This window comes from Enhydra lutris, unplaced genomic scaffold (assembly GCF_002288905.1).
Source record: "Enhydra lutris kenyoni isolate GAN:26980312 unplaced genomic scaffold, ASM228890v2 scaffoldscaffold84, whole genome shotgun sequence".
NCBI classification, from domain to species: Eukaryota; Metazoa; Chordata; class Mammalia; order Carnivora; family Mustelidae; genus Enhydra; species Enhydra lutris.
In genome coordinates this window covers 3,922,039-4,066,217 of record NW_019154168.1, presented here as the reverse complement: position 1 = coordinate 4,066,217, position 144,179 = coordinate 3,922,039, and the positions used below count along the sequence as shown (strand labels likewise).

General features: G+C 41.7%; 2 protein-coding genes and 1 pseudogene across 2 annotated transcripts; 1 reads left to right on the top strand and 2 right to left on the bottom strand.

The window, feature by feature from the left end:
- Positions 1-36,204: 36,204 nt before the first annotated feature.
- LOC111161336 lies at positions 36,205-46,607 on the bottom strand (annotated as a pseudogene).
- A 7,080-nt stretch (positions 46,608-53,687) lies between these two features.
- Positions 53,688-58,965, top strand: LOC111161346 (electron transfer flavoprotein beta subunit lysine methyltransferase). The gene is made up of 4 exons (XM_022524937.1): positions 53,688-53,741; positions 54,526-54,966; positions 56,915-57,045; positions 57,973-58,965. Exons 2-4 carry the CDS (start codon positions 54,641-54,643, stop codon positions 58,314-58,316), a joined length of 801 nt encoding a protein of 266 aa, XP_022380645.1. The 5' UTR covers positions 53,688-53,741; positions 54,526-54,640; the 3' UTR covers positions 58,317-58,965.
- Positions 58,966-62,753: 3,788 nt separating this feature from the next.
- On the bottom strand, positions 62,754-133,539 carry LOC111161359 (antagonist of mitotic exit network 1 homolog). Its single transcript, XM_022524961.1, has 7 exons — positions 133,360-133,539; positions 97,960-98,092; positions 94,249-94,393; positions 91,930-92,147; positions 84,866-84,922; positions 77,478-77,589; positions 62,754-62,962 (listed from the first exon to the last, which is right to left on the bottom strand). Exons 1-7 carry the CDS (start codon positions 133,395-133,397, stop codon positions 62,889-62,891), a joined length of 777 nt encoding a protein of 258 aa, XP_022380669.1. The 5' UTR covers positions 133,398-133,539; the 3' UTR covers positions 62,754-62,888.
- Positions 133,540-144,179: the final 10,640 nt, after the last annotated feature.

The following is a 144,179-nucleotide window of genomic DNA, read 5'->3' as shown; positions in this document are numbered from 1 at the left end:
ACTCTGCTACCAAAACAAGACAAGAAAGCTACAAGAAAAGGAAAGGCCAATATCCCTCATGAACAGAGATGCAAAAATCCTCAAAAAATTATCAGCAACATTAATTCAATAATACATCAGAAGAATCACACAACATGATCCAGTGGGATTTATTCCAGGGATGCAAGGATGATTCCACATCTGCATATCCACCAATACCATACACCACCTTAACAAAATAAAAGATAAAAATCCTAGGATTCTTTTTTTTTTTTTTAAATCCTAGGATTCTTACAATAGATGCAGAAAGAACACTTGACAAGATTCAATATGCATTTATGATAAAGACTCTAAACTATCTGAGTATGGAGGGAACATACCTCAACCAAACAAAGACCCTATATGAAAAGCCCACAGCTGACATTATACTCGAGAGTGAAATGCTGAAAACTTTTCCACTACCAGCAAGAACAAGATAAAAATGCCCACTCTTACCACTTTCATTCACCATTGTATTGAAAGCCCTAGTCAAACCATTTAGACAAAACAAAACAAAACAATATATGAAATCTAAATAGGAAAAGAAAATGGTCACTATTTGCAGATGACATGATACTATATGTAGAAATCCCTGAGGAGTACACAATAAATAAATAAATAAATAAAATTTTTATTGACAAGTAAACAAATCTGAATAAATTAGAATAAACAAATTCAGTAAAGCTGCAGGATACAAAGTCCATATACAGAGACATGTTGCATTTCTTTTTTTTTAAAGAATGTATTTATCTGACACACACACAGAGAGAGAGAGCATAAGCAGGGGGAGCAGCAGAGAGTCAGGGAAAACAGACTCCTGGCTGAGCAAGGAGCTCATTCCCAGAACCCCAAGATCATGACCTGATCTGAAGGCAGACACTTAACTGACTGAGCCACGCAAGTGTCCCAACTTGTATTTCTATATACTGATCACCAACTTTCACAAAGAGAAATTAAGAAAGCAATGCCATTGACAATTGCATCAAATAAATAAATAAATAAATAAATAAATAAATAAATAAATCTAGGAATAAAAGTAACCAAGAATGAGAAAGACCTTGTATACTGAACACATGGTAGAAAAGGAAAGAAAAATATGTGTGTGTTGGAGGGTGAATGTATGGGCCAAAGATTTGGAAGATAACACAAATAAATGGAAACATATATCATGCTCATTAACTGGAAGAGTTAATAATGTTAACATGTTCACCGTACCCAAAGCAATCTACAGATGGAATGAAATCCCTATCTGAATTCCAATGGCATTATTCCAAGAAATAAAAGTCCTAAAATTCGTATGGAATCACACAAGACCCCAAATACCCAAAGCAATCTGGAGAAAGAAGAAGAGAGAGAGTCCAAGATGGCGGAGGAATAGGAGACCTTCATTTCATCTACCATAAGGAATTTAGATAGCTATCAAATCATTCTGAACACCTGCAGATTCAAGAATCAGTCCAAGAAAAGAATAGCTGCAAATCTACAAACAGAGAAATGACCACGTTCCACAAGGTAAGAGGTATGGAAAAGTGAGTCTAAGCTGATAGGTGGGAAGATAAATCCTGTGGGGAAGGAGCCTCAGTCAGCTGGATACTGCCAAGTTTTAGGGGCAGCAAAGCACAAAATCGGAAATTTTGCAAGTCTGCTCTGATGAGGGATGTCACTCTGGCAGCTGGGCAGGGGTTGGATCCCTCGATGGGACAGTGTGGTCTCAGGATCCTCAGAGTCTCAGGAAGACTAGGGGCGCTTGAGGGCAGCAGAGCTCCCAGGTATCAGAGCTGGGAAGCCGGCTGCAAAGAGTGAAACCAGAAGTGGGCTCTAAAATGGAGGTTGCCATAAACTGTGATTCATGGCACAGTATGGCCACTGATCTTTGAGAAGGGGACCAAGAAGCAGCACAACTGAGGAGAGCTCCGTTCCTCCCCCAGGAGGAGTGGTGCCTGAGCATGCTGCAGGAGTCTGCTGGGTTTGAAGACTCCAAACAGAGTCATGTGCCAGAGACAGAAATGCTTATTCACAGGTCTGGTGAGCACAGAGTATGGATAAAGACCAGGGAAACATGAAGGATTGACTGTTCTATGATGGTGCACTAAAGAGTGGGGACCCACACTCTCATTTCTAGGGCTAGAGATAAGGAGGCCGCCATGTTCATTCTTTTCTCAAAAGAGTGGGATCATTCGGGACACTGGGTGGCTCAGTGGGTTAAAGCCTCTGCCTTCGGCTCAGGTCATGGTCTTGGGGTCCTGGGATTGAGCCCTGCATTGGGCTCTCTCTCTGCTCAGCAGGGAGCCTGATTCCTCCTCTCTCTCTCTGCCTGCCTCTCTGCCTACTTGTGATCTCTGTCTGTCAAATACGTGAATAAAATCTGTAAAAAAAAAATAAAGTACTTAAAAAAAAAAAAAAGATTGGGATCATTCCCTGCATATTTTCAGACCACAATGCTTTGAAAAATGAAACTCAGTCACAAGAGGAAAGGTGGAAAGAACTCAAATACATGGAGGCTAGAGAGCATCCTACTAAGGAATGAATGGGTCAACCAGTCAATTCAAGATGAATATTTAAAATTCATGGAAACACAAGAGAATGAAAACACAACTGTTCAATATCCTTGGGATGCAGCAAAGGCAATCCTAAGAGGGCAGAATATAGCAGTACAAGCCTCTCTCAAGAACTAAGAAAGGTCTCAAATATGCAACCTAACCCTACACCTAAAGGAGTTGGAGAAAGAGTAGCAGAGAAAGCCTAAACCCAAAAGGAGAGGAGAAATAAGAAAGATTAGAGCAAAAGTCAATGAAGTAGAAACCAAAAGAAGAGTAGAACAAATCAACAAATCTAGGAGCTGCTTCTTTGAAAGAATTAATAAGATTGATACATCCCTGACCAGACTTCTCAAAAAGGAAACAGAAAGGACCCAAATTAATAAAATCATGAATCAAGAAGGAGAGATCACACCCAACACCAAGGAAATATAAACAATTATAAGAACATAGGATGTCAACTTTGTGTCAACAAATCAGATAGTCTCAAAGAAATGGATGCATTCCCAGAAACATAAAAACAAACAAAACTGAACTGGGAAGAAAAAGAAACATGAAGAGACACATAATCAAAAAGGAAATTAAAGCAGTCATCAAAAATCCCCCAGGAAACAGGAGCCCAGCTCCAGATGGCTTCCCAGGGGAATTCTACCAAACATTTAAAGAAGATTTAATAACTTTTCTGAAACTTTTCAAAAAACTAGAACTGGAAGGAGAAATTCCAAACCCTTTTGATGAGACCAGCATTACCTTGATCCCAAAACCAGACAAAGACCCCACCCAAAAGGAAAATTACAGACCACTATCCCTGGTGAATATTGGTGCAAAAATTCTCACTAATATACTAGCCAATAGGATCCAGCAGCCCATTAAAATGATGATTCACCACGACCAAATCAAATTTATTCCTGGGTCCCAAGGGTGGTTCAACAACCACAAATCAATCAATGGAATCCACTACCTTAATAGAAGAAAGAATAAGAACCATTGGATCCTCTCAATAGATGTACAAAAAGCATTTGACAAATTAATGCACCCCTTCTTGATCAAAACTCTTCACCGTGGAGGGATAGAGGGTACATATCTCCACATCATAAAGGTCATCTATGGGAAACCCACAGAGAATATCATTCCCAATGGGGAAAAACTGAGAGCTTTTCTCCTAAGGTCAGGAACACTGTAGGGATGCCCATTCTCATCACTATTCAACATAGTACTAGAATTCCTAGTCTCAGCCATCAAACAACAAAAAGAAATAAAAGGCATCTGAATTGGCAAAGAAGAAGTCAAACTCTCACCCTTTGCAGACAATGGGATACTTTCTGTGGAAAACCCAAAAGACTTCACCCCTAAATTGCTGGAACTCATCCAGAAATTCTGTAAAGTAGTAGAGTATGAAATCAATAGACAGAAATCACTTGCATTTGTCTACAGCAACAATGCAACAGAAGAAAGAGAAATTAAGGAGTCCATCCCATGTATAATTGCACCAAAAAGCATAAGATACTTAGGAATCCATCTAACCAAAGAGGCAAAGGATCTGTACTCAGAAAACTATACCATAGTCATTAAAGAAATAGAGGAACACACAAAGAAATGGAAAAACATTCCATGCTCATGGGTTGGAAGAACAAATATTGTGAAAATGTCTATGCTACCCAGAACAATCCACAAATTCAATGAAATCTCTATCAAAATCCACACTTTTCACAGAACTGGAATAAATAATCCCCAAAATTTTGTGTGGAAGCAGATAAGACCCAAAATAGCCAAAGGGAAGTTGAAAAAGAAAACCAATGCTGATGGCAACAGAACTGCAGACTTCAAGCTCTATTACAAAGCTGTAATATCAAGACAGTATGGTCCTGGCACAAAAACAGACACACAGATCAATGGAACAGTATAGAAAAACCAGAAATGGACCCACAACTCTAGGGTCAACCAATCTTCCTCAAAGCAGGAAAGAATATCCAATGGGGGAAAAAATGTGTCTTCAATAAATGGTGCTGGGAACACGGGACAGCCATATGCAGAAGAATGAGACTGGACCATTTCCTTATACCATACACAAAAAATAGACTCCAAGTGGATGAAAGACCTCAATGTGAGACAAGAATTCATCCAAATCCTTGAATAGAACAGAGGCAGCAACCACTTTGACCTCAGTCAGAGCAAATTCTTGCTAGACACATCTCCAAAGGTGAGGGAAACAAAAGCAAAACGAACTGTTGGGATTTCATCAAGATAGCAAGCTTTTACACAGCAAAGGAAACAGTCAACAAAACCAAAAGGCAACAAACAGAACAAGAGAAGATATTTTCAAATGACATATCAGATAAAGGACTTGTATCCAAAATCAGAAAGAACTTACTAAACTCAACACCCACTGAACAAATAATCCAATCAAGAAATAGGCCAAAAACATGAACAGACATTTCTCTAAAGAAGACATCCAAATGGCCAATAGACACATTAAAAAGTGCTCAACATCAGGAAAATACAAATCAAATCCATAATGAGAAACCACCTTACACCAGTCAGAATGGCTAAAATGAACAAGTCAAGAAATGACAGGTGTTGACGAGGATGTGGAGAAAGGGGAACCCTCTTACACTGTTGGTAGGGATGCAAGCTGGTGAAGCCACCCTGGAAAGCAGTGTGGAGGTTCCTCAAGAAGTTGAAAACAGAGCTACCCTACAACCTTGCAACCGCACTACTGGTTATTTACCACAAAAATACAAATGTAGTGATCTGAAGGGGCACCTGCACCTCAATGTCTATAGCAGCAATGCCAAAAAGAGCTGAAGTATGCAAAGAGCTCCAACGTCCGTTGACAGATGAATGGAGATAGATATATATACATATATACAGATATAGATATATATAATTGATTATGCAGCCATCAAAAAATGAAATCTTGTCATTTGCAATGACATGGATGGAACTAGAGGGTATTATGCTAAGCGAAATAAGTCAATCAGAGAAGTACAATTATCATATGATCTCACTGATATGTGGAATTTAAGAAACAAGACAGAGGATCGAAGTGGAAGAGAGGAAAAAAGGAAGCAAGATGAAACCAGAGAGGGAGTCAAAGCAAAAGAGGCATTGAATCTCAGGAAACAAACTGAGGGTTTCTGAAGGGGAAGGGGTGGTGGAAATGGGGTGTCTGGGTGCTGGGCATGGGGAGGGTATGTGCTGTGGTGAGCACTGTGTGCTGTGTAAAATGGAAGGATCAAAAACCTGTACCCCTGAAACCAATAACACATTATACAATCATAATAAAAAAAGAAGTGAAAGAAAAACTTAGAATACTATTGTGAAGTAAAGAAAAATAAATTAAAAAATAATCTCCCTGATGAAAGAAAGCAGGCAAGCAAGCAAGTGACTAAGTGACCTGGAGTCACCACACTCCAATTTCAATTTAGATTACAAAGCTGTTGTCATCAAAATGGTATGGTATTGGGTGTAAAAACAAACACATAGGTCAGTGGAACACAACGGAAAACTCAGAAACTGATAATCATAGTACATTTGGCAAAGTTTATTCATTCGTATATTAAAGGTGTATTTAAACTTAGCTCTTATAGAATTATTAACTCTGAATGAGAATTAATAATATTTATGTCCTGTTCCAACAGTGTTTCCAATAAATGCATTTCTTTAAACATGCTGTTTTAGATAAATATATGGTATAAAATAAAGATGATTTAGAATCCACACTTTCAAGAAAAATTAAATCCACTTTAATAAATCTACCACAGAAAAGGAAATATAGATATCCATCACCACAACTGAGAACCTTACAAAAGAAGACAATCAGACACAATCTGGGATCTGATGGAAGAATAGAATACTACTTAAGTAGTTCTGCCCAAATGTCCAACCTGTTGAAAGCTATAGGTCCAGCTACTCATTTGCAAAAGCACAATTGTCAGAGAAAAGTCCTAACAAAGAGCATGAAGCCTTCACCAATGAGTCCACAATGCATATGTTATGACAGGAAAAATATTTTCCCAGCAAATAAACTATAAGACCTGAAGGAAGGAAGGTAGGAAGGAGAGAAAAAAGAGAAAGAAAGGAGAGAAAGAAAAAATGAAACAATGAAAGAAAGCAAGAAACCTCAGAAACTAACCCACACATATGTGGTCTTAACTTATGACACAATAGCAGAAAATATACAATGGGGAAAGGACTGTCTCTTCAGCGAATGGTACTGGGAAAACTGAACACTAAATACAGAAGAATGTGATGGATCACTTTCTTACACTGCATATACAAATCATGAATGGTTGAATGATTGAACACAAGAACTAAATCTATAAACCTCCAAGAAGAAAACACAGGTAGTAAGTTTCTTGGTACTGGTTTTAGTGAAGAGTCTCTTACATCAGACACCAAAAGCAAAGGCAACAAAAGCAATAATAAACAAGTGGAACGACATCAAACTGAAATTTCTGCACAGCAAAAGAAACCATCAAACCCTTAAAAGGCAACCTACCCAATGAGAAAAAATATCTGCACATCGTATGTGTGAGAAGAGGCTAATATCCAAAAAACACAAAATGCTCCTTCAAATCCAAACAAAAACTGAATAAAAACTGGGGAGAATATGTGAATAGATACTTTCCAAAGATGGCATACAAGTGACCAACAGACACAGAGAAAGTTGTTCAACATCACTAACTGTCATCAGGGAAACAGAAGTCAAAACCACCATCAGCTCTAACCTCACAACTGTGGGAATGGCAATTGTCAGACACCAGGTGTGGTCCAGGGTGTGTACACAAGGGGACCCTGTGCACTGTTGGTGGGAATGGAAATTGGTACAGCCACTGTGACAAATGCTATGGAGGTTCCAGAAAAAAATTAATACAACTATCACATGACCCGATAATTGCTCTAGTGAGTATTCCTTTGGAGAACACAAAACACTTCCTCCAAGAGATGCACTCCCATGTTCACAGCAGCATTATTCACAATAACCAGGCATGGAAACATTGACCTTGGGAGCCTTATGCTAACTAACTCAACACAGAAAGACAAACACCAGACGCTCTCATGGACATTCCACATGGGAAAAAAATTACTGAATGCACAGATATGAGAACAGATGGGTGGTTGCCAGATTTGGGGATGGTGGGGGGAAATGGGTAAAGGTAGTCAAAGGTGCCATGTTTGAGTGATAAAATCTGCAAGCCATGGAATGTTCTGTGCAGCATGCAGATGAAAGCTAGCCCTGCAGGATGAGGTAGAGGTTCCCCCACTACTTGAAAGTACTGTGTTCCTAGGAAATCTTTCACAGCAGAAGTGGTGTAAGGGGAAAAAGGAATTATCATTCATCTCTACAGAAAAATGAGTGAGCACGCTCAGACATGACATGTTCCTTCCCTTTAGCTCTTCTTAGGCCTCAGAACACAACATCCTAACAGATGCCCAACATAAATGGAGATAAAGCACAGCAGATGCTCACAGACACAATTCAAAGCACTGGTGGCTGGATGTGGAGAGCACTACCCAGGAAGGAGCTGGTTGGGGTACAAGCCACCTCTGAGGTAGTTCCCCACAAAACAGATGCTGAACATGATGCCCAGTTTTTTTACTTTTTTCATAAGAGAGAAATTCTCTTCAGGTTTCTTCCTGCTGCTGCAGCTGGGTAATAACATAGATCTTTCCAAAAAGCCAAGTGTCTTACCATGAACTTTGAGAAAAGTGGGGAAGACTTGTACTTGAAAGTTGCAGAGGGGGTGGAACTTCAGAGTTCTCCCGGACACAAACTTCAGCAGGTCCACTGTGAAAGGCACCTTCCTCAGCAGGTGGAACTCAGACTACCTCCTACCCCCAGAAACCTCCTCCTTTGCCTCACTCAGGACAATCCACAAGAGCTCAGAGTTACCTCAATTCCTCCTTTCCCCTATTACCAATATCGAACCCATAGGCAAATCCTGTGAGCTCCATCTTCAATAAGTACCCAGAATAGCACTAACCGCTCCTCCCTTCACCTGTCTGGTCCACACTGGAGCCCATCTATTGCCTGAGTTCCTGGAAAAGCTTCATCATTGACCTCACTTGCCTATCCTCAATGCTGTGTCATCTGTTCTCAATACTGTAGCCAGGATGGCTCAGTGAAACAGTGTCCCTTGGGAACACAGACCTGCAATGGCTTTCTGTCACCCTATTGTCAGCTCCCTGAGGTCATGTCCTAAGCTGTCTCCTGTGGCCACAGGGCCTGCTGTTCCTGGACATAGCTGGTATGCTCTTGCCCCAGGGCCTTTGCATATGCTTTCCCTTCCATTTATAAGGTTCTTGGTGTGATAACACTCACCTTCTTTAGAACTTGACTCAAGCATCACCTTCCTAATGAAGTCCCACCTGGCCCCTATGTGAATAGCAAGAACAACCGCCACCTCCCCTGCAGAAGCCTAGCCCTGTCTCCTGCTTTCTATTTCCAGAGTAGTTATCACAGTCACCAGGCCATCTCAGCAAGGGGGAAATGGAGCCCTACTCAGATGGTCTCACCACTGACTCCCTCCGATTTCCTAGTCCAGAGCCCTGGGGGAAAAGGTGGCTCAGAACTCTTGCACAGCCAGGATGCCCGGGACAATGGGCCCCCCTCTGGCACCCTGAAGATCACCAGGAAAATGAGCCATAAGAGGAATCCTCTCGTACATGAAAACTGAAACCAGACACCTTCCTCGATTCCAGGTGAGCACACACACGTCCTCCCCTTGCCTGATGTGCTCATCTGAGAAAGCTGAGCAGAGAAGCATCCCAGGGTCCAAATCTTCCTCTGGCTAAGGTCCTGGGAAACAGACATCTCTCCTCCCTGCACCAGCCACCTGTGACTGACACCCGGCATCCTCCTGTGCTGGGGCAGAATGTGGCACCTGTCCCTCTTTCCTGGGACGTCATCACAAACCAGGCTTTGCTGCACACTTTTCAGGAAAGAATCTGCAGCAGCAATAGCAGAAGACCACCCAGGATCGGTCTCAGTCTCGCACGTCAAACCCTATGTGGAGCTAGAGCTTCGAGGAGACTGGTGTGCTGTGTGGCCTTGTAACCTAATTACAGGAGCTGAGATTTCAGTTCCAAATGAAAACTGGCCTCTTCCACACAGCACAGGAGAGTGGAGGATTCTCAGGGGTGTGGCTCTGGAAGAAGTGCTTCTGCTGGCTATATTCACAGGCACCAGGCAGAGGACACCTGTGGTGCTTCATCCCAGGAAGCAAGGGGCACACTGGGCAAGAATCCATAATGCTCCCTGTGGACTGCTTCCCACCAAGCCCCCTGCTGAGATGAGGGCTGAAGAACCAAACAGGAAGCAAGTTCCCTATCACATCTGTGGCCGGAGGCTGGCCAGGGACCTGAGCCCTGTCCCTGGAGCAAGCTGGCCTGTGCATCAAGAACAAAGGCCTACCAATCCAGCCTCACCATGTCTCAGCTATCTGATCTGACTACCCTGACAGGCTCAGACCTACTCACACAGTGAGTCATAAGACCCAGAGACATCTTTCCTCCCCAGCTCAATGCTGCTCACAGAGAAGCCAACTCCAGGCTCAGAAATGTGTTCATTGTTAGCTTTGGAAGTCCCTGTGTTTTTCTTCACTGGCCCACTGAGATGTCCCTTCCAGATCATTCCTCCAGTGTCCTAGGGTTTCGAGCTACCTTCAAGCTTCCCTTCAAAAGGCAGGAATGGGTCCATTTAGGCAGACCAGCTGAGCAAATCTGTGGGGAACTCGGACCACATCCTCCCTGAATAGCAATGCTTCCAAGTCCAAGCTTAAAACCTCACTCACTGGGCACAGAGCACCACGTCAGCATGAACACTGCTCTTTCAAATCTCTTGTCTCCCATTCCTTCAAATCAGAAGCCAAGCTCCAGTCACCACTCTATTTTCCCTTCAGAGAAGTAAGGAAAAACATAGAATAAAACACTACGTGGGCACAGCACACTTCTATCCAAATAGAATTCCGTGTTCTTTCTAATACGGGCCACCCGGCATTGCCCATACTAATGAGAGGCACCACAAGTTCAGTCCTCATAGATACAGCTTACCTTGTGTTTTTCCTTTTGATATTTGGATCTCGAAGTCAATGTCTATATTGTTCTCTTAAAATAACAAGAATAAAAATGATGTGGTCACATAAAGGTCTGGGTCTCCATAACCAGACAACATGGCTCTGGTTCAGATAAGGATGAAGACACAACGTCTTCCCCAGAAACAAAGTCCACACTCTCAGGGATTCTGATGTGCCTCATGGGTGATGAGTTCCTTTGCTCTGTGGAGTTGTCTGAGTGCAGAGGACGCAGGCCCCCTCCAGGGCTCATTCTGTTTTCTTCATCAATTCCCCAGTTCAAGTCACAAGGGACTCACTGGGTCAGATTTCAGGACCCTGGATGGGCCACCAAGTAAGCAGCCACCACCCCACCCCACCCCCACCAGGGAAGGGTAGATGTTCTCTGGGAGCACAATGAGCCACTCCCTGAGCTACTCAACAACCTACACTCCTTCTCCATTTGTCCTCACAAAGGCCACTGTGCCCTGTTAGAGCCCCGCCCTGTGCTTTACTACAAAAAAATACTTTCTAATATTGGAATGTGGTTCATCGAAGAGAAAATCATCAACACCCACAAAGAATTGTTTTAATATTTCAGGAGATTTGTTTCCCATTGTTTAATTAAAACAGGAAATAAAAATGCACAAATAGCCCCTTCCACTAGCAGGTACAACTCACTAAGGTGACTTAGAGAAGAGCAGGAAATACAAGAGGAACAGATGTTCTGATGACCCATCATTTCCATCATCTAGGTTTGGAAACTCCACACACACTCAGAGAAACAAGTCCAAACCAACGTCTTGGCCTGGCAATGCAGAGAAGTCTGAACTGGAGGGACAGGGACAGACAAAGAGCTTATGTGTCTTGGTGAGGCCGGTGGCACAGAAGAAGGGGCTCTGCCAGCTCTCCACCCGGTCCTCACCTGTCCTCAGCCAGACCTGCTCACAGCCCTGACCTGTCACAACTGTCAAATGGGAGACACACAGCCACCCCTGGAGCCAGCCCTGCCCACACCCTCCTGCAGAATACACTCCGCTCTCCTCCAGGACCCCTGTCAGCTCTCCCCAGACCTGGAACTCCCCTGTCTGCTGCAAAGCTCCAGGATACCCCCCTCATGTCAAAATTACACTGGCCCAAGGCTTTCACAAGTGTGTTGTATTTCTCTCAACTCACCTTCCTACCTGGGCAAACTGTGAGTAATGTATCAAGGGAACATGAACATGCTCTGAGATCTGAGTCTTTCATTGTAGACTTCTGAGGACTCCTTGTGCAATAAAATACCATAGACTATGACAGCGGTTATAAAGCTATTATTTACAGAATAATACAGCCCAAATCACCTCATTGTTAGTTGCTCTTCACTAGCCCGAAAGTTTCTGTGTAAATATCTATGCCTTTCCATAGATATTACCTTCCAGCAATTTCATGAGGAGAAACAAACTGTGGGATAATCTGACTCACCCAGCATCAGGCAAGCAGTTCCAGAATTCACCCCAGGGCTCCTGAGGTTGTCAAGACCCTTGAGGCCACCAGATGATTCTTTCAGTCAAAGTAGAAAGTTAAGCTTTACTTTTAAATGGTAAAAGCCTACTTTGAATAATTTGGAACTTTCCCTCTACCTTAGTTGTAACTCTTTAGATGAAAACACTAATCAGTTATGAAACATCACCTTTGACAAATGACGAGGCATCATCCATGTCTCTACCTGGCTGCAAAAAGCCACCTAACTCTAGATGGTGGCCATTCAATCATACCCTAGGCCCAAGTGAATAAACGCTGTTACAGGAAGGATCAAATTATATGTTAAAACCACACAAAGAGTAAATCTCATCTTCCTTCTCTGATACAAGTGATTTCCTAGGAAACAGATGTTCATTACATTTTGTAAGCAATAAGTGAACAGAGAAAACGGTATGCCCTGCAATGTTCTACCTGCACGGACACTAAGTAACTCTTGCACCAAATCTAGATTGCTGACAGCTACTTCAGTTTTACTTCATGGCTTAACTAGAGCAAAGAGAAAAGCCCAGGAGGTTTTGGGTTAGAAAGGAGTCTTACCTCCAGTCCTGACACACAAATGACATTGCACCCAATGTACCTGCTGCTTTCTGGGAACACTGACATCCTGTGACAAGCTGCATGACTGACTCAGATACTGTTGTTCAAAATGTTGGGTCTCGTGGAGCCAGATCAGGGAAGTGTTGTCAGGTGGGGATAAGAAGGCACGTCTGACCTAAGGCCAGCACACCTGCTTCTGTTCCTGGGCGAAGAGAAAATAAATACTTGTTTTCTTTTTCTTCTTTCCTTCCTTTCTTTCTTTCTTTCTTCCTTCTTTTTTTTTTTTTTTTTGAAACACATACTTGTTTCTTAAGTATTAATTATCAACATCCTAAAGCAGACCAATGACTTTGTCTTCTTTGGAGAAGTGAAATTGTCCTTCCAAATGAACACCTCAAATCACCTGTTCCTCATGCCACTTGAGTGGGGTCTGGTTTCCACCAGCTTCCACATCCCCACCTGGAGGATGCTCCTGCAGGATCCTGACAGCCCATTACCACCATCCCCTGGGACACCAATGCTAAAATTGGGGGATGGCTCTGGGGCTGCTACCACCACACCTGTGCCTGGGGGGGGGGGCAGGAACCTGGAGGACCCTCCAGTGGAATCCTGACAGCCCATTACCACCATCCCTGGGGAACATGGGTGACAATGCTGAAGCTGGGGGATGGCTCTGGGATTTGTTAGCACCATACCTGTACCTGGGGGGTGGGGGCAGGAACCTGCAAGATCCTCGTGCACAACCCTGACAGCCCATTGCCACCGACCCTGTAGACAGGGTGCAAAATACTGAAGCTGGGAAACTGTTCCGGGGCTTGTATAGTGCCACAACTGTGGGGGCTGGGGAACAGGGAACACTCTGCTGAACTCAGGATGCTGCTCAAGGTCCATTACCTGCACTGTGCCAGGGGATGGGAGGCACCCCCACTGAAGTTGGGGAATGTGTGCTGTCTTTACATGCATTCTTCCTGGGGAAAGTGAGAAACCCTAAAATGTCTGCAACCCATCCCACAAAAGCTTGGGTGAGCGAGCACTCTGGAGTTCAGGGGTCTCGGGAAGAGGGCCAGTTGATGGACATCGAGCAGAAGAGACTTTCAAGGGAAAAGGAAAACCCATCTGAGTCCCCACAGTGAACTTGCTTCAAGTGACCTTCAAGGACCCTACCCCTGGGAACCCCACCCCAGCGCACAGCCTGCACTCACCCAAGCAGGACACTCCCCCAGGATTTCTTCCAGCTCCCCTGTGCCTACTCTGCCTCTGCATCCTAAGTAAGCTCTGGGTCCACCCACAGAAGACAGAGCTCCACCCCCACGTGCTGATCAGTCAGGGAGAGTGGTGCCCTGAGTCCATTGGATGCTGTGCCTGCCTGTACCGGGCTACAGGCACTTACACCTGCACCTCCCCACTTTTGCAGGTTCTGGGGAGGGGGGGACGGGGAGGACTCCTCGCTGGAACACATGGCTCTGTGGTGCAGCCTTGCGCAGCTCTTGGACTGGGCCCTTCCTCCCCCAGACCTCTGACCTCTTTTGGAGACACCTCTGGCTGCAGACCCTCAGAGTCCTGCCCATTCCCTTCCTGCGCCAGCCCTGCCTGCGGAGCTGTTCCTGGCTCCTGGCAAGGTCAGCTGCTCTCAGACCTTACCAGGCTTGGACTTTAGGAAATGCAATGGTTGGGTGCCTGGGTGGCTCAGTCTTTAAGCGTCTGCCTTCAGCTCAGGTCTTGATCCCAGGGTGGTTGGATCTAGCCCTGCATCCAGCTCCCAGTTCAGTGGGAAGCCTGCTTCTCCTCCTGCCTTTGCTCCCTCTCTCGCTGTGTCTCTCTCTCTCTGTCAAATAATAAAATCTTGGGGTGGGGGGGGGAGGAAATGAAATGGTTTCTCACATTTCCAAGGTAATTTTAAGACCCAAAAAGTAATGCTCTAAGTGGGAGGAGTTTCACCTTCTGGTCTCACCCATGGAGTGAATAGTGCTTCTCAGACCTTTGGAGCATCCTTCTAGGATGAGTCCATTTGTGCTGGAATATATATTCATATGCTTGGTTCTGCAGGGAAGCTCCAGGATGAACAAGAACAGCCGCCCTTCTGTGCTGTTGGAGTGTTGAACCAAGTACATTGATTTTTGACTTAAAAAGAAAACATACTGTTATGGTCAACACTAAAGGAACAAGCCCTTTGAAACATTTTTAGAGAGAAAAGAGAGTTTTATTCAAACCAAAGTTGAGACAGCTGCCTGGGAGACACAATCTTCACAAGGAAGGGAGTGCTCCAGGGGAGGAACATTTGTGACATGTTTCTATATTCATTCTGTTTTGTTTTCCATACAGAGTGACACATCATCATGACAAAGAACATTCCAGAAAGTTACAGACTTTTGTATGTTTTCAGTATGTACAAGTCTGTATGACTTTAATCTTGTGGGAGCAAGAGAGGTTCTTTTGTTTTTCTTATCTTTATGTTTGCAATGGCATTTTGGGGGTTCTCTTTTTCTTCTTGAAGATGTACAACATGTCCTTGGGGCAGAAATAGGGCCCATGCTCTGAGGTTTTGCCCAGTCATTTTGAGCTTGGTAAAATGTTAAAGGATAGCTTCCCTAGGAACCCAAGCTCCTATTTGGGCCCATGGGTGGTAAAAGACAAACATTTCCATTATCATTCTAATTACTACTAAAGGGAGGAACTTTAGACAAAAGCACCTTTAACAATCCTACTAAGAAATCAAAATGATGCCTACGGAAGGTTACCTGTTCCATGGTCAACATGGATAACAGGGGTTCATAGAAGCTGGGCTCCTCCCTTTCTTCTGCCCAAATCTCTGAAGCACACAGACAAAGTCAGAATTTTAAAACCTCCAGACTTAGAATTGTCTGGCACCATTCTCTTGGACTACAGAATAAAACAGAGTAGCTCATTGGCACAACACTAATTTAAACATGAAGTACCGCAACAGCTTGGATACACTGTCTTAGTTCTTTCCCTGAAGATTTTGACTAATGTAAGTCATGGTCATACCACATAAACACTAGGATGGTTGGGAAGTAAGTAATCATGGGTAAAGGAATAGCTTAGTAAAGTTTATAAGCATTGTCTCACTTTGTAGAAGAGGCTGAGCTGAGTGTTTTAAATACTATTTCAGGCCTCTCTTGCAGCACACTCTGAACATACCGGAGCCTGAATCAATTTTTAAAAGACAGTTCTTTCAGTAACTTTAATATCAGAAAAATATTATACTGTCTCTATTCCTAGGGATCTTTGCGTACCTTACTTGGAGGTCCTCCACACTTAATGATCACGATGGGCAGAGGTAAACAGGCCAGCTAAATTCATTCCAGTTGACCACACAACAAGAAAATCCTGAGACTTGAGATGTTTCCAGATCGAGAAGACCAGAGATAAGAGGAAAATAGTACCATGTATGGAAGGGATTTGGAGTCAGTTTGGGAATCCCACTTAGGTTTCTGGCACTCAAATCCTCTGTGACTTGAATCATCTCTGATCCCCTGTCTAACCATCTAGAAAATGTGACTAATAATATCTACATCATAGTCTGGAAGTTTAAGAGGGAGACTTCCACAGAGCCAGTGTGCTGCTTTCAAGAGCATGTGCTCAAGAAGCCATGATTACTATTGGGGTCTGCTTCTTTTCCAGAAGAAAGAACACATGTTGAATGCATGCTTTTAGGAGATGACTCACAAGATGATTTTCGAACCTTAAGGAAGGTCAAGAACCTGTTATTGTGTCATATTTCACTCAGAAAACATGCTGTTGGACTGGTGAGGAAAATACAATAGCATCGTCATCACTAGGGGTGTGGAGCTTCCCATTTCCATGCAGCCATGTTGTCCCCCTTAGCTCAGGGCCACCAGAAAGTGCAGCTTGGGCAGGGGGCACCATCATCACTAGGAGTGGGGAGCTTCCCATTTCCATATGGCCATGTTGTCCCTCTCAGCTCAGGGCTACCAAAAAGGGCAGCTGTGGGGGGACCACAGGCCAAGGTTGCCAGGTGTGGCTGGGGCAGGCAGAACTCTGACTTAAGGCTCAACTCTTGTCTAGTTAATTATACTGCTCTTCACAGATAGAGTGCCATTGTCTGCAAGATCTGATGTAGGAAAGGTGGAGAATTTCCCTTGTGATTCCCTCTCTGGCCCTTAGGATATGTAGCAAATTTACATTTAACTTTTAAACATTAAGGGACTTCCTGGTTTTCTTTTCATGATGACTATGGCTCAATTCCCCTGTGGCCTAAGAATGTAATCTAGTGAATTTCAGGCTTTAAAATGTGCAGATTTGCTTCATGACCCAACATTTCATCTACTTGAGTAAATATCCTAGGACCACTTGAAAATAATGTATTCTGTACTTAATGTGTAATGCTTCATATATGTCAATTAGGTCACATTTGTTACCAATATTTCATCTGCTTTTTCTATCAGATATTGAGAAAGGTCTATTAAAATCTTCAAACAATGCTACTCTAGTCAACATTGCATTGGAGAATCTATCAAGCGTTATAAGGCAAGAGAAATAAAAAGAATAAGAATTGAGGGGATAATTGTGACTATTCACAAATAATATGAGGGCATACATAGAAAATATAAAATAGTCTATAAATATACTATTAGAATTAAAAATGGGAAACTTGCAAATCTTAGAACCAAGAAAGCAATCCAGAAAGCAGCGCAGGGAAAAAGATTTCTTTCTTTCTTTCTTTTTTTTTTTTAAGATTTTATTTATCTATTTGACAGATAGAGATCACAAGTAGGCAGAGAGGCAGGCAGAGAGAGAGAGAGGAGGAAGCAGGCTCGCCGTCGAGCACAGAGCCCAACATGGAGCTCGATCCCAGGACCCTGGGATCAGGATCCGAGCCAAAGGCAGAGGCTTTAACCCACTGAGCCACCCAGGCACCCCGGGGAAGAGATTTCTTCTGGATTGAGAGAAGAACATCAGAATAATGTCAGACCTGTCCACAGAGACTGGGCAAGCCAGAAAGGGTTGGCAAGACATATTCAGGATACTAAATGAGAAGAGCATGCAGCCAAGGATACTTTATCCAGCAAGGCTGTCATTCAAAGAAGAAATAATACCTATTCTTCTGAAGCTGTTTCAAAAAATAGAAACAGAAGGAAAACTTCCAAACTTGTTCTATGAGGGCAGCATTACCTTGATCCCAGGCAAAGACCCCATCAAAAAAGAGAATTACAGAGCAACATCCCTGATGAACATGGATGCCAAAGTACTCAACAAGATCCTAGGTGATAGGATCCAACAGTACATTAAAAGGATTATCCATCACGACGAGCTGGAATTTATTCCTGAGATGCAAGTGTGTGGTTCAACATTCACAAATCAATCAACATGATAGTGAATGTTAATCAAAGAAAAGACAAGAACCATAGGATCCTCTCAATTAATGCAGAAAAAGCATTTGACAAAATACAGCACCCCTTCCTGATTAAAACTCTTCGGAGTGTAGGGATAGAGGGGACATTCCTCAGTTTCATAAAAACCATCTATGAAAAGCCCACAGCAAATACCATTCTCAATGGGGAAAAGCTGGGGGCCTTTTCCTTAAGATCAGGAACACAACAGGATGCCCACTCTCACCACTATTGTTCAACATAGTTCTAGAAGTCCTAGCCTCAGCAATCAGACTACAGAAAGAAATAAAAGGCATTCAAATTGGCAAAGAAGTCAAACTCTCTCTTCACAGATGACATGATGCTTTATGTGGAAAACCCAAAAGTCTCCACTCCCAAATTACTAGAACTCATACAGCAATTCAGTAATATGATGGGATACAAAGTCAATGCACAGAAATCTGTTGCTTTTCTATACAGTAACAATGTAACTGTAGAAAGAGAAATTAGGGAATTGATTCCATTTATAATAGCACCAAAAACTGTAAGATACCTTGGAATAAACCTAACCAAAGAGGCAAAGGATCTATACTCTAGAAACTATAGAACACTTATAAAAGAAATGGAGGAAGACACAAAAAGATGGAAAACTATTCCATGCTCATGGATCGGAAGAATAAACATGGCTAAAATGTCTATGCTGCACAGAGCAACTTACACTTTCAACACCACCCCTATTAAAATACCACTGGCATTTTTCATCAAGCTGGAACAAATAATCCTAAAGCTTGTATGGAACCAGAAAAGACTCCACACAGCCAGGGAAATGTTGAAAAAGAAAATCAAAGCTGGGGCATCACAATGCCTGACTTGAAGCTATATTCCAAAGCTGTGACAACATGGTATTCACACAAAAACAGACACATAGATCAATGGAACAGAATAGAGACCCCAGAAATGGACCCTCAACTCTATGGTCAACTCATCTTTGACAAAGCAGGAATGATTATCCAATGGAAAAAAGACAATCTCTCCAAAACTGGAAAATTTTATGGGAAAATTGGACAGCCATATGCAGAAGAATCAACCATTCTCTTACATCATACACAAAGATAAACTCAAAATGGATGGAAGACCTCAATGTGAGACAGGAATCTGTCAAAATCCTAGAGGAGAACATAGGCAGTTACCTCTTTGACATCAGCCACAGCAACTTCTTCCTAGACACATCACCAAAGGCCAGGGAAACAAAAGCAAAAATGAACTATTGGGACTTCATCAAGATAAAACGCTTCTGCACATCAAATGAAACAGTCAACAAAACTAAGAGGCAACCCATGGAATGGGAGATGTTTGGAAATGACATGTCATACAAAGAGTTGGTACCCAAGATCTTTAAAGAACTTCTCAAACTCAATACCCAGAAAAGAAATAACCCAATCAAGAAGTGGGCACAAAAAATGAACAGACATTTCTCCAAAGACATGCAAATGGCTAACAGACACATGGCAACATGTTCAACATCACTTGCCATCAGGGAAATACAAATCAAAACCACAATGAGATACCACCTGACACCAGTTAAAATGGCCAAAATTAACAAGTCAGGAAATGACAGATGTTGGCGAGGATATGGAGAAAGGGGAACACTCCTATACTATTGGTGGGAAAGCAAGCTTGTGCAGCCACTCTGGAAAACAGTATTGAGGTTCCTCAAGATGTTAGAAATAGAACTACCCTAACACCCAGCAATTTCACTACTGGGTATTTACCCCAAAGTTACAGACATAGTGAAAAGAAGGGGCACCTGCACCCCAATGTTCATAGCAGCAATGTCCACAATAGCCAAACTATAGAAGGAACCGAGATGACCTTCAACACATAAATGGATAAAGAAGATGTGGTTCATATATACAATGGAATATTCCTCAGCCATCAGAAAGGATGAATACCTACCATTTGCATCAACATGGATGGAACTGGAGGGGATTATGCTGAATGAAATAAGTCAGGCGGAGAAGGACAATTATCATATGGTTTTTCTCCTATGTGAAATGTAAGGAATAGTGTGGAAGACCATAGGGCAAGGGAGGAAAAAAATGAATGGGAAGAAATCAGAGAGGGAGATAAACCATGAGAGACTCTGGACCCTGGGAACCAAACTGAGGGTTACAGAGGGGAGGGAGAGGGGATAACAGGGTGATGGGTATTAAGGAGGGCACATGTTGTGATGAGCACTGGGTGTTACACGCAACAAATGAATCGTTGAACACTACATCAAAAACTAATGTTGTACTATATGTTGGCTAACTGAACATAAATAAATAAATATGCTTTCTACATGAAAAACATATAGTAATGGGAAGGGAATTTCAGATTTGCATGATGAAATATTCTCAAGATATACTTCACAGCAGTGTAAATATACTTAACACTACCGGACTTTATACTGAAAATGTTTAAAATGGCCAAATCTATGTTAGGATTTTTTTTTTTAATTTTATTTTTTATAAACATATATTTTTATCCCCAGGGGTACAGGTCTGTGAATCGCCAGGTTTACACACTTCACAGCACTCACCATAGCACATACCCTCCCCAGTGTCCATAATCCCACCCCCCCTCCCAACCCCCCTCCCCCCATCAACCCTCAGTTTGTTTTGTGAGATTAAGAGTCACTTATGGTTTGTCTCCCTCCCAATCCCATCTTGTTTCATTTACTCTTCTCCTACCCCCTTAACCCACCATGTTGCATCTCCTCTCCCTCATATCAGGGAGATCATATGATAGTTGTCTTTCTCCGATTGACTTATTTCGCTAAGCATGATACCTTCTAGTTCCATCCACGTCATCGCAAATGGCAAGATTTCATTTCTTTTGATGGCTGCATAGTATTCCATTGTGTATATATACCACATCTTCTTTATCCATTCGTCTGTTGATGGACATCTAGGTTCTTTCCATACTTTGGCTATTGTAGACATTGCTGCTATAAATATTCGGGTGCACGTGCCCCTTCGGATCACTACGTTTGTATCTTTAGGGTAAATACCCAGCAGTGCAATTGCTGGGTCATAGGGTAGTTCTATTTTCAACATTTTGAGGAACCTCCATGCTGTTTTCCAGAGTGGTTGCACCAGCTTGCATTCCCACCAACAGTGTAGGAGGGTTCCCCTTTCTCTGCATCCTCGCCAGCATCTGTCATTTCCTGACTTGTTAATTTTAGCCATTCTGACTGGTGTGAAATGATATCTCATTGTGGTTTTGATTTGTATTTCCCTGATGCCGAGTGATGCGGAGCACTTTTTCATGTGTCTGTTGGCCATCTGGATGTCTTCTTTACAGAAATGTCTGTTCATGTCCTCTGCCCATTTCTTGATTGGATTATTTGTTCTTTGGGTGTTGAGTTTGCTAAGGGCTAGTGTTAGGATTTTTTTTTTTACAATTTTTTAAAAGTACATTCTGTATAATTCAATAAAGACTTTATTAATTTATTTTATATATATATAGAGAGAGCGCACATGGCATGAGAGTTGTGGGAGAGGCAGGAGGTGGAAGAGAGAATCGTGAGCCCACACTGCACTGAACCCAGACCCTACATGGAGATCGATCCCACACCATGAGATCACATCCTGAGCCAAAATCAAGAGTCAGCAACTTAACCAACTGAGCCACCATCCATCTCTTTGGGCATTAGTATTGGTGCATTCCCTGCTCTCTCTACCACCACTGTTCTGAACACTCCTGAAAATACATCTATGAAAAATCATGCCAGAGTTTTCTGGGGTGAGTCTGAATACAAGCACTACTAAGTTATGGGTGCACCTGCAGCCTGGGATGGGTGCTACTCACTGTTTTCTCAGACAGGGGTGCCCATCACCCTTCTCTCCAGGGGACCCCATGCCCTCAGGCACCTGAGGGCCACCAGGCCCAGGAATTCACCTGCTCTAGCAGAGGACAGATGGGACTTCTTTCTCTGGTCAGGACTATGAAGGATGATCCCGGGAAAGGAGAGCTCTCCTGGACTCCTAGCCCAGCCAGGAAGCCTCAGCCACTGGGTACGTGACAGAGCTAGAGCAACTAGGCGTTAGAGGGAATGAGTGCCTTAAACCAGCCTTGCATGGGGCATGTGGGAGCAGCAGCCTCTGCTTCTTGGGGAGGAGTAATATGTGTAGAAGGAGGGAGGCTGGGGTAGAGCCTTCTAAGACACACCACAGGCTCTCCCTTGGTCCTGAAACCAGCAGGAAGGAAGCTCTGAGGACATAGACTCCAGGAGAATTCCCATCCAGGGAAAGAGGATCCTCTGGAGGGCACTGCAGCTGCCAGCCCGGCTGGCCACAGACCATTTGCACAGGATCACTTCCAGCGCTTCCATAGCACATTGTCTATGTTCATGTGTGGACAGTGATTGGCCCACTCAGTGCTGGTGCACTTCCAGAGGCAGACTAGAACGCTTCCAGGACCTGCTCGTGGATCAGAGGAACCCCACCCAGAGAAGCAGAGGATGTCCTTCTTTCTCCAGAGCTGGGGAAGGCAGCCACCATCCTGGGGCAGGACCTGGGCCAGGCATGTGTTCTTTCTGAAGTCCCCATATTCAGTGGGCATTGCTGTGCCTGAGAAAGGCACTCTCAACCCCAGGGTCAGGAGCCGTGAATGGCTGTCTCCCATCCTAGCCCAGGATCATGACCTGAAATGATCCTGTCTTTGGGAGGATGGGTCTCCTTCAGGAGCCAGGGAGCGGCAGGCCCTGCAAGAGCTCTTCATTCGAGGAGGAGTCATGGAGAGTGTGTGTGTCTCATCGGCCCAGCAAGTGAAAGAACCAAACCCCAACACTCAGGTTCTAACAGAAGCAGAATTTCAAAGTCTTATTTGGTGGCAGCCACCTCCCTTCTTACATGGCCTTGGGGGACCCCAGGGAAAGTCTTCCTTGTTTTTGTGCCCTCAGAGGTGAGGAGCTGGCCCCATACCCTGGGGTACCCACCCTTTCCGACTGCTGGGGAAGAGCCACACACAGGGACCTGGTATTAGGAGTGTGGTTTCCCAGGGGCCTGGCAACTGCATGGAAAGGATGGATTGCTTTTCAGGAATGGGGTGCACACTGGTGACACTGTTCACCATCCCCCACTGCACTCTGCAGTCCAGGCTCTGTGCTCAGCTTAGGTCAATTACCAGCACACCACATGCTCCTGCCATGGGGGCGATCATTCAGCATCACCACATTGCACAGAGGCAGAGAGTGAGGTCCAGAGAGGGGAGGCAAATGACTCCAGTCACAGGACTGGTCAGCAGAGAGGCTGGAAGGCCAGCCCTCCTGAGCCCCCGTTACCCAGCCAGAAATTCCCTGACCCCAGAGCAAGTCCTCCTCTGCCTACCCACCCACACACTGGCCCCTGAGCTGGATGATGGACTGTGCTTCTTGGCCCTGAGGGTGTTGCTGGCTGAATAGAAGGGGGAATGCAGCTGGTGGGACAGGCTGTAGCTATAGGACAGAGTGACACATCTAACATAGCAGAAGGCACACTCTGGTCTCCCTCCCCAAGCCTGCCTGGGAGCTGGAGTCTGGGTGCCCTAGGGGCCAGCACACAACAGGGTCTGTGCTGACCAGGGAGCCATGGCCTCCAGGGAGAGTCCACTCTGCCCTCTCCCAGCTCTGGTGCAGCATCACCTCTCCTTGCTGCGGCACTCCAGAGCCCAGAACCAGGCCCCATAGGGCTGCCTCAGCTCCAGCTTGTAATGAGTTTGCAGCCCCTGGAGCAGCTGGATTTCCTGGGACTGGAGGGAGGACTGGCTGCAGACAAGGACTGGGCTAGGGGAGACTCAGGGCCTTGTGGAGGGTGAAGGATGGGGCAGGGGCCGAGTCCTGGGGCCACTGCTCATGTCTAAAAAGGGCTGAAATCCCTGAATGCCCATGGGGTCCCTCATTACAATAACAACACCCTCATACTCGGGCATCCTGGTGGTGGGCCCCTCCTCCCCAGCCTCCTTCCCACAATCTGACTCTAGCCAAGGCTACAGCCAGGGACAGTCTGGACTTCTGTCCCAGGGTCCTACCAGGAAGACAAGGAAGAAGGAGGAGAGAAGGGGAATGGGGTGGACTGCTCTTTCCCCTGCCTTGAGTCAGCCTCCACTGCTGTCTCTAGGTCCTCTGGCCCAGCCCTGCACTTAGCTGGATCCTGGGAGGCAGTCTGCATTCCTGGCCAGCTGGGTGGGGGGTATTCAGTGACCTCTGTGTCCCCAGATGTCCCACCCACCTGGCCTTACACCCTGAGGCTTGCTTCCCAGGATTGTCATGGTTCCAGGGCTAAGAGGACTTTGGGGCCATAGAGCCCTTGGCAATGGTGAGGAAACACAAGGGACTGGTCAGGTGTGGAGCCGTGGGTCTGGTACACATCAGCCGTGGGACTGGGTCATGGTACAGGTGCTGTGTGCAGGTGCCCTGTACACACCTGGTCCTCACAGGAGGGAGGCCTGTGTGCCTAGTGTACCTGTCCTCCACGGAAATGCCAAGTTCAAGCACTTCCATGTCCAAACCTCAGAGACAGTTGGGAACCTGAGGTCAAGAGAAGCAGGGACTGGCCCAGGACAAATGAGGGGTACAAAGTCCAAGGAGCAGGGCTGTTCTCCAGTCCTAGCCCAGCCCCAACCCTCCCATGAGGTTCACTTTGGAGGTGAGAGCCCCTCAGGTCCTCAGGGATAGCTAACCACCCCATCCCATGTGGGGACATGACCTTGAGCATCCTGAGACAAGTAGAGGCATGTGCACCTGCACATGCACACACACACACACACACACACACACCACTCTGACTGCCCAGCTTGGGGTCAGAAGGGGCAGACACCCTGTGAGCGAGGTGGGTGACAAGGGGGAAAGAATAAAGGTCGGAGACAGCTGGGCCATGGGGCAGGGACATCAGGATCCTTGACAAGAACCCAGACCCAGAGCATGAGGTCAGGAGACAGGCCAGGCTGACGGCCAATGGTCCCCAAAGGGCCCAGGGGGGTTTCCAGAGCACTGGGAGAGGACAGGGTCTGGGGTCTGGTGTCCATCCTGGGCTACTGGAAGTATGAAGAGATAACCCCCCCCAAGTCCAGACGGAGTTACAGCACAAAATCCTCAGCTTACTATTCTGTCAATTGGGCTGTAGAGATGGGGTGTCCCTAGGGTCCCACAGGCTTGTAGAAAATTCTGTTGGCCTTGGATCTTCATCCCTGACCCACTGTGCTCCCAGTCCTGGGAAAATGCTTTGTACTCCCTTGAGGTCCTTTTGAGCAGAGGACAGCCTGTGGGTTTGGGGGCCTGATGACCTGGGTTTGCAGAATGTGGCAGAGCATTGGACCACTGGTCTAGGGAACAAGGTCAGCGTCCTCCAGTTGCAACCTCAAGGTCTCCATTTGGAAGAGGTTCCAGAGTCGGTGCTCTGGTCAGGGTGAGGAGGCCTTAGGAAGGAACCAAGCACCAGGACAGGAGAGGGAAATGGGGAGAAGGTAGGTTTCTGAGGTTTCTCACATTGCCCCCAGAGCCCCCAGGTCCTGCTCCTGGGGGACACACAGAGAAGACAGAGACAGAGAATGAATACAAGAGAGGAAACCAGGAGAAGCCACAGACTTTCTTCAATCGGGTTGGAAACAACATCCCATCATTTTGCTCCATTCTATTCCTTAGGGCACAATCACATAGGCCATCCACCCTTGAGGGGAAAGAATTCCACAGGGATGTGTGACCAGGATTCAGGAATGCCAGGAACCACTGTGGGGACTGCCCTGCACATGGGCACAAATGAGGCCCTGGGACCTGAGCCTAAACCTAATGGGAGCCCCTGGAAGTCTGTGTCACAATTGAACAAGGTCAGAATCAGTTCACTGCAACCTTCCCTCGGGGGCTGGGAGACAGGCAGGAGGAGGGTGGCTTTTCCTGAACCCCAGAGCAGACCCAGGCCCCTCTGAGCTGTGTTCTATGCTCCACCCAGCCCCAACTCATCCTTGCATTGCCACGTGCATGTCCCAGCCTCTTGTGATAGCAAGAACATATGTAGAGGTCCTACCCCTGATGGTGTCCCTAGAAGTAGGAGCTAGAAGACCCCACTGTGCATATGGGGATCATGGAGAGGCCCTGAGAGACACAGGGTCTGTCCAGGGTCACAGTCCTGGGCATGAGCAGGAACCTGGTCTGAACCCAGCTCTATGTTCTCACAGCAAGGACATCATCCACACCCACGCCTTGCGGGGACTGTAGGTAGGCTGTGTGGGTGTCACTGTACAGACAGAGCATGGGGTAGAGGGTGAGCATTGAGCAGCTGGGGGAGGGGACCCCTCAGGGGGCTCTGGTATGTGGAGGAATTCCAGTAAGGGGTCCTCAGGAAGTGGTGACCTTACTTCCCTGACAACAGAGCCTAACAGAATCCAGAACCCAGGTAACCAGGCACCCACATTCCAGAGACAGCCCCCTACTCAACTCATTTAGTTGGAGATCCTCAAAAGAAGAACATGTTTGAGTGTTGCGTCCCAAAGTCCAGAGGCTGCAGTCAGAAGAAACCACACCCTGCAAACACTTTCCCTTACTGGGGATCTCATATCAGGTCTCCCTCACATCTCTGGTCATTTGGCTGGAAGTACAGAAAGGTAACACCATGAGGCCCAGAGCCAGCCCCCAGGCCCGTATGCTCTGATCAGACCTGTGCAGCCCCACGTGTCCTCCCCATGTGTGCGCGTGTGTGTGTGTGTTCGTAAAGAAGGCTCATGTGGGGTGTGACCACCCCATTCAAGAGCAGGTTGACAAAGGGTCAGATGCCCAGTGGGCAAGTGATGTTCACACCCCAGGTCAAGGCTGGCTGAGTGGGACAGACTGTGGGAGACTGAGAGCTTCTCCCCAGGGTTTATCCTATGTCCTGCAGGTATGAGTCCCTGTCCCAGGCGTGGGGCTGTGCACGCACAGGTCTGTGTGTGATGGGAGCAGCAGGGGGACTGGGCAGTTGGACAGTGAGGATGGCCGGGTAGGGCTGTGATGCATCCAGGCCAGCTACTGGTCCCTGTCTTTGGAGAACACCAACGATGATGAAGCAGGCAGGAGGCTAGTGGACACCGGTTCCATCCCCCTGACACAGGGAGTGACCATAGGGGGCCCTCCAGGAGCAGGGTCTGGGGACTGCCTGGGAAGGCCTCTGACACTACCCAGACCACTGTCCCAGTGGTACCACACGAGACTGTGGTCCAGCACATGGAGGCTGAGCCCAAGCGTAAGAAGGCCAGGGCTGGGTGTATGTGGGTATCTGGGGATGGGACGGTGCTAGACCCCACAGGCAGGAGACCCCAGAGGCCGGTGTAGGGCCAGGAGCAAGGACTGGGCTCAGAGCACCCAGTGGGTGGACTTCAGTTGAAGAGATCCCGGTGAGGGCTCCTTGCTGGCTGTAGCTTCTTTGGGAGGCCCTGGGCTGAGCTCTATCTCTGCAAAGGCACACAATCATGTTCTTCATTCCAGGACCTCCAACCAAATGAGCTGGGCAGGAGGCTATCTCTGGAATGTGGGGGACTGGATACCTGGGTCTAGCTCTGAAGAGCCAGAGCTGGCCCCAACTTCATCCGCAGCTCGGGGGGTGGGGGCGGGGGTGTAGTGGTGCCTGGAGAGACTGCAGCAGATCAGGAGCCAGCAGGTGACCAGGCACCTGCCCACAGAGAGCCTGACGCTATCCCAGAAGAGCTGGCACCTGCCCCTGCCCCAGCCCCTGCTCCTGCTACAGTTCCTGCTCCTGTCCCTGACCCTTCCCCTGTTCCAGCCCCCGCTCCTACCCCTGCTCCTCTCCCTACCCCTGCCAGAGCCATTCCCCCTTCCCCTGCCCCAGTCTGTACTCCTGCTCTTGCATCTGTCCTGGCTCCTGTCCCTGTCCCTATCTCAACCCCTGCCCCTACTCCTGCTCCGGGGGGGCTCCCAGAGCCACATCCAGAGCCCACAGCCCTGCTCCTCATACAATTATCCCTTGTTCTAGTCCCCCGACCCTGACGGCCTGCAGGAATGCTTCATCCCCTACCTGTATATTCTTTCCTTCTGGTACATATTAAATTATTTTATCTGTCCATGGTCTGCATACTGTTTATCATCTGTTTTAAATAAAATTACTTGTTTTCACTTGAACACATCACAAGCATTAAGTACATTCCCAACGTTGTGCCACCACACCATAGAACATCACTGCAGAGTATCTCCTTACCCAAAGGAGACCCTGAACCCAAAGCTCTCCCTGCCCATTTCTCCATTTCTCTCTCTCTCACAACCCCTAAGCTGCTTTCTCTCTCTGTTCCTTTACCTGTTCTGGATGTTTCTGTATGTGGAATCACACAATATGTGCCTTTGTGTCTGTCCACCTATTTTCAAAGGGGACTCATTTTTTTTTTCTGTGACATAGAATTTTCCTTATTCGATATTGAAACCTCCAATGGATTGCAGATGAGATGTAATCATAGAGGCCCCTTTAGGAATTATAAACACAATCTCGGAGTCAAGAAGACCCCTGTTCCTGCTGGGACACCACAGCCTGACCCCAGACAGGACACGGCTGGTTCCTCCTGTGGCCCACACAGAAACCAGGGAAATGCAGAAAGCTGGAAGACACACCACAGAGGGCAAACACATCACTCACAACCCAAGGCCAGAGAAAAGTTCCACCTGACTCTGTTCCCAACCAGGCTCCAAGTAACGGGGTTCCACAGGGACAGAGACCAAATGCATGCAAGTCCAGAGGGGAGGATAGGCATGCAAGGAATATGTGTCAGAGATGCGGGAGCTCCCAGGGAAGGATTCTGGCAAAGGAAACCCTATGAAGGCAGTGCTGGTCACCCTCAGAGTGGCAGGTCCTGCAGACCTGTCAGGTCCACACCTGTCTGGTGTGGGGACCGGCAACCCTGGGGAGAATGTGAAGAACCAGAGGTCCAATACAGTTCCCCTGGAGAGAAGGGTGATGGGCACCCCTGTCTGGGAGAACAGTGAGCAGCACCCATCCCAGGTCACAGGTGCACCCATCACCTAGCAGTGCTCGACCTCAGACTCAGCCCCAGAAACTTTGGCACCATTTTTCACAGATGTATTGTCAGCAGTGTTCAGCACAGCGATGGTGGAGAGAGCAGGGAATGGAACAGTGCTAGTGCTTAAGGAGATGGATGGGATCCATGGTCCCAGTCCTCATGATAGAATGTCCTGTAGCTACTGTCCCAGGGTCGTCCAGGTACAGGATCCAGGAAGCCCCTCCTGAGACCCCTTTCCTGCCACCCTGCTCCTAGGAACATTCAGAATTGTTTGAGGAGGTGGAGAGGATCCAGGGTGACAGGAGGGCCAAGAAGAAGGAAGGTCAGCACTGGGAGTACAGATGGATGTACCCTGAGCTACCACCCAGGGTCCAGGCTGTGATGCCCTCAGATTTCACCCCAAATAATGGCTCCTGATGTATGAACCAGACTTCTGTTCTTTCACTCACTCCTTCCCTACCTCATTTATTCACCGTCTCATTCATTACCCCCTCTCTCCTTCACCTCCACCCTCCCTTCCCTCCCCCACTCCCTCACCCTCTCTGCCTCCCTCCCATCCCTCCTCCCTTCTTCCCCTCACTCCATCCCTCTCATCCTTCCTCCTTCCTTCTCCTCTCTCCCTCTTACTCTCCCTCCCACTCTCACTTCTCTCCCTCCCTCCCACCCTCCTGCCTTACCTCCCATCTCCCCTCCCTCACTCCTATCATCCCTCACTCCTACCCTGCCATCCTCCTTCTCTTTCTCCCTCAATCCCTCTCTGCCTCCCCCATGCTTCCCTCCTTCCTTCCCCTCCCTTCCTCCTTTCCTTCCTTCCCTCTTTCCCCTCCCTTCCTCCTTACCCTTCCTCCACTCCCTTCCTCCCTCATGCCCTCCTTCATTCAGCAGAAGATCTGGGGTCCCTGCTTTGTACTGAGCACTGGGGCTTCATCAGTGAGCACCCCCCCCCAACCCACATGGTCATGTCCACTGTGGGAGGTGACAGGGGGCAGTCCTCAGGGCTAGCAGTGGTGTTGAGCACCAGGAATCTACTCCTGAAAACAGAGGGTGGCTGCACAAAGAAAAGAATGGAGAGACCCATGCTTAGCACTTCCTCTAGAAAAATCTAGTCCTGAAAAGTGATGAAAAGTAAATATATCCTAGACTTCATGCAGTTTGAGTGCTAATGGCCCATAGGCCCTGATTCCTAGAAACAACAAAGAGTAAATCATCCAGTGTCAACTGGGGGTTTGTGACACAACTTTTCTGACCAAATGACAGTGTTTCAGCCACCATCTCCAGGGCCTCCGAGTTTTCCCAAGGGTCTCTGTGATCCTCTGACTCTTCCATCGACCTCCTTGGGAAGCTCTGTCCTGTCATCTTCCTTGTCTCCTGCCTTTTCTGTGGCCCTTCTGTGGTCTCCACTGCCCCCACTAGGGACACCCTCACCAGGATTCCCCATGCCCACACCCCACACCGGGCTCCATGAGCCCTAGGTTTTGTGTAAGACCTGTGCACTCCCTCTAGGTCACCTGGCATCTCCCTTGAAGTGGCCTGCATCTTCCTGCACTGGGTCTCCTCTGACGAGTCTGTGAATCCAGCCTCTGCCCATGTCATGGGCATGGAAGTGCAAGTCCAGAAGGTCCAGACGACCCACTCCCAGTCCCAGTGTGTGGAGCCTGGGCTGAGAGTGGTGCCTGAGCAGAGGAGGAGTAGGGCCCAGGGAGCCTGAGGGAAGACATGGCCGTGAGTACTCAGGAGGAGAGTGAGCACTGTGGGGGTCTGACACTCAGGCCTGCTGGGAGACCACGTCCCACCCGCACTGGATCTGTCCCCAGGACTGGAGGTGGTTGGGGTATCCACCCTCCCAGGCTGCAGGCTGGCAGTGACTGGCAGGGGAAGGGCATGGCTGGTGCAGGAGAGAGCCCTCGGGTAGAGAGGAAGGGGCAGGCACTCCCCCAGCAGCAGGTGCACTGGGACGGACTGAGGGGGCATCAGCAGATAGCAGTGTCTGCAGCTGAGGTCTCCACACAGGCCCCCTCCTGAGGCTCAGCACAAGCTTGTCTGGATGGCCTGTGTCCCCAAACACAAAGTATGGCCCAGGACCTCCCCTCAAGCTCCTAGTCCCAATCCTTTGTACTCAGCTCAAGTGCAAGAAATGGCCAATAGTTTAGGTGGTATTGGGCACACAGAGACGTGATTTTCTGGCCCACGCTGTAACATTGCTGACATTTTAAAGATCTCAGGGCTTTGATTCAAAATTGGTAGAATGCCAGGGACCCCAGACAGCTTTCTGGAAACCTGCCTCTGTGCCTTGCAGCCCTCCCATCCCACTAGCTCTGCTCAGAACCCCTCCAGACCACAGGCCCATGGTCTTGGGTCCTCAGATGGCCCAGACGATGTGCCTTCAAAAAGTGATCCAGGTGGGGCAGCAGGACACACTGCAGATTCCAGTAAAATCCCCCTCCCAGAAAGTGGGGGTACTGCTGGACAAGCTGTCCGAAAACAGCCAGGTCAGGGTTCCAGGAAGACACCAGAGGCACAGGAGTAACTGAGGAACATCTGAAGGTCAGGTAGGGACAGTGGGAATCTCAGATGGTTTTGCCTAGGGGCAGCTCCTGTCTGCCTAAACCCTCAGCATGATGGCTCCACTGGGGGATAGGGGAGGGACCATGCCTGGAGGACCTGTGTCTCCACTGTCAGAGGTTGCCAATTTGACCTGTGCACAGGTGGGGAAACCCAGCCATACCCCCAAAGAATTTCTGGAAACAGTAGCCATCTCAGTGACAGCCAACCTGGGAGGTCAACTTTCTAGCCGCCTAAGGTGGGATCAAGCCACAGACCAGCATGCTAGCCAGAAATGGAAGAAGGAGAACCAGTTCTTCATTTCAACAGTTTCTGAGTTACCGGTTTGTTCCTATGGTTTGCATACATTGCAAGGCCTTGAAAATGTTCTCAGCTGGAGAGGTTCTTGAGGTAAAATCATCCAAAATTGACCTTGGTTGGCACAGCCATGCTGGGAAAAGTATGGAGTTTCCCCCAAATATGAAAAATAGAACTCCTGTAGGATTCCACTACTGGGTAGACATTTGCAGGAAATGAAGTCAGTTTCTCGAAGTAAGATCTGCAATGTCTCACCCAATCTCCCTGAAGAGGGGCGGCCACCCTTAGCAACAGGGCACCCATGTGGGAAGTCCTAGGCAACCCTCCCCTGGAGGCAGGTACCTCCCTGGACAAGGGGCTGCCCCAGGGCTGGGAGGTCTCTAGGGCAGTGCATTCAAGTTCCTGGATACTAGGAGGAGATGGAGTATAGCTCCAGGCCAGTAAGGGTCAGGACACACTATTCCAAATATGGCACCTTGGCAAATTAAATATAGAAACTGAAAGAATTTTCCAAAGAGCAGAAGCAGGAAGTTCCCTCTGATCCCCAGCCATCAGCCCTTCTTCCCTGAAGCAGGTCAGAATATTCTAATGTGGCACTTTATTTCCCCAGACCACAGGGAGGACATGCTTATCACCAGAGTCACGTAATTTAGGGCCACAAAGGCTAGAGGAACAAAACTGGTTAAACTAACCTTTATCTTCCTAGTTACATTTTTACCGTTTACCAGCCCTAGCTCAAACCTCTGTATCTCTCAATTCTTCACACTTTTATTGCTTCTTTGCCTAAAACATAGAAGACCTGTCTGCTCCAATTGCCTCTGCTGGTCTCCACATTCTTGTGAGGCTCCCACCAAAAAAATCAATACACTTTACCAGCTTTTCTCCTGTTCATCTGTCTTTGTCAATTTCCAGACACAGCCAGGGACCTTAAGAGGAGTAGAAGAAAACTTTCCTCTCTTGCAGCCCTGGGCAGGGGAGGGGGCGGGGCAGGGCACAGGTGGAGTCAGGAAAAGCCATCCCTTCTTCTGACCTTGGTAAAAACTGCCCTCTGCTGGGAAGCAGCAAAGGGCTGTGCATGGCTGGGGGAGCCAGGGAGATTAGTGACTTTTCTGAACTAACTTTGACCAATATGTGTTCTTTGCTGTGAGCGGCCACTGACTCCCTGTGCTATTACCTTAGTGATCAGCCAGTGGCTGGGCAGGGAGGTCACCCATGTTTCTGAGCTATGGCTATAGATTGGAGGGCCCCAAAACTTCCTCCTCATGCTCGAATAGTCTGCTGGAGTGGTTCATGGAACTCAGAGAAACACGTTACTTACTAGATGACCAGTTCATTAAAAGGACAGAACTCAGGACCCGGCAGCTGGAAGAGATGAGCAGGGCAAGGTGTGTAGCAGAGGCTCAGAGCTCCTCTGCTCTTGGACTGAAAGAGGCCTTTACCCTCCTCCACTCTAACCTTCATCTGTACTTCCTAACTGATGACATCCCTCTTTCAGGCTCATCTGTTAAGTCAAAGCCCCGGCAGGCACCAAAATGACCCCTCAAGCACTAACCACTGCCTGACACCAGCAAGGTGCTGTGCATGATGGACCCCAAGACAATGATTGACCTGAAATTTACTGACCCCCTGAACCTGCCCATTGGCCTTCTTCCTAGATTTTCTGCATATAAAAGCCCAGGAGTGTTTTTAACACCTTGAGACCATGCCAGTCCTTTGCCTTCCAGTGTCAGCTGTACTGAAATACATTCCTTTCCTGTGTCACCACCACTCATCTCTCTGCCTTTGGATCTGGAACACTGCGAATAATGTAATGTAGCAAGTCAAATACCAGTTCTTTCCATCCCCAGGGTTCACTGGGCCGCTCTTCTCACTGCAGCTCTGCTGTTGGCTTAGTGACATTTCTGAACTGATTTTGTCAAATCTGTATCCCTTGTCGTGTGTGGCCACGAAAGTGTCTGGCCTGTGAATGTAGTGGTCAACTGTTGACTGGGTGAGTTTTCCTTAAACATCTGGAAACTGCGCTCTTTCTGAAACACACACACGCACACACACACACACACACACACACACACACACAACTTCCAGTCTTTACAGATGGGGAGGAGGCCTCTGGGTGTGTGAATGTCAGGATACACTTTCAGCACCAGCCAGGCCTCTTAGCACTCTGCCTTGGCTTTCACTTTCTACTTGCCAAGTCTGACAATCACCAAAGGGCAGAGCCTAGGGCCTTCTCAGGTCGGCCCTGAGCAGGCACCCAGCCCATGCATGCAGTGTCCCAGGGGCTTGGGAATAAGTCAGAGCTTCCAGGCCTTTCTTCCCTAAAGCTCATGATCACTCAGCCTTTCTTCCACTGATTCTGCTTGGTTTCTATTTGCACCAACTCTTATCCATTGCCCAGCAGCAGAGACTCACATACACCTTTAAATGCTTTGGACATCAAATGTCCTCCAGTAGCCACCTCACTACTGGAAGAGCTGTTGGAAAGCAACAAGTCACAGAGGAATCCAAGGGTCTGGACTTGGTGTCTCCCTCTCCTGAGATGGGGACATCTGTGAGAGGAGCAGGTGGCCAGCTGATGGGGGTCTGCAGGCACCTGACATGGACAGGACACATGGGGTAGGTGAGGCCGAGATCCCCAGGGTATATTCCTGGCATCAGGACTGAACTGGTCTTCAAAGCTGCAGATTGGTTGGGATCATCTTTAGGCTGAGGAGGAAAATGAGGGGAGTAGGGGAGACTGAGGAGGTTCATAAAAGACACATAAAAAATTGTTCAGCATCCCTCAACATGAGGGAAATACAAATCAAAACTATAATGAGATAACACCTTACACCAGTTAGAATGTCTAAAATTAACAAGACAGGAAACAAGTGTTGGCAAGGTTGTGAAGAAAAGGGAAACTTTTTATACCGTTGGTGGGAATGCAAGCTGGTGCAGTCACTCTGGAAAATAGTATGGAGTTTCCTCACGAAGTTGAAACTACAGCTACCCTACAAGTATTTACCCTGATGATAAAGATGTAGTGAAAAGAAGGGTCACCTGCACCCCAATATTCATAGCAGCAATGTCCACAAGAGCCAAATTGTGGAAAGAGCCCAGATGTCCTTCAACGGATGAATGGATAAAGAAGATGTGGTCCATATATACAAGGGAATATTCCTCAGCCATCAGAAAGGATGAATACCCACCATTTGCATCGACATCAATGGAACTGGAGGGGATTACGCTGAGTGAAATAAGTCAAGCAGAGAAAGGCAATAATCATATGGTTTCTCTCATACATGGAACATAAGGGATAGAGCGGAAGACCACAGGGGAAGGGAAGGAAAACTGAATGGGAAGAAATCAGAGAGGGAGACAAACCATGAGAGACTCTGGACTTGGGGAACATGAGGGTTACAGAAGGGAGGGGGATGGGGATATGGGGTATCTGGGTGACAGGTATTAAGGAGGGCATATGTTGTAATGAGCACTGGGTGTTACAGGCAACTAAGGAATCACTGAACACTACATTAAAATCTACTGATGTACTATATGTTGGTTAATGAATTTAAATTTTAAAAATTAAATTAAACTAAAAAATAAAAAATAAAACCAAGGCAGAAACCGCACATAACTCAGAGGGCTCCATGCTTCTGGAGGCTGAGTTAACAACCACAGCCAACACCTCTGGAAGTCAGAGGACTGAAGGTCTGAGAGGTGGCTCGGTGCACCCCTACCCCTGAAGCCCCATAGCCATAGCAAGGTGCAAGGACTGGGAGGGAAGATCTGACCAGAGGCAATCCTGGCTCCATGGCCACTGCAGGACCACTCCCAGCCCCACCAGGCGGTGTCGGTCTAGAACCAGGAAGAAAGTCTTTTCCCTTGATTGTTCTTTTTAAAGATGGTAGCTCAGCATTGACACAGAAATCATCCAACATAAAACTGGAGCCATTCACAGCTGCAAATGACCCAGAAGTTATCAAAATGTAGTGACCACAAAGAGAGGACCTTTTGTCCCCAGGCAGGCCTCCTGTGTGTGGGTGCAGCTGGGGGCCCTGGACATGCCCATGTGGGCAGGGCTGGGCTCCATGGTCTCTCTCGAAGGGACAGAAGTAGGAACCTGCCCTGACAGCTCTGCTCAGGACAGCACTCCCTGATGGAGATGGGCTCCTCATGAGTCCCAGATGTCCCAGTGATTCTTGGGCATGGCCTGAATCTCAGCTTCTTCATGAAGGTAGGGGAGGGCAGCCCAGTCACCATGGGTCCCACAGGTCCTCCTGGGACAACTCTTCATGAGTCCCAGATGTCCTGGTGATTCTTGGGCACAGCTCAAATCTCAGCTTCTACATGAAGGGTGGGAGGGCAGCCCAGCCACCACAGGTCCCACAGGTACTCCAGGGATAGCACCTTGGTGGGCTTGTGGTCCAGCAGGTACCTGTTCAAGTGGCTCTCGTCATGCCACACAACCTCGATCCCACTAGCCAGGTCAACCTCCATCATCTGGTGACAGGCCAAAGTCAGTCAGTGAACCTTTACCACCAATCCCCCAAAAAAGGCTCCCATGTAGTAAACGTCATCCTGGTCCCTGAGGATATGGGCTTGGGACTATGGCCAGCGCTGGTAGCTGAAGTCTTCATGAAACACCCAGTGGAAACTGCGGTGCAGGGTGCCAAAGAGGGGAGAAAGGATCTCCATGCCCACATGGTCACAAAACTTTATGTCCACATCCCCACACACCAGGTTATCCACCTCATGGAGGAAGTGCCACTCACAGAAGAGGCTGACCATGGCCATGCATTGCATGGACACATCTTGCCAGTGTGGGGCACCAGTGACCTTGAGGACCACCACCCTCCAGACCTCCTAGGGGGGCACATGGGCCAAGCAGCCCGCTGGTTGGTGATGATCTAGTAGGTGACCCTCTGTCCCACCATGATGGGCTTCTCTGCCCTCTGCAGGAACAGTTCCAGGAAGATCACCTGTCTACAGGGACAAGGGACAAGGTGGGAGGAGGGTCACTGTCAGAGGCTGGTGGCAGAACCCCAGAGCTGGGGGCCATGGAAGTGTGTACCTTCTTCAAGAGGGTAGGCACTGGGCTGCTTTAAGCTAGAGCCACTCTCTCAGCCTGTCCCAAGCAAGTTTCCTTGTGGGGCCTCCCTACCTTATGCTCTCAGAGATAGGGGCCATCAGCACCCCATTATACAAAGGGGAGCCTGAGGCTTCAGAAGGGGGAAACCAACCCCACAGTCAGCATGCTGGAGCCAGGAACACTCCCCCTATGCCGATCTCCCAGGCAAACCTGTCACTGGCCCCCACAGAGCTGTCTCTACCCCCACAAAGTCCTCCCTTGAAGGCTACTGGGCGTCTTGCTGACAAGGTCCATCAGTCAACCATTGCTATTCCTAGGAGCAGTCACGCTCAAACTCTCCCAGATCAGGAATCAGGTCCAGCCCATGGGCAGGGAAGGGAAAAGAGAACTGCTAGAAGAAGAAGGGGCTTGCTTAGGCCCCAGCCGAGAATCCAAGAGTGTAAGCTTCCAGGTCCAGGTCTACATCTCCCTGGCCCCAAGAAGTTGGAAGTCTTGTCTCTCTGAGGGGACTACCTGTGGGGACAGCAGCTTCCCCATTGTCAGCAAGGGTGGTGAGCCCCTCCAAAACTGATTTTTTTAAGGCTTTATTTATTTATTTGACACAGAGAGAGACATCTAGAGAGGGAAAACAAGCAGGGGGAGTGGGAGAGGGTGATGCATGCTCCCCGCTGAGCAGGGAGCCCAACACATTGGGGTTCAATCCCAGGACCATGGGATCATGACCTGAGCCGAAGGCAGATGCTTAATGAGTGAGCCACCCAAGCACCCTGAGACTGATTTTTTCACACAGGCACTAAGGCTACTTCCCTCTGCCTGCCCCATACCTGGCAGCTTAGTAAATCGCTCACACAGGGAAAGTGGGCACTACATTTAAATAGAAAACAAGGCCACACACACTCAGCAGTTATGAGTCAGGTCACTGGGGCTGGGGTGGGGGGCAAGTCCAGCCAACAGGGGAACAAGCCAGACATGAAGCAGGGGGAGAGAAGAGTGCTCCTGGCAGAGGGCAGGAGAATATAAAGGCATGGAGTCAGGCCCAAGGCACATGGGGATGACCACACATCTGGGAGGCCCACAGGGGTGGGGAGGATATGGCGAGAGAGGTAAGGCTGGAGACGACAGGCAGCTGGGGAGCAGGTCACAGAGAGGCTCAAAGGTTATGTTCTGAAAAGATCACTCTGCCGGTTACCAGAGAAATATGGGCTCTGTACAGCAGAGGACAGGGAGACCCTAACCCTAAGCCCTAACCCTAACCCTAACCCTAATCAAATGTCATGCTCAATAAGACTGACAGCTCTACTCTGAAATCACAAACAAGTCCAACATGCTGACTTTCACTCCTTGCTCAGTATTGAGAGTTCTATCCAGAACAATAAGGCAAGAAATAAGGAATCCATATGTGAAAGGAAACAGTAGAACTAGGTCTATTCAGAGACCAGAGATGGCAACATCTTATATAGAGCACTACCTAAAGAATCAACAGAAAAATATTACAGCCAGTTCCCTAATTCCACAAAGTTACAGGACAAAATATCAATACACAAAAATCTCTCTTATTTGTATACGCTAGCAGTGAATCATCCAAAAAGGAATTTAAGAAAACAATTCCATTTTAGGAAATATCAACATTGACAAAACACTTAGGAATAAATGTAATCCAGGTGTATGTCTTATACACTAAAAATTACAACATATTGCTGAAAGAAAGGGAAACCTAAATAAATCTGAGGACACCCCATGGTGATGAAAAGACATACTATTGATAAGATGGCAATAGTTCACAAAGCAATGTGGAAATTCAATGTGTTCCCAAGAAATCTCACAAAGGCCTTTGGGAAGAAATGAACAAGCTAATCGTAATAGTCATATGGAATTTTAAGGGACCGCAAAATAGCCAAAACCATCTTGAAAAAGAAAATCAAAGGTGAAAGGACATACTTCCAAAGTTCAAATCTTAATACAAAGCAGCAATAAATAAAACATTGTGATACTGTCATAAAAGTATGCATACACCCTGGAACAAATAATATATTATATGTTAATTATTTGAATTTAAATTTACCAAAAAAATTTAAATAAATAAAATAATTTTTTTTAAAATATGCATACAGATCAATGGGATTTAACTGAGATCCCAGAAATAAACCCGTTCATCTATGATCCACTGAATTTTGACAAGGGTGGACAACATTACACTGGGGGGACAGAATAGTCTTTTCAACAAAGGGTGCTAGACAATTAGCTATCCATGTACAGAGGAATAGAACTGGACCCTTACCTCACACCACATATAAACACTAACTCAAAATAAGTTAAAGGCCGAAATGTAAGAGGTAAAATTATAAATTCTAGAAGAAACAAATGGGGATCAATCTTCATAACCTTGGATTTAGCAATGCTTTTAGATCTGACACCAAAACATAAGAAGGGAAGGAAAAAAAAATAGATTAAGTAATATCCTCAAAATTAAAAATCTGTCCTGGTACCTGGGTGGCTCAGTTGGTTAACTGTCTGATTTAATTTTTGGCTCAGATCATGATCTCAGGGTCATGAGACTGAGCATCACATCAGGCTCCACACTGAGTGTGGGGCCTGCTTAAGATTCTCTTTCCTTCTCCCTCTGCCCCTGTCCACTTGCACTCTCTCTCTCACTAAAAAAGAACGTTAAAAAAATGTTAAAAATATTTGTACATCAGAATATATGATCCAGAGAGTGAAAAGACAACCCCTAGAATGGAAGGAAATATTTGTACATTATTTATCTAGTAAGAGTCTGTTACCCAGAATATGTAAAGAGCTTTTACAACTCAACAAAAAGACAACCCCATTTTTAAAATGGACAAAGGGCTTGGATAGATACTTCTCCAGAGAAATCATACAAATGGTGAATAGCACATGAATAGATGTTAAATATCATTAGTCTTTATGGAAATGAAAATTTAAACCATTTTGATATCATTTTAAACAAATAGAATCACTATGATCAAGAAAACAAAAAATAACGAAAGAATGTTGAGAAACTGAAACCCTTAAACTTCGCTTGTGAAAAATGGTGCAGTCTATGTATAAAATAGTTTGTCTTTCACTCAAATACATCAAAGCAAAATTACCATATGTTTCAACAATTGTACTCCTAGATATATAACCCCAAAACTGAAAACACTGGTTCAAACAAACAAACAAAAATGTACAGGAATATTCATAGTAGCAGTGTTCACAACAGGCAAAAACCAGAAACTATGCAAATGTCCATCTGTGGGGAAAAGGATAAACAAAATGAGGTAGATCCATAAATGCCTATCTTGTTCTGCACTATGAAGGAATGAAGTAAAATAATTCATTTGTGGGGGGAAAATATGGTGGTTCTTTTAAATATTAAACACAGAATTCCACTGCAGCCTATATGCCCCCAAATTTTGAAAGTAGGAGTACCCATATTCAGAGCAGCATTTCTCACAACAGACAAAAGGTGGAAGCCATCCAAGTGTCCACTGACAGATGACTAGATAAACAAAATGTGGTTTATACACCATGGAACATGATTCAGCCTTTGAAAATGAAGGGAGTTCTGACATAGGCTACAACACGGGTTGAACCTGGAAGTCATTACACTGAGTGAAATCAGCCAGTCAAGGAAGGACAGATACTGTGTGAACCCACTTAGATGAGGTATCTGGGACACAAAGCTGGATGTGGCTACAGGGGGCTGAGGGGAAAGGACAATGGTGTTTCATGCATAAGGCTTCCTCCGGGAGAATGAGAAAATTCTGGAGAACAATGTACAACTGTGGGAACTCAACTAAGGCCAGAGAATCGTGTATGTGAAATGTTTTAAGGGGTCAATATTCTTATGTTTAGTCACTGTGAAAAAGTGAATGAAGGACTGATGCATGTCACAATGTGGATGGACACTGAAAACAGCCCCAGTGACATAAGCCATATAGAAATAGCACTCAGATTGGAGCCATCTGTGCTCCTTAAGTCCATCAAGGTTATCCAAATAAGGGAAAGTCCTGGAAGAAGTTCCAGAACAAATGAATGGAGAAGATATTTCAGACTGTCAGGCCAGTGATGACACCTGAAGTGGGCCTGTGGTCTGCGTTCAAATGTGGGGACCATCATGATTTCCTCACTTGCGGTTACATGGTGGATCCACTGGACAGTGTCACCATTTGGGGTAAAATGCACCAAAGTAACCTGTGTGAAGTGACAAATGTGGTAAAGAAAATGACAGCTGGGGAGTCTGAGTGTGCAGATAAAGCACATTTGTGCTGCTGTGACAAGTTACTGCAGATTTGAAATCACCGCAGAGTAAATGACTCTTCCAAACATTCACGTTAGCAGCATGTCACAGAAGCAGAGAGGACATCAGACTTTGGGATGGAGGCCAAGCCCTCCCAGATCCAGTTCACCCACCGTGGAGAGGCCACTCACCCTTGGAGGAGGCCACATGTTAGCAAGAGACTCATGGGAGGATTAAATCAGGGGCCCCTGTGTCTTGAGTGCAGTAGAAGCAGTTGGATCTGGAATGCCAATTCTCCACAATGCTCCACCACAACCTGGTTAGAACTGTGAAAAAGCATGAAGGGAAGCCTCGGTAAAGTGGACTGGGGAAGCCAGAAGGGGAGGTTGGAAGGGGGCATCTGGCACCCATTACAGAATTAGAATCCCCCACGGGAGAGACTCATCCCTTCCAGGTCCCACAGGGGAAGCTGGAGGGTTCACCTCCTACAAGAAATCACCATCCCCACAGCTTGGCCGGTGAGAATCCTCCATCACTGCAAACCCCTGCCTTTCTCCAGTGGACCTTCCTTCCAAGCAACCCTCGCAACTTCTTCCTTCTCCATGAAATAATGTTCCTCTCCTTTGTTTCTTGCACTTGACTGTGATGTGACCATAGCTTGCTCATCCCAGATTGCCATTCTCTGCTCTTCCCAAATAAATCCATTTTGGTGGTCAAATAAGTGCAGTTTGAGTTTAAGGTGAACAGAACTAATAAATTCAAGAAACTTATAAGGAACAAAGTCAATATACACAAATCAATTGCATTTCTACGTGCTCTGAAGGAACCATCAGAAAGACACTATGAAGAACAATCTCATTTACTACTGCATCCAAAAGAACAAGATACCTAGGAGTCCCCTGAACCAAGGGTGACAAACCTATCCTCTGACAGCCATGGGACACTGATGACAGACAGGGAGGGAGACACACGGAGACGAGAAGACACTCTGTGCTCAGGGAAGAACCGACACTGGGAAAATACCTGCTCTCCCCAAAGCCCTCTACAGAATCCGTGCTGTCGCTCCTGAACTGCCAGACTCCGGGCCAACCCTGGAGAGGGTGTGAATGCAGGGAGGACCCCACAGGGCCGAGGGAGGGGGAGCAGGAGGACGGAGCCGGGCTTCGGCTCCCTGACTGCAGTCTGTCTGAGGAGCTCCAGGAACCAAATCTGTGGGCACACAAACACAGACACAGGACCCCAGGCTCACATCCAAACCCAGGAAGGGGAGAGCCCACAGCCCCACGCATAGCACTGCAGGAGGCCACGTCACCGCACACAAAACTGCAGAAACCCCAGTGTCTACACAGCACACCCTTCCTCCATGGGGTCCTGAGACCACGCACTCCCTCACCAGTCCCTGCTCAGGTGCCTTTTCTTCATCTTCTCCTCCAGCGGCAGGTCCCGAGGGGGCGGGAGTGCTGTCAGTGTGGACGCGACCCCACGACCTCCACAGGGGGTCCTGTCAGTGTGGATATGGACCCACATCCTCCCCAGCTTGTCCTGTCAGCATGGGAGCGGCCCCACACCCTCCAGAAGTCACCACAATGGGTCCTGAGGAGGCCTGGCTCCTGTCCCAGCTGCGGCTGCACAGGCCAGGCTCAAGGTGTAGAACTGGCAGGGAGGGGTTGGGGGGGGGGTGTCCATCCCTGCGCCCTCTTCAGGAGTGGAGGGCAGTGCAGGACTAGGGGAGCTCACCCTTCAACGGAAGCACCTGCTCCCTCCTGGGGTCCAGCTGAAGCCATTTCATTCTGGAAATTCAAGCTGCATAAAGCTCAATATCCCCCAACCTCTCCAAAAATAGCTAAGGAATAATGAATTGGAAACAATATGGAATGACAACAGTCCCTGATCCAAACAGTGGCACTGAACTGGACCCTGGCTCTGACACAGACCCACACTCTGACCTCTACTAGCTCTCAAGCCTGGCCTTGACCCCAATCCAAAACCCTAACCCTAGCCCCCAACCCAAACAGTGTTCACAAGAATCAAAAGGTAGAAAATGCAAATATCCATCACTGGTGAATGCATAAGCAAAGTGTGCTGAAGGGTTTGAATTTGGGTTCAGGTTCAGGTTTCAGTCAGAGTTCTAGATTAGCTTTGGGTTTAGGGTCAGGGTGAGGATTTAGAGTGAGGGACAAGGGACCAGTTAGAGTTTAGGGCTTTAGGTTTATGATTTAGGGTTTAAGACTCAGGGCTTCTGATAAAGCTCAAGATCCAATTTGGGGTTTGGGTTCATGCTGGGATTTGGGTTCAGGGTTCATGGCTCAGAGTTCCAATTTAGGGTTTGGGTTCATGGTTCAGGGCTTGGGTCCAGGGCTCAGGTTCAGAGTCTAGGCTTCGGGTTCAATTTCAGGTTTGGGATTCAAGGTTCCAGTTTGGACTTTAAGGTCAGGTTAGGTTTCAGCATTAAAGTTAGGAGTTAAGGTTAGGTGTAGGGATGACATATTTTCTTCAGTTGTCATCGTGGACACAAAGTTTCTATCGGAAGTTTCTAAATCTGAGATGTATTTCATCTGGGTATCAGGAGCTGGTTTAGAATTTAAGATCTCAGGGCACCTGGGTGGCTCAGTGGGTTGGGCCTCTGCCTTCGGCTCAGGTCATGGTCTGAGGGTCCTGAGATCAAGCCCCACATCAGGCTCTATGCTCAGTGGGGAGACTGCTTCCCTGTCTCTCTGTCTCCCTTTCTGCCTACTTGTGATCTCTCTCTCTGTCAAATAAATAAATAAAATCTTTTTTTTTTTTTTTTAAGTAGAATTTAAGATCTTAGTAACTCCTTACTAACAGCATTCTGAACTTAGGGTCTCCCAGCCACCCAGAATTTGCTCTTGTCTTGGCCCAAACATACCCTTGGCAGAGAAGGGTGAGCTGCTGCCAAAGATGGGATGATTTCACAATGGTAGAAATTTGAAACTAAGTATTGGAGAAATATTCATGGAAAATGAAACAGGAGACAAATAATTGGTCAACTCCTGATTCTTCCACAATAACAAAGAACAAGTTTCCAATAGAACCTGATAATGTTCCTTAGGAAAGCCTATGATACTCATTACCACTACTGAAAGAGGGCTCCCTCCTCTGCTTTAAACTAAGAATCACAGCAGGATACTTCCTACTTGGTGTCAAAAATAAATTTTATTATTTGGATGTTCCAGTGTACAATTTGTGGGAGCACTGACAACATTTTTCTTTCTCAAATACTCATCAACACATGAGTAAAATGCAGGCAACATTGTAATGCACTGTTCATTGGAATACCAAGTACAAGGAGGGCTCTTAGAAGCAATAATGAAATGTTGAATATGAATGTGATGTTGAATACAAATATGAAACTCAAAAAAAGCACCCTTGATGGACATTCAATGAGGATCCCTAGCCATAAGATCTAACATCTCATCCTATGAAATTCACCCATAAAAATTATCAATAACAATAGCCCACTGACCACCATAACCACCTCACCATTGACCTCTAGGCTTGTAATACACACTCCAACTGCTAGAGACACACTTCTCAGCAGCAGAATGGGACCTGCCCACTTCCAGGAGACCAACTCTTATAGTGAAACCAAAAAATCCCACTCCTTGGAAATCCCAGCCATCAGGACAAAGTCACACAAACCACACCCAGAACTCAATAAAGGACAGGCATCTCGTGAAGCAGATGCTGCAGATCACCATCATTCCCACGAAGTACCATCAAGGACTCCAGGTCTGTCTGCTGCCCGGGATTACACAGGGCACTGCATTTTTCCCATACTCCATTCTTGGAACAAAACCATGAATGGTCCTCATCAGTTCTGTGTGCAGACTCATGGTGAGCCCTGAGAAAGCCAGACACCTTCTTGAGAACACTCAGCCTCTCCAACCTATCCTAGCAGATGGAGTGTGCTGCTCTCTCTGACTTCCATACCAACTAGAGAATACTTGGAACAAGTCTTGCCATATATGCCATATACTCCATCTGCAAAATGGTCAGGTGTGAAACACCACAGATTCCCCGCACCTTCATGAACCTAGATAATCTGGAGAAAGAAGTTGGCCAGAACTATTATCCCCAATCCACCCCCACACACACACACACACCCTTCCCTTATGCCCTCCAGACCAGTTTCCATTCATCTTGTTCATTCTCAGCCATTGTCTCTGCAGAGTAGTACAGTAGTACTAAGGTGCTGGGACTGAGATGCTAGGTGCTAAGCCAGCACACTGGACCCACTTGCTGTCAGAAATTAATATTTGTTTTATTAACAGATGCATCCCAGAAGATCTTGTCACCATGACCATTAGAAAAGTCATTACAACAGAGGTCCTAACAACCTGTGCCAATCTCCATGGCTCCACTCTCTAGCTCCAGGGATTGGCTCATTCATGGACATGTGATCTGGTCTCAGCCAATGAGGTGGGAGGAACCTTGGGTCTCAGCCTGCAGAGCCAAGCATGGGGTGGACCGCCCAGGCCACGGGCTTTTCCATCATGACTGCAGAAGTGGCCTAGACTAGGCCCATACTCCATAACATTGCTGAGGGCTGTCAGACATAACATAACCAGTGCTCCATAACATTGCTGAGGGCTATCAAACTCGTCCTGAAGCCCACACATGCTAGATCCTCTGCTACCTCAGGAGAACCCCAAATGTGCTCATGGTCTTGGCCTGAACAAGATGAGCATCTGTGTGGTATATAACCCACATATACCCGCCAGGCAATGGAGATGAAGTCAGCCAAACAATACCTACATGGGATTCATCCACAGACAAACATTTTATGGGAAGCTCGAGGCCTACAGGGAAAAGGGGTGGGAGGTAAGGGAATTCACCCATAAAAATTATCAATAACAATAGCCCGCTGAGGCCTTAATTGTTGCCCAATCTCACTATCATCTTTTTATCCTTTCACGTGCAGGGGCCGGGGTCAGACAGGATAGATCCCAGTGTACTACTCTGCCACTGGAAAAGAAGAGCCCTCTCCTCCATCATCCATCATGTTGTAAATCTGGGGTGTGAGAAACTACCACCCAGGGACCAAATGGGACCTCCCCCCATATTCTCTCAATCAAGTGTGTCCTGGAACATTAGTTATGGACGGTCTGTGGCTGCTTTCAAGCCACAGTGCAAGAGTGGAGTCATTGTCAGAGACAACACATGGCCTGCAACACCCAACAGAAAATCTTTACAGAAGACTTCCCAGAAAAGTCTGTGCCGATCCCTGGTCTCAAAGATCCTAACATCATCTCACTTCTTCAAGTAGAATGTAGCACCTTCTGGGTAAAATCTAATTTCTTCACCCCCAGAGGCAAGGACTTCCATCCTTTTAACCAGAACTCCATCTCCATCCTCCTCTATGTACACCTTGAACGGCATGTCTACAGATCTGCAGCCCAATGGGAATTCATGTTGTTTCCATGGTAGTGATGCTCAGAAACGGAGATGTAAGTGTAAACTTGTGAGTGTGACCATGTGTTTCTTCTTTGTTAGCCACAGTGTGCAAGGAGAATACAATACAGTAGCATGCTTTCTGTCCCACAGGAACAGCCATGCAATGTGGTTCCATAATGATCTCAGAAGGAATCCACCTTCATAGAACAAACCTCATCCAGGAGGACTCCCAAATCCCTTGTCCTGGACACTATGTTCCACTGAGCCTGGGGGAACACAGAGGGACAGAGACTCCCCCTGCTCATCAGGGTTTTGAAGGACACCTGATGTTCCAGGACAAAAGATTCTGAAACCATTCATCCACTTGTCATCCAGCCAGGCACCTGTGAGAGAGATCTACTCCAAGCACAAAGGACAGACTGAGAGACAACAAATGGCAGCCTTGTGTGACAAGCGCCACAACAGGGAACACTCAGGAGGACTGGGGGTATGCAGGGTTGGCCAGGCCTGGGGGCAGGGAGACGGGGAATGCTCCAGGAGGATGATCACAGCTATGTCACAGCGGGGGATGCTTGGGAGGACTGGGTTTGTGCAGAGTTGGCCAGACTGGAAGGCGGGGTACCAGAAGTGCTCCAGGAGGATGTCACAGTTGTGAGCTTGTGTGGCTACATGTGTCAGTGTGACCAGGCATTGGTCAGACCGAAAATGACAGGACGGGTGAGGGATGGTGTCCCTAAACTGTCTTCTATTTTGGTAATGAGATTTCTTTCAGTAAATTTCATTTAACATGCATCTGTGAGTCCCTAAACCTGATTGTGCAGAACATGAAGTACATAGCTGGCCACGGCTTTCAAGCCTGAGGTGCCAGGGGCAGAGTACACTTGATATTTCTTTTTGTTGCTTTCAGAGTATGATGACTTTTCCTGCTTTCATCTCTGACCCACAGACAGGGAACAAAGGAACACAGATCTACACTTTGAAATGTCAACAGAAATCTGCAAACCCAAGTTCTCCCAGAGCTAAAGGTTCAGGACTAGGGTGACAGAAAGGGGAGGCAGATAGCAAGGTACCAAAAGAACACATCATGTGTATGTGAGCTGGCCCACTTCTCTACCTGTTGGAAGCAAGCCATGCCTGACAGGAGGGAGTCCCACCTGCACCTGGTCCATCCGTTTGCTGCCCTTGAGCAGAGCAGAGGATGTGCTGAGCTGGGTGTGGGTGTCGGCGGGAGATGGCCAGCTGGCCACAGATGGTACCTGCCTAGTAGCTGTAGGACCAGCTCCTGGTCCTCAGCTAAGATGAAGCAATAATTATGTTTGTTTTCCTATTTCCAGGGACAGGTAATGTGCTCAGTGCTTTGGTGACTATATCCTCTCCCATTTTATTTTTGAAAAACACCTTAGGCAGGTAAGATTGACATACAAAAAGCTGTCCATAATTAATGTATGTAACTTGACCCTGATTCTAACCCTAATCTCTAGTTAAGAGATACTCGATGTATAATTCTGCTCATAAATTAGCAGATGGTTTTTAGGAGCTAAGGAATTCAGGGACCAATTTTCTTCTGCCTTATTCTCCCTTGAATCCAGTAAATGGGAACACATTTGGCCATGTGCTCTCTGGAGAGTGGCCACACAGCGGCAACAGTGAGTACACAGTGCCCCAAACCCCACTGCAAAGCCCATTCTTCCTTTTTCCTGTCAAACCTTGTTCATTCAATGTTTACAGATAGTTGTATAGATTATGAAAAGTATGACTTTGCTGAATTTTTTAAAACCAAACTGATTCTTTCAACCTGTTCAGAATAGAAGATGTTTTCTAAAATCTCAGAGTTGGCAAGCAGATGAAGGCCCAGGGGCCTGGGAAAGGGCTATTACTATTGAATCTATTCAGGTCTAGTTAGGAAACAAGGATGACTTCTATTCCACTTCTTTTCAGGAAGAATTTGTGTCAACTAACAGCCCTGAATCCACACAAAATACTGCAGCTCAGAGGAAAACCAAAGGAGAATCAACAGCCTCCAGAAGCAAAGAAAGAGCCACAGCCAGGAAAAAAGAAGACATACCACGAAGGCTCTGCTCAGGCCAACTTGCAGTCTGTAGATCCTCTGGAACCAGAATGCCCCCAAAGCCCCTGGGGGTCATGGGTCAGGCAGAGCGCACACCCTGATGCGGCACTATTGTAACCCATGACAAGTCTCCTGGTCCCTTCCTCCATGAGACACCCCCCCCCCCCCCCCGACGACTCCCGCCCGCTTCAAGGAACTCCCATTCCCCTTTATGACCCCATCGTTCACTTTTCCCATCACTGCCATCATACAGAGTATGTTTAACTACTTACTATTCTGTCATTTAAATGTTTTTTGTCATGTTTGCTGTGAAACGATGCCTTGCATCATCTACCCTGATGTAGAATCCCTCGTCGCATTTCCTGACTTCACTGTGCCCTCACAGTATCATGGGGCTAGTGTCTTGGACAAGGCCCTCACTAAGCCAGCTCAGCTGTTGCAGTGAAGGCCTGATTCAGGCACTGCTATTTGTGTGTAAGTAGGCAGCACAGCCAAAACCTTGGTTTGGGTTCAGAATTGCTCATGGCCTCTCAGCCAAATCAGATGGCCTGGGGGCATACCCTGAAGATACTTGCTAGTCCATTGTTGCCCTGGGGAATTTCCATGGAATAGCCATTGCGTCCAATGAGGGAAATCAACAGGAGCAGGGACGATGGGAGTCAGAACTCCTGAGATAGAATCTATCTTGGAGACTGCCCAGAACTTCCTAGGATTTCATTCCATAGTCTTCAATGAATCAATTAATCTAAAAACATTTTCTCATTTTAGAAATGAGGAGCCTGAAGCTCCAATGAAGGGACTCTCCTAGGTCATATTGGAAATCAGCAAAAGAGCCAGACTGAGATGGGAGGTGGCCTCCGGCATGATCCCCCAGAGTGGCTTTAGCTAGAGCCACAATCACCCATTTATCTTTCCTGGACTCCCTGACTCTCAGGCACTCTTCATGGGGCATATTCCGGGAACAAAGGTCATGTCAGTGCCACAGAAATCTCTGACACTGGTTATAATGAGACTTTGATGTCAATGGAGTCCCAAGCCATAGGCCATCTCAGAGTTTGTCTGCAAAGATATGGCTGGTGGGAAACCCACATGCTGACAGAGGGTAGAGGAAGATGGAAAAAGCTAGGGAAAGAGAGGGTGCTCGTGTAACATCTGGCCCCAGATGACATGGTGGTGTCCAGCAGGGCAAGCCCCCCAAATATCCCCCAGAGCCTTCACAGAACTCACCCACAAGGTTTGAGGCTGAGCTTCAAACATGGGTCATGAGCGCTCCGACTAGCTCAGGGAAGCATGACAGGACATAATAAAGCCACAGCCTTGACAGATGGATATTCATAGAGCAATAGCTTTCTCCAAATACATTCTGATGTGGTTAAAAAAAAAATCACTGATAAAACACGAATATTTTTTATTAAAAAGAAAGTCATTCTTGTTGAATTAATAAATATTTATGGAGTATCTTCTTAGGGCAAATATAATACCACCTGGGAGCTTGCAAAGACTGTGGGATATAATCAATAAAACAAAGATAGGAAGTAATGCAGGCTAAGGGCTACGAGAGCCATTCTATTCAGAGAGGCCCATTAAGGAAGTCTACTGAGAAAATGCTTTTCAGCCAAGACCAGAAAGACAGGGCCCACGAATTCATCTGGGAGAAGAGTCACAGAGGAATTCAATTTTTAATTATATTGACCATAAAACATAATTGTCAAGAAATAATTGTCTTAAGTGCTACTTTGGAACATTTGGTTCTTCTCTGTAACTATTTGGGTTACATGCTAACCTTTGCTCACTGTAAAATACTCTAAGAAAATGTCTTATTTAAGCATGGACATCTTGTATTAAAGGCAAATAAGTTAACCCTAGCAAATCCCTAAACCCTGACCCTAACCCCTGACCCTAAACCATGACCCTAAATCCTGACCTGAAACCTGACCTTAAGCCTAACCCTAACCCAACACACACCTAGAGAGAAGCTAGAAGGGCTAGAAGCCCTCCCAACACAGGGTGCACACACGGCCCCAATTGCCACCAACACCAGCCAATTCTCCAGAGCATTCTGCCCAAATCAGTACCAATTTGGGCAGAATGCTCGTTAGACTTGGGCAGTAACCCCCATCAAAGTCGCTTCCAATGGCAGGAGCCTTCAGGGGAGCCGCCTGGGCCCAGACCGAGGTCCCCAGTGGTGCCCTCGGAAACCCTGTGAGAATGCCTTCTAATCACCAGGTGCACGCCCAGCCCAGATCACCTCAGAATGCTGGCCAGCCCTGCCCTCTACTCAGCCCCCTGGGGATGCCACCTCAGCTCTGGCAGATCGGGCCTGCCATGCCCCTAGGCTCTAATCCTAACGGTATGGTTGCGTTGTGAGGCTTCTGTGCCCAGAGATCTGGCCCCCAAGCCCTCCAAATTGGGGACCCCCGAATCCCACCTTAGGAGTCCACCTGCCACCAGGAGCAAACCAGCCGTTTGGAGCTCCGAGGAACCCTCAGAGCAGGAGAAACCTGCATTCCTCCCAGAGGCCACTCCCACCTTCCCCAGCACCACCTGGCTCCAAACTCAGAGCCTGATGCCCCCTTTGACCCCGGCCCTCCACTCAGTCCCCAGGCGATCCCGCTCAGCCTGATCAGGCCTGCCATGCCCCTCGGCCCTAACCCTAACCCTAGGTTGCGTTTTCAGGCTTCTGTCCTCAGAGGCCTGGCCCCCAAGCCCTCCAGATTGGGGAACCCAGAGCCATACCCCAGGATTCCACCTGGCACCCAGGAGGAAACTGTGCTGTTTGGAGCTGGCCGGGCGTTGTGTAGCGATTCTGGCCGTGCACCCACCTGGTGTCTGGAGGGCCTTATCTCTAGGTGCGTCTTTCACCAGTCTGGGACTACTGCCGGACCCACGCTGAGGGGAGCTCCCCTGGGGCAGAGTCCAGGAAGGAGATGGGGCTGGGCATCAGGCTCTGGGTTAGTGGGCAGCAGTGGGTGCTGAAGGTGGGGGTGGCCTTGGGGGTCCATGCAGGTTTCTCCAGCTCTGAGGGTTTTGCACAGCTCCAAAAGGCACGGTTTCCTCCTGGGTGGCAGGCAGAGTCCTGGGGTGTGGCTCAGGCATCCCCAAATTGGAGGGCTTGGGAGCCAGGCCTCCGGAGGGAAGCTTTTTAACCTGAAGAATATAAATAGAGTATGTGGTCCAGAAGAAATCTATTTCCATGGATAATTACAGCATAATATGAACTAGGTGTGATAGGGAGGAATTCAGCAGTCTGTTGTTAAAATTCTCTCCCGGTCCTCTTGTTTCTGTGCAGCCCAGTAAACATTAATACCTTTTCATCTTCTGTGCATTACTTTCCTTCCCTTTTAAGTCCCAAACTCCCTTCTCCTTAGTTCAGGGTGACATGTAAACCTTTTATTTTTCTATTTTTGCATCTCTCCTACACCTGGCCTTTTTCCCACAGTTCCAAGATCCAATTTGGTTTTCTTCTGTTGATGTGTTTCATGTCAATTTAATTCTAAGAGCAGCTGGAAGAAGCTTTGAAGGATGGAGGAAGGGAAGAGAAACATTCTTCCTCTCCAACTAGTGACTGGCAAAAGCAGACGCTCCACAGTTTGGATCTCGCAGAAATCAGAGTTTGATGGTCCCTTGCTTCCAGAGCGAGGTCAGGCGCCGCCTCTCCTAAAGGCCCTGCCCCTTTAAGAAAAGTAGGAAAAGGCCGAGGGAGGCTGCTGGGGAAGGAGGGCGGGGTGCGCGGTCCACGCTCGGCACCCGGAGTCGCGCGCAGCTTGTCTGCTTGGTGGGATCTCCGCGCACCAGGTAAGATTCTGAAGAATGCCAGGAAAGACGTACAAAGGCGAGCGCTTCGCTGGGCCACTGTTATAGGCCAGCCTGGTAAGGACAAAAGGACGACTGTGCCTGCCCCTTTAAGACCGAGTTCCGTTCTCCTCGGAGGGAAATAATGTCGTCAGGAACACTTTGGGAAACTTACCCTTTTTAACCCCTCTTCTTTCCTTAACAATTAATAACAGGTACATAGTGTCCCCCGCATAGTCACGTGCACAAAGAATTCTCCATTGGTGCTGGGGTGGAAGGGGGTGTAGACGACCTGAGGTTCCAAACCAAAATCGCCTCCTGTTTGCCGGGCTGTGTTTACAAGCCTCGGCTCCTGCGATTCAAGGGCTGACCCGACGCTTCCTAACAGAATTAGTCCAGAGAGAAGAGGCGGTTAGAGACCCTGGGATCCGGAGGGCACGATGGGGCGATGACACCCAGTGCAGGTCTATCCTGAGCTCGTACACAAGTGGCGTGGCAGGAGTTTTAGCCAGCCCTGTGTTCTGATAATTTAATTGATCGCTTTTGTTTACAAGTGGGGGTTTATGTGTGAAGCCCTGGATTATCTTGAGAAACTGGAAGATCTAGCAGCGTGTTCTTTTACCGGGAAGCAGTTTGCTGGCCCCTTTGCACTGCTCAGAAACAGTCTCCAGGTCGCCACAGCCCCTCTGTTATAACCAGCGGCGCCACTCAGGGTCACCAGTCCGGCCCCTTGGTAGGCGTTTGAGTTTGGGGCGCCTACTGTAAATATTTGGGCAGATGGGTACAGGACTATTTAAAACATTTATGCAGAACAGTTCAGAGGTCCCAAATAACTGGGCATGTAGTTTGTGTTTAAACTGCTGTTTCTTATTCTTTCTTATTCTTATCAAGGCATTTTTCTATTGGAGTAAGCCTTTTCGGCCGAGGCTTGGTAAAATTGAGTCATCGGAGGTAGTTACAGGAGGATATTTGCGAGTTGATATTCTTTTATGACAGTTAAGTCCATAAAGTTTTAAAGAAAAAATCTGAATTTTGATTACATTGATGTTTTATGCTACAACAGCCGTTATATAAATAGAGTGTACTCAGTATAATTTGTATATCTTTGTCCACAATTATAGTTTGGTAACCTCCACAACTCTTGGCAAGACTTCATAAAGCCAAGAACCATGTTTGCCCTGGTAACAGCTCTACCTCACCGTTAGAATCTAAGCATCCCAAAGATGGAGACTTACTTTGCTCACAGTGCCTGCTTAAAAGTAAGTGATTTATTGAATGTGTTAAAGAACTTTATTTTGTGTGTGTGTGAAAGAACTTTAAACCTTATTTTATGTAACTGGCATGTTCCAGAGGTTTTCTCTCAAAATCAAATGCTTGTATGTTTATTGTTCTAAATTATTAAAAGGTCTTTGTTGTGAAAATACTTCCTTTAAAATTTTTTTAAAAAAATTTATTTATTTACTTATTTATTTGACAGAGATCACAAGTAGACAGAGAGGCAGGCAGAGAGAGAGAGAGAGAGAGAGGAAGGGAAGCAGGCTCCCTGCTGAGCAGAAAGCCCAGATGCGGGGCTCAATCCCAGGACCCTGGGATCATGACCTGAGCTGAAGGCAGAGGCTTTAACCCACTGAGCCACCCAGGCACCCCAGAATACTTCCTTTTAGAAGGTTCGATTTGGGGGCACCTGGGTGGCTCAGTGGGTTAAGCTGCTGCATTCGGCTCAGGTCATCATCTTGGGGTCCTGGGATTGAGTCCTGCATCGGGCTCTCAGCTCAGCAGGGAGCCTGCTTCCCTCTCCCTCTCTCTCTGCCTGCCTCTCTGCCTACTTGTGATCTCTGTCTGTGAAATAAATAAATAAAATCTTTTAAAAAAAAAAAAAAGGTTGGATTTTCCTAAGTTGATGCACCAATATTTCCTTCTGAAATGGACTTGCACTTGTGAATCATCTGCTACAGAGCTTATACTGTAATATTTTCTTCCTATGTAATGGGATTTGGAAGTGTCAGTGAACCTTGGAATTTTCAGTATTATTTCTGTTTTTAGAGATCCACAGATTCCAGTTGAGATTACTGTAGCAGCCAGACCCTTCCTTCCTCAGGAGGAGCAGCAGTTCTTATCAACAGCCACGTTGACAGAACCTGTGTTTTGGAAAAGGACGATGGCTTCGAGACTAGTTTGGAGAGCATTTGCACCATTTCATATGAACCACTGTGGTGTCTTTCTGAAAGCTGTGAGAAGCAATGGTCTTTCCTTGTTTCCCTGGGGCCATTCCCCTTGGAGAGGAACTGGAAGCTTTTTGGACCCCGAGATGAAAGCTTTCCTGGAAGAGAACACCGAAGTCACCAGCAGTGGCAGCCTCACCCCTGAAATCCAGTTGCGGCTTTTGACGCCCAGATGCAAGTTCTGGTGGCAAAAAGCTGACCTGTGGCCCTACAGCGAGCCTTACTGGGCAATCTACTGGCCAGGAGGCCAGGCACTGTCTAGGTATTTCCCTATCTGAAATGGGAAGCTTTAAGGCCCAATCAGATCCCGTTTTCTTCAGATTCTCTTTTCAGCCCCTTCCAACTCTGCATTCTCTTTGCTCCTCACAAAAACAAAACCAAACAAACAAACAAACAAAAAAAAACAACAGTGAAACCCCCAAATTCTTATTTTCTTAATTTGGAGCAATTTAAGCATACTCCAGGCTTATCAATGTATTTCCCCAAATATAGTTCTCTCTCTAAGAGAAACCCTAGGATCAGCTGTCAAGACCCTAGATACTATGAATGATCTGGAAATTTCACACTATTCTCTGGTTCATGGTTCATAAAGTATGGCCAGTGCAGTTTCTTAAAGCCCCAGTCCTTCAGCTCTCCTAGTTTAATCTCATAAATGTTGCTCCTCGAGCCTCACACTCCATCCCTCCCTAGAGGCTCACTTCTTTCAATTACCCAAAAAACAAGAGATCTGGGTGAGTGGGCCCCACAAGGATTCCCTCTTCTCTAGTGACTTAGTGACATCTCAGTTGAACTCTGGACTTGAATCTGCATTTTCTTTTTTTTTTTCAAGTAAGCTCTATGCCAATCGTGGGGCTTGAATTCACAACCCGGAGACCAAGAGTTGCATGCTGTACAAACTGAGCCAGCCAGGTGTGCCCTGAATCTGCATTGTTAAGGTCTCCTCTTCCACCCACCCCTCAGCCCCCACACTGCAGAAATGTTCTTTCGGACATTCTCTCATACATCACACTATGCTTTTTATTAAAACACAACTGCTGAGACAAAGGCAAGAGCATTTAGCATTTCAGTCTGGCTTTTGCTCTTAGATTGTTTAATGATTAAACTTGCTTATACCTTTAGCCTATTGACCTCTGAAATTAAATGGATAAGCACTTATCATTTGCAGGAGTGGGATGACCTAACAGAATTAATGTTGTATATAGTTTAAATGCAAAATAAATAAATGCATATGTAGAGCTGTTTAGAGAATCCTGATGATTGGAAAGCTTTCTAGGTGTTATCAAACAATTCTGATTTTCTGGTTGCTGCCAAATTTTCAAGCTATGTTCACTTACATCATACCTTGAAAATATTGACATTTTCAGTGACGTCTATTAAAGTGATTGTTTGCCAACTTCAAATAAAAATACAATCAAATTCCTTAACAGACTGAATCAGAGGTCACAAGTTGGTACACCCACAGATGTGTTTTGTTTGGCCTTTACTTGTAAACTTAAAATGAAAAATCAGTTGCTAACATTTAAAACTTGGGAAGTTTAAAAAAAATAAGAAATAAAAATAAACTTGGGAAATTTCATGTAAAAAGGTCTGATCTTGAAAAAACAGGTATCTGATTAACACAGGATTTCTACATGGCAGCAGTGAGCTAAAAATGGGTAGCAGCTTTCCATTTAGACAGCCATGTACACCCCTACTTTGCCATAATCCCTGATATTCTTCATTTTTCAGTAGTAAGGTCAAGTGTTGGTTGATATATATTATTTCAGGGTTTCTCATCCATCTTCAGTGTTTGATAACTGTTTAGCCTCAGTCCAAATTGATTGAACTGGACTTTGTACCTACCAGAGAGGTCATTATAACTCAACATAAGCTATAGGTAAAACCACTCTATGATGGACAATCAGTTTTAAATTTTAAATTTTGAATCTAGTTTACTGAATCCTTATTATAGCAGTATTTTGTCGGTCTATATTGTAGGTGCTTGACTGTTTCAGGATCATAATAAGTGCTCAGTATTTTAAAAAGACATTTTTGGGGGGATTGCCTGGTTGGCTCAGTCATTAGAGCTTGTGACTTTTGATCTCAGGGTCATGAGTTCAACCCCTATGTTGGGCATAGAGCTTAAAAAAGAAAGAAAAGATTTTCTTTTTTTAATACCTCCTGCTGACCTTCTATCTCAGATAGTGTTCTTTGCTTTCTTTCCAAATTAGGTATCTTTTGGATAATCCTGATGTTGTTAGAGGAAAGTCTGTGTTAGATCTTGGGAGTGGATGTGGAGCTTCAGCTATTGCTGCCAAGATGAGTGGGGCATCAAGGATCTTGGCCAACGACATAGACCCTAGTAAGGATCTCATATTTAAAAATATTTAAAGCTCATCTTTATTTTCTTCCAGTATAAATATGTATGGATGCCTCAACATGATAGCTTATTTCCGTGCATATTTTGTCATCAGATACTGTGAACTTATGTTCAGTGGGACATAATCTGTGAAGATCCTGTGGGTCCTGAATTGAAGTGCATATTTCTTAAGAGGATTTGTATTTATATCTGTCGGATAGCCCAAAGTGTACCAAGCTGGGAGCACTTACTGTTAATTTCTGGGCAAGGGATTTCCTGAAATATGTAGGTTGTATATATTTGACCCAAAACCCAAGTGAAGATAGGCCTTGTGTTTTGAGGGTGATTTTATTCCATTAAAACCCAAGTTGAGACAAGTCAGTTTTAATTTTATCTGATTTTCTTTTAGTTTTCAATTTTACTGAGGATCTGGTGGAGAGGGGTCGAGGAAGAGGGAGAGAGAGAATCTTAAGCAGGCTCCACGCCCAGCATGTGAGCCTAGTGCAGGGCTTGATCTCACAACTCTGAGATCATGACCTGAGCTGAAATCAAGAGTCAGACGCTTAATGGACTGAGCCATCCCGGTGCCCCAAGATCCTTATTTTATACAGGGGACTCAGGTTGCTCAAGTCCAAGACCTGTTTCCCTGGACAGCTATAATAAACCAAACCTCTTGGTTATTAGATCAGTAAATATTCCTTGAAACCTCCACATTTCTAGGTGTTTTGTACTGTTTGTTTTGTTTTTAGGATATCCACTCATATATTTGAAAATTGCAGTAAATAGTTTATGTTGGTAGATGTTCTTTACCTAAAAAACAACTTTCAATAAAAGGGAAAAAATATTGTTAGATTTTCTAAATTACTTAAATTAATCAATAGGGGATTAAAACTGCCTAGCATAAACCAATTCATTATGTGCTTTTTAAAGTTGCAGGAATGGCTATCATACTGAATTGTGAGTTGAACCAACTGAACCCTTTTCCCATTTTAACCAAAAACATTTTGGATTTGGAACAAGAAAAGTGGGACCTTGTTGTGCTTGGAGATATGTTTTATGATGAAGACCTTGCAGACAGTCTTCATCAATGGCTGAAGAATTGCTTTTGGACCCACAGAACTCGAGTACTGATTGGTGACCCTGGACGACCCCAGTTTAGTGGACATAGCATTCAACATCAACTGCACAAAGTGGTAGAATATTCACTTCCAGAGCCTACCAGGAGGGAAAACAATGGGTTGACAACAAGCACAGTATGGGATTTTCAGCCTTGAGTTGTCTAAGTGCTTCCAAGTGAATATAACTATGTTTGGGTTTAACGCTAAAAGACCCTCCAGTTTAAAGCATGTATATCTTGTTTCCAAAATACTAAGTCATAAGTTTTGTCAGCCTTTGTCATGTAACTCATTCTGCATTATGCCAAATATGCAAATCTCTACCTGACAGTTTTCTACTTTTACTGCTATAGGAATAGAATTCTAGAAGGCAGTACCAAAATGGTAGCAACATGTAACTTAAGTAGTAGAGAAGAATGAGAAAGAAAATGAAAAAGCGAAGTCTGTTTCTGTAGTTGAGAAAACTATATGATGGATCTTCAAATTAGACCCAATACAAAATAGAGAAGAGTACTATATTTCAAAAACAATGACCTGTAAAGATCAGAGCTGCATTTAGTGTGCTACAGAGTATGTGGGCTTTGGAGTCAGGCAACTCTGTCACTTTCTAGTTGGGACTTTAGGCCAGTTAAGCTCTCTGAACTTTAATTTCTTCATCTATAAAACTGTAACAAACTTAAGAAACCTCACTTCAAGGCTATTTTATTAAATGAAAGAATAAAGTGCCTCATACAGTACTTGGTACACAATAGGACCTCAACTGACAGTCGTGGATAAAAATAAAGATTTTAAAATTAAATAAATAAATAAATAAATAAAATAAAGATTTTAGAATTTCCTAGTGATACCATGACACTTTTTGATGCTTCTTTATGGTTCACTAAGGTTAGCTAGAAATTGGTTATGCTACCACTACATGGTCTAGGTTGTCAGGATCTTATATATCAATAAAAACCCTATGACATAAATGAGAATGTGAAGAAGAATATGTATAGCATACCACTATTTATAGAGGAACATATGAAAAGATGTATGTATGTACCCACATATGTGTGTATATATATATATATACATATATATATATAATACAATACACATTTGTTTGCAACATACATAGCATATCCCTGAAAAGATAAATAAGTAATTGCTAACTGTGGTTGTCTTCTGGGAGGATACCAGATACCTGGGAGACTGGGGTGGGAGGTCTCCGGGTTTTACCTTTGGGTCTTATGATTCTGTACTATAGATTTTTTATTCTCTAATTTAAAACTAAACACCAGCATTATATATGTTACAAGTGAAATATAAAATGCAGCCTTTCTAATGTGCTTTCTTATGTTTTCAAACACTGCTTTGGAGTTGTTCATAACATGTGCATTATATACAAACTTTCTAATAACGCGTGCATACCATTGGGATTATGGTACCAGGGAGATGTGATCAGAGTTATAGTCATACAGTGGGAATGTGGAGAAAGCAGTTAAGGGCAAGTTGTTGCTTAGATAGGAAAATGGGATAATTCGATGGGAGTTTGGGAGCCCAGCTCTGGAGGATTTGGAAATTGTTGAACTTGGAAGTCAGAGTTTATTTCAGCCCAGTGAAACAACTTTTGTGCATCTAATTTCCATTGGTATGTTGGGTCTTAAATGTGATCAACCTAAATTTTGATTCAGACTTGGTTAAAATTAATAGAAATTAAAGGTTACAATGGCATCAGATGATATTTGAGAGGAAAAAGTTTTGTTGACAATATCTTTTGAAAATTCAGAGTGCTCTCCTGGTTATTGCACTTCCCAGCAAGATAAGAGTAAATTATACTCTGGAGCACTGTGGAAGTCAACTTGATGAGACAAAGAGAAGATTTACGTTTAAGTCTAAATATCTACAAACCCTGTTTTTGTTATCCTCTTTTGGTGATTTATTAGGAGGGTACAAGGTCTTTGATCTGATATCCAAATGTTACTTAAGATATTTTATTTTATTTTATTTTATTTTATTTTTTTATTTTATTTTGTTTTGTTTTGTTTTTAAAAAGATTTTATTTATTTATTTGACAGGGAGAGACACAGAGAGAGAGGGGGAACACAAGCAAGGGGAGTGGGAGAGGGAGAAGCAGATTTCCCACTGAGCAGGGAGCCCGATGCAGGCCTTGATCCCAGGACCCTGGGGATCTTGACCTGAGCTGAAGGCAGCTGATTAACGACTGAGCCACCCAGGTGCCTGTTACTTAAGATATTTTAAAATCTACCCTGTATATAATGATGAGCCTTGAATGACTTCATAGTGATGGGATAGAGACTCCCGGGGCCCTAGCCCCTGCCCCCCACCTACTCCCCATTGCTCCTGCTGGGGCAGAAGAAAAGACCAAATGGCCATCCCATTTTGTTAAGATAACAACTCATTGCTTTGCTGAGGCAGAAGAAAAAGACCAGAGGCGGGTCCTGTTTGATTAAGAAAAAAAGAAACAAGTCCCCAGGGGTGATTTAGCATTCTCCTGAGATGCCTCCGCATAGATTATACTTCCGCTTGAAGGGGCCATTTGGCCTTGAGAGACTGTGAAAACGTCCTGTTGCCATCCCCCATCACCTGTAACCATAAAAAGTCACTCCTAACCCTATTGGGTGCTCAGCCTTTGGGAAATGATCCCGCTGGGCCTGCCCGCTATAATAAAGCTAAGTCTTCCTGCTTTGCTGCGTGCTGCTTGAGTTTCCTCGGCTGCTTCAGATTTTCCACAACAATAGTTTAACAAAGAGGTTTGTATTAAGACCATTCACATTTAAAGGGGTTATTGATATAGCTGGATTAATTTCTACCCATATTTATAACTGTTTTCTATTTGTTGCCCTAGTTCCTTGTTTCTTTTTTGGTGTTCCACTCTTTTCCTGCCTTCTCTGGTTTTAATTGAGAATTTTATATGATTCTATTTTCTCTCCTCTCGGATATAAATTATACATATTTAAAAATTTGTGTTTAGTGGTTGCCCTAGTATACACATATCTAGTCCAAGTCCACATTCACGTAATACTGTACTACTTCATGATTTTCAGTTTGTTCAGCTTTTATCTTAGAGGGACAGGAGTGAGGACTCCTAATCACTTAATAACATCAAAGTGGAAACTGGAAGTATGGGTATTATTTTTATTTATTCATTTTTCTCCTTTATTTATTCATTTTTTTGTGTGTTTATTCATTTAACAAATATTGGGTGCTTATTATGTACCAGATACTGTTCTAGGCACTGGGAAGAAAAGACAAAAGTTCCTGTCTTTATGAAGCTTATATTCTAGGGAGTAGATAATAAAAAATAGACAAGATGCCAGAGGGTGATAGATGGTAAGGAGAAAAATAAAGAGGTCGAAGTATGAAGTGAGGATGATAGAAATAGGTAGGAATGGGGTACTGAAATTTTAAACAGAAATAGTTAATACAACCAGCAATATAAAAAAGGCAAGACTATTAAACTACAAAGTGCTTCTAGGAAGATAATTCCTTATAGACCCTAAAAAGCTGACACTTTAGATCTTGAAAAACTTGTTTCCCCAAAAGGGGGAAAAGCTACCAACTTTGCTTGATGTTTACTATTACATTTTATTGAATTTGTCTTTAGAAAAATTTCATAGGTGGAACAAGCTTTACCCATTGTACACATATATACATATGTCCTACCTATGAGGGGCAATATATATTATATATATATACCGCATTTATAAAGTAATTAGTAGTAAGGTCAAGAAATAGAGTTGACTGTATAAACCCTCTTCTAAACATGTAGAAGAAATCTACCATCCCATACTTCCCTTCTTTTTTACTACATCGGAGTTAAAGTAGGAAATCTTTTAAAAAAAAGTCCTACTGAGACAGTCTCATGGCACAGGGAATATACTAAATTTGGGATGGTTTAAGCACACTATATATACTTCAGAGAATTTCATGATTATAAAAGAGTAATGCAATTCATTTGAAAACTAAGATCTGTGTTGTTTAGTTCAGGATATGAAACTGACAGATCTTTAGGAAACAGCCTCTATATTGATACTTTCTATTTACTCATTCTTCCGCTTTCCTGAATGCAGTTGTTAAGGAGGAAGTTTCATAGATCAATAGCATGTATTTGGGAAAAGTAGCCATGACAATTAATGAAGTGGCTGGGCAAGGGTCTCAGTAACATTTATATTCTGAATGGCTGAGTTGGATGATGTCATGGGTTTATGACAGTAAACTATTCTATTTCTTTGTTTTATTGAAATATTAAATTCTGTGAGGATATATAGGCCTGATGTTCAGCTTTGCTTTTTGGCCAATGAGCATTTAAATACTTAAGGAAAGTAGGAGCCAGAAAATAAGTAGGAAGGTAATTACGCTTTTAGAGATACTAAGAATTCTCCTAGTAGTTATTCATACTGGTAAATTTCTCTTATGGCAGCTCAACTAGGTAGGTAGGAGAAGGAAATCTCCAGGAAAAACTGGTAATTTAAAACTTTGTTATTTAAGAAACAAACACAATATTCCCCTCCCGCCCCCCCCCCCACCCCAATACATCAGAGGGCATGCTAGGCTTACCATGTCAAAAACAAATGACTCTGCAAACAAACACGATAATAGCACTATTAAATGTTTAAGGGTCTGTTAACTTCAAAGCAAAAAGCACATTATCTGAAAGCCAATCTCTAAGACCATTGTTTCCTGGGAATGTAGTATAAAGATCCTTGCTTTGAAAAGCTTCAATAAGCATCAATAAACAGTCCATGTCACTTGCTTTAGTTTGTTTGGGCCTACTAATTGCTCCAGGACTTCTCGTGAATGATCTACAAAAGAAAACAATGACAATATATTAATTCACAATAATCAAAGATATTTAATTTGTCCTCATGTATAAACTAGGGATGATAACTATGATACCTCATAGGGTTATTGAAAAGATTAAAGGGGATGATATATAAATAACAATAACAAAACATTTAATTAGTGGTAACCCTCATTATCAGCTGCAGTGCACATATCATAATAATACTTGAAATTAGGCATTCATCATTTTCTCTGTAATTTTGTCTTAATTTCACCAGCCAGAGATTAAAGCTATAATGTCACCATTAACCTGTGTATAAATTTTCTCATGGTCCTGGCAGGCAACAGACACACTAACATGGTGTGCTTGAGCAGGGATTAACAAAGCAACTGGGTGCAAAGGAGTGAGCAGGATTAGAGAAAGCCAATAGATGTGATAAGACAATTTGGGAAGCAGCAACATACCCAAAATGGCTAGGGGAGGGAGCAATTACTAGAATAGGACAACTTGACCTAGAGGTAAACATTTTCCATGTCACACAATACTATTATAAAGCATGATTTTTAATAGATAAGTAAAACATGAATTCATTATAATTTAACCAATCCATATTATTGGACTTTTAGATGGTTCTCAATTATTCTCAATTCTCAATGTATAGTAGTGATTTTAATATGGTTTACATTTCTTTTGCAAAGTCAATTTTATAATATCTTTTAAAAAATACGAGTTAAAGGGGCCTGGGTGGCTCAGTGGGTTAAAGCCTCCGCCTTCAGCTCAGGTCATGATCCCAGGGTCCTGAGATCAAGCCCCACAACAAGCCCCACATCGGGCTCTCTGCTCAGCGGGGAGCCTGCTTCCCCCCCCCCTCCCGCCTTCTCTGCCTGCCTCTCTGCCTACTTGTGAACTCTGTCTGTCAAATAAACAAATAAAAATTTTTTTAAAAGTTTAAAAAAATACGAGTTAAAGCAAAAATACTGATAAAATGTTACTACTTTAAAAATTATTCATAAGTTTACTAAACTTGTTTAATAGAAACAGCCTATGTTGTGTATACAACAGCACTCCAAACTAGTCTTGGAAATTTTCTAGTTTAGTGGTTGTTAGAGTTATAGATTTCACAAACCAATAGAAAAAAAAAAAAAAAAAGTGGGTCCAACATACAGTTTCTAAATTTTATTTTTTAATTATTTAAATATTTAAATATTTATTCATTTGAGAGAGGGAGAGTGAACACAAGCAGGGGAGGAGCAGAGGGAGAAGCAGACTCCCCACTGAGCAGGGAGCCTGATGTGCAGCTCTGATCCCAGGACCCTAGAATCATGACCTGAGCTGAGGGCAGATGCTTAAATGACTGAGCCACCCAGGCACTCTCTAAATTTTCTTTTAAACAAACCAAAAAGAAGCCCAAATACCAAGACTTAGTGCAAAATAGAGAACCAGAGTATATGAAAATGAAAAGGAATTAAACTTAAAAAAACAAAAGTTTACATCAGCAGCTAATTTTTCAAAAATAGCAGCTCATAAGAGAAAAAGTGCAGTTTTATTGCCATAAAAATATCATTTATTATAAAGGAAATCCATTATATAGGAAATCTAGATTAAAGACAGGTTTCAAATACATTGAAAGTAAAAGCATGGACAAAGTTATATCATGAAAACAGTAACTATAACAAAGCTGGAGTGGCTTTACTAATAGCAGATACGGAGAGTACTTCCCAACTCATTCTATGAGACCAGTATTACCCTGATGCTAAAGCCAAATTAAGACACCACACATATACAAAACTATAGACCAACATCTCTAATGAATATATACTCAAAAATCCTCAACAATACACTAGCAAATCAAATCTAGCAATATATTAAAAAAACTTGTGTGCCATGATCAACTGGGATTTATCCCAGGAATGAAAGTTTGGTTTAACATCTGAAAAATCAATCAATGTAATATACTTTATTAGTTTCCTATTGCTACTGTAATAAATTACTACAATCTTAGTGACTTAAAGCAACACAAATTTATTATTGTATAATTTGGAGGTCAGAATTCCAAATTAGACCTCATTGGGCTAATCTGGATCAGCACTTCTTTTTGGAGGCTCAAGGGAGATAATTCACCTCCTTGACTTTTCCAGCTTCTAGGGGCCACCACATTCCTTGCATGCCTCCATATTCAAAATGAGTAACAGTGGACAGAGTCCTTCTCATGCTGCCAACTCTTCGATTCTCCTTCCCCCTGCCTCCTTCCCTTATAAAGACCCTTATGATTACCGGGCCCACCTGGATAATCAGGATAATCTCCCTATTTTAAAGTCCACTGATCAGCAACTTTAGTTCCATTTGCAGCCTTGTGGAATGTAACATACTCAGGTTCTGGGCATTAAAATGTGGACATCTTTGGTTGGGGGTACTAGTCTGCCTATGACATATACCGTATCATTAGAATAAAGGACAAAAAAACACATGATCATCTCAATCGACACAGAAAAAGCATTTGACAATACTCGTGTAAAAACATTCAACAAACTAGGAATAGAAGGGAACTTCTTCAACCTTATATGAAAGAACTAAAGTTCATATTTAATGATGAAAGACTAATGTTTTCCTCCTAAGATGAGAAACAGGCAAGGATATCTGCCCTTTCTTCTTCTTCTTCCTCCTCTTCTTCTTCTTCCCCTCCTTCCCCTCCTCCTCCTCCTCCTCCTCCTCCTCCTTCTTCTTCTTCTTCTTTCTTCTTCTTCTTCTTCTCCTTCTTCTTCTTCTTCTCCTTCTTCTTCAAGATTATTTATTTATTAGAGAACATGCATGCACACACACACAAGCAGGGTGGGTAGGGGCAGAGGGAGATGGAGAAGCAGATTTCCCGTTGAGCAGGGAGCCAGACCCCAGGACCCTGGGATCATGACCTGAGTTGAAGGCAGCTACTTAACTGGCTGAGCCACCCAGGTCTCCCTATTCTTCCCACCCCCCCTTCTATTCAGCATTGCATTGAAGGTTTCAGCCAAGGAAATTTCGGAAGGCAAAGAAATAAAAGGTATTCATGTCGGAAGGAAAGAAGTAAACCTATTTTTATTTGTACATTATGTAATTCATATAGAATGTCCTGTATAATTACAGAACGTCTTAAGGGATCCACTAAAAAATTAAAACTAATAAATGAGTTCAGCAAGGTTGCACAGTACAGGATCAATATACAAAAATCAAATATATTTGTATACACTAGCAATGACCAATCCAAAAATTAAATTAAGAATTTCATTTATATTACCATCAAAAATAATAAAATACTTAGGGATAAATTTAACAAAAGTGAAAAACTTAGTCTGAAAACTACAAAACAATGTTGAAAGAAATTCAAGATATAAGTAAGTGGAAAGACATCTGTCTGTGTTCATAAATCAGAATATAGTACTAACATGACAATACTCTCTAAATTGATTGCAGATTCAATGCAATCTCTCCCAGAATCCCAGTTGTCTCTCTCTCTCTCTTTTTTTTAGAAATTAACAAGATGATACTAATATGTATATGGGAATTCAAGAGACCCAGAGCAACAAATACAATTTTAAAAAGAAAAATTAAATTGGGAACTTATACTTCCCAATTTCATTTTGGTTGGTGGTTGGTGTTTTTAAATTATTTTGGCATTTTTACTGATTATGAACATGTTATCAAACATACATACATATCTGTTTTCTGACCGCATTTGTGTCATCCTTCTATAGAAATTTATTATTATACATAAATAGGATGACATTTTTCCCTCCAGTAAACCATACAGTATATTTTTAGGTAATTTTGAAATTTTGATGCTAGATGGCAGTATTACATTACTCCAAGTCTGCTCAGGCACCTTTTTCTGAAGAAAACAGAGTATTTAGGATTATGACTTTGAATAGTAGGAATAATCAATGCCTGTGAGTTTATTATGCTATAAAGAGAAACTGTGGATTCTCCAAGTATTTAGTGATCCCTTGCCAGAACACTGTAGAAACTGTAGGGAAGGAAAAGTAATTTTCCTTCTATCCTTCTGAGTTCTTGGCTGAGACCCCCCCCCCATAATAAAAGATTAGATTAACCAGAGAAAAACAGTTTATCAATATGTATACTTCATGCATACATGAGAGATACCCCGGGGAAAATGAGTAAACTCCCTGAGATGGCCCTAGCCACCACCTTAAATACCAACTTCAGCTAAAGACAAAAGAAAGATGTTGGGGGGAGGGGTTGGGAAGGGATCAAACTGTAGGAGGTTATTAGAAAAAGCACAGTAAAAAGTAAAGGTATGGTTTTCTATACAGATTTGTGTCGGTGTCTCGGTTGTTCTTTGTTTTGTTGTGATTCTCTTGTGATTTAGAGTTGCCCTTTTTTTCCTAGTATAGAGAGGGAGATAGTTAAAGACGGAGATTTTTCTTTATAAATGCAAATTTCTCTTATAAAAGGGTAACTTTGTAAGGACCTATTTTATATTTTTCTTTTAGCCAGAGGCTTCCATTGAGGTTAAACAATAACTTTGTTGTTTAACCCTTAAACTGTCCCTGCTCCCCTTCCCTCAGGGGACTTAAAAACAAGTCCTGGAAACCAGCTCCAGGTGAGGAGGCCAAGAAAAACAAGGCTGTACCCACCTCGAGTCTAGCCCTGACATAAGTACAGCCATGTTGGTAAAGCAAAAGCCGGCACCTTGCACTGTAAGAGTGGGTTAGCATAAGAATGGCCATCCTGAAGGCCGGGAAGCCATTTCACTGAGCGTCCCTAACCAGCCCACACGGCACACATAATTTGAGATAAGAGAAAGTAGCTAAAACCTAAGAAACAACTTAATCATATACGACCAGGGCGGTTAGGTGATGGCGCCACAGGGACCGGATGTTAAAGAAAACAAATGGTTAACTTGCAGAGATCACAGTCCTCCAAGACAGGAGTCTCCCTTGGTTTGCAAATGTCCTGCTGATTTACAACAAAAAGTCTATCTCTTCAATGGCCCAGTTTCCAGAGACAAATGGCTCAGTACCTCGAGGCCTAAGTTCGCCCTCCCCACCATAAAACTGAAGAAGGCTGAGGCAGAAGGAAATGTAAATAAAGTTAAATTTCTTCTAAACCTAAATCTCACTTAACCGCCAGGGTGACGCCAGGGTGGCAAAAGGTTAAACAAAGTTAAACTGTCAAAGTGGGGTGCAAGATATGTATGTAGCTATGAAAAAGTGCCTTAAAAATGCTATATAAACCCTTGGCTTTGAGTGCTCGGGGTCCTTGTTGAAACCCACTGCACCGGGCGGATACTTGGACCCCAGCTAGCTGGAAATAAACCTTGCTGTGTGACTTGCATTATCGAGAGTGTTCTCTGTCTAATTGAGGGGTGGTCGACTCCGTACCCTAACAACTTCTGCTCCTTATTCAGAGCTTTCCTAGAGTCTGCTGTTTCTCAAAAATAATCAGCTCAAAAAAATCCTTATTCTAAAGAAGCATATTGGGGTGGCATATTCTACCACCCTTCTGAACACAGACTCTCAAGATTGAAAAAGACTCAAAAAGTCATCAGTACAAATCACACTTCTGTTGCTTGATGTCACTTTTCTATTTCCCTCTTTTTTTTTTTTTAAGATTTTATTTCTTTATTTTGACAGAAAGAGATCACAAGTAGGCAAAGAGGCAGGCGGGGGTGGGGGGTGTGTGGGAAGCAGGCTCCCTGCTGAGCAGAGTGCCCATTGAGATGCCGGGCTCCATCCCAGGACCCTGAGATCATGACCAAACCCTAAGGCAAAGGCTTAATCCACTGAGCCACCCAGACACCCCCCTCCCTTTTCTAGTAATAGTTAAGCCACTTGACACCAAGGCACAGGAAATTGCTTCACTGGGGAAAGAATTTTGGACGGGTGACTTAAGTTTTTACTTCGAGTTCTAGTACCAAGTATTTCCACTTAAGGTCATTCTCTCTTCCCTTATCCTTAAAACAAGGGTATTGTGTAGATGAAGTCTAAGGAAGATTTTACCATCTCTCAATATCTATGATTAATATAGACAGAGATCACTTTAAGGGCTTTTAGAACAACAAGAAAAAGAAGAAATTGTGGGAAATAGAAATTAACTAACTTTTTCAAATGATCAAGGAAAATGTAATTTAAATGTTTTTGTAGAATACACAGTGAAAAAACTAAGTCTGGCAGATTCTTACAAACAATGGTCAAAGTTCCAATGCTTCATTACAGTGTCTAGAATAAAGAAGTTCTGTGGCACAGAGTCAGTAATGAATGAATAAATCATGATGAGGAAACAAATGATATAGGAGTTAGAAAAAGTAAAATACAAAATAATAAAAAGAGTTGTCCTTTAAGCAAGGAATAAACTTTAATTAAAGAAAACTCTGAAGCAAACTACTTGGGTCTTAAAATACATTTGTTTTGGGCTCTAAGTGGAAAATCTTGACATATTTACGATCTAGGGGTCTAAGTAAAGAACCTCCTTGTATAGTAATCAGGATGAAACAAATCCTCACATATAACTAAAATTTGGATCCATTCAATCAAAAAGGGCAGATTTCCTGTTGGTTTTTCCTGCCTTTCAGTGTAAAATGTAAATTAAATCCAATGCTGTCTAACTGCTTTATTGTCCTTCTAAAATCTAAACCTCTGTGCCCATAAATACTGTGAAACATGTATAGATAATTATGAGAAACTGAAATGCATGTCTGTTGTAGGAGATTAGTAAAGGTGTGTGAGCTGAACTTAGTGATAATCATTGCAGGCATAACTGAATTTAAAAGAATTTAACAAGTTGTAAAATTATTTTTCCTGCTTCTATAACATCTAGAAAAAGTATATTGTGTCAAAGAACAAAATTCAGCCAAGTAAATTATAGGCTTTATTAATTGATTCATGAATCAGGCAGCACCCCATCTAGCAAGCAGAGGGAAGCTCTAAGGAGTTGTACAGAATGGAAGATTTTTATAGGAAGGAGAGTAGGGCAAGAAGTTATTAGCAAAAAAAAAGTAGGGATTGGTTCAGTCAAGGTCACCTTCTCATAGAGGGAAAGGCAAAGGGTTCTATTAGGTCAATTACCTCACCTTTCTTTGGGGGGGATGAGGAGGGCTCATGCGACAGATCACCTCATTGGTGTTTACCAGGAAATTTTACATTGATGGTCTTAAAATTTCACTCCTTGGAGAAACTGAAACTTCAGTTAAGTCTAAGTTTGCTGCACTGGGGCAGGTGACTCTACCTTGGACCTGCAGTTTTCTTTCTAAGAAATTAGACTTTACAATATCTTAAATAGCAGTTTAGTTTTTATCTTCTTTTCTGCAGAAATAAAATCAGGTGTTTCAAATAGTTTCAAGGCATGATTTATAATGTGGAGTTCTGTTTATAGTCCAACTTTAGGGTCATGAAATAAAAAGAAAAATGCTTAGAATTATGATAGAGAAGATAAACCTATTAATTTAGGGACCTTGAGGGGAAACTATAATAACATTGTCAATTTGGGGGTCAGATTGCTTTAAGGATGATTATAACTGAACATACTTATGTACATATATTTTTATGGAAAGTAAATCATATTGTCTTATATAGTCATATATAAGCAACCACATAAATATATAAGCAGGAGGAAAAATGTTACATAAATTATCAAAAGAAGAAAAAACTTTCATTTACTGGGCCAACCTGCTAAATGAAATCATTTATTTCTTTGGAGAAGAAATAAATAAAAATTAAATATAAGGTGAATATATAACCCCATTTTATTTTCATTTAATGATGGTAGCAAAAGCATACAATGGTAGTTGTATACTTCTTCCAGGAAAGGAAGAAGAGTAGAAATGATCTGGGTAGTTGAAAAACTTCAGCTTCTTCTCTTTATGAACCTTTATTAATAAAGCAATCATATATGAACTCTTTTGGATTGTTATCAGATCTCCCAATTTTATGACTCACAATTATACACAAGGGCAAGTTGAGGTCCATAAAATGTTCTGTGCTAAAAAATTTGGGGGAAATGCTTAGAAAAGTTTCTTAGCTATAAAATTTCTCAGACCCTTTGATAAATTAACATTCATTATAGCAGTATGCTGCATTTCTCAAACTTTTTGGATACACAAACGTTTTTAGTTCTGGGGTGTCTGGGTGGCTCAGTCGGTTAAGCATTGGGCTCTTGTTTTCACCTCAGGTCTTGATCTCAGGGTCAGAAGACTGAGCTCTGTATTGAACTCCAAGCTCAGTGTGGAGTCAGCTTGAGATTCTCTCCATCTCCCTCTCCCTTGGCCCACCCCCAGCTCTTGCATACTCTCTCTCTAAAATAAACAAATAAATAAAATCTTTCTTTTAAAAAAAAAAAAAGCCACTTTTTGTTCTATGCTATTGTTGGAGAAGAAAAATTTCCCTCTATCCTTTAAGATTCTTCTGGCTGCTCATTGAATTAAACAGGAGATAGACTAACAGGAGAAAATCAAATTTAATTTGCATGTATGGAGGTCTTATAGATATGGGACCTAAGAAGTGACCAAGACAGACAGCTTTTATACTTTTTAGACAGAGAAACAAATTTTTGATGACCTGACAGGGCAAAGAAAATTTATGTTTAAGAGATTTAATTAATAAGGAATTCTAAACAGAATTGAGGCTGTGGTAGTAAATTAGTAAAAGTAATAACAGTTGTTTATATAAACTTCTTAGGCCCTGAATTCCCCATCTCTGATGATAAGGATGTCTTTCTAGCTCCTGGTGCAGGGAGGGTACCAGTCACATGGGAGATTTGTTTCCTACTTTTGGGAGACCAAAGAAGGTCAGAGTGTTCTTGTATTGGCTGTTTCTTAATTAACATTAATTCAAAATAATAAAAATACTCCATGGCCTATTTTGGGGATGGCCTGCCCTAAGCTCCAACACTATACCTCTGGTATTTTCTAGAACATCATATGATGTCACTATAGTTAAGGGATTTCAGGGCAGAGGAAAGAAAAAGATACGACCACAAGGTGGCAGTAGGACACAAGAAGCTTTATTTGGGCAGCACTTTGACAGATTTGCTTTCAGAAGTCCCTCACAACATGATACCTTCCAAAGACAACAATGTGTGTTTGGGGGAGAGGGGCACTACTGAGAAGGAAAGGAGGTTAAAGGAATTCCCAGAGGACTGGAGAGGAAGTTTATGTGCCATGACGTTGCTGCTTAGCATCAAGATAAAGGAGTCTCTAGGTCAGAGAGTGCCAAAGGGCAAGAGTGGCTTGAGTGCAGTTTTTCAGGGTATGCAAAACAGGCAGCTGTAGATAGCTAAAACTCTGCTTCTTTAGGCTGTATTGAAAACCACTGACTGGGGTGCCTGGGTGGCTCAGTGGGTTAAAGCCTCTGCCTTTGGCTCAGGTCATGATCCTAGGGTCCTGGGATTGAGTCCCACACCGGCTCTCTGCTCAGCAGGAAGCCTGCTTCCCCCTCTCTCTCTGCCTCCCTCTCTACCTACTTGTGATCTCTATCTGTCAAATAAATAAATAAAATCTTAAAAAAAAAAAAAGAAAATCACTGACTGAATTAAGATTTAGATGTTGGTGGGCTTTTTGAACTAATAGTCCCAATATGCTATCAAGAAATAAACTACATAGGGGTGCCTGGGTGGCTCAGTTGGTTAGGTGTCTGCCTTCAGCTCAGGTCATGATCCTGGGGTCCTGGGTTCAAGCCCCTTGCATCTCCCTCTATTGCCTCCCCTGATTATGCTCTCTCCCTCTCTCTCAAATAAAATCTTAAAAAAGGAAGGAAGAAAGAAAAAAGAAGAAAGAAAGAAAGAAACTACATAGAAGCCATCTTTGATTCATTTACATAGCAGTAACAGTTGCTAATTGCTGGCCTAGATAATCCTCTAGGTCAAAACTATTGTTACTCTGTTCCAAGTATTTTGAACTCCTGTCATCTTAGGGTGTACTTTCACTTCTAGTAAAGCCACATGAAAATATAAGAAGTGATCCAAAAGGGATAATGTGTTCCTGCTCTAACTGCTGACGTTAACTGATAATTGTTCTTTACTATAAAGCAATGGTTCTCGAAGTGTGGTCTATAGATCCTACAGTCTGAAACCCTTTTAGGGTTGTGAGCTAGGATAGTCACTTTATTCATGCAACATTATTTTTACTTGAAAGGACAGCTGACAACCAAAGGTTGTTCAGACTTGTGTACTTATCAGACTATTTCTTTTTTTTTTTAATAAATTAATCAACATAGAGTCTATTATTAGTTTCAGAGGTAGAATTTAGTGATTCATCAGTTTCATGTAACAACCACTGCACATTACATCAAGTGCCCTCCTTTTTTTTTTATAATTAAATCTCTTTTACCACTTTAATCATTTCAAGGAAAGGATTTGTTGCTTTGTTGAGTCTTACTTTTGTGTGTCTGTTTTCAGGTTTTTTTTTTTAAGATTTTATTTATTTATTTGACAGAGAGATCACAAGCAGGCAGAGAGGCAGGCAGAGAGAGAGGAGGAAGCAGGCTCCCCTAGAGAGCAGAGAGCCCGATGCGGGGCTCGATCCCAGGACTCTGAGATCATGACCCGAGCTGAAGGCAGCGGCTTAACCCACTGAGCCACCCAGGCGCCCCTCAAGTGCCCTCCTTAATGTCCATCACCTGGTTACCCTGTCTCCCCACCCACTTCCTAGCCAGCACAGATTATTCCTGAAAAAGAGCAAAATGAGCCTGTTACTTCAAATAATTCTTTTAAAGATTTTATTTATTTATTTGACAGAGAGATAGAGAGCACAAGTAGGCAGAGTGGCAGGCAGAGGGAGAGGGAGAGGGAGAAGCAGCCTCTCCACTGAGCAGCAACCCAGTGTGGGGCTCAATCCCAGGACCCTTGGATCATAACCCGGGCAGAAGGCAGCCACTTAACCCAGTGAGCCACCCAAGGCACCCCAGCCTATTACTTCAAAGAAAACAAATGTCAGAGTTTGTTGCCAATGATAAAATTTTAGCTTTCAAATGGATTTTGGAAAATTTGTAGCTGCCATTATTAACTTGACAACTATCTAATGGTCATATTAACAAATGTGATTTTTTTTTTTGCTATAATAAAATGTGTAGACATTGGAAGATCCATATTACTAAGAGAACCAATATTTTCCAAACTACCAACGCATGACATTGCAAAATCACGTATGGGTAAAAGATCTGATCAAAATACAAGACAGACCAGTGGACTGTAATGTGAGTGTATAAAAATTTTATTGATATATTTTCACCTTCCACACTGCAACTAACCTTTAAGAAATGACCACTTACTGAGTTTGGGGGTAATATCAAAGAAGAGTGTCCACTGGGTAACCAGAAAGATAATGAAGGTAAAATTAGCAAAGGTTGATTTGATAATATGTTGCCACCCAAGTTGTCCTGAGACAAATATAACAGAACTTTAATAGAACTATTTCAGCTAAGGTTCCAGGACTAGAGGTACCAGCTACTCTCTTATTCCAGTGAAATTCAAGACCACCTGTATATGACTTGCAAATGCTTGGCTGAAATCTGATTTTGAAATCCATGGCACTTCATCCATTCAAAGATACAAAAGTGTTACAGTGAGAAGGGACAGAGAGTTGGAAGTTGAAGAAAGGATTTCTTTGAAGACAGTTCTGGAAAGAGGGTTGGCGGTGCTTACTTTTCCATTCAAGCCTAGTGAAAGGAAACTCTAAGGAGATCGGTTGGAGAGTCTGATATGTCCCTTGGAGCTTGGGGGACACAGGACGCTAATATCAGACCCACATCTGAGAAAACTAAGGGCAAAAGGCTATGGCAAGAGTCTCTGAAGCTAAAGGGAAGACTGAGGTTGGGACGTACCTGTACTGTCATTGCCTAAAGTATGTGTTTCCTGTGGTCATATGAGGGCTGCCAAGGGGTTGCCTTATATTTTGCTCAAGAAAGCAACCCAGCTAAGTTAGGAAACCTGAGCAGAAAGAGACTGAAGGTATATTGCTGCATGCCTGGGGACAGAAGAAGAAAATAATAGCTACTAACTGGAAGAGACATGCTGGCTTGAATCAAAAGAACTGCAGATAGGAGGTATATGCAATGATGAAGGGCTGGTAGGAAGTAGACCCTGAAGAACCCCAAAAGTGCCCCACTTCTGAGAGAGGATGGATCAGCTCACCCATAGGGCCTGGAGTGCTGACACCTGATCACAGTAGGATTGGTCAAAACTTTCCCTTCCAGTACCTCTGTTCCTACTTATCCCAGTCCCAACTTGTACTAACATTGGTAGGATCAGAAACCATATGGGAAAGCTGGGGAAGGAAGAAGAGAAGTGAGGAATGGTAAAATACAGAAGCCAAGAACGTCCCCTTACCCATTGCAGCCAAATCTGAGCTGACTGGAGGGAGCAAAAGCTTTAACTTGAGCTTGTTTGGAGTACTGCATGGACCTAAGACATTTTAATTACTGAAATGAGAGGTTTCAGTGACATGGAATGGCAAGACATTTTAATTACCTGAGAAGGATAAGTCAGTGGCACCTAAGATTTTATCTGGCAGTAGGGAAAAATTAGTCTCTTTAGAGCAGATTTGTAATAAAGTAGTGTGAAGAAAATAGAATCACTTTACAAGTACCCCTTGCTTGTTCAATATATTGATCAAATGCACACATAGCTCAGTGGATAGATTTACACACCTTGATTGGTATTCTGGAAAGATTATCAGAGATTGCTCTTATTACATTCTGTATACTGTGGTCTCCTCTAACTTAAAATAAGAGCCTACTGGTTAGAATACAATTTTCTGCCTTGTTTGATGACCAGGGAACCTCTGTTGGCCTTCTCACAAATCCCAGGATAATGTATGCAAGTACCAATCTCCTGCACTCAGTCCCATGACTTTTTCTTGTTCTAAGTGATTTTCTTTAAATTATTATTACTAATTTTAATAGATAAAACCATCCAATGATAGAAAATTCAAAAGGTACAAAGGGTGTATAGTACAGGGTTTTTCCTACTCTTGTCCCTGAACAACTTTCCTTGGAGGTAAGCACTGTTAAGTTTCTAATGTCCTTTATGGCTTTAGTTTTTTGAGAAGTGTCTTGGCTCAAAAGATCTAGTCTTCGTAATAGATGTCACTGATACCAAATACATTGTATACTTGGTTTACATTGACAGTCCAAACATAAGAAAGAACAGAGGTTGTTAAAAGGACTTCTAGGATCATAACTCAGCCTAGAGGAGTAACTGTTTAGACTGTAATCAGAGAAATGAGCTGGAAGGACTGGGCATCAGTGCTGACTTCCAAGTGAGGTATAGGTTATACTGTGGTATGTGGCCACTGCAGGCATAATGCAAAAATGTGGTTTCAGGACACAGTTGTATGTATCATGGCTCTTTTTTCCCCACAATAATATAGTATTTTATTCATTATTTTATATAAATTATGACACAAAAGTGATATTTTTACAATTTTAAAATTTATGTTCTTATACATTACGATTATCTGTCTATTGGATTTTATAAGTAATAAAATATTTTTAAAGGTAAAATCTTTTCTTTTACTATCTTTAGTGGTCCTTCCTTTCTCCCTCCCTTTCTCCCTCCCTCCCTCTCCTCTTTTTATTTCTCCTTCCTTCCTTCCTTTCTTTTTAAAGTAGGCTCCACACCCAGCATGGAGTCCAACAAAGGGCTTGAACTCACAACCCTGAGATCAAGACTTAAGCTGAGATCAAGAGTTGGATACTTAATGAACTAAGCCACCCAGATGTCCTTTTTTCTTTAAAAAAAACTTTTTTTGAGTATAGTTGATATGCAATATTATATTAGTTTCAGGTGTACAATATAGTGATTCAATATCTATATTATGCTATCCTCACCACAAATGTAGCTACCATCTGTCACCATACAACAATATCACTGGTTATATTCCCTATGCAGTACTTTTATTTCTAGTATCATGGCTCTTACACAGAACAAATGGGCTGTGACTACTTTGTTCTCCTTCAGTGAAGTATCATATTAGCTTAAGAATCCAAATTGTTCTCAATATATTATGCTATGCTCACCAAAAATGCAGCTACCACCTGTTACCATACAACATCATTGGCTATATTTCCTATGCTGCACTTTTTATTTCCAGTATCATGTCTCTTATGCAGGTCTAATGGGCTGTGACTACTTTGTTCTCCTTCAGTGAAGTATGTATCACATTAGCCGAAGGGTCCAAATTGGTCTGAATCTCAATGGCTATAGTTTGATGAGATTAGAGTCAACAGGTCATTTAGCATATTTAATAGATGTAATAGTATAAACCTGATTTTTTTTTTTTTGTCTACGTAAAACATCATGTTTAATATCAAGACCACTACCATCATCATCATGACTAGCATTTATTGAGTTGTCACTATGGGCTAGCCACCATATAAGGTGCTGTCAGATAATTATCATGACTAAGCTTATGAGGTAGGTATTGCTAATATATCCATCTTCCAGATGAGGAAACTGAACAATGGAATGCGTTGAATAGTCTACTTAAGATCACACAGTTACTAAAAGATGAAGCCAAGATTTGAACCCACCCAGTCTATCATACTAACCTGTTATTAGGGGGCATCCGTGGAAGAGTAATATACGTATCTGAGGACAGCAAGTGAGGACAGCTTCTACAGCCTCATCAGTCAGATTCACACAGTGTCCCATATGAATCTCCTATTTAAAAATAAAGAAAGGATAGTCAAAAGAAAAAACAGATTTGTGATGACAGCATGAAAAAGCATGGGCAATACTTTGATACAAAAAGAACTAGGGGTGCCTGGCTGGCTCAGTTGGAGGAGCATGAGACTCTTGATCTTGAGGTCATGGGTTTGAGCCCCATGTTGGGTGTAGAGATTACTCAAATAAATAAAACTTAAAAAATAACAAACTGTGGTGCCTGGGTGGGTCAGTCAGTTAAGCATCTGCCTTCAGCTCAGGGTCCTGGGATCAAGCCCCATATTGTCAGGCTCTCTGCTCAGTGGGGAGGTCTGCTTCTTCCCCTTCCTCTCCCTCTGTGCTCATGATCTCTTTCTCTCTCTCAAATATATAAATAAAAACATCTTTAAAAAACAACAACAGGGGCGCCTGGGTGGCTCAGTGGGTTAAAGCCTCTGCCTTCAGCTCGGGTCATGATCCCAGGGTCCTGGGATCGAGCCCCACGACCGGCTCTCTGCTCAGCAGGGAATCTGCTTCCTCCTCTCTCTCTCTGCCTATTTGTGATCTCTGTCTGTCAAATAAATAAATAAAATATAAAAAACAACAACAACAACAACAACAAACAAACAAAAAGAACCAAATTATCTATTTGCAAGAAACATTCTATAGAAAGGACTAATGAAAAGTATGCAATAATTTGTAAAGTAGAGATGATTTAAAATTTAAGCCAACCATTTTATAAAGCAATATAGCAAAATCTATTAAAACTGAAAATAAGTATATCCCAGAACCCAGCAGTTCTAATTGAAAATGTATACCATATACAGAGTAACTCTTATATATGTACCCAAGGAAACAATTTATAAATGTGCTCATTTTAGTATTATTTATAAAAGTAAAAAAGTGGACAATGGGTAAACAAATGGTAGTTTATTAATGGAACAGATGAAACAGTTAAAATGAAAAATATCTACTTGTATTAATAGACATAAATCTCAAATAGTAAGTCATATCTTTTAAAGCTGAATGTGTACTTACTATATGACCCAGCAATCCCATTCCTAGGTGTTTTTTTTTTTTTCAAGATTTTATTTATTTACTTGACAGAGAGAAATACAGCAAGAGAGGAAACACAAGCAGGGGGAGCAGAAGAGGGAGAAGCAGGCTTCCTGCTGAGCAGGGAGCCCTAGGGCGCATGATCCCAGGACCCTAGGATCATGACCTGAAGGCAGACACTTAACGACTGAGCTACCCAGTAAACACCCATCCCTAGGTGCTTACCCAAGAAAAATAAAAATGTACGTCTACACAAAGACTTGTATGCAATTTTTTAAAAAAAGATTTTATTTATTTATTTGACAGAGAAAAAGATCATAAGTAGGCAGAGAGGCAGGCAGAGAGAGAGGGGGAAGCAGGCTCCCTGCTGAGCAGAGAGCCCGATGTGGTGTTCAATCCCAGGATGTTGGGATCATGACCTGAGCCGAAGGCAGAGACTTTAACCCACTGAGCCACCCAGGCACCACTTGTATGCAAATTTTTACAATAGTATTCATAACAGTCCAAAATTAGAACCACCCAACTGTCTATCAAATGGGGAATGTCTGAACAAACTGTGTCATATCCACACTATGGAATATTACTCAGCAAAATAAACAAATAAATAAAAGGAATGAAATACTAACACATGCAACAACATGAATGAATCTCAAAAACATTGTGCTAAGTGAAAGAAGTAAAAGAAAAAAGTAAAAACCAAAAAACTGTGCATTGCATGACTCCATTTCTAGAATGAAATTCTAGAAACTTTAAAACTATAATGACAGGGAGGCCTAGGTAGCTCTATTCATTAAGCGGCTGCCTTCAGTTCAGGTTGTGATCCCAGGGTCCTGGGATTGAGTCCTGCATGCGGTTCCTGGCTCAGCAGAGAGCCTGCTTCTCCCTCTGACTCTGCTTGATGTTCCCATGCTTGTACTCTCTCTCTCTCTCTGTCAAATGAATAAACAAAATCTTAAAAAAAAAAAAAAAGCTATAATGACAAAGTAAATCACTGGTTGCCTGGGGATGGAGGCAGGCAGAGAACTGACTGCAAAGGGATGGGAGAAAACATCGTAGGGTGATGGAAATATTTTATACCTAATTGTGGTGGCAGTTAAAAGCTGTATAACAATTACCAAAATTCATCAAACTGTACACTTAAAATGGGTAAACTTTATTGCATGCAAATTATATCTTAATAAAGCTTGAAAAATTAAACATAATTTTGAATGAAAAGCAAACTGTAATAGAACATATATATTATAAAACTATTATGTTGAAGTTTAAAACATAAGACAACACTTCATCTTGTTTTATGGATCTCTATCTCTATGTGTTTTCCATATATAGGTAAAGTATGCAAACATACAAGGGAAAATACACAGGTGTCTTTAGAACATGGTTACTTTGAAGGAGGAAAGGGAGAAAAAATGTGCGGGGAGCTTTACATGTAAATATAATTTTTAACGAGGAACTGAAATAAGTACAGAAAATGTTAAAATTTAAGCAGCTGGTCCACAGGTTTATGTTATATTACTTTCTGTTCTTTTTCATATGTTAGAGCTATCATATACCCCTCATTTGATGGTCTAATTTGGAACCCTTCTGTACTGGCAATGGGAATGTAAAATGGTACAGCCACTGTGATAACAGTTCCTTAAAAAATTAAACATAGCATTACCATATAATCTAGCTATTTCACTTCTATATACCCAAAGAATTGAAAGCAGGAACTGGAACAGACTTTTGTATACCTATGCTCATAGCAGCAGTATTCATGATAGTAAAAAGGTAGAAACAAATATTGAAAGATGAATGGATAAACAAAATATTTATGTATATATATACAGACACATAAGCATGTACATATATTTACTTATTTGAGAGAGAAAGAGAGAATTCAAGCTGGGGAGAGGGGTAGGGGGAGAGGCAGACTCCCCATTGAGCAGGGAGCCTGACACAGGACTCTATCCCAGGACCCTGAGACCATGACCTGAGCTAAAGGCAGACACTTAACCAACTGAGCCACCCAGGCACCCCAGGAATGAAATTCTGATACACGCAGTGACACAGATAAACCTTGAAAACATTATGCTAAGTGACATTAAGTCAGAAAAAGACAAATGTATGATCCATTTGATGAGGGAGCAGGAGGCTGACTGAGGACAAAGCAAAAGCTGGCACCTTGCACCCCCTCTCCACCCGCTCCCCTCGGTAATATGTGTAGCATTCTTCAGGCACCCCTGACCACCATAAATGAGAAACAAATAGTTAACTTGCAGAGATCACAATCCTGCAAGACAGGAATCTCCTAACTATCTTGATGTTAATGGCTTGCCAAAAGACAACAATGATCAAGCCACAGGAGACCTCTGGTATCCAGCACCTTGTAGGCCCTCTTTAGCATATGAAAGCTCCGTTGAAACCTCCCTTTCCCTCACCTTCCCCCAACCCAGGGTACATAGCCTGCCATCCCTCACAACCTGGGGCAGCTGCATCTTCATCTGCCCACGGGTCATGTCCCCGTGCTTTAATAAACCACCTTTTGCACCAGAGATGTCTTAAGAATTCTTTCTTAGCCGTCGGCTCCAAACCTCACCCCACTGAACCTGACCTAGGTTCTAGGACTTCATCATATTTATATGAGTTATCTAGAATAGGCAAATTCATAGAGACAGAAAGTAGAACAGAAAAAAAAAAAAAAGAAGGAAAGAAAGCAGAACAGAGGTAGCTAAAGGCTGAGGGGAAGGGAAAATGCAGAGATATTCTTTCATGGGTAACGAATTTCAGGGTAGGATGAGGAAAAGTTCTGGAGAGGATTATGGCTATGGCTGCACAACAATGTGAATGTACTTAATTCCACTGAATTGTACACAAAATTGGTTAAAGTGGTAAGTTCTGTGTTATGCATACAGGACCATAATAAAAAACATTTTAAGAATTCTGGAAGTAAGATTTATCTAATAGTTGACATATATATTAATGGTATTAATATTTTTTCCTCCTGAAAAGTTGATATGAATTTGGTTATACATAGTATAATCAATCTATCTCACAAATAAAGGAAACCTGAGTATATTGAAAACTCATAAAAACTGAGGAAAAAAGCATCTTGTTATAAATTGGCAAACATGTCCTATGATATAAATTGACAAAGGCTACAGACAAAGAAATACAATTTGAGAACAGATGGAAGGAATAGTGTTGAACATTTAAAATATATTAAGGCATAAAAAAAGATTCAATGCCACAAACTGGGGTCTTGGCAAAACTGTAAATTCACAACATAACCTTCACGGGAACCAATTTTACAATATGAATTTAGGACCATTAAAGTAGCCATACCTATTGATCCACTTGTTCTGTTTTTTGGAGTTTATTACAGCAATGGAAGAAGAAAGAATAAATCCCAACATATGATTGTTTCTAATGGCTAAAAACTGAAAATAATCTGAATTACCAACAACCACAAAAAGGAAAGAATGATACATCTTATGAACAGATTTTGTTCTCTGATGTACCAATGCCTAGAATATAGCAGGTACTTAATAAATCTTTGTTGAACAAATGAAATTCTATAGGCAAATAAGCTTCTAACCATGAAGATTATAGAAACGTATAAAATGACTATCATATAAAGTTAATGTCATAACATTTACTGAAGGACTATCGTGTGCCTGGAACTGCAATAAAACATGGGGATAAAATTATGATAAAATGATGAACAAAATGGTCTATGTCCACTGGGAACTCAGATCAACAGAAATTTCAGAAATAATCATACCATTCAATAAATGTTATAACATGTTCATGTGTTTACCAATCTTTAGGAGAGGTCCTTAGACTTTTTTTTATTATTATTAAGTAAACTCTATCCCCAACATGGGGCTTAAACTCATAAGCCCAAGATCAAGAGTTGCATGTTCTACTGACTGAGCCAGCTGGGTGTCCTGAGGTGCTTAGACTTTCAATCGAATTTATTTTCAAGTTATAAACAATTAAGCAACATTGATAATATAATTTTCAGGAACAGAACATACGAAAAGCAAGAGATTAAAACAGAGCATGTGATAAAACAAAGGACTACACGTTGTCCAGAAAAGTCAGTAAAAAAGATGAAAAATTTTGTATTTCAATTTGAGTCAGAAATTGTGATCACAAAAATACTAGATGCTATGAGACAAAGGTTAAAGTATATTTACTCTGTTTAAGGAAGAAATTAAGTCTAATAAAGTTTAGAGAGATTTCCATTGAAATGTTTTGGCACTTACAGAAATAAGATTTGGAAAATTGAAAAAATAAAAAATACAATGATATGGCACTATAATCGCCAGCACTTATTGGTAACTGAATCTTTTTCTAAGTCTGCTTAGGTTGGCGCCCCTAAATTTATAATGCTGAAGTAAATATGTTGGTGTGTTTCCTATCACTGCATGACAACTAATTTCCTGGTGGTTTTATTAGGGAAAGATAAACTATGTTAACTGTTTCGGAACTTTATTAAAAATGATGATTATAAGATAATGTTACTATAAGAATTAAATAACCTAATGAATATAAAGCAATAGTAAGTTTGGAGGCTGGAATATAGTTAGTGCCTAACCAATGTTAGTATTTCAAACAGTAAACATTATGGCAGAGTTTATTGCCCCTACAGTAAGGATGCAAATTGGAATTTGGAACTTGGTATAAGAAAATATGGTAATTTCTTAATCAAAATACTTGTAAAAATATATATGCTATATAGACATGCACATGCACACACATAAATACATGCAGGATGAAGATATAAAAGGATAAAAAATTGTCTCTGGGCAATAACTCAAGGAGAAATATTTTAGCAAAAACATAGCACTGCTATGCTTTTATGATAGTTATTGTTAACATTTATAATTCATTTATAGCCTGTTTACTTCCCAAAAGAATTTGAAGTGGCTTTTTTTTTTAAGATTTTATTTATTTGAGAGAGAGGGAGAACAGAAGCAGGAGGGAGGGGCAGAGGGAGAGGGAGAAGCAGACACCCCACTGAGCAGGGAGCCCACATGGGGCTGGATCCCAGGATCCTGAGATCATGATCTGAACTGAAGGCAGATACTTAACTGCTTAACCGACTGAGCCACCCAGGCACCCCTGATGTGGGTTATCATTAAAAAGCATATCTATATTGATATCTATATTGAATAAGATTAAAAACCTTACTACAACTGGGAAAGGAAGAAACCAAAATCCTGGGGTAAAAGGCTTCTTAATATATTTAGAAGCAGGTTATAGGTGCCACATCAGTCACCAAATGGAAGGCCTGAACACTAATTTAGGATCTTCTTAAAGAGCTATACAATGTGGCTGTTGGGGAGGAAAACCTTTTTCCTCTCAAGTTCTCTTGGGTTCTACCTTTGGGAGCCCATGAATTAAAATGACAAAAGCAAGAGAAAAGGCAAGTTTGGTCACACATGAGCTCACAAAGAAAGCTCAAAGCTCAAAGAAATGGCTACAATATAGAGTTTATAGGTCAGCTTAATAGGAAAAGGGAGGGGGAGAAAGGACACTTAGAGAAAAAAAGAAGACTTTTAGGGAAAACAAAGTGGGCCTTGAGAGAGTAATTGGGAGGTGTGATAGTCTTTTGACAATTTTCTTTTATGTCATCTCTCATCTGATTCCTCCAATGCTAGAAGAGATCTTCCCTGGGATGGGGTAGTATTCCTTGAAGGGGGTTTGATGGTAGCTGAATCTTTTGGAAAGCTCTGGTTTTAGGAAGATGTAGGGAGAGCATTTTAAACAAAGCTTCTATTTTACATCTGTTGATTCTTAAACATCTTTAGCACAAAATAATTTTTATGTGACAGGTATATCCTGGATCCCTCCACGTATATTAAGAAAATAGGATGGCAAACCACTAAATAGTCCTGGTAATGAAAATTCTAAAGAATATCACTTTACAGTGATGAACTTTCATAATCATCACTATAATAAGACTATCCTTCAATGTGTTAGAAGCTAAAACTTCTGGAAAATGGGAACTTTCACTGGACATAAAATGGGTTTTTATTTAGAGCATGCTTTACCTCCTAACTTTACCAGTTTTTCCTCACTCTGGAAATAAAGAGTTAGAGGCAAAAACCAAACCAAACCAAACCCAAAAAACGTCATGGAAACACCTATTGATAATAAGGCACTGGTTGCTCTCTTCATTCAAAAAGCAATTTCTGAGGATAATATAAAAATTTATTTTGCATCAAATTTATAGATATCTTAAAATTACCTCTAATTTCTTGGCACAAGATCCGTTAACAAGTGCAACCACACCATCATCAGATACCTAAGCAAAGAATACAAGCAACATGGTACATAAACAGGAAAGATGAAAGTAAAATTTTCTAAATATTATTAATCATTTATATATAGTCTTGTTGCCTCCCATTGTAAGGGCCTATTTAACCAGAGCAATTTCATCTTGGTTAAACAGTGATTTTGTTGTTATGCAGTAAAACTTAAACTGACCCTGTCCCCCAACCCCCCCAGGGGAACTTACTTAAAAACAAGTCTGGGAAACCAGTAAAATATGGCCAACCAGTCCCTGATAACAGAGCCCAAATACCAGGGTGGGTCAGGTCAGATGGAGATAACAGAGCCCGAATGCAGGGACGAGTCAGGCCAGGTGGAGACATCCAATCAGTGGAGCGCGCATACTGTCTCCCTAGCTACCAAGGAGTGTGGGCCCCGCCTTTTGGGCGCCAATTCTGACCAAGGTGATAGGCTAGTTCAAATAGCTACTATGGGGTGAATTGTAGTTCAATTGGCCACCCGTGTGTGACCTAGCACGACTGTGCAGCTTTCTCTGTGTGTTGCAATCTCATTGGCCACCTGTGTGTGGCCAGACTCAACCACATGGCCTTTATTCTATAAAAGTCTGTGAGGCTGGGAGTCGTCGCTCTCTCTGAAAGAAGAGGCCCCAAATGGTTGGTTTGATTCTTGATGCTTGGTGCAAAATAAATCTTTGCTTGACCTTCACTTTGTATCAGTCTCGCGCCTTTGATCACGGACCCTAACATATGGGGGCTCGACCGGGATCAAACGATGAGAACTGAGCCAGCATCAGAATTTCTGGGAAAAGCCTCTGGAGGTAAGATCTCGAGATTTATTCTGTGAGATCCAGTCTGTCTGTCTGGTTGCAGAACTCCAGGGTATACCCACCGGAACTCCAGGGCTGGATTGGATGCGGGGACGCCCCATCCCTCTTCTGGTAGATCACCGGGGGTTCGAGTCCCCCTAGGCGGTCAGGGGACCGAGAAAATCCCCACTGGCCGCTGGACCTGCAGTTGTCTTTGTCTTGTCTTTTTGTTGTCTGTTGTGTTGCATGTTATGTTAGTAGGGGACTGAGAAAATCCCCACCGGCAAGTGTTTGTAGGGGACTAAGAAAATCCCCACCAGCGGCAGGTTCTGGGTAAGGGCCGCTTGGTCTGTGGTTGTCTTTTTCTTGTCTTTTTGTTGTCTGTTGTGTTGTTTGTTGTGTTTGAAGAAATGGGGCAAGCAAAGAGTAAGGGGACTCGAACTTTCATCTCTCCATTCCTCCTAATAGATGTGGGGCTTCTCCCTTTCTCATTTCTTGTGTTAATGGCTATAATTGGAGCCAACTGTGGTTAGTCTAACTCAAGACAGAGACTTTAAGGAATATTCCCAAGCAGCTTCTGAAACTCCCTTTGTTTGGGGGAAATTCCTTGCCTTCTCTGGCCTGACGTGGACTGCCTAGCCCCTCCCCCCTTGCTGGTGGGAAGGCATGGCGTCTGCTCCTCTCTTGGAACTGATGAGCTCTAAAACTGGGAACCCTTTCTCAGCCTTCTGGCGGCACTTTGTTTTTCTGTCTCCCCATTCTGTTTCTGCACCAACATGGATGCAGCCTGCATAACTGGCCCCTAGACCATCCTCGGTGCTTCCTGCACCACGACTCCTTCTTTCTTCACTGTTGGGAAACAAGAAGAGCACCCCCTGGACCTAACACCCGCCCACTCCGGATCTTCCCACCTGGGTCTCAGGTAAACATTTGAAGTGGAGTGGGCCCAGATGGAATGTAAATCAGTATTTGAACTAAGTTAAGTTTGTTGTTTTAATTAGGATGAACATGTCTTTTGAGTTAACAGCAGTAAATGTGAAACTTCAATCAAAGTTTACTGAGTGTCAAATAAGCTCATGTTATTTGTTGAAATCTGTGAGCAAAGAGAAGACTAAAACTGATGGTCAATTGTCTGTCTCAAAGTTTTAATGGGTAATTGTTAAAATAGCTTTCAAAGTCTTTGGTAACCTGAAACTTTAAAGTTTTCTTGGATGACAAATGGAATTGAATTTGTTGGACATCTAGGTCTTAACCAAATGGGATAAAATGCTAGATCACTGGTTGCTAGAACTAGGTTTGTGCTTTTGAAATCTGTTGGTAAACGTGTTTTGTGCTTAACTGATTCATAAATTTGCCTTCTAAGAATTCTGTTGTAACAGTTCACAATTGGTTAATATTTAGTCTTCATTAGAGATGGAGATGTTTCTAAGAAAATGTAAATGCTTTTCTCTTTGCCTGCCCAAGATTGTAAATGAGATCTCTTTGACTCATAAGGCTTTTCCTTGATATGCTAAGTTACTCAGGAAGTACTACTAAACAAATGATAAACCTTGGGTTACATTTGGGTAAATGCTGTAACTACTCTAGAGGTTCTATACATTTCCTAAAGTTTTAATGTTTTGATAAGGGTCATCACTTGATATTTAACCATATCTATTCTGAGTTCTTGTCATTTGTAATTGTTTTAATTCTCTTATAAAATGAATTCCTCCTTAAAGGAAATTCATATGGGAGACTTTCAGGACAAATACAGATCTTCAATATGTTGAAATCCTGGAAGGGAACTGGGTAAGAATCTCCAGAAGTAAGAGCTGCATTCGGACTAAACCAGAATTAATAACATGGGACTAGATGAACTGAAAGATTGTAATGTTGTGTCTCTTAATGTTTTGTCTTATTTTAAACAATTACTGGTTCTGTAATGTTTGCCCTTCCAGACTAGGGAAACTTTTTCTTAAGTTATCTGTAACTTACAGAGATGTAAAAATATTCATTTGTAAACAAATCAAGGCATTCAACTTTTCTCTCTATCTGAACCCTCTAAAACTCAAAAGGTCTCAGCAAGTATTCTTTCTTCCATGGCAATCAGTCATTTGCATAAGTTCATTAAGAATCTGTTCTACTTATAACAGGACACCATTGGGAACACTGGTTATTTTACCAAGGCTTTGACTGAAATGTCATATTTGAAAAAGACTCAGATATGACCAGACAGCTTAAAGGAACTTTATAAAGCCTGGAGCCATAAAGCCCTTTGGAACTGTTGGCCTGATACCTTGCTTACAGAGTTCCCAGCAGCCTCACCAGGTAAGTAAAGAATGTCTCTTCCTGGCAGGTACAGGAACCTCAGGATACTTTGGGCACCTCGGGAAGAGGAATTCACCCAAATCTGACAGGTATAGCAGGCATGCTTGATGGCAAGTACATGGCTTGGCTTCTGGCCTGGAGAGGCTACTAAAAGTTCAACTTAGAGATTCCTTATAAGAAGTTCCAGCAAAGCAGATTCTAAAAGATCTATATGATCACTCACTGTTCTTGCTGAGCTTATATAAATAATTAGGCCAAGTTAAAACTGGACTTGTTTTTCAAATAAATTAGTCCTGATTTGGCTATCTCTGGAAATGAGGGTTATTTTAGAGAGAAAAATTATGTTTTAATAAAACAACTTTAGGGCTATTAAATTCTAGATTTGGTTGTCTTTAAATATTTGTTTACCTAAGCTAGACAACTTGAGGTAAACTTCAGAGAAGTTGCACAATAGCTCGTTTAGATGATCTTGTCTTTCCCAGTCAGTCAGCCCCAGATATAAGGAGGAAACTTCAGAAAATTGAAGGATTTGAAGGGAAGAATCTGACTGAGTTAGTGGGAATAGCAGAAATAGCCGCTGAGGACTATGAGTCATGCTTATGGGGGACGAAAGCTCTCTTACAGACTCTTCATGAAAAAGGTATCGGGTGTCAGCAATGAAAGCACAGCTTTGTCAGAGCCACGCCACTTATTTTGGCTTTGATCTCCATGAGGGAGTGCATTCACTGTCTGAGTCCAGGAAATAGGTGATCACCCAATACCCCCGCCCCACCACGCCCTGATAAGTGCGGGAGTTTCTTGGGACAGTGGGCCACTGCCGGCTGTGGATACCGCGGTTCACAGAGATTGCCCAACCTCTCTATGAAGTGACTCAGGGAGGACTCACTATAGTAGAGTGGACAGCTGAGGCAGGAGGAGCATTTTGGGAGTTACAAACAGTCTTACTGAGTGCCCCAGCAGTGGCCATCCCAGATGTAACCAAGCCCTTCCACTTGTATGTGGATGAAAAGGCAGGGGTGGCCAAAGGAGGTTTTTGTTTGTTTGTTTTTTGTTTTTTTTTTTTTTTTTTTGTTTTTTTTTTTTTGGTCATGATCTTTAAAATTGTTATTGAAGTATAGTTGATATACAATGTTATATTAGTTTCAGGCATAGAACATAGTGAATCAACAACTCCATACATTACTCAGTGCTCACCATGGTAAGTGTATTCACCATCTGTTACCATATGATGTTATTACAATATTATTGACTATATGCCTTGTGATATACTTTTCATCTCTATAACTTAGTTATTTTTAATTGAAAGTTAAAATATATACTTCTTAATCCCCTTTGCCTATTTTATCCATCCCCCTACCCCTCCTTTCTTACAACCACACTTGTTCTTTGTATTTATAAGTCTGTTTCTTTCTTTTTTTTTTTTTTTTCAGCATAACAGTATTCCCAAAGGAGTTTTGACTCAGACTCTGGGGCCTTGGCAAAGGCCAGTAGCCTATCTTAGCAAGAAACTAGATCCAGTAGTGGCTGGGTTCCCCCCTTGCCTCCGCATAATTGCTGCCATCGCCCTCCTAGTGAAGGATGAAAGTAAATTGACTTTGGGTCAAAATCTCATCTTGACCACCACTCACACTATGGAGGGCCTTCTCTGGACTCCACCAGACCGGTGGATGACAAACGCCCGAGTGACGGGGTATCAGGCCCTCCTCCTCAATGAACTGAAAGTGACTTTCCAGCCCCCGGCGGTGCTAAATCCAGCCACGTTGCTGCCAGAGGAGCTGGCTGACCATCTACACGACTGGGGGAGGTCCTAACCCAGGTCACAGGAATAAGGCCAGATCTGAGACACTCCCCTCCTGGATGCAGAGATGACTCTGTTCATAAACGGGAATAGCTACATGGTTGATGGAAAGAGGTATGCAGGGGCTGTGGTGGTTTCTCCTGAGCAGGAACTCTGGATGGTGGCCCTGCCACATGGAACCTCGGCGCAAAAAAAGCGGAGCTGATTGCACTCACCAAGGCACTGCAGATGACCAAGGGTAAGACCACCAACCAACATCTATTCAGACAGCAGGCTGGGTAGAGGCTTTCTCTGCCAAACATGAGATGGCAGGAGTGGTAGCCAAAAAGCTACTAGAGGTTTGGGTTACCTCTTGCGATCGGGTCAGACAATAGCCCTGCATTTGTGAGTTTAGTCTCACAGGCACTGGCCAAGGCCATGGGCACTAATTGGAAACTACATTGTGCCTACTGGCCCCAGAGCTCCAGGCAAGTAGAGAGAATGAACAGGACTCTTAAAGGGACCTTGACAAAGCTAATTCTGGAGACTGGCGGTGGATAGGTGGATCTCCTTCCTTTTGCCCTCCTCAGGGCACGATGTACACTCTACTTAAACAAGGTGACCCCATTTGAAATAATGTTTGGGAGACCCCCCCCCCCACTCTGCCCTTGGCTATAAGAGGTTGCCCGAGCAGAAATGACTGATCAGTCTGTATTCCAGTCACGGCAGGCATTACAGTCTGTCTAGCCCACACGGGGATCCGAACTGCCCACACTGAGATGGAGACAGAGGTGGAACCACGTCCTTACCAACCCAGGGACTTGGTTTGGATATGCCACCACAAAGTGGGAAACTTGGAGCCTCGCTGGAAGGGACTGTTTACTGTCATCCTGACCACCCCCACGGCAATAAAAGTAGAAGGCATCAGGGCCTGGGTTCACGCAGGTTACGTAAAATGAGCCGAGGATGAGGATGCCCCCCAGAGATGGATGCCACTGCCAATGGATCCTGCTGATCGTGGACTAAAGCTAAGAATCAAAAACAATGAGTTCATTGAGTTCATTGTTGCTCCTATTGTTAAAGTATACGTGGGAAATATGGATAATTAGGGCTTAACATACTATTTCTAGAAAAGGGGGGCTCTGCATAGCCCTAGGAAAGGAATGCTGTTTCTGGGTAAATCACACTGGAGTCACTAAAAACAGTGTGGCAGCCATTAAAAAGAGAACATAGAACTGGTTGAAAAGTCAAGGATTTGACTAATCTCCAAAGAAAAGGGGGGAATGCAAGGGCCTATTTAGCCAGAGTGATTTCATCTTGGTTAAACAGTGATTTTGTTGTTATGCAGTAAAACTTAAACTGACCCTGTCCCCCAACCCCCCCAGGGGAACTTACTTAAAAACAAGTCTGGGAAACCCGTAAAATATGGCTGACCAGTCCCTGATAACAGAGCCCAAATACCAGGGTGGGTCAGGTCAGGAGGAGATAACAGAGCCCAAATGCAGGGATGAGTCAGGCCAGGTGGAGACATCCAATCAGTGGAGCGCGCATACTGTCTCCCTAGCTACCAAGGAGTGTGGGCCCTGCCTTTTGGGCACCTTTTGGGCGCCAATTCTGACCAAGGTGATAGGCTAGTTCAAATAGCTACTATGGGGTGAATTGTAGTTCAATTGGCCACCCATGTGTGACCTAGCACAACTGTGCAGCTTTCTCTGTGTGTTGCAATCTCATTGGCCACCTGTGTGTGGCCAGGCTCAATCACATGGCCTTTGCTCTATAAAAGTTAGTCTGTGAGGCTGGGAGTCGTCGCTCTCTCTGAAAGAGGAGGCCCCGAATGGTTGGTTTGATTCTCGATGCTTGGTGCGAAATAAAGCTTTGTTTGACCTTCGCTTTGTATCACTTTCGCTCCTTTGATCACGGACCCTAACACCATTCAGCAAACTTACGTTATAGCCACCCTTATCTTTTTCACTCTTGCTTAAAATAATTGACAGGAACGTGCCAAGTTGTATAACTATGGAAGCATGAGGTTGTCAACAATTCCAATAAAAATAAAAAAAATTAATGAGTCATGGAAAATCACTGGGCAAACACATACAGTCTTAATATTTCAAGTCTCTATTTCATTTACCTGAGTAGCTGAAAAATCAACACACTGCAAAAATGGGCAGTTTTCTCCTAATGCATGTAAGGACACATCAGTAATACCTAAACAGCCACCTAAATCAATGATCTTTAGCAGCCGGCAGTTGAGTGCAAGAGCAAGGACTCCTTCATCAGTGAGATTGCAGCATCTTTTCAAAGAAGCCTCATGCAGGTATGAACAAGAGGAAGCCACAGCTTTTATTCCTGAGGGAAAACAATTATGTATCAATGAGCTATACATGTATATACATGAGAAATGCGACTGATTTTCATTTTAGCAATCACCGGTATTGATATATCCAACTGTATGTTAGCCTTTTGCGAAGTAGTCCATCTCTGAGGATATACTTATTTTCCAGTGATGCTTTCATCATTAAAACTCTCTTGGAATATTTTGGGAATTCTCTACATAGGCTGTAGTATATCATTGGGAACATCTGCAGGGAGTGGCAAGCCTTTATTGTTGACAACTAAATTTGCCTTTAGGAAATAGCCAAAAGACATTCAGAATCAAATTAGATCATTAAATAATAGATTAATCTCCTTTTTATTAAAACAAAAGTTTTAAAGTAATAAAGTTAATTTTCTTGTGGAGTCTAAAGGGAAATCAAAAGTTAAACTGCCCAAATGTCTTAGGTGATTGTTTTCATGCTTATTCTTAGGGATCATACTTCTGCCTCTCCATTCTCTCTTCCCCTTTTACATTTAAATCCAATTAAAACTGATGTAAATACACCTTGGAGACTGGTACATGATAATGTACAAAAATAAGAGTATTTTTTTTTAAAGATTTTATTTATTTATTTGTCAGAGAGAGAGAGAGACAGAGAGAGAGCGAGAGTGAGCACAAGCAGATAGAGTGGCAGGCAGAGGCAGAGGGAGAAGCAGGCTCCCTGCTGAGCAAGGAGCCCGATGTGGGACTCGATCCCAGGACACTGGGACCATGACCCGAGCCGAAGGCAGCGGCTCAACCCACTGAGCCACCCAGGCGTCCCAAAATAAGAGTATTTTTTGTGAGGCATTATTTGTGTAAACATTTAAAAACTTAGGCTTCTTTGTAATATTAAGAATAGCCTAACTGGCTAACCAAGATGATCTCAAAATACAGCCAACTACTCACAAAACTTCCCAGAAACCTAGCTAGTCAAATAAGTTCCTCTTTTTTTAAAGGGTTATTTATTTATTTGAGAGAGAGAGAGATTGAGAGAACTAGTGGGAGGAGGAGCAGAGGGAGAAGCAGACTCCCTGTGGAGAAGGGAGCCCAACACAGGACTCAATCCCAAGACCCTGAGATCATGGGATCATGACCTAGGCCAACACAGATGCTTAACTGACTCAGCCACCCAGGTGCCCATGTCCCTCTTTCTGATATTGAAGGAAAAGGTTAAAATCCTTTATTGATTTTTTTTTAAAGGGTAAAAATCCTCTAATTCATGTAATAATGACACTGAAAAATGTGATTTGACTAGCTATAAAAAAACTATGCACTGTAGGGGATAAAAAGTAGCATAGGGAATATAGTCAATGGTGTTGTAATAGTGTTGTATGATGACAGATGGTAGTGCCATCTTAAAAAAACCCAACCCATAAAAACAAAAAACAAACTATCATTGTACAGACTGATAGGAGAGTGCCTAGAAAATTTAATCTGATAGTGATTTAACTTTCTGTGGTAATTTTACATCAAGAAAGCCTTAACAGAGTATGAACTGGTCAATAGAAAATCAATTTCAAAGTGTTCTGAGCTCTCTTACATAGATGTCCATCCATGTTTACTTTAAATATGTTTCTCTCTTTCTCTCTTTTTTTAAAAAAGATTTACTTATTTATTTGAGAGAGAGTGTGAGAGAGAGCATGAGGGTTGGAGGGGCAGGGGCAGAGGGACCGGGAGAGAGAAACCCTAAGCAGAGGGTTCACTGAGCCTGGAGCTGAATGCCATGCCAGGCTCCATCCCATGATCCTGAGATCATGATCCTGAGCCAAAACCAAGAGTTGGATGCTTAACTGACTGTACCACCCAGGCACCCCCTACTTCAAATATGTTTAAAATATAAGTAGTGACTTAGTGTATCATTTAAATTCCAGCAATGGTTGTAAGTTGGAATTCTAATTTGGATTCTTTATCTTAGCTTGAATATTTCTATTGAATAGAAATATTCTATTCTATTCTGTTGAATATTTCTATTTCTGCTTCTTTAACATCTTCATACTCACTTTTGACATATTCACTACCCCTTTGTTGTTCCAAAATTATACTAGATGGTGAATAGTAATCTATCAATTTATTCAGTGTTAATAAACATACCTTTTGAAGTTATGGAAATCCTGTTTTCTTTTGAGGAACTTAAATTTAATTTCTTTAGTTTTCTGCAGTTACACAGGTGCAGGAGAGCAGTATCTGAAATATCACAGCTTCGCAGATCTAGAGTTTGGACTTCAGGGTGTAAAATCTGTAAAAAACACATGATTGCAAAAAATTAATTTTTCCTATAAATATAAAAGTTTGTTCCATATTTAGTGTTTTGGTGGTCATGACAGACAAATGGTGGATGGAAAATATAGCAAAAAATACAAAAACCTAATCTGAGTGCAGACACATACATAAAGCAGGAAAAAATACGCCCACTTTCAATTGGAGGTACAGTTTCTAGTGCTGCCAAAGTCTTTACTGGGACACATGGCTTTGATGAGATAGCTGGTACAGAGTAAGGACCCACCAGATCTGAGAGGTGGTGGTGGCATGTGCTTATCTTTTTCCAGTAGTTCTGACTGTTATTAGAGATCCTAGCTATGTGCCTCTGCTCAGCAGGTATGAGTATTTAGTCTCTATATACTGAATGGTTATAGGATGTGAGTATCACTTTTCTATAACATTTATGTTCTTCATTCTTAATGGGAGTAAGTACAAACAAATCTAGTATTACTGATTGTTTACTTAAGGGCAAAAAACAGCAAATTGATTTCAAAGTGTTCTGAGCTCTCTTTCTTGGCTTTTCCTTCCTTCCTTCCTTCCTCGCTCCTTCCCTCCCTCTATCCCTCCCTCCCTTCCTTCCTTCCTTCCTTCCTCCCTCTCTCTCTCCTTTCCTCCCTCTCTCTCTCCTTTCCTCCCTCCTCTCCTATGTTCCTTCCTTCCCTCCTTTAGAATGAGGGGATGGGAAGGGGCACAGGGAGAAGAGAGAATCTTAAGCAGGCTGCTTTTTACTTTTTTCCATAGTAGAAATACCTTTACTTTTCTGAATAAAAGTAATAAAAGTACTAATGTGAAAGAATCAGACAATATTGAAAAGTTATAAAAATGGTAAAATAACTATTTCTATTTATTGAGCACTTACCAGGAAGGATACAAAAAGTGTGCTATGTACATTATGTCATTTAATATTCTCTCTCAAAGACAGACAGACTCCCTGAAAGACTTTTTATAAATCTGGGAATTGAGGCACCTGGAGCTTAAGTAGTAAAAACAAAGTACATAGTCAAAAAAAAGCAGAGCTAGGATTGAAAAACCAGCTCTTTCTAATTCTAAAGGCCATGCTTTTATCCACTATAACTAAAATGAACCATAATACCAATACACAGAGAAAAACATAGTATTAGTTCTGATTTTTTTTTGAGTTAAAAAAAAAAAACTGAAGAAAAATGGGATCAGATTATATATACTTATAAGATGAACACTTTTTACAAAAATGATTTATTGTGGTTGTGTTGTGTTCTGTTCCATTCTATGCACACACCATAACATATTACATGCATTCTACACTGACAAATGCTTCGGCTGAACATTTAGGCTGATTTAGAAAGCAATACAGTATAGTGATTAAGAACATGTCTTCTGGAGGCAGTCTACCTGAGTTTGAACCCTATGAGTGTGATCAAGCTCTGGTTTTTGTATGTGTGTGTGTGGCCCTCAATGTCCTCATTATTAAAATGTGGATTATATTTTGTGAGAAGTAAAGGTGCCTTGCTTGTAATATATACTATATATAACTGTCAACTATTATTATAAATATTATGATAAGCATACTTGTGTGCTTTCCATATTTTTTTGGAATTAATGTCAGAAGTAAATTATAATTATATGAAGTGATGGAGATGTTAAATAATCCTACTGTGATAATCATTTTGCAATGTATAAATGCATCAAATCATCATGTTATATTGTTTGCTTTAAACTTATACAATGTTACATGTCAGTTATATCTCAATAAAACTCAAAAAAAATACTAGGACTAAAATTGTTGAGTCAATAGTAAGCACCTTTTTAGGACTTTTGATAGTTAATGGCAAGCTGTCCTCCTAAAAGATTTTTGTTTTGTTTTTTCTTTAATCAATTTACACTTCAACCAACAGGAGATAAAAGTAACTATTGACCACACCACTGTCCACACTGGGTATTTCTATTTTTTTAAGTCTGCCAAACTGAAAGAAATTGTGATTTTTATTACTAATTAGTTTAAATTTCCTTTTATATGTTAATAGGGATTTATATATTTTCGAGTATTTCCTAATTCTTTTGTTTTAGTATTTGTTTTGATTTTTCTTATTGGTTTATAGGGATTCTTTAAATTGTCAAGATAACAAATCTGTAGAATTATATGTGTATTGCAAATATTTTTCCTACTTTGTTATTTGATTTTGCTTCTTTTTTTTCTTCTAGATATAAGGAAGTTCATATTGTTAGGTAGTCAAATCCATCAATTTTTTTCTTCTTAGTTTCTAACTCTGGTGTCATGTTTAGAAAGGTCTCCTCCAGCCAACTATAAAAAGATTTAGGAAATATTTCAAAGAGAGCCATCCAATGATGCATGTAACTTTGTAATGGATGTTAGATCTGGCTTTTTGAATAATTTCATAAGTAGGACTTGTAAGGATGGAGAATAAGGGAGAGCACCAAATAAATCATATTTGTTTTTTTCTATGTCATTCATTCCTTAGCCCTTTTCTATTCAGGTAAAATTAGGGCTGGTTTGTTTTGTTTTGTTTTGTTTTGTTTTTCAGGTAAAATTAGGTTTAAATGAATATTAAGGATTGCCATAAAACAAAAATCTAAGCTACTGCAATATAGGTTAATGGGTGAGAACAAAATGCGGATGGTGGGGAAGTGAAGAAAACCACCAGTTTTCTGTAGTGTCATAAGGATTATTCTGTGGATCACACACAAACTAGATACATCCACAGAACCATTAACAGTAAGAACCTGGGGATATTATTCTACCTCAATAAAGCTAAGCAGACAACAACACTAAAATGTCTATGTTCCAGTGCAAGCTAAATGAAGAAAACAAAGCATTACAGATACCTCGGGTTAATGTTAAAAGAAACACTAATGGCACATCTAACTGCAATTACAATGTTACAGGGACAGTCATGTGCTGGAGTGCTATCATCAGATTCCTTTTGATCATAGACTTTGGGCAGAATGTGTAGTAAAGTCAGCAACTGGTTAGAATCAGAGTTTCTGTAGTAGACAAGCCTAGTGTAGACTAGAGTCTTGGCAGACAGTGATGATGGCTGCAAACCCATTTTACAGTTAAGAGAACTGAGGCTCAATGTTGGAAAGAGTGGCAAAGCTAGGATTTCAGTTCAGGTTAGAAGGCCTTACTATACTTACTGCCTTATAGAATAGCCAATTAGCCAAGCTTAGTTGGCTATCTGGAGGGAAAAAAAAGAACCCCAATGTTTTGTTATATTTTAAAATTATTACTGAGCCTACTGTATGCCATTGCTCCAAAAATCTGAAACCACATCTAAACAGTAATATGTAATATGTTTGCTTTGGAATTTTACATACTCTTTTTTAAAAAAATTTTTAGAAGATTTTATTTTTATTTATTTGACAGATAGAGATCACAAGTAGGCAGAGAGACAGGCAGAGAGAGAGAGGGAATCAGGCTCCCCGCTGAGCAGAGAACCCAATTCGGGGCTCAATCCCAGGATCCCAGGATCATGACACCAGCTGAAGGCAGAAGCTTTAATCCACTGAGCCACCCAGGTGCCCCACAATTTTACATAATCTTACCTCACTTATATTTGAATCTGTTATCTGCCCCTGGGTACTCATTATTTTAATCAGTCTATCTTTTATGTTGGGAGGCAGAGGCTTAATGTCTGTGATATATCTGGAAATGTTCTTCATGAAGCACCACAGGCATCTGAAATACAAATACAGTACAGTAAATTACATGGTATTGGTACCAATTCCAAATATTTATGCTCTTCACTTGCACTCAGACCTTTCATAAACTGGGTGTATATTTGTATCAGTATTTGCAACTAAAGCTTGCTAAGATTCGAAAGTCTAGCATGAGCTCTGTTAGGCTTTGAGGTTCTTCCTTTACATTTTTTTCTCAGCATACCTCATTTACTAAAATGCATTCTAAATGACAAAAAATCACAAAATTTAATTTAATTTAATTTAAAAAATTAAAGTAAAACTTCAAAAAAATGACAAAAAAAGTTTTTCCTTGGTCAGTATAATTCCTAAGACACAGTTACTACCTAGACTAGTTAGACAGATTAGTAACCAACCAATATGTAATTAGTAACCAATTAAGTATTAGTAACCAAGATCAGTTGTGTATTCCAAATAAATATTGAACAAGGGCCTACTGATTGACAACTTTTATCTATCTAGCAAAGTTTTCACTATTTTTCTTAAAAATTATGTGTATAATGAAATGATGAAAGAACTACAACTGCAAAGATTACACAAATAGTACACATCATAGAGATAACAAACTTAGTGCCAGGATTGTGTGTGTATAAAGAAGAGTTATCAGAGCAGGCAATAATCAAGGCCCATCTGACCCACACATCCCCTATGTAGCCTGAAATTCCAACTATCTGAGAAAATCATACTTTAAACAAACAAAGATAAATTTTCCTTAAATCTCTTACTACAAATACCTCCAATGATATAATTTGACATTCATTAATTTCCCTCTCCTATCCTTCCCCATTCCATTAGATTATTCCTCCCACTAATATCTAGTGTATATTATTTTTTTGTGCTTTCATACATATGCGTGTGTGCACACACACACAACACAAGCACATTTAAAGAGATGGGGGGGATCACTGTTACCTAAAATGGCCTCACTGTATACTCACTTTTCTATACCCTCTTCCATTCAATAATGTCTTACAGAATTCTTCAAGGTACCAAGTATAGTTTTAGTGCTCCCTTAATGGCTATATAATATTTCACAGCATGGAGGATTTATTTAGTTATTCTATTTATGAACATTCCACTGTTTCTAGGACATGTTAACATATGTTGTCAAATTGTTTTCTAGAAAGTCAGTGACACTTCATAATTCTATCAGCAGTACTAGAGTATTGTATTCCTCTATCTGTCAAGCAACAGGTTCATTTTATTTATTTTTCCATTTATTTCCATTGTCTTCATTTCCCAGTCCCACCTCCCACCACTCCAGGAATCCATTCTAATTTCTAGTGTGTACCCTTTTGTTGTATGTGTCCTTTTAACATGCTTGTTGTATGTATTTCTAATTTATATATCTGGCATTTGTCATAGATTTGTTTAGTTTTCACTCACCAGTGTTTTTAAGATCTACATACTCTTTTTTTTAAATATTTTATTTATTTATTTGAGAGAGAGAAAGCACAAGCATAGGGGAGAGGGAGAAGCAGGCTCCCCAAAGAGCAGGGAGGCCAACATGGGGCTCGATCTCAGGACCCTGGGATCATGACCCAAGCTGAAGGCAGATTCCCAACCCACTGAGCCACCTAGGTGCCCCTACATCTACATACTCTTAAATATTGGAAGATCTCATGTGTGAAAAGTGGTATCTTTTATTACTTTAATTTGCATTCCTCTAATTACTAGTAAATTTGACATCTTTTTATGAACTTGTTGGCTCTTTAGATATGCTTTTCTTTAAACTGTCTATTCATATCCTTTGCCTATTTTGCTATTTTTGACTTGAACGAGTTGTTTTTGTGACTAAATATATGACTGAATTTGTATTTGTTCCATAAGTATTCAGAGAATATATATTCTCAGAGAGATGTAATGTTCTAGTATATTATGTATGTCTAGAAATATCTCTCCATATAAGTATATGTATATGCACACAAATATGTGAATATATATGGTTGTTTGATAGCATTATCTAATTCTTCAGTTATTTTTTTTCTAAATTAGCAGAATTCTTTTTTTTTAAAGATTTTATTAATTTACTTTAGGGAGAGAGAGAGAGAACATGAGCAGAGGGGAGGAGCAGAGGGGGAGGAAGAGGGAGAGAATCTCCATCAGACTCTGCACTGAGCATAGAGCCTGACAGAGGGCTCAGTCTCACAACCCTGAGATCATGACCTGAGCTGAAACCAAGAGTCAGACACTTAACTGACTGACCCACCCAGGTGCCCCTAAATTTGTAGAAATCTTAATTTACAATACCTATATTTTGAAATCAAGTTTTACTTTCATTTACTTGAGTTTTTGCATTTTGTACATTACTGTTTTATAATGAAAATTTCAAAAATACATAAAAATAAAATAGGATGATATAATATCCCTGTACCATAAATCTAGAATTTTAAAATTTATTATTTATCATATTGTGTCAGATATCTTTCTTAAGACATAAAACATTTCACACTTGATTTTAGCCAAAAGGATGAAAAGTGATGACATAAAACATTTCAGAAAAAATAAAGCTTCCTTTGCACACCTACATACGTTTCCTCTTTATCTCCTTTTGCAGAGGCAACCACTAGCATGAAGTTTTTAAAAACAGCTTGTGTCCATGATTTTATTTTTACTCCTAAAGTATATATATGCATAAATGAGACTACTGTTTTCTGTATTTGCAAAATGTAGTGTATTAAGTTTCCTACCATGGCTGAAATTGTCAATTGTCCTCGTAAGTGACAATTTTCCTTTTCATAAGACTTGGGTACTAGTTGCAAATTCATGATCATTATAATTTCTTGGGCAATATTCCTTTTATCATTAAGTAATATCTCTATCCATATTATTTTTCACATCAGATTGTATTCAGTCCAGTTTTAAAGTTGTTCTATATTTCTTTGGCTTCTTTTGCTAAATTTTTAATAAGGTTTTATTTATTCATTTGAGAGAGAGAGCATGAGAAGGCAGAGGGAGAGCAAGAAGCAGACACCCCACTGAGCAGGGAGCCTCATGCTGGGCTCAATCCCCAAACCCTGGGATCATGACCTGACCTGAAGGCAGATGCTTAAACAACTGAGCCACTCAGGTGCCCCTCTTTTGCTGACATGTTTACAAGACTTGCAGCACTTGGGTGGCTCAGTGGTTTAAGCCTCTGCCTTCAGCTCAGGTCATGATCCCAGGGTCCTCGAATTGAGCCCTGCATTGGGCTCTCTGCTCAGTGGGGCACCTGCTTCCCCCTCTCTCTCTGCCTGCCTCTCTGCCTACTTGTGATCTCTGTCTGTCAAATAAAAAATTTTAAAAATAATAATAAAAAATATAAGACTCATTTGCATTATTAAAGATAGCTATGATTTGTTCATTTTAATTTTCCGTTTATTCATGTCAATTTTCAATGCTGCATACTATTCCATTGTTTGAACACTACAATTTATCTTTTCTACTGTTGATGAACAGTTAGATGGTTCATAATTTACTATTATGAATAATAGTCATATGAGTACTCTTGGACAGGTCTTTTGTTGCATGTGTGCCTGTTTTTTGATCAAGTATATATCTAGGCATAGAACTACTTGCTGATAAGGTATGCATATATTTAGCTAAATGCAAAATAGTTTTCTGAAGTGACTGTACTGATTCCTGGAACCCATATCCTTGCCAACACCTGGCATTGTCAGTCTTTTTAATTTTAGCCAATTTATAAAGGTAGCAATGTAATGTGACTTTAAGTTTCAGTGCCTTATTATTAATTAATTTGAGCATGTTTTCATTTCCTTATTGTTCATTTGGATGGTCTCTTGAGGAGTATCTGTTCAAGTATCCAGCTTAGTTTTCTTTTGGGTCTGTGTTTTACTTACTGATATGCAGGAGTTCCTCTTATATTCTGGGTATGAGCTTTCTGTTGGTTATATATGTTACAAATATATTCTCCCATTCTGTGGATTGCCTTTTCATTCTCTTAATCATGTCTTATGTTGAAGAGGAGTATAACCTAATGCAGTCCAATATATTAATATTTCCTTTATGGCAAGTTTCTTTTGGGTTCTCTCTTTTTTTTTTAAAGATTTTATTTATTTATTTGACAGACAGAGATCACAAGTAGGCAGAGAGGCAGGCAGAGAGAGAGAGAGGAGGAAGCAGGCTCCCTGCAGAGCAGAAAGCCCGATGTGGGGCTTGATCTCAGGACCCTGGGATCATGACCTGAGCCGAAGGCAGAGGCTTAACCCACTGAGCCACCCAGGCGCCCCCTTTTGGGTTCTCTTTATGAACTCTTTCACTGCCCTAAGTTCATGAAGATATTCTGATATGCTTTCATCTAGGAAAAGAATCACTAAGTGGGGAGCCTGGGTGACTCAGTCATTGGACGTCTGCCTTCAGCTCGGGTCATGATCCTAGGGTCCTGAGATTGAGCCCTGCATTGGTCTCCCTGCTCAGCGGAAAACCTGCTTCTCCTTCTCTTACTCCCCTTGCTTGTGTTCCCTCTCTCACTGTGTCTCTGTCAATAAATATACAAAATCTTCAAAAAAATTTTCACTATATATATTGTTTTAACTTTCACTTAAAAAACATTTTTTTTTAGCAGCCAAGAATACTATATCCAGCTAGGCTATCACTGGAAATAGAAGGAGAGATAAAAAGCTTCCGGGACAAACAAAAACTGAAAGAATTTGCAAACAGCAAACCAGCTCTACAGTAAATATTGAAAGGGGTCCTCTAAGCAAAGAGAGAGCCTAAAAGCAGTAGATCAGAAAGGAACAGAGACAATACAGAGTAACAGTCACCTTACAGGCAAAACAATGGCACTAAATTCATATCTCTCAATAGTTACCCTGAAGGTTAATGGGCTAAATGCCCCAATCAAAACACACAGAGTATCAGAATGGATAAAAAAACAAAGCCCATCAATATGCTGCCTACAAGATACTCATTTTAGACCTGAAGACACCTCCAGATTTAAAGTGAGGGGGTGGAAAACAATTACCATGCTAATGGATGTCAGAAGAAAGCAGGAGTGGCAATCCTTAGATCAATTAGATCTTAAGCCAAAGACTATAATAAGAGATGAGGAAGGATACTATATCATACTCAAAGGGTCTGTCCAACAAGAAGATCTAACAATTTTAAATATCTATGCCCCTAACGTGGGAACAGCCATCTATATAAACCAATTAATAACAAAATCAAAGAAACACATCGACAATAATAAAATAAGAGTAGGGGACTTTAACACTCCCCTCACTGAAATGGACAGATCATCCAAGCAAAAGATCAACAAGGAAATCAAGGCCTTAAATGACACACTGGACCAGATGGACATCACAGATATATTCAGAACATTCCATCCCAAAGCAACAGAATACACATCATTCTCTAGTGCACATGAAACATTCTCCAGAACAGATCACATCCTGGGTCATAAATCAGGTCTCAACCAGTATCAAAAGATTGGGATTATTCCCTGCATATTTTCAGACCACAATGGCTCTGAAGCTAGAACTTAATCACAAGAGGAAATTTGGAAAGAACACAAATACATGGAGACTAAACAGCATCCTTCTAAAGAATGAATGGGTCAACCAGGAAATTAAAGAAGAGTTGAAAAAATTCATGGAAACAAATGATAATGAAAACACAACAGTTCAAAATCTGTGGGACACAACAAAGGCAGTCCTGAGAGGAAAATATATAGTGGTACAAGCCTTTCTCAAGAAACAAGAAAGGTCTCAAATACACAACCTAACCCTACACCTAAAGGAGCTGGAGAAAGAACAAGACAGAAACCCTAAACCCAGCAGGAGAAGAGAAATCATAAAGATCAGAGCAGAAATCAATGAAATAGAAACCAAAAAAACAATAGAACAAATCAATGAAACTAGGAGCTGGTTCTTTGAAAGAATTAATAAGATTGATAAACCCCTGGCCAGACTTATCAAAAAGAAAAAAAGAGAAAGGATCCAAATAAATAAAATCATGAATGAGAGAGGAGAGATCACAACTAACACCAAAGAAATACAGACAACTATAAGAACATACTATGAGCAACTCTACGCCAACAAATTTGACAATCTGGAAGAAATGGATGCATTCCTAGAGACATATAAACTACCACAACTGAACCAGAAAGAAATAGAAAACCTGAACAGACCCATAACCAGTAAGGAGATTGAAACAGACATCAAAAGTCTCCAAACAAACAAAAGCCCAGGGCCAGATGGCTTCCCAAGGAATTCTACCAAACATTTAAAGAAGAATTAATTCCTATTCTCCTGAAACTGTTCCAAAAAATAGAAATGGAAGGAAAACTTCCAAACTCATTTTATGAGGCCAGCATCACCTTGATCCCAAAACCAGACAAGGATCCCATCAAAAAAGAGAACTACAGACCAATATCCTTGATGAACACAGATGCAAAAATTCTCACCAAAATACTAGCCAATAGGATTCAACAGTACATTAAAAGGATTATTCACCACGACCAAGTGGGATTTATTCCAGGGCTGCAAGGTTGGTTCAACATCCTCAAATCAATCAATGTGATACAACACATTAATAAAAGAAAGAACAAGAACCATATGATACTCTCCATAGATGCTGAAAAAGCATTTGACAAAGTACAGCATCCCTTCCTGATCAAAACTCTTCAAAGTGTAGGGATAGAGGGCACATACCTCAATATAATCAAAGCCATCTATGAAAAACCCACCGCAAATATCATTCTCAATGGAGAAAAACTGAAAGCTTTTCTGCTAAGGTCAGGAACATGGCAGGGATGTCCATTATTACCACTGCTATTCAACATAGTACTAGAAGTCCTAGCCTCAGCAATCAGACAACAAAAGGAAATTAAAGGCATCCAAATCGGCAAAGAAGAAGTCAAACTATCACTCTTTGCAGATGATATGATACTATATGTGGAAAACCCAAAAGACTCCACTCCAAAACTGCTAGAACTTGTACAGGAATTCAGTAAAGTGTCACGATATAAAATCAATGCACAGAAATCAGTTGCATTTCTCTACACCAACAACAAGACAGAAGAAAGAGAAATTAAGGAGTCCATCCCATTTACAATTGCACCCAAAAATATAAGATACCTAGGAATAAACCTAACCAAAGAGACTAAGAATCTATACACAGAAAACTATAAAGTACTCATGAAAGAAACTGAGGAAGACACAAAGAAATGGAAAAATGTTCCATGCTCCTGGATTGGAAGAATAAATATTGTGAAAATGTCTATGCTACCTAAAGCAATCTACACATTTAATGCAATTCCTATCAAAGTACCATCCATTTTTTTCAAAGAAATGGAACAAATAATCCTAAAATTTATATGGAACCAGAAAAGACCTCGAATAGCCAAAGCAATATTGAAAAAGAAAGCCAAAGTTGGTGGCATCACAATTCCGGACTTCAAGCTCTATTACAAAGCTGTCATCATCAAGACAGCATGGTACTGGCACAAAAACAGACACATAGATCAATGGAACAGAATAGAGAGCCCAGAAATAGACCCTCAACTCTATGGTCAACTCATCTTCGACAAAGCAGGAAAGAATGTCCAATGGAAAAAAGACAGCCTCTTCAATAAATGGTGTTGGGAAAATTGGACAGCCACATGCAGAAAAATGAAATTGGATCATTTCCTTACACCACACACGAAAATAGACTCAAAATGGATGAAGGACCTCAATGTGAGAAAGGAATCCATCAAAATCCTTGAGGAGAACACAGGCAGCAACCTCTTCGACCTCAGCCGCAGCAACATCTTCCTAGGAACATCGCCAAAGGCAAGGGAAGCAAGGGCAAAAATGAACTATTGGGATTTCATCAAGATCAAAAGCTTTTGCACAGCAAAGGAAACAGTTAACAAAACCAAAAGACAACTGACAGAATGGGAGAAGATATTTGCAAACGACATATCAGATAAAGGGCTAGTGTCCAAAATCTATAAAGAACTTAGCAAACTCAACACCCAAAGAACAAATAATCCAATCAAGAAATGGGCAGAAGTTTGGGGCGCCTGGGTGGCTCAGTGGGTTAAAGCCTCTGCCTTCGGCTCAGGTCATGATCCCAGGGTCCTGGGATCGAGCCGAGCCCCGCATGGGGCTCTCTGCCTAGCGGGGAGCCTGCTTCCCTCTCTCTCTCTGCCTGCCTCTCTGCCTGCTTGTGATCTCTTTTTTTCAAAAAAAAAAAAAAAAATCTTAAAAAAAAAAAAAAAAGAAATGGGCAGAAGACATGAACAGACATTTTGGCAAAGAAGACATCCAGATGGCCAACAGACACATGAAAAAGTGCTCCACATCACTCAGCATCAGGGAAATACAAATCAAAACCACAATGAGATATCACCTCACACCAGTCAGAATGGCTAAAATTAACAACTCAGGAAATGACAGATGCTGGAGAGGATGCAGAGAAAGGGGAACCCTCCTACACTGTTGGTGGGAATGCAAGCTGGTGCAACCACTCTGGAAAACAGCATGGAGGTTCCTCAAAATGTTGAAAATAGAACTACCCTACGACCCAGCAATTGCACTACTGGGTATTTACCCTAAAGATACAAACGTAGTGATCCGAAGGGGCACGTGCACCCGAATGTTTATAGCAGCAATGTCTACAATAGCCAAAGTATGGAAAGAACCTAGATGTCCATCAACAGACGAATGGATAAAGAAGATGTGGTATATATACACAATGGAATACTATGCAGCCATCAAAAGAAATGAAATCTTGCCATTTGCGACGACGTGGATGGAACTAGAGGGTATCATGCTTAGTGAAATAAGTCAATCGGAGAAAGGCAACGATCATATGATCTCCCTGATATGAGGAAGTGGAGATGCAACGTGGGGAGTTAGGGGGGTAGGAGAAGAATAAATGAAACAAGATGTGATTGGGAGGGAGACAAACCATAAGTGACTCTTAATCTCACAAAACAAACTGAGGGTTGCTGGGGGGAGGGGGGTCGGGAGAGGGGGGTGGGGTTATGGACATTGTGGAGGGTATGTGCTATGGTGAATGCTGTGAAGTGTATAAACCTGGTGATTCACAGACCTGTACCCCTGGGGATAAAAATACATTATATGTTTATAAAAAAATAAAAATAAAAATAAAAACTTTTTTTTAAATTAAGTATTCTCTGTGTCTACTGTAAGGCTCAACTCACAACCCTGAGACCAAGAGTTGTATGTTCTACTGACTAAGCCAGCCAGGTGCCTCTACCTTTTGCTTTCTGACTTAAAAACTACCTGGAATTGGGGGCACCTGGGTGGCTCACTGGGTTAAATCTCTGCCTTCGGCTCAGGTCATGATCTCAGGGTCCTGGGATCAAGCCCCACATTGGGCTCTCTGCTCAACGGGGAGCCTGCTTCCCCCACCCCACCCCCGCCTGCCTCTCTGCCTACTTGTGATCTCTCTCGTCAAATAATTAAATAAAATCTTAAAAAAAAAAAAAACTACCTGGAATTGTTGCAGTTGTAAAGAACTATGCAGAATCTGAGAGTTTACCCCACTTACAAGCTTACAAGTGAGCCTATTACCAATTTATGAATGCTGGCAGAAGACCCAGAGATTCCTGGGTCAAAGAAAAAGGGCTTTATTACTTGTGACAAGGCAGTAGCCAGAGCTTTACATTTATGCTGGTTCCCCATACCCTGTAAGTCCTACAGTGTAAGGGAGGGTCCGGATGAATGCTTGGTCACATGGTGGGTTGTATTGCAGAACAAAACACTGAGCTTGGGTGATTCACAATTTTTATGGTAAACTGAAGCAAGTTTGTTCTTTTTTGGAAGGAGACAGTATTTGCTGCACAAACAACCTCGAGAAATGCCGTAAGTAAAGAGAAGTCAAGGCCCTACATTCTTGGCATACCCATAAGGTTCATGGCAGATTGCCTCTTCCAACATGTTCTTGGCTGAACTCAAATATTTATAAAAGTATGCCACTCTGTCAGCTACTCTAATTAATTTGATAAACAAAGGCAGAAACCAAATTTGATCAATCTGTCTCTTAAAGCATTTAATTAAGGCTACTATCAATAGTATTCCAAATAGCAGGATAAGGCCAATCTGTAGTAATGACCTTGATAACACCCCCAAAGTCCCAGACTCAGCTAACTGTGTATAAGTATGGAAGGGTGGGGAGGACCAGTAAGTCTCATTTTATACAGGATGTAATCCAATCTATCATCCACTATGAAACATGTAAAGGAATTTAGATTGTTATTTCAATGACTATATTTTTCTTTTGTGGGCTTCTACTTAAAAAAAAAAAAAAAATTCTGGGGCACCTGGGTGGCTCAGTCGGTTAAGCATCTACCTTCAGCTCAGGTTGTGATCACAGGGTCTGGGCCTCAAGCCCCACATCAGGCTCACTGCTCAGTGGGGAAGCTGTTTATCCCTATTCCTCTGCCTCTCCTCCCTGCTTGTGCTCTCTCTCTCTCTCAAATAAGTAAAATCTTTTAAAAAATCTATTACCTGTATTCTCTTAAGGATAACTGTTTCTTTGTTTTTTAATATATCCAATACATTTGTTTTAAAATACCTTTCAAACTGTCCTATTATTTGCAGTCAATTCTCCTCTATTTTCTGCTGAGTCTCTTTCATGCCACTTTTTGGTAAGTTTTTTTGTTTGTTTGTTTGTTTTGTTTTGTTTTTAATTCTTTAATCTCCAGCAGACTCCCGGATAAGCCTGGAGCCCGAGGTGGGGCTGGACACAGGGCTCCAGGCAAGGCTCAACCTCACAAATCTGAGGTCATGACCTGAGCCAAAATCAAGTGTAGGTCCCTTAACCAACTGAGCCACCTAGGCACACTCCCCTGACTTTTTAAGTTTTTAATGAAAATTCTTTTACACAAGTAGTTTTTCATAAGAGTCCTATGTTCTTTTTGTGATGCATCCCCATAGCTAAGGTCTAGGTTTTCTCTGCTAAAGGATCCTGTATTTGGTTGGGCTTCAATAACAAAATATCATAGACTGGCAAGCTCATAAACAAGAGAAATTTAATCCTCACAGTTCTGGATGCTATAAGTCTGAGATCAGAGTGCTAGCATGGTTGAATAAGGGCCCTCTTCCTGGTTCATATTTAGTGCCCTCTCTATGTTTCCTCACATAGTAGAAGGGGCCAGAGATTTCTCTGGAAATTTTAAAAAGGGCACTAATCCCAATCATGAGGGCACTACCCTCATGATTTAAACACCTCCAAAAGCCCCCACCTACTAATACCATGACCTTTGAGGGTTAGGATGTTAACATGTGAATTTAGGGCTTACAGGAACATTCAGCCTGTAGCAGATCCCATGAGTATTTACAAGTTCCAAAGCAGAGTTAATGTTATTTATTCATCTTAAGGATTCTGCAACGTATTCACGGTGAAAATTCAAGTCATACACCTGTGCATAATAAAGGCATGAAAGACCAGTTTTTCAACAGGAATTCCACTTTTGGCTGGGAATTTTTATATCCCTGTCAGTGGATGTGGGTTGTTCTCTGTCGGGTGGGGGTAGGTGGTTCTGCAGCAGGGGTAGACTCTGAAGGAGCTGAGTAATGCAAGCTATCTGTTGACCATTCTTTCCACAGGTGGGCAGCAAGTCCTTCCCTGAGGAGTGATCCGAGTGGCACATCTCTATGGCTGTCACTCTCATTTTCCAAAACTATCTTTCATTTAGATGTTTATACATTTTAAGTAATTCATACTGAACGGACTACATGGCATAATAAAGGTTAATAAGTTTATACACTCCTAGCTCTCATTCTCCTCTACTGTTATGATACTGAAATCAGATACTCCATTATCAACATTTATATCATTTTCTAAAAGTTAGAAGCTTAATGAAAAAAGCTCCTAATTTTTTGGTAATGGCTTTATTATGATATAATTGACATAACATCAGTGTTTTTTGGTATATCGGTAGAGTTGTGCATTCATCATCACTATCTAATTCCAGAACATTTTCATTACTCTAAAAATAAATCTTGTACCCATTAGCAGTCAACTGCCAATCTCTCCCATCTCCCACCAAGCTACTTTGTCTCTCTAGATTAGCCTGTCGTGCACATTCACATAAATGAAATTATATGTGGTCTTTTGTTACTGGCTTCTTTTACTTAGCATAACATTTTTTAGTTCTTCCATTTCAATTACTGTACTTTTTCAATTCAAGGATGTCCATTAGGTTCTTTTTCATATACAATTGCTATCTCTTACTGATATAATCTATATGATGAGACACTGTCATCATACCTCCTTTTTCTTTTTTGAAATCAAGGTTAAATTCATGAACTTAATTAAAGTGTACAATTCAGTGGCATTCACAATGTTGTGCAAATACCACCTCTATCTAGTTGTAAAATATTTGTACTAGCTCAAAAGAAAATGTGTACCTATTAAGGAGTCAGTCCCCATTCCTCTTTCCACTGGGTATCTACCCAGTTGGCAACTACCAACTTGCTCTCTCTTGCTGTGGATTTACCTATTTCAGATATTTCATATAAATGAATTCATACAATATGTTGTCTTTGTGTCTGGCTTCATCCACTTAGCCTAATGTTTCCAAGGTTCATCTGTGTTGTTGTATGCATCAATACTTTATTCTTTTTTAATGGCTGAATATTTCATTATATGGATAAACCACATTTTTAAAAAAGATTTTATTTTTAAGTAATCTCTACACCCAGTGTGGGGCTTGAAATCAAAACCCAAAGATCAAGAGTCACATGCTCTACTGACTGAGCCAGCCAGGTGTCCCCCACCCATATTTTGTTTAATGATCAATCATTGGTGATGGACATTTTGGCTGTTTCCACTTTTTGGCTATTGTGAATACTGCTGCTATGAACATATGTATGGATATTTATTTAAATACCTAGTTTCAGTTCTTTTGGGTATATACCTATGAGTGGAGTTGCTGGGTACTATGAATATTCTATATTTAACTTTTTTATTTTTTTAAGAGATTTTATTTATTTACTTGCCAGAGAGAGAGAGTACAAGCAGGGGGAGAAGCAAGCAGAGGGAGAGGGAGAAGCAGTCTCCCTGCTGAGCAGGAAGCCTGATGTGGGGCTCGATCCCAGGACCCTGAGATCATGACCTGAGTGGAAGGCAGATGCTTAACCAACTGAGTCACCCAGGCACCCCTCTATGTTTAACTTTTTGAGGAACTGTCAAGCAGTTTTCCCCTTTACTTAATATATGGCTTCCTTTAATTCTTTGAATATGTTTATAACAGTTTCTTGGAAGTCTTGCTAAGTCCAACATCTGAGTCCTCTCTAAGGAAGTTTCTGTTGCCTATTTTTCTCTGCATATGGGTCCAACTTTCTGTTTCATTGTCTTGAAATTTTTTGTTGAAAACAGGACAGTTTAAATAATATAATGTAGTAACTTTGGCTATTGATCCCACACATTTGTGATTACTTGTTTTTTTAGTGACATGGCTGGACTATTTTAGTGAAGTCTATTTCCCTCACTGTATGCAAGCTCTGATTTGCTTCTTAGTGGGCACAGCTTGGACATAAGCATTGTTACCCTAGTATGTCAGTGGTTTGGGTAGGGTTCTCTGTGACTATCGTTCTCCAATTATTCTGTTAAATCTGTATTGGTATCACACACACAATACACACAATCAAGCTGTAAACCTTCATGCATTACAGATTAATTGCTCTAATGTTTTCAGTAATGTGTGGGGGCATGAGCTGCGATAAGGGAGATCATCGTCTCAGTATTCTCAGCATGCCATATTGAAATAGAACTTCTCCTCCATAAGTGTGGGCTAGGTGGAGGTAGAAATCCCCCAACCGTCAACCATATTTAGCCTGTGAACAAGTATCTAGGGAAGAGTGTGATAAGAAATGCTGGCATCCTGTTTTTTCCAGGAAAATACTGAAGCCCTTGACAAGGAGCTGGGGGGAGAGGTAGTTCCATCACCTTAGATATTCCCACCTACAGTGGAGGTATACTTCAAATGCCATAGACTGCTGTTGTTCTGAGTTTCAAAAGATTATCTTGAATGAATGTTTTTTCATTTGCAGTATGCCTTTAGGAGGACTTCCAGAGACTTGAGGTAGTTGGTTTTGTTTTATAATTTTCAACTTTTATGCTTATTATGCTGGAGAGCAGCTCTATGGACCTCCTCATACTTTCTTTTCGCTAAGTCTTCCAAATATCATCAATCTTCTCATCCATTTAACACCTGTATCCCATTAGGAAGAAATATCATGACTCCTTTTCTTTCAAATATGTACTTAGGCTCTTTTCAAATAAGTTGGTCATTTTAAGTTTGCTTAATTTTCAGTACAAGGTCCTTCTATCCCAACTGATTCTACAATAATTCTTGAAAAGAAATGGTGAAAGAGAGAGAGAGAGAGAGAGAGACATAGTAATGTATTTTTAAAAATCCATAAAATTGCTAAGTTGTTTTAAAAATTGAGGTGAGATAGTTTCCCACCTTCTGGCTGGTGGTCAGTTAGGCCTTTCATAGTTCCATAGGTATGCTCAAAAGGTAAGGTCCCAACTGCTCTTTATTTGGGCCATTTCTCAAGTGGGTTGTGTTTGTAGTAAACAGTTCTGAGAGATGAGGTATTGTCTCCCTCCAAGACAAAGGGCAAGTTTGCTTATTGGTTGTTATAAAACTGTGTATTCCTTGAGCTCAGGTTTTTTCCTGAAATATACCTACTGCTCAGGCATCCACCTGAGCCCTCTGTGTCATCCTCATGAGATTTGGGGAAAAGGACAAATGAGATAAACTTTTCATGTGGCTTGCTGTGCTGTAACAAAGTCCTTTGTCTCTAGCCCAGAAATCTTATGTCTTCTGCCACTATCAAACAGTATGAACAGTAACAGTCTCATCAAGTGAAATCAAATCCTAGATCTAACAATTTTGTGGTGAGAATGGGATGCTAATGGAAACATAACTTTATAGAAGAGGGAGGAGAAAAGTTTTGTGAGCCAGGTCTGGGGATATGAGACTCCTTGGGATCTAGTAGCAAATGCTCTCCCCATTTACACCACTTTGTGATCTAACCCAAAATGATACTTAAAAAAAAATGGCACTTCTTTACCTTTACTCAATGTGATGGGGGAAACAAAGGTAGAAGAAAAGTTATTAAATTTCCTTACTGCCTACAGCCCATTGACAAGTCCATGAAACAGGAAGAGTGACATTCCTCTAGGGACTCAACTGCCTCGATGCTGACATTTTGCTAAAGGCAAAAGGCAATCCTAGCCCAACCTGCTCCCCCTTCCCTGGATCCTGTAAGCCTACTTTAACATACAAGAATTCTTTTGGAAACTTCCTTTATCTCTAAACCCCCCAAGATATATGTTGGCAATCATCCCCCAAGCATATGGCCCACTGATATACATCTGAGGGGTTCATGACTAAGGTTTTATTAGACAGTCATAAATGACTTTTTCCTAACAATAGCTAGCCCCCTCGTGGTCCTGGAAACCTTGCTTCCAAAATTCCTTAGAGACTTACGCTATCTCTAACTCCTTCCCAACTTGAAAGTATATAATGAGCCACTCCTCATAACCCCAGTGCAGCTCTTTCTGCCCACAGGTCCTGGCCCCATGCTTTAATAAAATCACCTTTTTGTACCAAAGACATCTCAGGAATTCTTTTGTGGCGGTCGGCTTTAAAGCCCAACATCTTTCTTACATTACTTACTGCTTACTATACAATGGTAGAGTCCCCAAATTCAGTGTTCCTTGCCTGTAACACATCTCACAGATTGATTAGACATTCATTTGGGACCTCTGTGTTACTCTTTTGGAATGCAGCCCACTGCTTGTGTTGACATCCATCTGAGCCCCTTGTGTTGCTGCTGTGTGTCTTGGAGGTGAAGGGGAAGTGACATAAACATGCTAATGCTCATACTGCTTGCTGTGCAATGAGTAATAAAGTCCATTTGCCTTTGACCCAGAGCCTCTGTTCTACCAGCATCCATGAAACAAGACCAGACTAAAAAATGTATTAGCTTATAAGAAGGGTAAAATCAGACTCTATACTGAAATTCATTCCCCTTATATTTTCCTTTATGCAGATTTCAGCTACATTTTAAATGTTTTCCTTTTCCCCACAATGCCATCCTTGTTTCTGCTCTCTCTTCCCAGTCTTTTTCATTTGGCCCCTTTTAGGGTCATCTTCCCTGAGCTCAGCTGTCTAGCCTGTGCCATGTATTCTCCATAGTAAATGCTTTCCTCTTTCTGCTCCAGTTCCCTCTAGCTGTAACACCAGGGAGCTGGGACAGAAACAAATTCAGTATTTTGAAAAATAATGCTATGAGAACTATTAAATGGCTTATGAAGACTATCCAAAAGTGTGTTGATCAAACAAAGAAAGTTTATTAAATTTATCACAGCAAGGACTTAACAGGGTTTTGGTAGTATCTCAATAGGGGCAAGTTATGCAAGAGCACATTCAGGATTCTCCCTCCAAGATGGGGAGTTGGTTAATATTGGGCAAAATCTGTGATTTAACAGGGTAAGACTGATGGATACAGGGTCTCAAAGCAGGCTTTGGTGAACAATCTATCCTGATACACATAATGTTTGTTTTAACAATCAAGATGTTTGTTCTAGTAACCAAACATTTGTTTAGATAAACAGATTGCAAATATTTCCTGGAGCAAGTTATATTGACATTAGTGATCTCAGTTTTCAGTCCCATCGGTTGACACAGGTGGTCTAAGTTCTCAAGATGAAGATGAAAACTGGTCAGCTAAAACTTAACAAAATCTTCAAAAGCTGTAAAAAAAGGGGGAGGGTGGAGTGGAGTGGGAGGATGGGTGAGGTAGACATCTCACCCAATATGAATTGCTCCAAATTTTATAGTTAAAAGAAACAACCTATTTATATTTAACCCATCAGTTACATGGTGAATTAATGTAAGAAAGAAATGATTTTTGGCAAAATGGCCTACTTCTAATATGAATGTTGCATAAAATTAGGTCTTTTCTTCTCCCCATATTCTCTTTTTTAAACTTAACAATGGCTTCATCTATCATCTATTAGGAATTTACTCCTAATCTTAGACTCAATCCTTGATCTGCCTATTTGTTACTTCAAATGCATGTTTTGATTTATTTTTCTCATAAGACACTTGCTTCTCCATAATTATCTAATGTTAATCACCATTCTCCTGGTCAACAAAGCTGAAAACTTTAATTTTTGCTTTTTTCCTTTCTTTGGTCTTTCTATTTAAAACTATTCACCACACCCCAGATCCAAAAGATTCCCTAAGGCAGTGCTATTCCACATGCTAGTCAGTGAGGAGATTAGGAACTCATGCAAGGATGTAAACCAAGCAGTTTGCTGCACGGAGAAGTCTCGTCCTCTGAACTAAATAGGGCACTCAGTAAAAGAGTTGATTGTTACTCTGGATCAAGCTCAGAAATAGCTTGCTGACCAACTACCAACCTGAACATACCTTTTCCCAAAAGGATTAGGAAATATGATTCTCAAGGCAAATATGGACCCTACAGGGGACAACACCCAACATGACAATGAAGGTCATGTGGTCATCTTCTTGCTTTATTTTATTTATTTTTTAAAATATTTTATTTATTTGCAGAGAGAGAGAGAGCAAGCACAAGCAGGGAGAGTGGCAGGCAGAGGAAGAGGGAAAAGCAGGCTCCCCACTGAGCAGAGAGTCCAATGTGGGGCTCTATCCCAGGACCCTAGAATCATGACCTGAGCCAAAGGCAGATAATTAACTGACTGAGCCACCCAGGCACCCCAATCCTTTTGCTTTACTTCCAACTTCTAGATAATTTTTCTTAACGTGTTATTGTTTCCTCTTTTTTTTTTTCCAGTAAGCATTGTTTTATTTATTTATTTTATGTTAGTTGTTTATTTATCAAGTTGTTTATTTGGCCACAGCCAAACTTACAGAAAGATGCAACCCCCAGGGGTACAGTGAATGCTCCAACAATACGAAATCACAGATTACTTGGCCAGAAGGCCTAACAACTGAGGTTTTGTCAAAGCACTGGAAGTCATGGTAGTTATTCTCCTCAACACCAACCTCAAACCTAATGTCCTTCCTAACTCACTAAGCACTATGTTTTATTTTTTTAAGACTTTATTTGAGAGAGAGGGAGCATGTATTCATGTGTACGAGCAGGGAGAGGAGCAGAGACAGAGAATCTCAAGCAGACTCCACGCCATCAAATGTGGGGCTGGTCTCCAGACCTGACGGGGAGGTGAGAAGGGGGGTTTGGGTGTGTGTGTGTGTGTTGAGGGAGCAGACACAGAGCAGGATGGGGGGCTAGATCCCACAGCCAGTGAGATTATGACCTGAGCCCAAACCAAGAGTCTGAGGCTTAACTGACTGAGCCACCCAGGCACTCCAGCATGATGTTTTAAATTTCCATCCAGGGCGCCTGGGTGGCTCAGTTGGTTAAGCGACTGCCTTCAGCTCAGGTCATGATCCTGGAGTCCCGGGATCGAATCCCGCATCGGGCTCCCAGCTCCACGGGGAGTCTGCTTCTCCCTCTGACCTTCTCCTCGCTTGTGCTCTCTCTCACTGTCTCTCTCTCTCTCTCTCTCTCAAATAAATAAATAAAATGTTTAAAAAATAAAATAAAATAAAATAAATTTCCATCCATATACCTCTACTCTTCACTTCCCTAACAGCTGCATAATACTCGATGACACCTTGCCCAGTGATGGACTTTCCAATTTTCTGTCACCACAGTGAAATTCTGCAATGAACATCTTCACATGTGTCTCCTAGTTTGGGCTCTTTTTACCTTTTTCCAAGATTCTGCAGTAGTTTCCCAAGAGACTCTTTATTCTCAACTTCTCCTTAATTCAAATCTCTCTCTACTCCCAGCACCATTCCAAAACCTTTTATAGCTCCTACCGTACAGAATTAAACACTGTTATATCATTCTGGTCCCCAAAGCTCTACTCCTAATAATATGGCTTTATGTCATACTACTCTGTCATTCATGTTGTATTCTCTAGCCAAATTGAAATGCTACTTTCTGGTGAAATACTGATTTCCGGTCTTCTCCCATATTTCTAACTTTCCTGTTTGTCAAGCCTTTGCCCTTATTATTCCACTCCTTCTTGGATGCATTTCCTCCCATTTCTAACTATCAGATGCTACCAATCTTCAAATACAACCACCTTTACAAAGCCTTCTCCTAGTCTTGTATATTCTTTTCCTCATCAGAAATTTCAAAACACTTTGTTAATCCCTCTTTTGTGCTATCATTACCTATACTATTGCTATTTATACATTTGCCTTATGCTAGTCCCACAAGACTGTAACTTCTTTATGCTAGTTATTTCCCACAACCATCAGCACAGTGCTTCATATGCCAAATGTGCACTTTAAATACATGCTTACCCGAATATTGAGCAACTCCTAAAAATAAGGAACTGTGGCTATGAAGATAAAAGACTTGATTCTAGTCACAGAAGTTCAGATGATCATTTGTATGGATGTATCAGGGAAGCATCAGAATAAAGACAGGAATTCAGCTAGACTTTAGTCTGTCTTCCTAACTTGCACTCTTAACTACTTCTCCAACTATTTTTCACTGAGAAAGAAAATCCTATTTTGATTAGGCATAAAATTTAAGCCAAGAATGAAAGCAAGATACTTTACTCAGGACTCTACCCAAGCCCAAGTTACACATAGGAGAAACAACAGATTTCTCTTATAAAAAGTGACTGTGGGGGCGCCTGGGTGGCTTAGATGGTTAAGCATTTGCCTTCAGCTCAGGTCATGATCCTGGGGTCCTGGGATGGAGCCCACATCAGGCTCCCTGCTCAGGGCAGTCTGCTTCTCCTATGCCCTCTGCCTCCCCCCCCAATCCCTGCTTATACTCTCTCTTGAGCATGCTCTCTCCACCTCAAATAAATAAAGTAAAATCTTTAAAAAAAGACAAAAACAAAACTCATGACCATGGACTGAGGGCCAGAAGCCAGAAGCTTATGAGATATAATGTAAAGGTTACATCTCAGTGATTTGAAAAGCACTCAGCAGGTTAAGATAATTGTTCTCCTCAGCCTTAATTTTTACATAGCAATATTTTAAATGTAATATTAATGAACTGAAAGGTCTTGGAGAGAAACAATTGCCACTATAACTGCAACTTCCAGCAAAATATCCCATGTGAAATAATAACAATAGCTAACACTTGGTGGTGCTTATTACTTTCTAGGGTTAAAATGAAATAACATGGATACACTTGAAAATCCCTCAAGCAGACAAAACCAGTTAAGTCACATAAGTGAAACTTAATCTAGCTTATATCACGAATATGAGAAACTTAACCTAGGTTATTTCTTGTAAATGTCTCTGATAATGATAAATAACACTTAAATCATCTTTTAACCAATCCCCTGCCATCTACAAATTCCCATTTAAAAAAAAAATAATTCCAGTATACTTAACATACAGTGTTATATTAGTTTTCAGTGTATAATGTAGTGATTCAACAATTCTATACATTACTCAGTGCTCATAAGTGCACTCTTTAATCCTCTTCACTTATTTCACCCATCTCTCCACACTCAACCTGCTGCCCCTCAACATACCATAAGTTTGTTCTCTATATTTAAGAATTTTTTGCTTGCTTTGTTTCTCTCTTCGCTCTTTGCTCATTTGCTTTCTTTCTTAAATTCCACATAAGAGTGAAATTGGGGAGGGGGGTCAAGATGACAGAGGAATAGCAGGCTGAGATGACATCAGGTAACAAGAGATCAATTAGTTTATCAAACCATTCTGAACACCTACAAATCCAACAGGAGATTGAAGAGAAGAGCAGCAATTCTAGAAACGGGAAATTGACCACTTTCTGAAAGGTAGGACCTGTGGAGAAGTGAATCCAAAGCAACGGGAAGATAGACCGTGGGGGGATGGGCCAGCTCATGGAAAGTGGCGGAGCAACAGAGCACAAAATCAGAACTTTTACAAGTCTGCTCCACTGAGGGACATCGCTCTAGAGGCTAAGCCAGGGTGAAGCCCACGCAGAAACAGAGTGGTCTCAGGTCCCATGGGGTCACAGAAGGATCGGGGGTGTCTGAGTGTCGCAGAGCTCACAGGTATTAGAGCAGGGAAGCCAGCTACAGAGACAGAGCCAAGGAGTGAGCTTTCAACTCAGTGTTACCTTAGACCGTGATCACAGTAGGGCCACTGCTTTGTAAGCAGGGACCCCACAAGATGTGAGGCGACAACCCTGGAAGAGCACAGGGATCTCCTGGGTTTGGAGACTCAAGGCGGGGCTGTGTGCCAGAGACAGAGACGCTTGGTCACAGGCTAGGTGAGCTCAGAGAGTAGCTAGAGGCCAGGGAGATGGGAGTAATTGAGCATATTCCTCTGAGAGAGCACTGAGGAGTGGGGTCCCGAGCTCTAGTCTCTTCTGGGTCGGAGATTGGGAGGCTGCCATTCTAATTGCTGTCCTCCAGAACTCTACAGAAAGTGTTCAGGGAATAAAAGTTCCCAAAAGCAAAACCGAGTAGATTACTTAGCCCGGCCCTTGGTAAGGGCGATGCAATTCTGCCTCAGGCAAACACACCTGAGAAACACTACAACAGGCCCCTCCCCCAGAAGATCAGCAATCCAGCCAAGACCAAGTTCACTTACCAAGGAGAACAGCGGAATTCCAGAGGAGGAGAAAGCAAAGCATGGAATTCATGGCTTTCTCCCCATGATTCTTTAGTCTGGCAAAGTTAATTTTTTTAATTTTATTTTTTTCTTATGCTAAATTTTTTTAACTTTTACTATTTTCCCTTTTAATATTTTTTAACTAGTTTATCTTAACAATATCTTTCATAAAAAAATCTTTTTGAACCTTCATTATTATAATCATATTTTATCCTTCATTGTATCTAAAATTTATTTTTTGTATACACATAGGTTTTTTTCTTCCAAAAAAAAAAATTTGGGATAGAACTTCTTCTAATAGAGCAAAATATACCCTAAATCTAGCACAGGGCTTTTTTCTACTCTCCAGCCTGAGCAAATTCTCCCCACTTTCTTTTTCTTTATTCTCCCAACCGATTTATCTTATCAACTCCTTTTTCAAAAGTTTTTTTAAAAAAATTTTCATCTTTTGAGTCATATTCCATCCCTTCGTCGTGTTTACCCTTATTTTGTGTGTATGTATATATAAAGTTTTTCATTCTTTAAAATTTTGGTAGGTAGTTCCTTCTAAGACACCAAAATACTCCCAAAATTAAGTAGGTGACTCTGTTCTATTCACCAATCTAATATATATATTTTCTTTTTCATATTTTTTCTTTATTTTTTTCTTTTAAAAAAATTTTTTTTCTGAACTTCTTTTTACCCCCTTACTTCCCCCCACGATTTGGGGTCTCTTCTGATTTGGTTAAAGCACATTTTCCTGGGGTCTTTGCCACCCTTTTAGCATTTTATTCTCTCTTTCATATATTCTCATCTGGATAAAATGACAAGGCAGAAAAATAAACCATTAAAAAAAAAAAAAAGAGGCAGTACCGAAGACTAGGGAACTGATCCATACAGACATTGGTAATATGTCAGATCTAGAGTTCAGAATGATGATTCTCAAGGTGCTAGCTGAGCTCGAAAAAGGCATGGAAGATATTAGAGAAACTCTGTCTGGAGAAATAAAAGCCCTTTCTGGAGAAATAAAAGAACTAAAATCTAACCAAAGCTGAAATCAAAAAAGCTATTAATGAGGTGCAATAAAAAATGGAGGCTCTTACTGCTAGGATAAATGAGGCAGAAGAGAAAATTAGTGATATAGAAGACCAAATGACAGAGAATAAAGAAGCTGAGCAAAAGAAGGACAACCTACTAGATCACGAGGGGAGAATTCGAGAGATAACTGAACCATAAGACAAAACATTAGAATAATTAGGATTCCAGAAGAAGAAGAAAGAGAGAGGGGAGCAGAAGGTATACTGGAGAGAATTATTGTAGAGAATTTCCCTAATATGGCAAAGCAAACAAGCATCAAAATCCAGGAGGCACAGACAACTCCCCTCAAAATCAATAAGAATAGGTCCATACCCCATCAACTAATAGTAAAACTTACAAGTATTAGTGACAAATAGAAAATCCTGAAAGCAGCCCGGGACAAGAAGTCTGTAACATACAATGGTAAAAATATTAGATTGGCAGCACACCTATCCACAGAGACCTGGCAGGCCAGAAAGAACTGGCATGATATATTCAGAGCACTAAATGAGAAAAACATGCAGCCAAGAATACTATATCCAGCTAGACTATCATTGAAAATAGAAGGAGAGATAAAAAGCTTCCAGGACAAACAAAAACTGAAAGAATTTGTAAACACCAAACCAGCTCTATAGGAAATACTGAAAGGAGTCCTCTAAGCAAAGAGAAAGCCTGAAATTGTAGACCAGAAAGGAAGAGAGACAATATACAGGAACAGTCACCTTACAGGCAATACAATGGCACTAAATTCACATCTCTCAATAGTTAACCTGAATGTAAATGGGCTAAATGCCCAATCAAAACACACAGGGTATCAAAATGGATAAAAAACCAAAACCCATCTATATGCTGTCTATAAGAAACTCATTTTAGACACAAAGACATCTCCATATTTAAAGTGAGTGGGTAGAAAACAATTTACCATGCTAATGGACACCCAAAGAAAGCTGGTATTGCAATCCTTATATCAGATCAATTAGATTTTAAGCCAAAGGCTATAATAAGAGATGAGGAAGGACATTATATCATACTCAGAGGGTCTGTCCAACAAGAAGATCTAACAATTTTAAATATCTATGCCCCTAACGTGGGAACAGCCAACTATATAAACCAATTAATAACAAAATCAAAGAAACAAATCAGTAATAATACAATAATAGTAGGGGACTTTAACACTCCCCTCACTGAAATGGACAGATCATCCAAGCAAAAGATCAACAAGGAAATAAAGACCTTAAATGACACACTGGACCAGATGGACATCACAGATATATTCAGAACATTCCATCCCAAAGCAACAGAACACACATTCTTCTCCAGTGCACATGGAACATTCTCCAGAACAGATCACATCCTGGGTCATAAATCAGGTCTCAACCAGTATCAAAAGATTGGGAGCATTCCCTGCATATTTTCAGACCACAATGGCTCTGAAGCTAGAACTTAATCACAAGAGGAAATTTGGAAAGAACACAAATACATGAAGACTAAACAGCATCCTTCTAAAGAATGAATGGGTCAACCAGGAAATTAAAGAAGAATTGAAAAAATTCATGGAAACAAATGATAATGAAAACACAACAGTTCAAAATCTGTGGGACACAACAAAGGCAGTCCTGAGAGGAAAATATATAGTGGTACAAGCCTTTCTCAAGAAACAAGAAAGGTCTCAAATACACAACCTAACCCTACACCTAAAGGAGCTGGAGAAAGAACAAGACAGAAACCCTAAACCCAGCAGGAGAAGAGAAATCATAAAGATCAGAGCAGAAGTCAATGAAATAGAAACCAAAAAAACAATAGAACAAATCAATGAAACTAGGAGCTGGTTCTTTGAAAGAATTAATAAGATTGATAAACCCCTGGCCAGACTTATCAAAAAGAAAAAAAGAGAAAGGACCCAAATAAATAAAATCATGAATGAGAGAGGAGAGATCACAACTAACACCAAAGAAATACAGACAACTATAAGAACATACTATGAGCAACTCTACGTCAACAAATTTGACAATCTGGAAGAAATGGATGCATTCCTAGAGATATATAAACGACCACAACTGAACCAGGAAGAAATAGAAAACTTGAACAGACCCATAACCAGTAAAGAGATTGAAGCAGTCATCAAAAATCTCCCAACAAACAAGAGCCCAGGGCCAGACAGCTTCCCAGGGGAATTCTACCAAACATTTACAGAAGAACTAATTCCTATTCTCCTGAAACTGTTCCAAAAAATAGAAATGGAAGGAAAACTTCCAAACTCATTTTATGAGGCCAGTATTACCTTGATCCCAGAACCAGACAAAGACTCCGTCTAAAAGAATTATAGACCAATATCCTTGATGAACACAGATGCAAACATTCTCACCAAAATACTAGCCAATAGGCTCCAAGAGTAAATCAAAAGGATTCTTCACCACGACCAAGTGGGATTTATTCCAGGGCTGCAAGGTTGGTTCAACATCCACAAATCAATCAATGTGATACAATACATTGATAAAAGAAAGAACAACAACTATATGATACTCTCAATAGATGCTGAAAAAGCATTAAACAAAGTACAGCATCCCTTTCTTGATCAAAACTCTTCAAAGTGTAGGGATAGACGGTACATACCTCAATATTATCAAAGCCATCTATGAAAAACCCGCTGCGAATATCATTCTCAATAGAGAAAAACTGAGAGCTTTTCGGCTAAGGTCAGGAACACAGCAGGGATGTCCATTATCACCAATGCTATTCAATATAGTACTAGAAGCCCTAGCCTCAGCAATCAGACAACAAAAAAATTAAAGTCATTCAAATCGGCAAAGAAGAAGTCAAACTATCACTCTTCGCAGATGATATGATTCTTTAGGTGGAACACCCAAAAGACTCCACTCCAAATCTGCTAGAACTTGTACAGGAATTCAGTAAAGTGTCACGATATAAAATCAATGAACAGAAATCAGTTGCATTTCTTTACACGAACAACAGGACAGAAGAAAGATAAATTAAGGAGTCCATCCCATTTACAATTGCACCCAAAACCATAAGATACCTAGGAATAAACCTAACCAAAGAGGCTAAGAATCTATACTCAGAAAACTATAAAGTACTCATGAAAGAAATTGAGGAAGACACAAAGAAATGAAAAATGTTCCATGCTAGTGGATAGGAAGAACAAATATTGTGAAAATGTCTATGCTACCTAAAGCAGTCTACACGTATAATGCAATCCCTATCAAAATCCCATCCATTTTTTCAGAGAAATGGAACAAATAATCCTAAAATTTATATGGAACCAGAAAAGACCTCGAATAGCCAGAGGAATATTGAAAAGGAAAGCCAAAGTTGGTGGCATCACAATTCCGGACTTCAAGCTCTATTACAAAGCTGTCATCATCAAGACAGCATGGTACTGGCACAAACACAGACACATAGATCAATGAAACAGAATAGAGAGTCCAGAAATAGACCCTCAACTCTATGGTCAACTAACCTTTGACAAAGCAGGAAAGAATGTCCAATAGAAAAAAGACAGTCTCTTCAAAGGGAAATGGTGTTGGGAAAATTGGACAGCCACTTGCAGAAAAATGAAACTGGACCATTTCCTTATACCACACACAAAAATAGACTCAAAACGGAAGAAGGACCTCAATGTGAGAAAGGAATCCATCAAAATCCTTGAGGAGAACACAGGCAGCAACCTCTTCGACCTCAGCCACAGCAATGTCTTCCTAGGAACATTGCCAAAGGCTAGGGAAGCAAGGGCAAAAATGAACTATTGGGACTTCATCAAGATCAAAAGGTTCTGTACAGCAAAGGAAACAGTTAACAAAACCAAAAGACAACTGACAGAATGGGAGAAGATATTTGCAAACGACATATCAGATAAAGGGCTAGTACCCAAAATCTATAAAGAACTTATCAAACTCAACACCCCAAAAATAATTAATCCAATCAAGAAAAGGGCAGAGGACATGAACAGACATTTCTGCAAAGAAGACATCCAGATGGCCAACAGACACATGAAAAAGTGCTCCACATCACTCAGTATCAGGGAAATACAAATCAAAACCACGATGAGATACCACCGCACACCAGTTAGAATGGCTAAAATTAACAAGTCAGGAAATGATAGATGCTGGCGAGGATGCGGAGAAAGGGGAACCCTCCTACACTGTTGGCGGGTATGCAAGCTGGTGCAACCACTCTGGAAAACAGCACGGAGGTTCCTCATAAAGTTGAAAATAGAGCTACCGTATGACCCAGCAATTGCACTACTGGGTATTTGCCCTAAAGATACAAATGTGGTGATCCGAAGGGGCAAGTGCACCTGAATGTTTATAGCAGCAATGTCCACAATAGCCAAACTATGGAAAGAACCTAGATGTCCATCAACAGATGAATGGATAAAGAAGAGGTGGTGTATATATATACAATGGAATACTATGCAGCCATCAACAGAAATGAAATCTTGCCATTTACACCAACTTGGATGGAACTAGAGGGTATTATGCCTAGCGAAATAGGTTGATCAGAGAAAGATAATTATCATATGATCTCCCTGATATGAGGAAGTTGAGAGGCAATGTGGGGGGTTTGGGGGGTAGGAAAAGAATAAATGAAATAAAATGGGATTGGGGGGGGAGACAAACCATAAGAGACTCTTAATCTCACAAAACAAACTGAGGGTTGCCGTGGGGAGGGGTGTAGGGAGAGGGTGGTAGGGTTATTGACATTGGGAAAGTTATGTGCTATGGTGAGTGCTGTGAAGTGTGTAAATCTGGTGATTCACAGACCTGTACCCCTTAAAACCCCATATAATACATTATACGTTAATTTAAAATAAAAGAGTGAAATATTATGATATTTTTCTTTCTCTTATTTTACTTAGCATTATATTCTCTAGCTTCATCCATGTTGTTGCAAATGAAAATAGTTCATTCTTTTTTATGGCTGAATAATATTTCAATGTGTGCATGCATGCATGTGTGCACGAGCATGTATTGCATGTGTTTCATGTCTTCATTCATTCATCTATCAATGGACCCTTGGGTGGTTTCCATAATTTGGCTATTGAAAATAATGCTGTAATCAACAGAGGGGTACACAAACCTGTACCCCTGAAACAAATAATACATTATATATTAATTTTAAGAAAGAGAAAAAAAAACATGGGGTATATATATCTTTTTGAATTAGTGTTTTTGTATTCCTTGGGTAAATACCCAGTAGTGAAATTATTGGATCGTACAGTAATCCTATTTTTAACTTTTTGAGGAATCTGCATACTGTGTAAATTCCTCTTGTAAATAACCAGTCATTGTAAAGATTAAACAACTTCCTCATTCTCACCTTGTAAGCCATCCTGTAATTACATCCCTCTGAGATTCTAACCACTTCTAGTTTGAAGTCTCCTAATTTGCTAACAATTTATTTCTCGCTCAGTAAAATATTCCTATCAAGTAAAACTCTGAATTTTATTTTAACAGTTTTTGGTGTCAGAAGTGGGATCCAAAGATGATCCCAGCTCAGTCCCAAGGCCAGTGAGTAACCAGGATCCAACACCCATGAAGCCCATTGCACACTGCTTTCTTACCAAACATGGAATTCCAGGGTAAGTCTTTCTCAGATTCAAACTCAATTCCCTTTGCAATTACCTTTCTGGTTTTACTGAGTAACCTTTATTGAAGCTTTTCAGTAAGTCACGCTATTCTGTTCAAAAGAGGGTGAAATGTGTGATCCCCTCTGTTTTGGAACAGCCGCTGAAAAACAGTACCCCTGATAATTAAGATTTCCTAGGGAATCTAAGGCAAAGATGGGTTCCACCTGGTCCAAAACTCAGACTAGGATCTTATGCCTTTTTGAAAAAGATGGGTGAACTTTACAAAGAATAAGTGGAACTGTATTGACCATTTTGGGAAAATCCTTAACTTAGATAAAATAGCCCACCTTAGGGACACCTTTTAAAAAAGAGGATAAAAAATTTCTTAAAGACATAAATGCATTCATTTGTTGGTATGCCAAAGTGTCTATAAGACAAATGACTCCAAAAATAGCTCTCTAAAGAATTCTTGCAGCACACAAATAAAAAACTTGTGGTAAAAAGCTTAAATCATCTGAGTAGATAAACTTCAATTATTCTATCTGCCAGAAACACAATCTGGGTCCAGCTGTTCTTTTGAGTTTTGTATTACTATACTTGATACACAGTTAAAATCTTGAAATGAAAGCTATAAAATCTATTTACAACTGCCTATGTATTAATGTATATGTGTCTATGAATGTATATCATGTATATGTGATTTTCAAAAAGAGCTCTATTTAATTTGCTTGAAGAAAAATAAGTACTTACATAAGTTAAGCATTCTCAAAACTCTCAGAAATATAGAAACTAACCCAAATGCTTTTCAAGTTCATAAGATCTGGGATAATCTTCAATGAATAAATGCTTTGCAAATAGTTTAAATGTGTTGATTTAATTAAAACAGGCATGTCTTCAGAGTAGTCAACATTAAATATAATGCAAATATACAATCTTTCCTACCTGGGTTTACTAGTCAAATAAGCTGATGATATCTCCATTACAAAATGTGTAAGCAAGAAAAACTTAAGATATTAGGTATTTAATAGTTAATCCAAGCATAATTATTAAAAACAAATTAAGTAGACAAATTAGATGATGGATATTCATCTAATGTAGCTGAGTGAAATGAAATGAAACGTAGGTCATTTCCAAATAAGATAATGTATTGAAATATTAATTGCCAAACTTATGTTTAAGTTTATTTACTTTTGGCCACTTAATTTTTTTAAAGAAACCAAAAATACTTGGATCTTTGTAGACATGTCTTTTGCCACATTAAACAAATGTACTGTGAAAGTGCATATCTTTAAAAAATATAATTTCTTGGGGCGCCTGGGTGGCTCAGAGGGTTAAGCCTTTGCCTTCAGCCCAGGTCATGATCTCAGGGTTCTGGGATCGAGCCCCACGTTGGGTTCTCTGCTCAGCAGGGAGCCTGCTTCCCTATTTCTATCTGCCTACCTCTCTGCCTACTTGTGATCTCTCTGTCAAATAAATAGAAAATCTTTAAAAATATATATATATAATTTCTTATAATGAAGTGTTCATAAATTTGCTAATCTACTACAAGGTGTTGATGTATGGCAGAAGTTTAATTTACCATTGCCTGCTTCCTAGTTTTTGTTGGAAAATAAAGGTTACTAACACTTAAAATTCATAATCCCTAAATAAATAGAAGCCTACTAAAACAAGAGTAAAAGAAAACTATGTATACAAAGTATGAGAGGAGAATGGGATGTGTATTTTATATGAAGAGAATGCAAAGAATATAGGATGGGTTCTTATTAAGGAAAAAGAGAGTAATTTTGTCCTAAATTAAAATGGTTATCCCAGAATGAGAAAGAAAAAAGGAATAAAACAAAAATCTAAATGGATGCAGAAAGTTACAGAAGGCTTGCGAAGAAATTTTATGCTTCATGGTCAAAGTTAGCTAAAATTAAATGTATTTATAAAGTTCTCCAAAACTGAGTTGAATAATACACTAATAAAAAACAACAGTTTACTTTTCTCTCTGTTAAAAGGACAGAGTTTCTTGGATTGTTAGTCTGTTTTTAATAAGAGATTTTGAAAGGTTTTCTTTACCTTTTGTGTATTTTGTCTAGGAAACAAAGATTCTATGTCTCATGAAAATAATTTCCTGTGTTTCACTTTGTCTTTATCAGGTTTTTGATTGCTTAGGAAAATAATCTTTTCAACATTAAAAAGAGCTAAGGCATTTTTTTTTTTAAACAACTATGTACTTTCTATATTTGCTTCTGAAATCTTTTTGTTGCTTTGGTTGAATAGATAACTAAGTGTTTTTTCACAGTGACCTTTGATCCTATTTAAGCAAGTGGTGTTTTGTTTTGAGAGAAAAAAGAAAGGAGAAGGGAGAGAGGGAGAGAGAGAATGTTAAGCAGGCTCCATGCCCAGCGCAGAGCCGGACATGGGACTCTATTGCACAACACTGAGATTCTGACCTGAGCCAAAATCAAGAGTCCGAGACTGTGCCACTCAGGCACCCTAATCAAGTGACTGAAACCTTTTGACAGTTTTTACAAACTTCCCAAAATCAAATTCTAAACGAAGTCTTTTTGACTTCGAACTAACTTTGGGATATTCCCAAAGCTCCCTGGAAGATCTCAGGGTTTTTTTCTCTTCTTATAAAAACCGAGACGAGGCATTGAACTATAAATTTTTCAAATGTTATATTGCATGGGAAACATTATCAAGTAAAGGGAATGCTTAATCTTCTTAGTTTATATTTGTATGGATATGTTATTAATATAAGTGTGCCAGAAATTGCATAGAACTCCTAGGAATCTGATATGCCCTGGTATAATGTTATCAGTTATTTTTAAATGTTGTATACCACAGGAGTAGCCAAGCTTACCTGTCAACCACATCTTTTTTTTTTTTTAATAGTGAACTCTTTAACAAGGCTATCTTTAAGTCTTTTGTCATTCATAGACAGTTATTGTTTTATACTGAATTCTTCCATGAAAACATTTATAGTCAACTACAGGCCAAAATATTTTGTATTCAAGGAGATTCATGGAAAAGACACTGACAAGTACTCTAGAATACAAGTTTCTGATAACTTCAAGATCATACCACTTAACTAGGTAAGAATTTCTAGCATGCTATGGAGAAACTGATTCACAAAACTATTAACCCAAGAGTAAGAAAACAAGAATTCGGACTAAATCAACTAATGGAGATGATTATAATTTTTATGACATTGTTTGCAAAATTTATGGTTCTTTACTGTTTTACTCTCCAAATTTAAAGAACCCCTTTTCTCCTTTCAACCCATTATATAACTTATAACAATTTGGTAAACTTTTATAAACAAAAATTAAACATTTATTTTTTTCTCCCTACCTGATTTCTTCAGAACTCAAAACAAAAAAAACAACAACAACAACAACAAAAATCCCTTATTGAGTAGACTTATTTTCATGGCAATGTAGGTATTTGCATAAATTCAACAAGAATTTATTCTCTTTGTAACAGGATATAATTGGACAAGCCCTTGGTTTGGCTTGTTGGCCTAAAGAGGTGTTTAAACATCTTATCTGAGATTTCTTACCACCAGTTTTTAAGAAGCTAAGGTTTGATTTGTGAAGCCAATAAAACCCTTTGGATTACCAAAGCTTGGACTGGAATATCGTATTTGAAATTGTGTATAAAATCACTATTCTGCTGTACTTACATAAATAATAAGTTGAATTTAATGAAACGACTTATTTTGCAATTTTATTGTGATTATCTTTGTTAAAATGAAGGAACTATAGAGAAAAAAAATTGTATTTCAGTAGAAAACTATAGTATACCTATTATCAGATTCTAGTCCTGTTCATTACCTTTGAGGTTTTGTTATCTGTCTGTAAACTGGACTGGTCTTGAATTCTTCTAGTTTCCTCCAACATCTGGCTACAACTTTTCAAACTAACATTTCCAATTTTTTCTCACCATTCTGATTTGAAATAAAAACTAAAATTGTCCTTTAACCCAAGCTCTTCAACCTAAAGCCAGACAACTTGGTATAAACTTCAGAGATATCACCACAACAGATCATGTACAGACAACCTTCGTGCTTATTTCTATACAGGCCATTCAGAGAGTTCACCAGAACACCCAATGACATCATCAAAGTCATTCAAACTGCAAATCAGGAAAATCAAACAGATTGAAACTGCCATCCTCACTCCATTATCTAAAAAAGTTTTGAGCTCAAATCTAGAAATTTTCTCGACTGGCTGCTCTCCAGACTCAGAAACTGAATTTGTAATTTGCTCCAATGATTAATTTTTATCCTTGTTTTGTTTCCACAGAAATGCCTGATTGCTCACACTGTATAGAGGACCATCTTAGATGGAAGTCACCTGTAACACTCCCGAAATAAGACATCCTCATGTTTATCCTAAGTAATCATGATTCAAAAGTGTAAGGCTCTAAACAATATTAAAAAACTTATTTTCCACCAGGTCTAAGAAGCTTTCTGTGATGGATTCCAAATGAAGATATGAGAACTTAGAGAGTTACTTTATTGGAAAAGATAACAACAAAAGACTGCTTTTAAATTACCAAAGAGAGGGGCGCCTGGTGGCTCAGTGTGTTAAAGCCTCTGCCTTCCGCTCAGGTCATGATCTCAGGGTCCTGGGATGGAGCCCAGCATCAGGCTCTCTGCTCAGCAGGAAGCCTGCTTCCCCATCTCTCTCTCTCTGCCTGCCTCTCTGCCTACTTATGATCTCTGTCTGTCAAATAAATAAATAAAATCTTTAAAAAAAATTATAAATTTCCAAAGAGAAATCTTCTGCAAAATCCCTACAATCACAGCAAAAATCTATAAACTCTCTAGCCAGAATTATATTAGATAACTACACAGCCTTAGACACCCTAACCAGTTAACAAGGAGATGCATATGCTCTAACTGGTTAAAAAAAAAAAAATTCCATGTTAATAAATTAGGAATTATTACTCCCAATTTAAAAGATCTTAAAGATCAAATGTCGGTCTTTCATCAAATAGGTGATACTTCTTCCACCAATTTATTTAGTTGGTTAAATCTTGGCTCCTGGGAATCTCTGCTCCCAGGAATTCTTCAATCCTTATCAATTACTTCCCTCATAGTCATCATATTAACCTTGCTAGTAGTAGGAGTGCTGACAACACTGACTCCATCTTTGGCCCACCATTTTGTTTATGCTCATGCAATGATCTCCCACGGGGCTACATGTTCCAGGCCTCTTGGACGTTAATGTATGCCCTGACCAAAATACTACCCTCAAGTGGCACACAGAAGGCACACTTTAGATAAGGAGGAGAGATGACTGGTGCACAAAAGGCACCACTTTAGATAACCCGGTTTGACTGCACCATAAGCCCCTTGCTCTATAAAAGCTGTAGCTTAAGGTTTGGACTGGGTGGAGAATAGCTGCATAGCACCTGGACCCAATGGCTCCCTTGTCAGTAGGTCTCGTTGAATAAAAGTCTGTGTAAACAGTCTGGAGAGGCTTGTTTCATTTTTTGCCTTCCAAGGGCCTGCTAGGTCTAGAGGTTACTTTACAGTAACTCCCCCACCTTCTCACACTAGTGCACTGTCTCCTTTCAAGAGTTTTAACTGCCTTTCAGCAGCCACTCACACACCAAATGATATCCATCACGATTACACAACTCAAAGAACTCAATAATCCCACTGCCCATGCCTAAAATGACTATGCAACTGTTTATAATGGCAACTACATGACCATACAACCCAATGACTACATCAACAGTGGTAGCGAGAGTAATAGTATATTGGCTCACACTTTCAGCTCGCTGAGGGAACGACCAAAAGGGGGTAATTTTTTAGATAAAACAAAATGGAGACAACCCTAAAATCCCCCAAGCAGGGGCACCTGGGTGGCTCAGTGGGTTAAGGCCTCTGCCTTCGGCTCGGGTCATGATCCCAGGGTCCTGGGATCGAGCCCCGCATCGGGCTCTCTGCTCGGCGGGGAGCCTGCTTCTCCCTCTCTCTCTGACTGCCTCTCTGCCTGCTTGTGATCTCTGTCTGTCAAGTAAATAAATAAAATCTTAAAAAAAAAAAAAAAAGAAAGAAAATCCCCCAAGCAGATCAAACCAGTTAGATCACATAAGTGAAACATAATCTGGTTTATTTCATGAACATAAGTGAAACTTAACAAGTTATTTCTTGTAAATCCCTCTGATAATCATTAAAAAAAAAACTTAAATCATCTCCCTAAAATAATGTAAGATAATCACGTTTAACCAATCCCTCGCAGTTCTTTAAATTATGGTACCAATCGTTGTAATAACCAATCACTGTAAAGGTTAAACAAGCCTAGTCATTCCCCGTTTATAGGTCATCTTGCAAAGACATGCCTCTGAGATTCTCGTTTCTCCCTCACGAAAATATTTATTACCAAGTAAAGCTCCTTGACATTTGACACCAGGCATCCTTCTAAGGACTTTACATATGTAAAATTTATTCCTCACTACAACTCCAAGAGAGAGGTGTTACACTAATTTGATAGGTCAAGAACTCAGGCACGGAGGTTACGTTCCTCTCCATCGTCACACAGCTGGTGAATGGGACTGGAAGCTAAACCCTGTAATCGCAATCAAGCAATCGAGGAGCCGTGCTCCGTTGAAGAATCAGTACCTATCCCAGTAACAGGAACGGTGGAACTTTGCTGAAGGCTTCTGAGAGCCACATCTAGTATTTTGTTTTGATCTACCAAGGCTTTCAGCTCCCGTCAGAAACAGGCCACGGCCAGGAATTGCCTGGGCATCGAGTTGTCAAGGGTGACTGAGAGTTCGGACACCAATCTGGGGGCGCCCAGGGCGGACAGAGGGGCAAACCTGCCTAGCAGCCCACTTGGCACAACTGTCGTTGTTGAGGAGACAAGAAATCAGGAACTCAGAAACACCAGCAGGACCTTTTCAGAGGTCCAGAGGTGGGGAGGGGGCGGGGAGGGAGAGCAAGCACAGGGCTCCGCTAGGGCGGGGCGAAGGGGAGGCGGGGACCGGGTGGACTCACAGATCCAGAAGCTGACTGACCCGCCGCGAGCTAGGCATCGCGGCCGCCCAGGAGAGCCTCTTCCGTGGTCCCAGGGCCGCCCAAACGTAGCCAGAGACCGTCCGTCAACTCCTGCCCCCCGCGCGATGCGTAGGCCCTCGTGACGTCACACGGCTTCTTCCGGTGACCGGGACGCAGCCACGCTCCGGACTACAGAGGGAAAGAAGAGAAGGGAGGTGATAAAATGTAGAGTAGCCCTAAACTCGGTGAGGCACGACGGGAGTTGTAGTTTTTCCACCTCGCGGGCTCTGTTTACAGGCGGTTTCCCTGGAGTTCAAGCCCCGCGCGCAGCCTAACCCGGCACACCTCCAGCGGCGCTCTACATAGAAGCCGCTGCTTTTACTGTAGGGTTGTATTTGATGCTGGTCCATGCATTTGGCGTCTCCACATACTGGAGACTCCCTTGGAAGTGGACTCCATTAACGTGAAACGGAGCGTTTTAGAGCAACCAGGAGTGACCGCTGTTTACCGAGCATTTTCTCTGAAGCACGTACCTCAGTACGTGCTCTCAATTAACTACGTTCATTTAATCCTGTGAAGTCGGGATTATTTAGCCTTATTTTATAGATGAGGACACTACATGCCAGCAAAAAAGCTCAGTAAGAATTTCATCCTGGGGGAGGGGCATCTGTTCAAATCAGGATTCTAAAGAAGGGGCACCATTTCCCAGGTGGAACTGTTTCATTTTGGTTATGCCTCAGAGTACTGGCTATTTTTTGAGTTTTTCATTCTTCCTTGTGGATTAATTTGTTGTTTATGTGTTTCTCTTCCTTTTGTGAGCTGCTGAAAGTTGGAACCCAGTTTTGTTCATCTTCTCAGGATGCTGCTCACTCAGGCAATACACATAAATCAAGCACTGAAGGAGAGTGGAGATAGAGCTGGTGCTGAGGATTCAGTGGTGAACACATGCACCAGACCAGTAGTAGGACAATTAGAATAACTGTTAAATGTTTAGATGAGGGGGCACCTGGGTGGCTCAGTGGTTAAGCCTCTGCCTTCAGCTCAGGTCATGATCTCAGGGTCCTGGGATGGAGTCCCACATCGGGCTCTCTACTCTACAGGGAGCCTGCTTCCTCCTCTCTCTCTCTCTGCTTGCCTCTCTGCCCACTTGTGATCTCTCTCTGTCAAATAAATAAAATCTTTAAAAAAAAAAATGTTTAGATGAAGTTAATTCTATGCCAGCACCCAGGGAGGAGTAGGGGGAGCAGTTCACAGAAAGAACTGCGGGCTCTTAGGGACTGCAGACAGTTCAGGGAGGTGGCTGCAATGAGGGATGGTGAGAGATGAATGTAGAGCAGGAATTGGCAAACTTTTTCTATAAAGGGCCAGACAGTAAAGATTGTAGAGTTTTTTGGGCCATACTGCCTTGGTCACAGCTACTCAACTTGTAGCTCAAAAGAAGCCATAGGCAGTACGAATGAGTGGAGCTGTGTTCTAATAAAGTTTTATTAGGGACACTGAAGTTTGAATTTCATGTAGTTTTCACTATCATGAAATTTTATTTATATTTTGGTTTTTCAACCATTTAAAACTGAAAGCTTTACGTAGCAAAGTACAAAAACGGGCAGTGGGCTGGATTTGGCTGGCTGGTGGTATGCTCTCTTCTGACCAGAAAGCCAAAATGGGGCCTGATGAGCTACATTATGTTGAACAATTTAGGCTTAGTCTGGAGGACTCTGGGTGGAGTTATAGGTAGTTTTTAAGCAGGGACAGGGAATGCATAGGACAATGAGTTTTAGAAAGAACTCTGGCTGTGAAGTGTTAAAAGAACTCTAGAGGTCGCAGGTAGAGACTAGATAGGAGTACTTTGATGATAGCCTGAGCTGAAGTAGTAGCACTGGAATGGACAGATTCAAGAGGTAATGGAAGTTGAACTGATAGGATTTAGAGATTGGTGGGGATGAGGGAAAGTGAAGAGTTGAGACGAATTTTTAGGCTTTGGATTCTGAGAATTGGGTGGCATATGGTGATGCCATTTAAGCTGAGAGGATCACAGGAGTTTTTTGAAGAGAGGAGGAGAATATTTAAATGTTGGACATGTGGCTTTTGAAGTATCTATGGACAATAGAGGCATGGAACTATAAGTCTGCAAATTGTGCTAGTTTGCTTTTAAAGAAGAGATTGAATAGCAGTGAAAATACTTGCATTTACTTATTAATACAGTAATTTTTTTTTTTTTTTGAAGAATCCTCTGCTGTTCTGAGAGCCATATGGAATATCAGGGGAAAGATTGACAGAGCAGATGAGGGTAGGACTGTTGGGTCCATTATCAAAGGAACAAGACTGAGACAAAGTGAAAGTTATGCAAAGCCTTATTCTATGCCAGGCATTAGAAGTTAGACTGACCAGCCAGGGGAACGAGGTTGAGACAAAGTGAAAGTTATGTAAAGCTTTATTCTATGCCAATCATTCGAAGTCAGACTGACCGGCCAGGGCCGCCTCCGAAGAGAGCAACTACCCCTTGGTCTTACAGGCTAGTTTTATAGGGCACAACCGCAGACATCTACATATGTGGCTTTGGCTGATTGGATGTCTTCTACCTGTGTGTTTTAGTAATGGTTACCCGGAACCGATACTAGTAACTGCTGTGGCGTTTATTAAACAACAAAATGGCCTTGTTTTAGGTATGTGTTTCAGCAACGGTTACCTGGAACCGGTATCAGTAACAGCTGAGGCATTTATTAAACAACAAAATGGCTACCTAGGCAGCATGGAGTCACTATGGCTAAGTAGGCCCAAGCAGGTCCTAGGGGTTTAACAGGTTTTAACGTTAAATTGGCCCTAACAGGACTTCATGGTCCTTCCTATCTGTTGAGTCTGCACAACTGTCCATCTGGGTCTTCCCACTGATTACTTGCTTCTTCAAGACTAGGAAAATACAGGCCGTTGCCCATTATTATGAGATGTTCAGGGTGCCATAATTCTTCTCATTAGTCAAAGGAAGTCATCACAGCTGGGTTTTTTTTTTTTCTTTTAAGAAAATAATTATATAATGAGGTAAGATGACAAAGTCCTAGTTATTTCTAGCCAATTATCTTATTTTTTTTAATTTTTGTGTATTTTTTAAGATTTTATTCATTTATTTGACAGAGTGAGAGCACAAGCAGGCAGAGTGAGAGGGAGAAACAGGCTCTCTGCTTAGCAGAGAGCCTGAAATGGGGCTCAATCCCAGGGTTCTGGAATCACGACATAAGCTGAAGACAGCCCCTTAACTGACTGAGGGGCACCCAGGTGCCCCTTTAGCCAATTATTTTAAAGGTCAAAGATGCATACATGGTATCACAATTCTTAGAACTTTTCTTTTTTCTTCAAAGGTTTATTTATTTATTTTAGAGAGTGAATGGATCAGATGTACCTTGAGTGAGAACAACAAGTCCTTGGAGAGGTAGCTGAGAATAGCAATTGACGGGAGATGGACCCTGAGAAGGAACAGCCAAAGAGGTAGAGAAAAAAATAGTGGAGTGCTACAGGAGATAAACATGACCCAAATTGTCACATGCTGAAGAGAAATCAAGTGAGATAACACTTAAAGGTGGTTTAGCCAGAAGAAGGTCATCAACGCTCTTCGAGGTGGTGATGGAGGATGTAGTCTGATTCTAATGGGAGGAATGAATGGTAAGTAAGGAAATGAACACACAAGTAGCCCAACTCTCATTTACCATATGTACTTATTCACATGACTTGATGCTTCTATTAAGACTCATGCTGAGAAAAGGAGATTGTAAAAGGGTATAGCTCTACTTTATAGAAGGTAAAGTGGAATAACTCAGAACCGTTATTTATGGACCTTCTAGGTGTAAAACATATGATTACATGATCTCATGTAGTCATCAATCAAGTCTGAGCTATGCTATTTTATAGATGACAGTGAGTGAGTAAGACCTAAGTAAGTAGGTCTGTCAGACTCCAAAGACAATGCTGTTTCTACTTTATTTGAGTGCTCAGGAGAGAGGTTTATGGTACATCTAAGATCATCAGTATAACTCACAAAGCCCCTTTTCAGAAAGTTACTAGGTTTTTCAAGATGGTAAAGCAGAACATTAAACCAAGGTAGGAACCTGTACAACTGCACCAGTGGTCCACCCATGAAGCTGGCCTTGGTATATGCAGGAATTCCCAAGGAAATCCTATTACTACTACTACTACTACTTCTACTGACTATTCAATAACTCTTTGTTAAAATAAGATACAGAGACAAATGTGAACACAGGGAAACTTTTAAAAAAAACAAACTGAAGTACAGTTGACATAGTATATAAGTTTCCAGTGTACAATATGGTGTTTCAACAGTTATATTCATTATGAAATGCTCACCATGATGAAGTTAAGTTACCATCAGTCACCATACTGAGTCATTATAATATAACCGACTATATTCCCTATACAGTACTTTTCATCCCTGTGGCTTATTTCTTTTACAACTGCAGGTTTATACCTCTTTATCCCCTTTACCTGTGTTGCCTTTTCAGAAAACATTTTCACTAGCAGTTCAGAAGTAGTGGCTCATCCCATGGAAGAGGAGGAATTTATGGCTCTGATGATATGGCAGATATTTATAGCTCAGATATGGCAGCTGACCATTTAGATTGGATAAGAATAAGATGTTCCTGTCTTTTAGTAAGGAAAACAGGATGTTCTTATTTTTGTGGCTTATCTCATGAGGCAAAGCTTTCAGGATTTCCTGTTAGTCAATGCTTTTAGGAGGTTCCTGTTATTCATGGTTTATCTTGGAATGCAAGGTTATTGAAGTCTTTTCTGGTGCATGGTAAGTGATTTGTGGACAGCACTAGGCTAAGAGCAAGATGTCATGTTCCCATTCTCCCCTTTTTGCTTGCTGTGCCCACTTTATTGTAGTTTCCTTTAGCTCAGAACTTCCTCCATTTTCTGTCCTAGCTACCATATAAAGAAAACTTATGGTTTGTTTTTCTGGGCAGGTTATATAGGAATAATAAGCACCATTAGTTACCTTAAATCCTGCTATTTATTCCTAGTGTGTTTGTGTACATGTAGAAAAATACATAATAAGTGTCTACAGATATGCGCATATATATACACACACAGTTGACCCTTGAACAACATGGGTTTGAGATGTGCAGGTCTACTTATATGGAATTTCTTTTTGTACAGTACTGCAAATGTATTTTCTCTTATGATTTTCTTAATATTTTCTTCTCTCTAGCTTACTTTATTGTAAGAAAATAGTATGAAATATATATATAACATACAAATATGTGTTGACTTTATGTTTTGGTAAGGCTTCCTTAATAGTAGACTATGAATAATTAAGTTTTGGAGGAGTCAAAAGTTGTATGTGGATTTTCGACTGTGTAGGGAGGTCGCGGCCCCTAGGTCAACTGTGTGTGTATGTGTGTGTATGTATGTATGTAATGAATATTGGGTCATTTGTTAAGAATGTATGTGTATACCATCAGAAAGGATGAATACCCAATTTTTGTACCAACATGGACAGGACTGGAGGAAATTATGCTGAGTGAGATAAGTCAAGTAGAGAAAGTCAATTATCGTATGGTTTCACTTATTGCGGAACATAAGGAACAGCATGGAGGACATTAGGAGAAGGAAGGGAAAAATGAAGGGGGGGAAGTCAGGGAGAGATGAACCATGAGAGATTATGGACTCCAGGAAACAAACTGAAGGTTTAAAAGGGAGGGGTGTGCGGGATAGGTGGAAGCCCAGTGATGGGTACCAAGGAGGGCATGGATTTCATGGAGCCCTGGGTGTTACATGTAAACAATGAATCATGGAACACTACATCAAAAACTAATGTTGTACTGTATGGTGACTAACATAACATAATATAAAAAAAAAAAAGAATGCGTGTACATACAAGTAGATAGCAATAAATTGTTCAAATCATCTTTACATGTCATATCTCAAAATGTAAGAACAGGCTATGAGTTAGGTTCTTCACTTTTAAACTATACTGCTTAAATATAAGCATACTACTTAAATCTAAATATAGATTCAAATAGTAATTGCTCTTCTTCTTTTTAAGATTTATTTATTTATTTGAGAGAGAGGGAGAGAGAGCAAGAGTACACATGATTAAACAGGGGGCTGGAAGCAGAGGGTGAGAGAGAGAGAGAGAATCCCAAGCAGACTCTCTGCTGAACATGGAGCCTAACACCAGCCTTGATCCCAGGACCCCAAGATCATGACCTGAGCCAAAATCAAGAGTCAGAAGCTTAACCAACTGAGCCACCCAGGTGCCCCAGGAATGGCTCATCTAATGTTAATTTTCAGCTCAGTATAACCTATACATTATCATTTACTACTAACCCCAAATCATTTCAGTTGGGTATTGTTAGTATCTAGACTAGGTGCAAGATGGAACCACTTATGCTAATCCCACATCAGCAAACTGGAATTTTAAGTTCTATGCTTACACTTCCCAGAAAAAGTGGGCCTTGGCCAACCAATCAGTGCTTGCCTGACCAGCACAAGTTATCTGACCTGGCTCTAAGTCTCTCCTTTCCTCCATATAAGGGAAGTAATCCTTTAACCAATCAGCAAATGCCAAGTATAACTTCCTTGTTCCCTCTCACTTTGGTCTGTAAACATTTCTTGTCCTGAACAGCTTTGTAGAGCTCTTTTCTATCTGCTAGATGAGATGTTGTCCCATTTAGGAATTGCTGAATAAAACCTCCTAGATCGGTAAATTGTGGAAAATTTTCTGTAACATTTATTGAGGGGTTAGAATAATGCCTTGCACACAGTGAGTATTTTACAAGTTCTAACTCATTTCACCCTCAAAGAAACCCTCATGTAGATATTTGTACTGTTATCATACTCATTTTCCAGACATGGAAACTGAGGCCCAAAGAGATTAAGAAACATGCCCAATTTCATGTGCTAGTCAGTGGTAGAGCTGGGATTTGAAGCCAAACAATTAGGCTGCAGAGCTGGGTTCTTAAATAATCCTATATTGTTGCCCCTACCACCTTTAAAATAAAAACTCTTGATAGTTCTTGACAGCTTTCAGAGATTTAAAACTAATGGATATCTTAGCTATAATTTATTTCAACAACTTAATTTTGCAGTTCAGGCCACTGTGTTTCAGAAAAGTTGACTGATTTCTCAATTTCTTTTTTTTTTTTTTAAAGATTTTATTTATTTATTTGTCAGAGAGAGAGAGAGGGAGAGAGAGCAAGCACAGGCAGATAGAATGGCAGGCAGAGGCAGAGGGAGAAGCAGGCTCCCTGCTGAGCAAGGAGCCCGATGCGGGACTTGATCCCAGGACACTGGGATCATGACCTGAGCCGAAGGCAGCTGCTTAACCAACTGAGCCACCCAGGCGTCCCATGATTTCTCAATTTCTGAACAAAGGTGGGACTAGAATATATTTGCCAATCCCATGTCCAATACATTTTCTAAACCTGATCTTTAGGTTATAAATCTGAAGGGGGCTGAAAACAAGCAGAATAAAGAGAAGCCAAATGAGTGACTACTTTTTTTATCCTACCATGTATGGGTTATTTCCAAGTGGGAATGTCCTTAATTCATGCCAATGTGAAAATGTTCTTTTTATTTAATTTCTTTTTATATTTCATATCCTGTCTTACTCCAAATTGGAAACAACAGTGCCCATGCTTATGAATTCTTGTGCATTGTTAAAATTTTCCATTGACTTAGCCCTTGATTTAATTTGAGGCATAAAATATATGACTCAGGATCCTTGCAGGAAACAGCTGGGCAAGTTCAAACAGGTCAGGCAAGGAAGTATTAATAAAGAAACTGTTCATAAAGGTATGACCGGAATTAAGGGAAAGCAGAGTTAAGGGTGGTTTAATACCCTTACACTAGCAATAGCAGAAAGCCCTTACCTCTCCTAGTCCTGAAGTCGGGGAGGGAATGTCACCAAAACCAGGAGAGAGTGGCCATAGGTGAGGTCACCTAGAAGGACCTATGGCTTTTGGGTCAGTAAAAGGACATTGTCCACCTGTGACAACCCAGCTGGGAGGGATCCTGAAAGAATAAATATTCTAACCCTATTCTCCATCCCCCCTTTTGATCTCCTGCTGCTTCTGCTTATAGTTTCAACCCATCCAGAATTTAGAAGTCAAGAAATCCCAGTTTGTGCAGTCTATAAAAGTCAGTCTCTTAAATCCCAAAGTTGGGAAAGTTAGAGTGGAAAATAACCAGTTTATAAGTCATTGGTTTTTAGATAAAATAATTAAATATCATGAACATTTTGAAAAATTAATGAGTAATAAGTCAGTCTGAGCCAAAATAATAATTATTATAGTTTTATAACTGAAAAGGATGGCAATTGTGGTCTTTATTGAGATTCTGAGAGCCTGGGCAATGACAGCGTAAGCCCTGTCTTTTTCTAGTTAACTTCATTGGTTATTTTTATTTTTATAAAGTTATGCAATTCCTAACTCACATTTATTGGTCATTTGCAGTGGAATCAAATGCCTGGCATTTCCACTGGATAGACTTTAAAAATCCATTAGCAACAGTTATTCAACTAAGTATTTAATGCCTATTACATGCCAGGCAGGATAAATCAGTAAACAAACATGTCCTCTTGGAGTTTATATTTTAGTGTGAGAGCAAGAAAACAAGTATGCAAACAAAAAAATATGTGGAGGTAAGAACTATAAAAAACAAGATAGGATGGGGTACCAAAGGGTACTAGAGAGAAAGGAAGGAGAGGGAGAGACAGAAATAGAGGGATTCATTTTGCCTTGGTGGTCAAGGAAGGTATCTTTTTTTTTTTTTAAGGTTTTATTTATTTATTTGAGAGAGATCAAGAACATGAGTGGTGGGGGAGGGGCAGAGGGACAGAGAGAGAGAGGAAGAAGCAGACTCCTCACTAAGCAGGGAGCTTGATGCGGGACTTGATCCCAGGATCCTGGGATAATGACCCGAGTCAAAGTCAGATGCTTAACCAACTGAGCCACACAGGTGCCCCAAGGAAGGTATCTTTAAGGCTATCTTTACATTTTTGTTGAGATCTGCTAAAAGATAAACTAAGGGATATTGAAATTTTTAAGTTTATTTGAGCAAAAATTGATTGGAATTAGGCGCTGTCAAACCAAATGTAGTTATGAGTGCTGAGCCAATAGAATTCAGGGGAAAGACTTCTGGGGACAAAGTGCAGAAAAAGAGAAAGGAAATTGTTTGGTTGGCTATATATTAAAGTCTAGTTGGCTTTTTGTGATTGGTTATCCTTAGTGTTTTGATATTGGAACCTTGAGGCATTTCCAGGCTTAGACTCTGGTTTGTACATGTTGGCTACTATGGCATTAGAGCCACCTCAATCCAATGGCCTCCTTGTTTAATTAACTTAACAGACCTGAAGGATTAAAGGAGCTAACCATGCAGAGCTCTGGAGATGGAAGAGAAAGGTTCTGAAGCAAAAAATGTGCCTGATAAAGTTGAAAGGACATAAGGAGCAGGTGGAAGGAGCCCCCAGAGAAGGAGAACTATGATGGTAGTAAGCAGCACATGCATCCATAGGGCCTTTATGCCTGGGACTCTGAAGGTTGTAATCCTGGGTTGCTGTCATGGTGGTGATAATCTCAGAACCATGGAGCCTGCATGTGGCTAAGAGCTTGGGCTCTAACCTCAGAGTCTGAACCCTTATTTTTGCCTAAGGTGAGTGTAGTATTGTGACTTGTAATAAGAAAAAATATGTATATTTATATATTTGATATATATGTAAAATAAAATACATATGTTCACATGTATTTTATATGTATAAAATAATATGGTTGATTTATAATTATTTATACACACACACACATATGTATACATATATCTTTTTCTTCATCTTGTTTCTGGTATTGAGCTCTTAAAACTCTTGGAATTTTCCTAAGAGCAATAGGAACATCTTTTGTTATAGTATTTGGTCTTTTGTCCTTGGTTCCTGAAATAGCTCCAGAGCCTTAAAGGTGAAAGGAATACGTCATATTATTCATAACATGCCCCTTTCAATGACACCTGAATTTATGTTAATGCATTGACTTTTGGAAAGCCCCTAAAGAGGAGGCTGGTTGCCAGGGGAACTAACCTGATTAGAAGATTGAAACTTCCAGTGTCCCCCTCCATCTCTGGGGAGTGGAAGAGGGGCTGGAGGTTAAATCAATCACCAATAGCTAACAATTTAGTCAACCGTGCCTGCTTGTGAAACCTCCATAAAAACTCAAAAGAATAGATTTGGAGAGCTTCTGGATTGGTGAACACATGGAGATTTGGGGAGGGTGGTGCACCGAAAGAGAACATGTAAGCTCCATGCTCCTTCTCCCAAAACTTAATGCTCGGTGTTTCTTACATCTGGCTGTTCTGAGTTATATTCTTTTATGATAAATTGGTAATCTAGTAAGTAAAAATTTTTCCTGAGTTCTGTGAGCTGTTCTACCAAAGTAATTGAACCCAAGAAGGGGTTCATTGGAATTTCCATTTTACAGCCAGTAAGTCAGAAGCATAGGTGACAGCCTGGACTTGTGGTTGGCATCAGATATGAGTGTGGGAGGGGATTTGTGAGCCTTGAACCTGTGGGATCTGGTGTTGTCTCCAGGTAGATAGTGTCAGCATATAGTTAAATTGTAAGACACCCAGCTGTGCTGCAGAATTGCCTGATGTGTGGATAACTCGGACATCTAATGTCAGAAATGAAGTCCTGTGCAAATGGTTCCCAACTTATAATGGTCCAATTTATGATTTTTCAACTTTATGGTGGTGTGAAAGCAATATGCATTCCATAGAAACTGTACTTCAAGTTTTGAATTTTGTTCTTTTCCTAGGCTAGTGGT

Bases quoted from the DNA above. Each gene is read 5' to 3' on its own strand.
- LOC111161346 (XM_022524937.1), top strand. From the start codon at position 54,641: ATGGCTTCGAGACTAGTTTGGAGAGCATTTGCACCATTTCATATGAAC. The intron at 54,967-56,914 runs GTATTTCCCTAT...TTTCCAAATTAG, and splicing joins GGAGGCCAGGCACTGTCTAG to GTATCTTTTGGATAATCCTG. The intron at 57,046-57,972 runs GTAAGGATCTCA...TGCTTTTTAAAG, and splicing joins GGCCAACGACATAGACCCTA to TTGCAGGAATGGCTATCATA.
- LOC111161359 (XM_022524961.1), bottom strand. From the start codon at position 133,397: ATGCCTAGCTCGCGGCGGGTCAGTCAGCTTCTGGATCT. The intron at 77,590-84,865 runs GTAATTTTAAGA...ATTTTTAAATAG, and splicing joins CTTGTGCCAAGAAATTAGAG to GAGATTCATATGGGACACTG. The intron at 62,963-77,477 runs GTTAGTATGATA...TTTCTTTTGTAG, and splicing joins CGGATGCCCCCTAATAACAG to ATCATTCACGAGAAGTCCTG.